At 38.6% G+C, this 141,353-nt stretch overlaps 15 protein-coding genes and 3 long non-coding RNA genes across 20 annotated transcripts in view; 7 read left to right on the top strand and 11 right to left on the bottom strand.

Moving 5' to 3' along the window:
- LOC110048941 (angio-associated migratory cell protein-like) overlaps positions 1-556 on the top strand; it is a 14,091-nt gene extending 13,535 nt beyond the window's left edge. The window contains exon 11 of the mRNA XM_020754701.2: positions 1-556. This exon is cut by the window's left edge and continues 489 nt beyond it. The gene's annotated coding sequence lies outside the window, so the exon portion shown is untranslated.
- A 20,055-nt stretch (positions 557-20,611) lies between these two features.
- Positions 20,612-21,676, bottom strand: LOC149113162 (adenosine receptor A3-like). The gene has a single exon (XM_089288496.1). The coding sequence runs from the start codon at positions 21,674-21,676 to the stop codon at positions 20,711-20,713; it is 966 nt and encodes a 321-aa protein (XP_089144622.1). The 3' UTR covers positions 20,612-20,710.
- A 4,532-nt stretch (positions 21,677-26,208) lies between these two features.
- On the bottom strand, positions 26,209-26,970 carry LOC149113163 (beta-1 adrenergic receptor-like). The gene has a single exon (XM_089288497.1). The coding sequence runs from the start codon at positions 26,968-26,970 to the stop codon at positions 26,209-26,211; it is 762 nt and encodes a 253-aa protein (XP_089144623.1).
- Positions 26,971-28,308: 1,338 nt separating this feature from the next.
- On the bottom strand, positions 28,309-29,175 carry LOC149113164 (melanocortin receptor 5-like). Its single transcript, XM_089288498.1, has one exon. The coding sequence runs from the start codon at positions 29,173-29,175 to the stop codon at positions 28,312-28,314; it is 864 nt and encodes a 287-aa protein (XP_089144624.1). The 3' UTR covers positions 28,309-28,311.
- Positions 29,176-30,609: 1,434 nt separating this feature from the next.
- LOC149113165 (adenosine receptor A3-like) lies at positions 30,610-31,575 on the bottom strand. The gene has a single exon (XM_089288499.1). It carries the CDS (start codon positions 31,573-31,575, stop codon positions 30,610-30,612), a length of 966 nt encoding a protein of 321 aa, XP_089144625.1.
- Positions 31,576-34,916: 3,341 nt separating this feature from the next.
- LOC149113166 (uncharacterized) lies at positions 34,917-37,543 on the bottom strand. Its single transcript, XR_016206694.1, has 2 exons — positions 37,393-37,543; positions 34,917-35,847 (listed from the first exon to the last, which is right to left on the bottom strand). It is a non-coding gene; the product is annotated as an uncharacterized LOC149113166 (long non-coding RNA).
- Positions 37,544-39,666: 2,123 nt separating this feature from the next.
- Positions 39,667-46,288, bottom strand: LOC110048925 (uncharacterized). Its single transcript, XM_020754681.2, has 2 exons — positions 45,198-46,288; positions 39,667-43,492 (listed from the first exon to the last, which is right to left on the bottom strand). The coding sequence occupies exons 1-2, from the start codon at positions 46,050-46,052 to the stop codon at positions 43,028-43,030; spliced, it is 1,320 nt and encodes a 439-aa protein (XP_020610340.2). The 5' UTR covers positions 46,053-46,288; the 3' UTR covers positions 39,667-43,027.
- A 1,052-nt stretch (positions 46,289-47,340) lies between these two features.
- Positions 47,341-62,534, bottom strand: LOC110048924 (methylmalonate-semialdehyde/malonate-semialdehyde dehydrogenase [acylating], mitochondrial-like). The gene is made up of 18 exons (XM_020754680.2): positions 62,405-62,534; positions 61,326-61,370; positions 60,821-60,895; positions 60,346-60,507; positions 57,638-57,716; positions 56,583-56,706; positions 55,938-55,968; positions 54,911-55,058; positions 54,442-54,506; positions 54,299-54,355; positions 53,465-53,524; positions 53,033-53,162; positions 51,507-51,604; positions 51,023-51,106; positions 50,469-50,543; positions 50,033-50,137; positions 48,911-49,009; positions 47,341-47,837 (listed from the first exon to the last, which is right to left on the bottom strand). Exons 1-18 carry the CDS (start codon positions 62,453-62,455, stop codon positions 47,736-47,738), a joined length of 1,590 nt encoding a protein of 529 aa, XP_020610339.2. The 5' UTR covers positions 62,456-62,534; the 3' UTR covers positions 47,341-47,735.
- Positions 62,535-62,631: 97 nt separating this feature from the next.
- LOC110048926 (protein lin-52 homolog) lies at positions 62,632-68,604 on the top strand. The gene is made up of 6 exons (XM_020754682.2): positions 62,632-62,784; positions 62,882-62,959; positions 65,217-65,254; positions 65,546-65,618; positions 66,045-66,128; positions 66,905-68,604. Exons 1-6 carry the CDS (start codon positions 62,772-62,774, stop codon positions 66,967-66,969), a joined length of 351 nt encoding a protein of 116 aa, XP_020610341.1. The 5' UTR covers positions 62,632-62,771; the 3' UTR covers positions 66,970-68,604.
- Positions 68,605-69,854: 1,250 nt separating this feature from the next.
- LOC110048939 (ciliary microtubule associated protein 1A-like) lies at positions 69,855-75,963 on the top strand. Its single transcript, XM_020754699.2, has 4 exons — positions 69,855-70,620; positions 72,724-72,947; positions 73,885-74,025; positions 74,552-75,963. Exons 1-4 carry the CDS (start codon positions 70,332-70,334, stop codon positions 74,642-74,644), a joined length of 747 nt encoding a protein of 248 aa, XP_020610358.1. The 5' UTR covers positions 69,855-70,331; the 3' UTR covers positions 74,645-75,963.
- Positions 75,964-78,258: 2,295 nt separating this feature from the next.
- On the top strand, positions 78,259-101,535 carry LOC110048936 (equilibrative nucleoside transporter 1-like). 3 transcript variants are annotated; one of them, XM_089287995.1, is made up of 16 exons: positions 78,259-78,478; positions 78,588-78,677; positions 87,424-87,505; positions 89,208-89,329; positions 90,150-90,244; positions 90,688-90,738; positions 91,015-91,100; positions 91,435-91,483; positions 91,877-91,974; positions 92,926-92,974; positions 95,993-96,088; positions 96,500-96,597; positions 97,401-97,515; positions 97,607-97,692; positions 98,380-98,579; positions 99,535-101,535. In XM_089287995.1, exons 1-16 carry the CDS (start codon positions 78,465-78,467, stop codon positions 99,644-99,646), a joined length of 1,443 nt encoding a protein of 480 aa, XP_089144121.1. In that variant the 5' UTR covers positions 78,259-78,464; the 3' UTR covers positions 99,647-101,535. The 3 variants fall into 3 exon arrangements, with proteins under 3 accessions (XP_089144121.1, XP_020610353.2, XP_020610352.2); XM_020754694.2 differs by having other exon boundaries at positions 78,259-78,677; XM_020754693.2 differs by lacking the exons at positions 78,259-78,478; positions 78,588-78,677 and adding an exon at positions 84,797-85,125.
- Positions 101,536-102,912: 1,377 nt separating this feature from the next.
- Positions 102,913-105,871, bottom strand: LOC110048937 (uncharacterized). The gene has a single exon (XM_020754696.2). The coding sequence runs from the start codon at positions 105,853-105,855 to the stop codon at positions 104,578-104,580; it is 1,278 nt and encodes a 425-aa protein (XP_020610355.2). The 5' UTR covers positions 105,856-105,871; the 3' UTR covers positions 102,913-104,577.
- A 48-nt stretch (positions 105,872-105,919) lies between these two features.
- Positions 105,920-115,751, top strand: LOC110048938 (mirror-image polydactyly gene 1 protein-like). Its single transcript, XM_089287996.1, has 10 exons — positions 105,920-106,201; positions 108,231-108,429; positions 109,401-109,506; positions 110,101-110,230; positions 111,223-111,271; positions 112,021-112,191; positions 112,852-112,953; positions 113,426-113,520; positions 113,847-114,077; positions 114,297-115,751. The coding sequence occupies exons 1-10, from the start codon at positions 105,999-106,001 to the stop codon at positions 114,370-114,372; spliced, it is 1,362 nt and encodes a 453-aa protein (XP_089144122.1). The 5' UTR covers positions 105,920-105,998; the 3' UTR covers positions 114,373-115,751.
- On the bottom strand, positions 115,622-124,738 carry LOC110048909 (uncharacterized). Its single transcript, XM_020754666.2, has 5 exons — positions 124,624-124,738; positions 119,320-120,877; positions 118,125-118,813; positions 117,148-117,504; positions 115,622-116,405 (listed from the first exon to the last, which is right to left on the bottom strand). The coding sequence occupies exons 2-5, from the start codon at positions 120,846-120,848 to the stop codon at positions 116,119-116,121; spliced, it is 2,862 nt and encodes a 953-aa protein (XP_020610325.2). The 5' UTR covers positions 120,849-120,877; positions 124,624-124,738; the 3' UTR covers positions 115,622-116,118.
- A 769-nt stretch (positions 124,739-125,507) lies between these two features.
- Positions 125,508-128,874, top strand: LOC110048911 (uncharacterized). Its single transcript, XM_020754668.2, has 2 exons — positions 125,508-125,781; positions 127,954-128,874. The coding sequence occupies exons 1-2, from the start codon at positions 125,595-125,597 to the stop codon at positions 128,469-128,471; spliced, it is 705 nt and encodes a 234-aa protein (XP_020610327.2). The 5' UTR covers positions 125,508-125,594; the 3' UTR covers positions 128,472-128,874.
- Positions 128,875-130,376: 1,502 nt separating this feature from the next.
- On the bottom strand, positions 130,377-132,404 carry LOC110048945 (uncharacterized). The gene is made up of 2 exons (XM_020754703.2): positions 132,137-132,404; positions 130,377-131,142 (listed from the first exon to the last, which is right to left on the bottom strand). The coding sequence occupies exons 1-2, from the start codon at positions 132,321-132,323 to the stop codon at positions 130,625-130,627; spliced, it is 705 nt and encodes a 234-aa protein (XP_020610362.2). The 5' UTR covers positions 132,324-132,404; the 3' UTR covers positions 130,377-130,624.
- An 18-nt stretch (positions 132,405-132,422) lies between these two features.
- LOC149113167 (uncharacterized) lies at positions 132,423-136,969 on the top strand. Its single transcript, XR_016206697.1, has 3 exons — positions 132,423-133,700; positions 134,114-134,182; positions 135,552-136,969. It is a non-coding gene; the product is annotated as an uncharacterized LOC149113167 (long non-coding RNA).
- Positions 136,970-137,267: 298 nt separating this feature from the next.
- The window catches only part of LOC110064841 (uncharacterized), a 6,322-nt gene continuing 2,236 nt past the window's right edge, over positions 137,268-141,353 (bottom strand). The window contains exons 3-5 of the long non-coding RNA XR_002298365.2: positions 140,661-140,783; positions 139,137-139,222; positions 137,268-137,709 (exon numbers count right to left, since the gene is read on the bottom strand). This is a non-coding gene — a long non-coding RNA (uncharacterized LOC110064841). The remainder of the gene's footprint in view (positions 137,710-139,136; positions 139,223-140,660; positions 140,784-141,353) is intronic.

Consider the following 141,353-nt stretch of genomic DNA (forward strand, 5'->3'; position numbering starts at 1 on the left):
GAGAGAAAATAAATTTCAAAGTTCAGAGAACTTGTGCAAACACAGGCAAAATTTCGTCATCACTTTCATTTCACCATTTCTTTCAAGTGTTTCATACGAAGTTCAACATTCGTTTTCGACGTTTGGTGTTGCTAGAAATGATTTTTTTTGAGCAGATATTTAGAACAGTCGTACAAAAGTTTGCAACACGATGTAAATAATCTTGGTACTAGGTTTTTGTCCTCTTGTTACTCAAACTTCTGGTGGATTCCGTCTTAATGTCATTCGTTGTGATTGTATTAGCCTCCATCACCCTGTCACTATTTCAACCCCGTATCACAGGTCACAATTTTACACACGAGCTCTTTATTCAGCTTGCGATAAGATTAAGTTACATCCATGCCTCGACTTTCTAATGCTGGAATACTTCACAAATATGTTCATAGTCAACGTATGTAAATTAACTGATAGTTGGCAATCAAACTATGCAAGGGAATAAAATGGTTTAAATGGTGTTATCCTGCCATCTCGGGTCGCGCCAATCTCACATGGCAAAATAAATTTGACTTTAAATGAATCGCTTACTAGAATGAAAACAGTGATTCTAGAAACCGGGCAAGAGTCAGCTTATGACGAGCTGTCACCGAGCCTTGGCCGCAGTTTACCAGAGGGCATTTTCTCTCCCTCATTTTTCCTTGCTCACTTCGGAGGGTGAGGGTCTCCAGAAAGTGGAAGTCACTGTTTCTCTTAGGACCACTAGTTTAGTACTGCCACGAATAAAGGTGTTAAATAAGTAACAGTTATTGGACGAGGTTGAGCAAAATAGCGTGATTTGTCATTGGCGAGCAGATCAATTTTTTGCTGAAGCCGAAGGCTGAGGATAATAATTAATCTGCAAAACACTGACAAGTTACGATATTTTGCAATAACCAAGTCCAATAATGGTTTTATTATTCAGTCACCAAGTTTGTTTTCATATTTAAATCATTCTCTGACAGCTGAGGGAGGCGATCTGTCATTTTTTACCCGAGAGCGTGGTTACAATATTACGCATGAGCAGAATATTATTAGCAGCGAAACACATCAAGACGGTGCTACGCATGAGCAGATCATTACTCGTAAGCAGTTTTATGCAGGTCAGGTGGTGGGCTCTCAACCAATGAAAAGAGAGCAAAAATGCATCGAGTGATATAACTATTACTCGTCATCAAGACTTACATTAAAAAAAGTTCTTGTCTTCAGCTTCTTCACTTAATGGGAGTTGTCGTCGACTGATTATCACGCAATGATTTTTAAGAAGACTTGATGCAAAATTGTGGCATAAGCTGGTCGGTAGATAATGTCTATATTACGATTTGAGTGACGCTTGTCTACTTGTCTCTTGTGTCTGTGCTTACGTTTGGGCCTCGTCAACAATCGGTCTGGCCAAGACTAACGCATTTTTAATAAATAATAAATAATAAATAAATATTTATATAGCGTCTATCCATGCCTGCTCTAGGCGCTGTACAATTCGCCAAAATGATCTGTACTAATCTTAATAATTAAAAATGTGCATTTAAGAAAGTAATAGAAAGTAAAAATCGCTGAGAATAATAAGTTTTCTTAAAAAGATGAGTTTTGAGTTTAGATTTAAAAGAACTTAGATTGTCACATGAGCGGATAGAAACAGGTAGACTGTTCCAGAGTTCAGGAGCGGAAACAGCAAAAGCTCGAGAACCATATGTCTTCAGGTGAAAATTTGTGGGGTTAAGAAGTAATAAGTGTGATGATCGGAGGATTCTGGAAGGTTGGTAGTACGCTACTAGATCTTGAATGTAGACAGGAGATTGTTGATGAAGAGCCTTAAAGGTAAGTAACATAATCTTGAATTTAATGCGTTCAGAAATAGGAAGCCAGTGTAATTCTTTCAGTATTGGAGTGATGTGGTCGTACTTTCGGGAACAGGTGATAAGTCGGGCAGCGGCGTTCTGAACAGACTGGAGCTTTTTTAAAGCACACTTCGGTACATTGTACAAAAGAGAGTTGCAGTGGTCGAGTTTGGAAGACACAGAAGCATGGACCAGGATCTCAGTGGTTTTCGTAGATAAGAATTTCCTTATCCGGGAGATGTTGCGCAGATGATAAGAGGCTGATTTACAAATAGAACTGATATGCGGAAGCATAGTCATGGTACTGTCAAATATCACATCGATGTTTCTAGCAAATTGAGATGGCTGAATTATGTCTTGACCAAAACGGATTGGTGGTAGAGACTGCTGCGGGTTGTGTTTCGAGTATAGATAAAGAAGTTCCGTCTTGTCCTTATTCAGTTTTAGCTTGTTAAGAGACATCCACTTGTCAAGATCAGACAAACATTCCTCAATTTTTCCAACTGCATTAGTTAATTCGACGTCGTTGTTTGTTGAAAAAGAGATATATAACTGAGTATCGTCAGCGTAGAAGTGAAATTGCATTTCGTGGTACCGTAGAATGTCAGCCAGTAGTGCAGTATAAAGTAAGTACAGGATAGGCCCTAGGACCGAACCTTGGGGGACTCCACATTTAAGCTCACGAGACTGTGATTTTTTTCCATCGATTAAGGTAAATTGTGTGCGGTTTGTAAGATAGGAACGAAACCATTCAAGGGCAGTGCCACAGATTGAAAACTTGGATTTCAGTCTTGTTAGAAGAATGTCGTGATCAACAGTGTCAAAAGCAGCAGATAGATCAAGCAGCAGGAGGATAACAGTGACGATCGTCAATGGCACGCAAAATATCATTGTGTACACGTACAAGAGCGGTTTCACAGCTATGAAATCGCTTGTAGGCTGATTGTAGCGGTTCATTAAGTTGGTTGGATTCCAAGTAGTCCTGAAGATGTACTGCAACAACTTTTTCGATGATTTTTGAAATGACCTTGAGATTTGAGATAGGCCTATAATTACTAAGGATTTCGTGGTCCAAGGATGGTTTCTTGAGTAGTGGCAGTAAGACGGCGGTTTTTAGTGAAGGAGGCACATATCCAGATTCCAGGGACAAGTTTACAATCCTGCAAAGCGTGGGTAGAAGCATGTCAAAATTTTCTTTTAACAAGATGGCAGGCAAAGGGTCCAGGCTACAAGACTTAGACACAACAGTGCGTGCAACTTCCGAAAGTTCAACGATTGAAGTAGGTGAGAAGGCATTTAACTGACAGTCGAGCGTTAATTTGTCCAAAGTACAGAAGAGATCAGGCATTTCGGCAGCTTCGAGTTTACATCTTATATTGATAATTTTATTTTCAAAGAAGGTGATAAAATTATTGGCAAGTTCCGTAGCCGAGGAACAAGACGGAAGACACTTCTCGGGCTTCCTGTGGAGAAGGCGGTCGATGGTGCGAAAAAGAGACTTGTTATCGCTTCCAGCCTCGTCGATAAGATTGGAGTAATAATCCATTTTTGATTTAAAAATAATGTTTTTCACAACAAGGCACTGGTCGACGTAAGATTGGTAATCAGACGCAAGACCGGAACGACGCCAGCACCGTTCACGTTTACGACAAATGGTTTTCTGCTTCCTAATCTCATTATTATACCAAGGAGCATGAGGTCTTAGGGTGATAATCCTTGTGCGCAGAGGTGCATGTTCATCCAAAATAGAGGATAAAACAGCATCATACTGATCGCAAAGCTCCGTAATATCTGACGAAGGTGATTTGACTAAAGTAGATGAGTTTATATCTTGTCGTAGCTTATGTAAATTGACATTGCACAGCTTTCGTGACTTTAGGACTTGTTTCGGGTTAGGTGGCCTTGAAACAGCCAAGTTACAGTGGACAGCAAAGTGATCGGAGATAGCAGGGTCATCGATTGAGAAATTTGATGTCGTTGTTTCATCTAACCTGGTAATAATAAGATCCAAGACATTATCACTTTTATGGGTTGGAATATTGACATTCATGGTATTCAGATTGAAGCAGTTTAACAGATCCAAAAATTGACAAGCTGGGCCATTCGATCGATCGTTGACATGAAAATTAAAGTCACCAGCCAGGAGAAGTTTACCAGAAGAAGATACCAAGAGTTCCAGTAGATAGGAGAATTCATCGAAGAATTGAGCATGTGTAAGGCCATTCTTAGATCATAATGGTGGTCGATAAACAATAACAATACGAATAACAGATGAGGTAGAGTGAAATAATAGTTCCATAAATTCAAATGAATTACAAGTATCAGTTACATTTTTCATATAAGAATGTTTATTTTTCATAATTAGACCGCCGGCATATCTTTTTGTACCTTCTTGTCGTCGACTGATTTACTCCCAGTGACTCGGGAGAAATGAAATTCCCCAAGGAACGTATTTCCCAATACAAGAGTTAAATTTACCATTGTTCTTTAAAATACAGTATTTTCAGTTGAGAAATTTTAAATCAACTTTTTAAAAAAAAAAACAAACAAAAAAAAAAGCAAAAGAAACAAACATTCACAAAGCTCAAATATTGTGCGTCAAGACTCGTTCAACTTCAAACAACAGTTAATTTTTATTTTCTTGTTGATACGTAAAAATGCACGCCATGGTGTTAATTTTAGCTCCTGGAAATTTCACATTAAACCCGTCTTTTCATGGAGCAGGATTTGAAATTAAAGTTTACGTCGACGTATCTTGTCTTACGCTTCTTCTTTGAAATTGGTAGCTGTCGTCGACTGATTTTCTGGCTCAGCAGCTCAGGATAAGTAAAATTAGATTAGGAATTAATTCCCAATGCAAGGCCTATTTTTTCCAAATACACGCCTTTCTATAATTCCTGTCAAAATTTAACGAGACCCCAGTTTTTCATGTTGCAGGATTGAAACTAAAACAAACAAAACTGAATGGTGGCTAGATGGTAACTTGTCATGTTCTTCAGTTTTTCTCTCCTTCGAAGAAACCGGTAACACTCTAAATCAACTTCAAAGAAAGTTTATTCCAACACAATGTTAATGAATTCTGTAATATCAGTAACTCCGGAATAGTCGATATTATAAGCCATTGTTTTACGGACTTACGTAATAAGATTTTATTCGTCGTTAAGGTTTGTGCACTTCATTTTAAGCAGCTCCTTGCATGTCTTTCGAAACGACTTATTTCTATAGCAGTATATAATCGGATTGCACAGAGAATTGAGTAAGAAAAACGATACGAAAATGGGCTGGGACAAAACTATTACGTTTACAATGTAACTACTACTCTTAAAATAGGCGTGCAAAAGGAAATAATGCACAAACAAGGGGAGAAAGCACACAAGCAAAGCCATTATAATCATCCTGGTAGTTTTCAGAGCTTTCTTCTCCTTTGCAAAGTCAGCAGCGGCTTGTAGTGAAACTTGCTCAGATTTGATTTGTTTCTCGTGTCGGCGGGTAACAAAATAAACGGATAAATGACAGTAAAGTATCAATGAAACGTTTAACAAGCTGAACAAAGCAGCTGCGTCCCTGATAATGATTTTAAACTCTACAAAAAAGCTTTGCAGAATTACTGGCAAACATGCAATGATCCAGGAACCTACAACCGCTATTTTTAAACGAAGCCCCGTAACAATTGTCACATAACGAAAAGTGTATTTTATGGCTACAAACCGTTCGATACTGATAAGTGTCAAATGAAACAGAGATGCTAGAACAGGAATTCGAAATATCAGGTAGATTTCCTTATGGTATCGACAGTATTCAATTAAAGATAAACCTTTTATGACATGAAGCTGTACCACGACCAAACTCGGATGTGAAGCCGCTCCCACTAACAGGTCTGTTCCCGCCAAACAGGCCAGCAAAATGTTATATTTGCTTTGCAATCTGGGTCTTGTCTTTACCGCCATTATCACCAGCACATTCATCAGGATCGTCACAGGAAAGCTTAGGATGTTCAGGATTATCGCTGTCGTGGCCAAGGCAGTCTTTTCCACTTGGTACTCCTGCTTCCAAACCATCTCGTTCATGGGACATATTACAACCAAGAATCCCGCTTTAGGTTCAGTTACGTTCATGGAGAGTTTTTCAAAGTACAGCTTGCGCCTATCTTTACCAGACGAAAAGAAATGTCCTTTACGAAATGTGTCTAACAAGGTCACTCCCAGATAAGCTTTATAAAGCAAAAACAACCCTTCACAAAGTTGATTGAAGTTCCGCTCCGCTTCAAGCAGTACTTCACAGAGTATAAACTGACATTTCACAAAGTAACGTGAAGTACCATTTCGTAAAGCACCAACTAATAGTTCTTAACGTTTAAAGTTACTTTCTACAAAGTATCTTATACACTATTTCTTTAAGTTTGAAACATCATTTTGCAATCTACGTATTAAAATTTTGCAAAGTATCTTGAAGTATCAGTTCCTAAATGGTAAACGCGATTTCTCAAGTTCAATTATTCAAATTTCACAAATTGCAAAGAGTTCTTGCGATATCATTTCCTATGTTACCAAAATATAAAAAATCATTTCGCAACTGAGTATCTCGAGTAATACTTCTCTTAAAGTGAAAAATTCAATTTCGGAAATTACAACTTTTAAGGTTTTAAAAATTTCGTAAAGTTTCATTTCCTCAGCTGCAAACGCAATTTCGCAAATTCAGTATATTCAATTTCTCAAATTAATTGCGTAAAATCATTTGGTGATCCTGAGGTATTATTTCCTATGGTACCCAAATACAGCAACATTTCGCAAAGTATCCCTAAGTAATATTTCTCTTAAAGGGAAGAATTCCATTTCGTCAGATACAACTTTTAAGTTGTAAAATATTTCGAAAAGTATCTTGAAGTATTTGTTTCAAAGTGGTAATGGCAATTTCGCAAATTCAAATATTAAAATTTCACAAATTCCAAAGAATCATTTGATGATCTTGAGATACCATTTCCTATGGTACCTAAAACCAAAGTAACATTTCTCAAAGTATCTTAAGTAATATTTCTCTTAAAGTGAAAAATTCCATTTCCTAAGTTACAACTTTAAGTTTTAAAAAATCTCCCAAAGTATCATGAAGTATGTGTTTCTAAGTGGTAAACCCAATTTCCCAAATTCAAAATCTTTTAAGATTTTGAATTTGGGAAATTTCTGAAATTTTAAAAAAATTCAGAAATTGCAAAGAATCATTTGGTGATCTTGAGATACCATTTCCTATGGTACCAAAATACAAAGTAACATTTCGCAAAGTATATTTCACTTAAAGTTACAACTTATATGTTGTAAAAACCTTCGCAAAGTATTTTGAGGTATCACTTCCTAAATGGTAAACGCAATTTCGCAGATTCAAAATGTTTCAATTTCACAAATTTCAGAGAATAATTAAATGAACTATCTTCAGGTACCATTTCCTTTAGTACCAAAGTAGCATTTTGCAAAGTATCTTAAGTAAAAACTCCATTTCGGAAGTTCAACTTGCTCTTGCAAAGTATCTCAGTGTAAGTACCATTTCCTAACTGGCAAACAAGATTTAGCAAATTAAAAATACTAACATTTCACCAAAGCACCATTGTGCAGAGTATCTTGAAGTACCATTTCCTAATGTATCAAACACAATTTGGCAAAGTCATTTCGTAAATCATTGAGATAAATTTCACAATAAGTATGCCGGAAGTATCATGTTTTGTCAAGCATGGCATCCACTGCGTCACCAAAAATATCAAACATCCTTTCGCCGATGTAATAATCCGATTCACATAGGTATCTTTCACTCAATGATTTTGAAGAAAGCTTTATGCAAAACTGTGGCATCAGCCTGTCGGGCGATAGTTACTGTCTGTAAATATTGGCTCGAGCTCTTGACGGTAGATACAAGAAGGACCGGGCTAAGGCCTAGAGAAATTCTGCTAGTCTACAATGGCTAAAGTTGTTATTCGCCTACACATTTCACCGCCTCTTTACAACCAGTCCGTAATAAAATAGCAACTTAAAAAGCTTGAAATCTAGCCCTTAAATTTTCATTCCACTCCCGGCGGAAAATAGTGGACAATTAAAAAATGCGTATCTCATTTTAAGAACTGCGCTCGCCCTAAGGATTGCCACAATATAAATTATTTAAGCCGTCTTACGATCTGTTAAAATTGTCATGAGAAGTTAGCTATTGATCATGCATAGATACTGTGTTTACCTTTCTTACTCACCAGTCTGCATACGAGCCAAGTGGCATAGAAGAATTAAGTAGAAGCTTTCGTTATTTTAAGACGATCTTAGCCTACAACCATCAGAAATAACAGAAGCTAGTGACATTAAGATCAGCTAAACGTACTCATTTCAACTCAGCTAAGTCTATTCTTAAAAATTTTGCAGCTGATGTTGTTCCTTGAGGTAAACTAGGCCTTGAAAAAGAATATATATTAGTCTTGCCCTTCCACATTCGAAGAAAACTTCGGTCGAGAGAGGGCAGAAAGGCGAAATATTTGTTACTTCTCTACAGATATTTTCGGTTTTTTTGTTTGTTTAATGGAGAAAATCTGTAAAAAATAATGATGTATGAAAGGAGGAGGTCACGGAACCGTAAGTGAATGAAACCAGAACCAAGCCTATATTTCCACCAAGTTCGGAATAGTTTGAAGAGCATTAAAAAAGAAACTATCTGGATGCCGATAAAATACAAAATTCCAAGCGATCGAAGCTCGATATATTTTTCGGCGGAGACAAAAGACAGCCGAAAATACTTCTACGTTGGCAAACTAAGTGATACGCGGGTTTTAAGATGCCCTTGAGTAAAATTGCCACACTTGGAAACGTGGGTCGCACTTAGAAAAAAAGGGTCAAACTATGAACAATGGGTAACACTTGGAAAAATGGGTCACATTTGGAAAAACGTGGGTCACACTTGGAAGAAAAGGCATCAAACTAGGAAAAAAGGGTTAAAAATCCAAAATGGGTCACACATGGAAAAATAGGTCACATTTGCAAAAATGGGTCACACCAGGAGCCATAATCGGGGTCGGAGACCGTAAGCGCGCGCCATTTCAAGTATTGGGGTTGTCCCCATGATATGGGACAATCATTCTATTTTTAGAACAAATTGCGCCATCACCTGTGGCACACGCGCGTACATGCTGCGAGGATTTTTGCGGATATCGCGCGGGGGAAATGGCGTCCGAAATTCCCGAAATGTTTCATATTTTTGCCCCACAACTCAACGCGTTTACGTCTGTTGGAATTTTGCTTAAGTATTTTCGTCGTAAGCTGCTCCAGTTTGAGTGAAGTAAGACAGTGTCGAATTTAGGTATGTTCCGCTGTAAGCTTATATATATCGCTGAGCAAGTTGTGTTCCGACTGATGCTTCTTTTACATGAGCTGTACATTACTCCACTTTAAATTTCACATATGTTGAAGATTAACAGCTTTTCCATTACACAGCAAAAAACTAGCTGGATATATTTAGATATAGCAGAGCTTTAGGACTTCATAGTTTCCTAGCTCCTCTTGCCACACGCTTGCGAGGAATTTGTCAGTCTATCGCGACCGAAAAGTAAGACAAAATAATTGCTAGTTTCAGTTTCGCTTGAATTGTAAGCAACGCTTGATGTTTCATCAAGGCTTAATAATTTTACGTCCGTAGATACTGCTCAGTTTTATTCGTGTAAAAATCCAGTAAATTCTCTGTTGTCGATGAATGAGAGCGCCCGCCGATGCGTGTTTTGTACAGTCAGTAAACATGACAAATTGTACTTGCGCCGCACTTTCGTGTGAAAGTGTACATCGAACTCAAACCGGCAATAGCTCTATAGTTTTTAAATATGTTTAAGATTGGTAAATGTTTGAGAACATATTAAAAGCTAAGCTGAAAATATGTGAATAAAGCAGAAACAATCAGCAAAGTTACGATGACGCTTTCTTTAATCAACTTGGAATAACGATTTTGATTTTGATGATCGAGTTATCAAAACTCCTTGTCTATTTTCATTTTCGCAGTGTAAAACTTCACTATGCTTATGTTGAAGAAACACACATGATGTTAGTAGCCTTTTTTGCATTCGTGAAATTTGTTGCAGCATCTCAGCACAAAAGATAACGAAAGAAATCTTTGTCAAGATTTGTTGGCAATTGAAAACACCGACTCGGACTTGAAAGTGCACGAGCTGCATGCACTATGCAAATGAGCTAATTGTACGTGTCAGACTTTCCTTTCAAAAACTTTTGCAAACTCACCAAACAAGCAGAGACAATAAGAAACCATCAAAACAGGTTTTGGTTATGATTAAACATTGTCTGAGAAACTCACAAATTAACTCGATACCAGAGTAGAGAGTTTTCTTGCTATATTCTTAAGCATACGCGTAAGCTTACAACTAGCGTGAGCAGATCTTATTATTCATTCCCAGCGCGAGATTGAAGTCTTGTTTTCGACCCTGAAAAACCCACCTTTTCCGTTAGCTCAGAGCATAAAACTACTTATAAACGCCCTGGTTCGTATTCCCTGCCTTATTCCCTGCCATCGCTGTGAAAAATACGCAAGAGAATCTCTCAACTCTCACCATTTGATCACGCAACGTGATAACATCCACGCGAGAGCCCCTGACATGTGCGTGAATCCGCGCGGATATATGACGTCAGGATGGCGCAATTTGTTCTAAAAATAGAAAAATTGTCCCATATCATGGGTGCGCGCGAATCTCGAGACTTACGGTCTCCGTCCCCGATTATGGCTCCTGGTCACACTTGTAACAATAGTTGAAACTTGGAAAAATGGGTCACACTAGGAAAAATGGGTCACACTTCAAAAAATGAGTCAAACATGTAAAAATGAGACATACTAGGAAAAATAGGTCACAATTGGAAAAATGGGTCACACTTCAAAAAATGGGTCACATTTGGAAAACATGGGGTCGGTGAGGAGTTGATGCGCAGTGATGGATGAAGGCAAACTGACAGGCTGGTTCGGAAGATCATCTGGAGTGAAGCAGGGCTGTATGTCCCTATGTCGACGTTTCTGTTTCTTCTTGCGGTGGATTGGGTGATGAGGAAAACCATGGAGGGGAGAGGAAGTGGTGTTGGGTGCGACTTCACAAGTGTATTTGAACAATTGGACTGCGCCGCTGGCATCCAAATATAAACACATTCAAGAGGAAACAGAAAGGCTGATTACCAAGGAAGGCAGAATAGGTTTATGTTTAAACGCACCAAAGCTGCAAAGTGTTACGAATGAATACAGCAAGGGTGGGCAAGATTAGAGCCAGGGGCGATGAGGTGGAAGATCTTGCAAAGTTTGTCTACCTGGGTGCCAAAGTCTTGGAAGATGAGGCCGGAACAGAAGACATGAAGAATAGGCTACAGAAAGCTAGAGGCGCCTTTCAAAACCTGCCAAAGCTATAGAAAACAAGAGAAATGGGAAAGGTTAAAGTTTACTTAGACAGGTACTCCCGTATATGGGTGTGAAACATGGAAGAGAGCGAAGAAAAGAAACTAGATGTATCCCAGTTTAAATGTTTGAGAGGGATTCTAAGGATCAGATGGCCTGCACGAGTGAGCAATGAGAGAATCATCGATATGATGTATAACAGAATCGGAGATGAGATTAAAAAAAAAAATGGTGTTGGACTTGAATTGGAGATAAACTGCGTGGAAAGATCCAGTGACTGCATAATGACGTTAGGGTGGAGACCAGAAAATACAAGTGCAGTAGTAAGACTTAGAAAGGCCTGGAGGTAGAGGAAGAGAGACGACAGGCAGGGTGGAACGACTGGAACATTATGAGAGCGGTTGCCAGCGGTAGGGCACAGTGGAAACAGAATGTTACGGCCTTATGCGCCTACTGAGGCAAAGCAGGTGATGATGATGCAAGTATTATGGAATATTGTGAGCTGTGTAACCGCTCCTCCAGCAGTTTCTAGAGTTCAGTTCGGATGAAACACGTTTTAAGTCGCTGAAATTAATTAAAGAGGAGTTGGGTTCTCGAGTTTTGGCTGGTTTTTTGGCTGATTTTTTGGCCCCAGAATATTACAAGTATCTTGAAGTAGAATTTCCTAAACAAATAAATGTTACTAATTATTATTCGTCATTAGAACTAACATTAAAATATACCTGTTGTCTCGCGGTTCTTCATTGAAAATTGCAGCTGTCGTCGACTGCTTTTCTGGCTGAGTGGCTCAGGGTAAATAAAATCCGAAAAGTAATCCAATTTCAAATACGTGAAAAATAATTCTGCGTTCATTACAGTGCTGTTAGTCAAGTTAACTTAAAATAATTTTTCTTAAGAAGGAACCTTCACGAAGTTCACATATTTTTCGGCAAAACTTTGACAGCTTTAAATTACAGTTGCTTATATTTTCTAGTCGGTTCACAGACAAGGAGTCTTCTTCGTTTATTCTCCTCATTTCACCTAAAACCCGTCTTTCGTTTCAAGGTCCCCGATTTCCTATTAAAATTTGCGCCGCCAGGAAGAAAAACAGAACTGCCATGTTTTTCAATTTATTTTTCTCCTTCAATAAAACCGACAACACTCAAAATCAATTTCTAAGGAAGTTTATTTTAACACTGACATGCAATGTCACTAAATTTTTGTAACATAAGCAAAAAAAAATAACCTCCTGGATTAATATCGATATCTCAAGCCATATATAATGTTTTTTAGTAAGTTCTTATTCCTGGTTAAAGTTTGTGCACTTCATCTTTACAAGCTCCTTGCATGTCTTCCGAAACGACTTATTTCTATAGCAATATACGATGGGATTGCACAGAGAATTAAGCGAGAAAACAGAAATTACAACGGGATGAGACAAAACTATTACGTTTTCAATGTAACTACTACTTTTAAAAAAGACTTGCATAAGTAAGTTATACACAATCAAGGGGAAAAGAAACACAAGCAAAGCCAGTATAATTATCCTGGTAGTTTTCAGAGCTTTCTTCTCCTTTGCAAAGTCAGCAGCGGCTTGTGGTGAAACTTGTTCACATTTGATTTGTTTCTCGTGTCGGCGGGTTACAAAATAAACAGATAAATGAAAGTAAAGTATCAACAAAAGGTTGGAACATCCCAATAAAAAACCTGCGACCCTGATGATGGTTTGGAACTCATCAGAAAGGCTTTGCAGAATAGCTGGGCAACATGCAATGACCCAGGAACTGACAACGGCCATTTTTAAACGAAACTCCGTTACAAGTGTCACATAACGAAAAGTGTGCTTCATGGCTACGAACCGTTCCAAACTAATAAGTGCCAAATGAAACAGAGATACACGAATTGGAATCCAAAAGATGAGGTAGGTTTCCTTATGGTATCGACAGTATTCAATTAGAGATAAACCTTTTATGACATAAATCTGTCCCACGATGAAACTCGGTTGTGACGCCGCTCCGACTATCAGGTCTGTTCCCGCCAAACAGGCCAGCAAAATGTTATATTTGCTTTGCAATCTGGGTCTTGTCTTCACCGCCATTATCACCAGTATATTCATCAGGATCGTCACAGGAAAGCTTAGGATGTTCAGGATTATTGCTGTCATGGCCAAGGCAATCTTTTCCACTTGGTACTCCTGCTTCCAAACCATCTCGTTCATGGGACATATTACAACCAAAGATCCCTCTTTGGATTCAGTTGCATTCATGGCAAGTTTTCTGCGAAGTCCAGATTCCGGACGCTTGCGGTACCTTTTTTGACACAAAACGAAATGGTTTTTACGAAATATACCTATCAATCTCACAGTTTGGGAAACTTATATGAGCGGAGCAACCTTCTTTGAAGTAACACCTCATCAAGTAATATTTAACGGAGTATAAAGTGACTACTCGCAAAGTAACTTGAAGTGGCATTGGTAAAGAACCTCAAAGGACGATTTCCTCAAACACCAAGCAATAGAACAAAGCAGCATTTCGCAAAGTGTTTTAAGAACCAATTGTTTAAGGCTAAAACACAATTTCCCAAACAACAAATTAATTCTAAAGTGTGACAGCGGACGCATTGGTAGTCTGTCGGCCGACGTGTTTGTATTGTGTCGGTAGTGTTTCGGCTGACGAGTTGGTAGTGTGTCTGTAGTGTGTCGGCCGACGTGTTCGTATTGTGTCGGTAGTGTGTCGGCCGACGTATTCGTATTGTGTCGGTAGTTTGTCGACCGACGTGTTGTCGGTAGTGTGTCGGCCGACTGGTTAGTATTGTGTCGGTAGTGTGTCGGCCGACTTGTTCGTATTGTGTCGGTAGTTTGTCGGCCAAGGCTTTCGTAGTATGTCGGTAGTGTATCGGTATTGGTTATATCGGATTCTTTAACTCATGACTGCACCAATCAATTTTTCTCAACATGGAAAGTGACATTTGGCCGCAAAGTATCTTAAGTGCCATATATTTGTTAAAGTGACAAACACCATTTCGCAAACTGCGATGGAAGATTTAGTAAACTACTTTGAATAACATTTCCTACGTGGAAAACATCAAAGCACCATCAAGTAATCAATCAATCAATCAATCAATCACTGAAACGAACTGTTGATAACTATTATTCTTCCTCAAGAGTTAGGTTTAAATATATTTCCCGTCTTCCGCTTCATCTTTAGTGAAAATGATGACAGGTGTCTTTGACTGATTTATTGTCCGAGTGGCTCAGGATAAATAAAATTAAATAAGAGATCCAATTCCCAAGGCAAGAGAAAAATCTTGTGCTTTAAAATGTAATGCTGTTAGTTAACATACTACAAAGTAACTTCTTTGATATTTTTAACGAAGGGACCTTCAGGAAGTTCAGATATTATGCGTGAAAACCTTGTAACCTTCCAATTACAGTTGATGTTATTGTCCTGTTGTTAGAGATCGAATCATGGCACCCATCTTGTTTTATTCTTCTTGAAATTTCACGAAACCCTTTTTCCATAGTGCAGGATTTGCAATTTAATTCAATTTACACTGTCTGAAAAAAAAACCTTAGTGATGGGTAAACAGTAACTCGCCTTGTTTTTGTAGTTTATTTCTACTCTCAAACGAATCCCACAGCACATCTAAATCAATTTCCAAGGAAGTTTATTTCAACGCATGCGATGCTACTGAATTTTGTAGCATCAGCAACTCCTGGTTTATAAATACCAGAGGCCATAAAGGTCTATGATAATTTCTCTTATTCCTCCTTAAAGTTTGTGCACTTCATTTTAAGTAGCTCTTTGCATGTCTTTCGAAACTTCCTATTTCTATAGCAATATATGATCGGATTGCACAGAGAATTAAACCAGAGAACCGATACGAGAACGGGCTGGGACAAAACTATTACGTTTACAATGTAACTACTGCTCTTAAAATAGATGGGCAAAAAGAAATAATGCACATTCGCCGGCAAAAAACACACAAGCAAAGTCATTGTAATTATCCTGGTAGTTTTCAGAGCTTTCTTTTGCTTTGCAAAGTCAGCAGCGGCTTGTGGTGAAACTTGTTCACATTTGATTCGTTCCTCGTGACGGCGAGTTACAAAATAAACCGAAAAATGACAGTAAAGTAGCAGCGAAAGGCTGAAACATCCCAACAAAGTATTTGCTACCCTGATAATGATTTCAAACTCTTCAGAAAGGCTTTGCAGAATAGCTGGGCAACATGCCATGACCCAGGAACTAACAACGGCTATTTTAAAACGAAGCCCCGTGACAATTGTCACATATCGCAAGGTGTACTTCATGGCTACAAACCGTTCCACACTAATAAGTGTCAAATGATACAGAGATGCAAGAATTGGAATTATGTAAATGATATTGGCTTCCTTACGGTATCGGCAATATTCAGTCAAAGAAAAACCTTTCATGAAATAAATCTGTCCCGCAATGAAAGTCGGCTGTGAAGCGGCTCCTACTAACAGGTCTGTTCCCGCCAAACAGGCCAGCAAAATGTTATATTTGCTTTGCAATCTGGGTCTTGTCTTTACCGCCATTATCACCAGCGCATTCATCAGGATCGTCACAGGAAAGCTTAGGATGTTCAGGATTATTGCTGTTATGGCCAAGGCAATCTTTTCCACTTGGTATTCCTGCTTCCAAACCATCTCGTTCATGGGACACATTTTAATCAAGGATCCCTCCTTAGATTCAGTCACGTTCATAACGAGTTTATCCTTTTTTTTTTCTTCAAAGTACGGCTTGCAGTATCTTTTCCAGACGAAACGAATTGTTCTTCGCGAAATACGCCTAACAAGCTCACAGCCCTGAAATTAATTAGAGCGAAAACAATGAAAAGCAAAGAAAGTTTTCTGACGTAGCCGCCACTTCATCGAGCAATATTTCAAGGAGTATAAAGTGACATTTCGCAAAGTAATGTGAACTACCACTTCACAAATTAAGCACCTCGAACGATCATTTCGAAAATAATTAAGCTATATTTCTCAACTTACAAAGTAGCACTTTCCAAACTTTTTTCAGTATCATTTGTTAAAGGAGCAAATACCATTTCGCAAACTATGAATCAAAATTTTAAAGTAGCATTTCCTAGGTGGCAAACATTGAAACACAGACATAACACTGAAACAAATGTTACTAATTGTTATTCGTCATCAGAACTTGCGTTAAAATATAGCTGTTGTCTTGCGCTTCTTCATTAAAAATACCAGCTCTCGTCGACTGATTTACTGGCTGAGTGACTCAGGATAAATGAAGTCCTGAAAAGAATCCAATTTCCAATGCAAGAAAAAAAACTTCCCGTAAAATGTAGTGTTGTTAGTTGAGATAACTTAAAGGATTTTTTTTTAAGAAGTAACCTTCACGATGTTCAGATATTATGCACCAAAACTAGCTATGACGCATTCAGATTACAGTTAGTTTTCTTTTTCTGTCGATTCATGGACAACACAAAATTCGCCATGTTTTTCAATTTATTTCTTTCCTTCAATGAAATTGACAACACTCTAAATCAATTTCTAAGGAGGTTTATTTCAACACGTGCAAGGTTACTAAATGTTTTAGCATCCGCGAGTCCTGTATGATCAATATCACACGCCATACTGGTTTGTAATAAGTTTTTATTCCTCGGTAAAGTTTGTACACTTCATTTTAAGCAGCTCCTTGTATGTCTTTCGAAAAATCTTATTTCTATAGCAATATATGATTGGATTGCACACAGAATCGACCGACAGAACCGATATAACAAGGGGATGGGACAAAACTATTACTTTAACAATGTAACTACTACTCTTAAAAAAGACGTGCAAAAATAAACAATACACAATGACGGGCAAAAAACACACAAGCAAAGCCATTACAATAATCCTGGTAGTTTTCAGAGATTTCTTCTCCTTTGCAAAGTCTGCAGCGGCTTGTGGTGAAACTTGTTCACATTCGATTTGTTTCTCGTGACGGCGGGTGACAAAATAAACCGAAAAATGACAGTAAAGTAGCAACGAAAGGTTGAAATATGCCAAGAAGATCATTACGACCCTTGCAATGATTTCAAACTTTTCAGAAAGGTTTTGCAAAATAGTTGGGCAACATGTGATGACCCAGCAACTAACAACGGTTATTTTTTAAGGGAAATTCCGTAACAATTGTCACATCTGGAGCTTAATTGGAGCGGAATCAATGAAAAGCAATCAAAGTTTCCTGAAGTACCCGCCACTTCATCAAGGAATATTTCACGGAGTATAACACACTGTAAGTGATTTTTCTCAAAGTAACGTGAAGTACCATTTCGCAAGGCACCTCGAAACACCATTTCGTAAAGTAGCAAGCTATATTTTTCAAAGTACAAGGTAACATTCCCGAAACTTTTTTAATTACCACTTGTTAGCGTGACAAACACGCTTTTGAAATTACCAGTTAAAATTTGGTAAACCATCTTGAAGTAGCATTTCCTAACGGGTAAACAAATGTTGCTAATTATTATTCGTCATCAAAACTTACGTTAAGATATAATTTTTGTCTTGCGGTTTCTTTACTGAAAATTGCAGCCGTCGAGAACTGATTTTCTGGCTGAGTAGCTCAGGATAAATGAAATCCGAAAATAAATCCCCTTTCCAATGCAAGAAAAAAACTATTTTGCCTTGATTGGAGTGTTCATAGTTGAAATAATCTAATTTTAGAAAGTAATTTTTCAGGGAGCAACATTTCTCGAAGTTTAGTTATTATGGGTGAAAACTTTAGCAAAACGCTTTTAAATTACAGTTGCTTTTATTATATTGTTGAAGCATAAAAAAGCAAAGCCATTGTAATTATCCTGGTAGTTTTCAGAACTTTCTTCTCCTGTGCAAAGTCAGTAGCGGCTTGTGGTGAAACTTGCTCGCATTTGATTTGTTTCTCGTGGCGGCGGGTTACAAAATAACCGATAAATGACAGTAGAGCATCAAAGAAAGGCTGAAATATCCCAACAAGGACCATACGACCCTGATAATGATTTCAAACCCTTCAGAAAGGCTTTGCAGAATAGCTGGGCAACATGCGATGACCCAGGAACTAACAACGGCTATTTTTAAACGCGACTCTGTAAAAATTGTCTCATAACGAAAAGTGTACTTCATGGCTTCAAACCGTTCCACACTAATAAGTGTCAAATGATACAAAGATGCATAAATAGGAATTCCAAATATCAGGTGGCTTTCCTTATGGTATCGACAGTATTCAATTAGATATAAATCTTTCATGACATAAATCTGTCCCGTAATGAAAGCCGGTTGTGAAGCCGCTCCGACTATCAGGTCTGTTCCCGCCAAACAGGCCAGCAAAATGTTATATTTGCTTTGCAATCTAGGTCTTGTCTTTACCGCCATTATCACCAGCACATTCATCAGGATCGTCACAGGAAAGCTTAGGATGTTCAGGATTATTGCTGTCATGGCCAAGGCAATCTTTTCCACCTGGTACTCCTGCTTCCAAACCATCTTGTTCATGGGACACATTTTAATCAAGGATCCCGCTTTAGATTCCGTTACGTTAATAGCGAATTTTTCGAAGTTGGCTTTGCGATCGTTTGCGGTACGTCCCTTTTAGGAGGGTCCCCTATACCTCTTCTGAAAACAATTTCACGCATATGTAATTGGCCTTTTCACGCATCACGTAAAATTCGAAAAACAGCTTCACGTTCACAGAAAAAAGCAAGCAATCACGTTTCCCGTAAAAATGCAAAGGCTAAATCATGTGCCACATAAAAATACAAATTCTGTCCACGTTAGCAAAACATACAGAACCCTCCATTTTAATGCATCGAAATGCCGTGTCTGACACATCGTGACAGACTAGTTTCTAGGGCCTCCTGGTTAACTGTCGCTGTGGTTAGTTCTCAGTCCTCCAGCCGCAAGCGCGTCGAATGGGCAGGTTTTACATCTAGTTTTGTGCAGTTTACGAGCTTTAATGACGCTAAAATCTTCAAAAGAAGTGAAAAATTATCCCCGCAAAAGTCGTTGGTTCACAAATCACGCGTAAGTAAATGCATAATTCACGGATCATGAAAACATCGAAAACCAGTTTCCCGAGGACGGAAAATATAGATTCGCGAATCACGGAAAAAGTAAATCCTCATTCACGCTTCACGCAAAGCAAAAAATGCTTATTCACGCGTCACGGAAAAAGTATAGGGGACCCTCTTTTAGACACGAAACGAAAGGTTCTTTACGAAATATACCTTACATGGACACCGCCCGGGAAATTAATTACAGCGAAAACAGTGAACAGCACAGATATTTTCCCGAATTACCAGCCACTTCATCAAGTAGTATTTCATTGAGTGTAAAGTAACATTTCGCAAAGTAACGAGAAGTACCATCTCGAAAAGAACATCTATGGACGATTTCGTAAAGTACCAAGCTATATTTGTCAAATTACAAAGTGGTATTTCGCAAACTTTAATAAGTACCATCTGTTAAACGAACAATAACCACTTCGAAACTACAAATTAAAATTTGGTCAAGTATGTTGAAGTAGCATTTTCTAAGTGAAAAACATTGAAACACAAACAAAACACTGAAACAAATGTTACTAATTATTATTCGTCTTCCGAGCAAAACTTACGTTAAAATATAGTTTTTGTCTTGCGCTTCTTCATTGAAATTTGCAGCTGTCGTGGACTGATTTTCTGGCTGAGTGGCTCAGGATAAATGAAATCCAAAAGGAATCCAATTTCCAATGAAAGAAAATAAATTTTGCCGTAAAATGCAACACTGTTGGTTAAGATAATTTAAAGTAAATTTTTTATAAGAATTAATCTTCACGAACTTTCTTAAGTGCCATTTGTTAGAGTGACTGCATAATTTTGTAAACTGCGAATCAAAATTTTGTAAAGTATCTTGAAGTAGCATTTCCTCAGTAGCACATTTTAAAACACAATTAGAACAGTGAAAGAAATGTTACTAATTATTATTGGTTCGCGCTTCTTCACTGAAAATACCATCTGTCGATCGGGGCCTGACTTTCTTCTTTGAGTGTAAATCCGAAAAGGAATTCAATTTCCAATGAAAGAAAAAAAATATTTTGCCGTAAAATGCTGTACTTAAGTTCAGATAAATTAAAGTAACTTTTTTTTTTATAAGAACGACTATTATGATAACAGATATTATGAGACAAAACTTTCGGAAACCGTCAAATTACAGTTGCTTTAATTTATTTCCTTGTCGAAATCATAGACATGGACGCCATCTTCTTTTATTCTCCTGATTTCACCTGAAAGCCGTCTTTCATGGTGCAGGATTTGCAATTAAAATTTACGTCGAAACGAAACGGAACAAACTTCGCCATGTTTTTCAATTTATTTCTCTCCTTCAATGAAATTGACAACACTCTAAATCAATTTCTAAGGTATAGTTTATTTCAATGACACATGAAATGTTACAAAATTTTGTAACATCATCGATATCACAGGCCATGGTGGTTTTTAAAAAGTTGTTATTCCTCGTTAAAGTTTGTGCACTTCATTTTAAGCAGCTCTTTGCAAGTTTTACGAAACGTTTTATTTCTATAGCAGTATATGATTGGATTGCAAAGAGAATTGAGCATGAAAACCGATGCGAAAACGGGCTGGGACAAAACTATTACGTTTCCAATGTAACTACTACTCTTAAAATAGGCGTGCAAAACTAAATTATGCACAATCAAGGGGGAAAAACACACAGCCAAAGCCATTAAAATAATCCTGGTAGTTTTCAGAGCTTTCTTCTCCTTTGCAAAGTCAGCCGCGGCTTGTGGTGAAACTTGCTCGCATTTGATTTGTTTCTCGTGACGACGGGTTACAAAATAAACCGAAAAATGACAGTAAAGTATCAACGAAAGGTTGAAACATGCGAAGAGGAAACCTGGGACCCTGATAATGATTTCAAACTCTTCAGAAAGGCTTCGCAGAATACCTGGGCAACATGCGATGACCCAGGAACTAACAACGATTATTTTTAAACGCAGCTCTGTAACAGTTGTCTCATAACGAAAAGTATACTTCATGGCTACAAACCGTTCCATACTAATAAGTGTCAAATAAAACAGAGATGCATAAATAGGAATTCCAAATATCAGGTGGCTTTCCTTATGGTATCGACAGTATTCAATTAGAGATAAACCTTTTATGACATAAATCTGTCCCGCAATGAAAGTCGGCTGTGAAACCGCTCCGACTATCAGGTCTGTTCCCGCCAAACAGGCCAGCAAAATGTTATATTTGCTTTGCAATCTGGGTCCTGTCTTTACCGCCATTATCACCAGCACATTCATCAGGATCGTCACAGGAAAGCTTAGGATGTTCAGGATTATTGCTGTCATGGCTAAGGCAATCTTTTCCACCTGGTATTCCTGCTTCCAAACCATCTCGTTCATGGGACATATTCCAACTAAGGATCCCTTTTTGGATTCAGTTACGTTCATGGCGAGTTTTCTGCGGTCGGTTGCGGTACTTTTTTGACGTGAAACGATATGTTCTTCCCGAAATATACCTATCGATATATCAAGTTCAGAGTTTGGGAAACTTATATGAGCGGAGCAACCTTCTTTGAAGTACACCTCATCAACTAATATTTAACGGAGTATAAAGTGACTACTCGCAAAGTAACTTGAAGTGGCATTTAAAAAAGCACCTCAAAGGACGATTTCTTCAAGCACCAAGCAATAGAACAAAGTAGCATTTCGCAAAGTGTTTGAAGAGCCAATTGCTTAAGTCTAAAACACAATTTTCCAAATCACAAATTAATTCTATAGTGTGTCAGCGGACGCATTGGCATTGTGTCGGCCGACTTGTTTGTATTGTGTCGGTAGTGTGTCGGCCGACTTGTTAGTATTGTGTCAGTAGTGTGTCGGCCGACGTGTTCGTGTTGTGTCGGTAGTTTGTCGACCGACCTGTTGTCGGACGCATTGGCATTGTGTCGGCCGACTTGTTTGTATTGTGTCGGTAGTGTGTCGGCCGACTTGTTAATATTGTGTCGGTAGTGTCTCGGCCGACGTGTTCGTATTGTGTGGGTAGTTTGTCGGCCAAAGTGTTCGTAGTATGTCGGTGGTTTGTTGGTAGTGTTGGCCGACGCGTTGGTTATATCGGATTCTTTAACTCATGACTGCACCAATCAATTCTTCTCAACGTGGAAAGTGACATTTGACCGCAAAGTATCGTAAGTGCCATATATTTGTTAAAGTGACAAACACCATTTCGCAAACTGCGATGGAAGATTTAGTAAACTACTTTGAATAACCATTTCCTACGTGGAAAACATCAAAGCACCATCAAGTAATCAATCAATCAATCAATCAATCACTGAAACGAAATGTCAATAATTATTATTCTTCCTCACTAGTTACGTTTAAATATATTTCCTGTCTTCCGCTTCATCTTCAGTGAAAATGATGACAGGTGTCTTTGACTGATTTATTGTCCGAGCGGCTCAGGATAAATAAAATCAAATAAGGGATCCAATTCCCAATGCAAGAGAAAAATCTTGTGCTTTAAAATGTAATGCTCTCAGTTCACATACTTCAAAGTAACTTCTTTGATATTTTTAACGAAGGGACCTTCAGGAAGTTCAGATATTATGCGACGAAACCTTGAAACCTTCCAATTACAGTTGATTTTATTGTCCTGTTGATAGCGATCGACGTGCACCCATCTTGTTTTATTCTTCTTGAAATCATGCACGAAACCCTTTTTCCATAGTGCAGGATTTGCAATTCAATTTACACTGTCTGAAAAAAAAAAAAACGTTAGTAGTGGGTAAACAGTAACTCGCCTTGTGTTTGTAGTTTATTTCTACTCTCCAAAGAATCCCACAGCACTCTAAATCAATTTCCAAGGAAGTTTATTTCAACGCATGCGATGCTACTGAATTTTGTAACATCAGCAACTCCTGGTTTATCAATATCAGAGGCTATAATGCTCTATAATAATTTCTCTTATTCCTCCTTAAAGTTTGTGCACTTCATTTTAAGCAGCTCCTTGCATGTCTTTCGAAACGTCCTATTTCTATAGCAATATATGATCGGATTGCACAGAGAATTAAACCAGAGAACCGATACGAGAACGGGCTGGGACAAAACTATTACGTTTACAATGTAACTACTGCTCTTAAAATAGATGGGCAAAAAGAAATAATGCACATTCGCCGGCAAAAAACACACAAGCAAAGTCATTGTAATTATCCTGGTAGTTTTCAGAGCTTTCTTCTGCTTTGCAAAGTCAGCAGCGGCTTGTGGTGAAACTTGTTCACATTTGATTCGTTCCTCGTGACGGCGAGTTACAAAATAAACCGAAAAATGACAGTAAAGTAGCAGCGAAAGGCTGAAACATCCCAACAAAGTATTTGCTACTCTGATAATGATTTCAAACTCTTCAGAAAGGCTTTGCAGAATAGCTGGACAACATGCCATGACCCAGGAACTAACAACGGCTATTTTAAAACGAAGCCCCGTGACAATTGTCACATATCGCAAGGTGTACTTCATGGCTACAAACCGTTCCACACTAATAAGTGTCAAATGATACAGAGATGCAAGAATTGGAATTATGTAAATGATATTGGCTTCCTTACGGTATCGGCAATATTCAGTCAAAGAAAAACCTTTCATGAAATAAATCTGTCCCGCAACGAAAGTCGGCTGTGAAGCGGCTCCTACTAACAGGTCTGTTCCCGCCAAACAGGCCAGCAAAATGTTATACTTGCTTTGCAATCTGGGTCTTGTCTTTACCGCCATTATCACCAGCGCATTCATCAGGATCGTCACAGGAAAGCTTAGGATGTTCAGGATTATTGCTGTTATGGCCAAGGCAATCTTTTCCACTTGGTATTCCTGCTTCCAAACCATCTCGTTCATGGGACACATTTTAATCAAGGATCCCTCCTTAGATTCAGTCACGTTCATGGCGAGTTTATCCTTTTTTTTTTCTTCAAAGTACGGCTTGCAGTATCTTTTCCAGACGAAACGAATTGTTCTTCGCGAAATACGCCTAACAAGCTCACAGCCCTGAAATTAATTAGAGCGAAAACAATGAAAAGCAAAGAAAGTTTTCTGACGTAGCCGCCACTTCATCGAGCAATATTTCAAGGAGTATAAAGTGACATTTCGCAAAGTAATGTGAACTACCACTTCACAAATTAAGCACCTCGAACGATCATTTCGAAAATAATTAAGCTATATTCCTCAACTTACAAAGTAACACTTTCCAAACTTTTTTCAGTATCATTTGTTAAAGGAGCAAATACCATTTCGCAAACTATGAATCAAAATTTTAAAGTAGCATTTCCTAGGTGGCAAACATTGAAACACAGACATAACACTGAAACAAATGTTACTAATTGTTATTCGTCATCAGAACTTGCGTTAAAATATAGCTGTTGTCTTGCGCTTCTTCATTAAAAATACTAGCTGTCGTGGACTGATTTACTGGCTGAGTGACTCAGGATAAATGAAGTCCTAAAAAGAATCCAATTTCCAATGCAAGAAAAAAAACTTCCCGTAAAATGTAGTGTTGTTAGTTGAGATAACTTAAAGGATTTTTTTTAAGAAGTAATCTTCACGATGTTCAGATATTATGCACCAAAACTAGCTATGACGCATTCAAATTACAGTTAGTTTTCTTTTTCTGTCGATTCATGGACTACACAACATTCGCCATGTTTTTCAATTTATTTCTTTCCTTCAATGAAATTGACAACACGCTAAACCAATTTCTAAGGAGGTTTATTTCAACACATGCAAGGTTACTAAATGTTTTAGCATCCGCGAGTCCTGTATGATCAATATCACACGCCATACTGGTTTGTAATAAGTTTTTATTCCTCGGTAAAGTTTGTACACTTCATTTTAAGCAGCTCCTTGCATGTCTTTCGAAAAATCTTATTTCTATAGCAATATACGATTGGATTGCACAGAGAATCGACCGACAGAACCGATATAACAAGGAAATGGGACAAAACTATTACTTTAACAATGTAACTACTACTCTTAAAAAAGACGTGCAAAAATAAACAATACACAATGACGGGCAAAAAACACACAAGCAAAGCCATTACAATAATCCTGATAGTTTTCAGAGATTTCTTCTCCTTTGCAAAGTCTGCAGCGGCTTGTGGTGAAACTTGTTCACATTCGATTTGTTTCTCGTGACGGCGGGTGACAAAATAAACCGAAAAATGACAGTAAAGTAGTAACGAAGGGTTGAAATATGCCAAGGAGATCATTACGACCCTTATAATGATTTCAAACTTTTCAGAAAGGTTTTGCAAAATAGTTGGGCAACATGTGATGACCCAGCAACTAACAACGGTTATTTTTAAAGGAAATTCTGTAACAATTGTCACATCTGGAGCTTAATTGGAGCGGAATCAATGAAAAGCAATCAAAGTTTCCTGAAGTACCCGCCACTTCATCAAGGAATATTTCACGGAGTATAACACATTGTAAGTGATTTTTCTCAAAGTAACGTGAAGTACCATTTCGCAAAGCACCTCGAAACACCATTTCGTAAAGTAGCAAGCTATATTTCTCAAAGTACAAGGTAACATTTCCGAAACTTTTTTAATTACCAGTTGTTAGAGTGACAAACACGCTTTTGAAATTACCAGTTAAAATTTGGTAAACCATCTTGAAGTAGCATTTCCTAACGGGTAAACAAATGTTGCTAATTATTATTCGTCATCAAAACTTACGTTAAGATATAATTTTTGTCTTACGGTTTCTTTAATGAAAATTGCAGCCGTCGAGAACTGATTTTCTGGCCGAGTAGCTCAGGATAAATGAAATCCGAAAACAAATCCTCTTTCCAATGCAAGAAAAAAACTATTTTGCCTTAATTGGAGTATTCATAGTTGAAATAATCTAATTTTAGAAAGTAATTTTTCAGGGAGCAACATTTCTCGAAGTTTAGTTATTATGCGTCAAAACTTTAGCAAAACGCTTTTAAATTACAGTTGCTTTTATTATATTGTTGAAGCATAAAAAAGCAAAGCCATTGTAATTATCCTGGTAGTTTTCAGAACTTTCTTCTCCTTTGCAAAGTCAGCAGCGGCTTGTGATGAAACTTGCTCGCATTTGATTTGTTTCTCGTGGCGGCGGGTTACAAAATAAACCGATAAATGACAGTAGAGCATCAAAGAAAGGCTGAAATATCCCAACAAGGACGATACGACCCTGATAATGATTTCAAACCATTCAGAAAGGCTTTGCAGAATAGCTGGGCAACATGCGATGACCCAGGAACTAACAACGGCTATTTTTAAACGCGACTCTGTAAAAATTGTCTCATAACGAAAAGTGTACTTCATGGCTTCAAACCGTTCCACGCTAATAAGTGTCAAATGAAACAGAGATGCATAAATAGGAATTCCAAATATCAGGTGGCTTTCGTTATGGTATCGACAGTATTCAATTAGAGATAAACCTTTTATGACATAAATCTGTCCCGCAATGAAAGTCGGCTGTGAAGCCGCTCCGACTAACAGATCTGTTCCCGCCAAACAGGCCAGCAAAATGTTATATTTGCTTTGCAATCTGGGTCTTGTCTTTACCGCCATTATCACCAGCACGTTCATCAGGATCGTCACAGGAAAGCTTAGGATGTTCAGGATTATTGCTGTCATGGCGAAGGCAATCTTTTCCACCTGGTACTCCTGCTTCCAAACCATCTCGTTCATGGGACACAGTTTAATCAAGGATCCCGCTTTAGATTCCGTTACGTTCATAGCGAATTTTTCGAAGTTGGCTTTGCGATCGTTTGCGGTACGTCCCTTTTAGACACGAAACGAAATTTTCGTTACGAAATATACCTTACACGGTCACCGCCCGGGAAATTAATTACAGCGAAAACAATGAACAGCACAGATATTTCCCCGAATTACCAGCCACTTCATCAAGTAGTATTTCATTGAGTATAAAGTAACATTTCGCAAAGTAACGCGAAGTACCATCTCGCAAAGAATATCTATGGACGATTTCGTAAAGTACCAAGCTATATTTGTCAAATTACAAAGTGGCATTTCGCAAACTTTCATAAGTACCATCTGTTAAACGAACAATAATCACTTCGAAACTCCAAATTAAAATTTGGTCAAGTATGTTGAAGTAGCATTTTCTAAGTGATAGACATTGAAACACAAACAAAACACTGAAACAAATGTTACTAATTATTATTCGTCTTCCGAGCAAAACTTACGTTAAAATATAGTTTTTGTCTTGCGCTTCTTCATTGAAATTTGCAGCTGTCGTGGACTGATTTTCTGGCTGAGTGGCTCAGGATAAATGAAATCCAAGGAGGAATCCAATTTCCAATGAAAGAAAATAAATTTTGCCGTAAAATTCAATACTGTTGGTTGAGATAATTTAAAGTAAATTTTTTATAAGAATTAATCTTCACGAACTTTCTTAAGTGCCATTTGTTAGAGTGACTGCATAATTTTGTAAACTGCGAATCAAAATTTTGTAAAGTATCTTGAAGTAGCATTTCCTCAGTAGCGCATTTTAAAACACAATTAGAACAGTGAAAGAAATGTTACTAATTATTATTCGTTCGCGCCTCTTCACTGAAAATACCATCTGTCGGGGCCTGACTTTCTTCTTTGAGTGTAAATCCGAAAAGTAATTCAATTTCCAATGAAAGAAAAAAAATTTTTTGTCGTAAAATGCTGTACTTAAGTTCAGATAATTTAAAGTAACTTTTTTTTTATAAGAACGAATATTATGATAACAGATACTATGAGACAAAACTTTCGGAAACCGTCAAATTAAAGTTGTGTTAATTTATTTTCTTGTCGAAATCATAGACATGGACGCCATCTTCTTTTATCCTCCTGATTTCACCTGAAAGCCGTCTTTCATGGTGCAGGATTTGCAATTAAAATTTGCGTCGAAACGAAACGAAACGAAACAAATTTCGCCATGTTTTTCAACTTATTTCTCTGCTTCAATGAAATTGACAACACTCTAAATCAATTTCTAAGGTATAGTTTATTTCAATGACACATGAAACGTTACAAAATTTTGTAACATCATCGATATCACAGGCCATGGTGGTTTTTAAAAAGTAGTTATTCCTCGTTAAAGTTTGTGCACTTCATTTTAAGCAGCTCTTTGCACGTTTTACGAAACGTGTTATTTCTATAGCAGTATATGATTGGATTGCAAAGAGAATTGAGCGAGAAAACCGATACGAAAACGGGCTGGGACAAAACTATTACGTTTCCAATGTAACTACTACTCTTAAAATAGGCGTGCAAAACTAAATTATGCACAATCAAGGGGGAAAAACACACAGCCAAAGCCATTAAAATAATCCTGGTAGTTTTCAGAGCTTTCTTCTCCTTTGCAAAGTCAGCCGCGGCTTGTGGTGAAACTTGCTCGCATTTGATTTGTTTCTCGTGACGACGGGTTACAAAATAAACCGAAAAATGACAGTGAAGTATCAACGAAAGGTTGAAACATGCGAACAGGAAACCTGGGACCCTGATAATGATTTCAAACTCTTCAGAAAGGCTTCGCAGAATACCTGGGCAACATGCGATGACCCAGGAACTAACAACGATTATTTTTAAACGCAGCTCTGTAACAATTGTCTCATAACGAAAAGTATACTTCATGGCTACAAACCGTTCCATACTAATAAGTGTCAAATGAAACAGAGATGCATAAATAGGAATTCCAAATATCAGATGGCTTTCCTTATGGTATCGGCAATATTCAATTAGAGATAAACCTTTCATGACATAAATCTGTCCCGCAATGAAAGTCGGCTGTGACGCCGCTCCTACTAACAGGTCTGTTCCCGCCAAACAGGCCAGCAAAATGTTATATTTGCTTTGCAATCTGGGTCCTGTCTTTACCGCCATTATCACCAGCACATTCATCAGGATCGTCACAGGAAAGCTTAGGATGTTCAGGATTATTGTTGTCATGGCCAAGGCAATCTTTTCAAACTGGTACTCCTGCTTCTAAACCATCTCGTTCATGGGACACATTTTAATCAAGGATCCCGTTTTAGATTCCGTTACGTTCATGGCGAATTTTTCGAAGTTGGCTGTGTGGTCGTTTGCGGTACGTCCCTTTTTGACACGAAACGAAAGGTTCTTTACGAAATATACGTTACATGGTCACCGCCCGGGAAATTAATTACAGCGAAAACAATGAACAGCACAGATATTTTCCCGAATTACCAGCCACTTCATCAAGTAGTATTTCATTGAGTATAAAGTAACATTTCGCAAAGTAACGCGAAGTACCATCTCGAAAAGAACATCTATGCATCTATAGACGATTTCGTAAAGTACCAAGCTATATTTGTCAAATTACAAAGTGGCATTTCGCAAACTTTCTTAAGTACCATCTGTTAAACGAACAATAACCACTTCGAAAATACAAATTAAAATTTGGTCAAGTACCTTGAAGTAGCATTTTCTAAGTGATAAACATTGAAACACAAACAAAACACTGAAACAAATGTTACTAATTATTATTCGTATTCCGAGCAAAACTTACGTTAAAATATAGTTTTTGTCTTGCGCTTCTTCATTGAAATTTGCAGCTGTCGTGGACTGATTTTCTGGCTGAGTGGCTCAGGATATATGAAATCCAATGAAAGAAAATAAATTTTGCCGTAAAATTCAACACTGTTGGTTAAGATAATTTAAAGTAAATTTTTTATAAGAATTAATCCTCACGAACTTTCTTAAGTGCCATTTGTTAGAGTGACTGCATAATTTTGTAAACTGTGAATCAAAATTTTGTAAAGTATCTTGAAGTAGCATTTCCTCAGCAGCACATTTTAAAACACGATTAGAACAGTGAAAGAAATGTTACTAATTATTATTGGTTCGCGCTTCTTCACTGAAAATACCATCTGTCGATCGGGGCCTAACTTTCCCCTTTGAGTTTAAATCCGAAAAGGAATTCAATTTCCAATGAAAGAAAAAAATATTTTGCCGTAAAATGCTGTACTTAAGTTCAGATAATTTAAAGTAACTTTTTTTATAAGAACGAATATTATGATAACAGATATTATGAGACAAAACTTTCGGAAACCGTCAAATTACAGTTGCTTTAATTTATTTTCTTGTCGAAATCATAGACATGGACGCCATCTTCTTTTATTCTCCTGATTTCACCCGAGAGCCGTCATTCATGGTGCAGGATTTGCAATTAAAATTTGCGTCGAAACTAAACTGACGAAACGAAACAAACTTCGCCATGTTTTTCAATTTATTTCTCTCCTTCAATAAAATTGACAACACTCTAAATCAATTTCTAAGGTATAGTTTATTTCAACACATGAAACGTTACAAAATTTTGTAACATCATCAATATCACAGACCATGGTGGTGTTTAGTAAGTTGTTATTCCTCGTTAAAGTTAGTCAACTTCATTTTAAGCAGCTCTTTGCACGTTTTGCGAAACGTGTTATTTCTATAGCAGTATATGATTGGATTGCAAAGAGAATTGAGCAAGAAAACCGATACGAAAACGGGCTGGGACAAAACTATTACGTTTCCAATGTAAGCTCTACTCTTAAAATAGGCGTGCAAAACTAAATTATGCACAATCAAGGGGGAAAAACACACAGCCAAAGCCATTAAAATAATCCTGGTAGTTTTCAGAGCTTTCTTCTCCTTTGCAAAGTCAGCAGCGGCTTGTGGTGAAACTTGCTCGCATTTGATTTGTTTCTCGTGACGACGGGTTACAAAATAAACCGAAAAATGACAGTAAAGTATCAACGAAAGGTTGAAACATGCGAACAGGAAACCTGGCACCCTGATAATGATTTCAAACTCTTCAGAAAGGCTTTGCAGAATACCTGGGCAACATGCGATGACCCAGGAACTACCAACGATTATTTTTAAACGCAGCTCTGTAACAATTGTCTCATAACGAAAAGTATACTTCATGGCTACAAACCGTTCCATACTAATAAGTGTCAAATGAAACAGAGATGCATAAATAGGAATTCCAAATATCAGGTGGCTTTCCTTATGGTATCGACAGTATTCAATTGGAGATAAACCTTTTATGACATAAATCTGTCCCGCAATGAAAGTCGGCTGTGAAACCGCTCCGACTAACAGGTCTGTTCCCGCCAAACAGGCCAGCAAAATGTTATATTTGCTTTGCAATCTGGGTCTTGTCTTTACCGCCATTATTACCAGCACATTCATCAGGATCGTCACAGGAAAGCTTAGGACGTTCAGGATTATTGCTGTCATGGCCAAGACAATCTTTTCAACCTGGTACTCCTGCTTCCAAACCATCTCGTTCATGGGACATATTCCAACTAAAGATCCCTCTTTGGATTCAGTTACGTTCATGGCGAGTTTTCTGCGGTCGCCTGCGGTACCTTTTTGACGTGAAACGAAATGTTCTTCCCGAAATATACCTATCGATATATCAAGTTCAGAGTTTGGGAAACTTATATGAGCGAAGCAACCTTCTTTGAAGTAACACCTCATCAGGTAATATTTAACGGAGTATAAAGTGACTACTCGCAAAGTAACTTGAAGTGGCATTTAAAAAAGCACCTCAAAGGACGATGTCTTCAAGCACCAAGCAATAGAACAAAGTAGCATTTCGCAAAGTGTTTTAAGAACCAGCTGTTTAAGGCTAAAACACAATTTTCCAAATCACAGATTAATTCCATAGTGTGTCAGCGGACGCACTGGCAGTGTGTCGGCCGACGTGTTTGTATTGTGTCGGCCGACTTGTTAGTATTGTGTCAGTAGTGTGTCGGCCGACGTGTTCGTGTTGTGTCAGTAGTTTGTCGACCGACGTGTTGTCGGTAGTGTGTCGGCCGACTTGTTAATATTGTGTCGGTAGTGTGTCGGCCGACGTGTTCGTATTGTGTCAGTAGTTTGTCGACCGACGTGTTGTCGGTAGTGTGTCGGCCGACTTGTTAATATTGTGTCGGTAGTGTGTCGGCCGACGTGTTCGTATTGTGTCGGTAGTTTGTCGGCCAAAGCGTTCGTAGTATGTCGGTGGCTTGTTGGTAGTGTTGGCCGATGCGTTGGTTATATCGGGTTCTTTAACTCATGACTGCACCAATCTATGACACATTCAAATTACAGTTAGTTTTCTTTTTCTGTCAATTCATAGACATGGACACACCTTATGTTTTATTCTCCGCAAAGTATCACCTGAAACCTGTCTTTCATGGTGCAGGATTTGCAATTAAAATTTGCGTCGTCTGAAAGAAAAACGAGACGAAACAAAACTCGCCATGTTTTGGAATTTGTCTCTTTCCTTCAATGAAATTGACAACACTCTAAATCAATTTCTAAGGTATAGTTTATTTCAATGACACATGAAATGTAACAAAATTTTGTAACATCATCAATATCACAGGCCATGGTGGTTTTTAAAAAGTTGTTATGCCTCGTTAAAGTTTGCGCACTTCATTTTAAGCAGCTCTTTGCACGTTTTACGAAACGTGTTATTTCTATAGCAGTATATGATTGGATTGCAAAGAGAATTGAGCGAGAAAACCGATACGAAAACGGGCTGGGACAAAACTATTACGTTTCCAATGTAAGCTCTACTCTTAAAATAGGCGTGCAAAACTAAATTATGCACAATCAAGGGGGAAAAACACATAGCCAAAGCCATTAAAATAATCCTGGTAGTTTTCAGAGCTTTCTTCTCCTTTGCAAAGTCAGCAGCGGCTTGTGGTGAAACTTGCTCGCATTTGATTTGTTTCTCGTGACGACGGGTTACAAAATAAACCGAAAAATGACAGTAAAGTATCAACGAAAGGTTGAAACATGCGAACAGGAAACCTGGGACCCTGATAATGCTTTCAAACTCTTCAGAGAGGCTTTGCAGAATACCTGGGCAACATGCGATGACCCAGGAACTACCAACGATTATTTTTAAACGCAGCTCTGTAACAATTGTCTCATAACGAAAAGTATACTTCATGGCTACAAACCGTTCCATACTAATAAGTGTCAAGTGATACAGAGATGCAAGCATTGGAATGTAAAAGATAAGATAGCCTTTCTTATGGTATCGGCAATATTCAATTAGAGATAAACCTTTTATGAGATAAATCTGTCCCGCAATGAAAGTCGATTGTGAAGCCGCTCCTACAAACAGGTCTGTTCCCGCCAAACAGGCCAGCAAAATGTTATACTTGCTTTGCAATCACGGTCTTGTCTTCACCGCCATTATCACCAGCACATTCATCAGGATCGTCACAGGAAAGCTTAGGATGTTCAGGATTATTGTTGTCATGGCCAAGGCAATCTTTTCCACCTGGTACTCCTGCTTCCAAACCATCTCGTTCATGGGACACATTTTAATCAAGGATCCCTCCTTAGATTCAGTTACGTTCATGGCGAGTTTTCCGAAGTTTGCCTTGCGGTACCTTTTTGAGACGAAACCAAACCTTTTTTTCTGAGAAATATGCGTTACAAGCCCGGTCGTAACGTGGGAAATTAACGGGTGTCATGAAAAATGAACATATCCAAACTTTTAATGAAGTACTGGCTTCAATAAGCAATATTTCAAAGAGTGTAAAGTGACATTTCGCAAAGTAACGTGAAGTACCACTTCACAAACTACGTATTAACATTTCGCGAAGTAATTTAAAGTACCATTTCGCAAAGTGGGAAAGTACCAAAGTGACATCTTGCAAAGTATAAGACTATGTTTTAAGACTCGATTTGAAGAGTTGCTATTCAATTTTAAGGTAAATTGAAGTACTATTTTCTAAGTGGCAAACAGAATTTAGCAGATTTAAAATAAGATTTCACTAATTGAAAAGAGCATTCCCAAAAAGGTTTAAGAAAGTCATTCTTCCAATTATGCCGCAAATTTCACGAAGTATTAGTACATTGTAGTTCTATCATGTATGGTGTAGTATGGTTCTGCATTGTGTGACAGAAAATATCAAACGCCATTTTAATGTGATTACACTAAATTAAGTTTTACTCAAAACACCTGTGAGCAAAAATATGGCATCAGCCCTTTGAATTTAAGATAATATTGAATTAAAATTTAAAAACCTTCTCTGGTTAAAATATAATATAATTCCTAATTGGGTTGAACGGTCACTCTATTGACTCAAATAACGCCCATGTTATTGACAAGAGAAATAGAGGAGTTCACGCCTTCTGGGGCATTATATGGGTAATCAGGGCAAATTTACAAAGAAGCAAAGCCGTAAAACAAATGTTTTTCTTTATATTTCCATTCTGATTTCCCATTTGGAGACGAAACATATACTGTTGACAGAGAAACCCCTTTTCTATGTTTGCTAGCTGTTTTGAGCCGATGGAGTGATTGTTGTGGGTGTAGGAATTTTTTTCACGGTTAAAACCGAATGATTTGATCAAGTCTTAGCCGCTCAAGCCACAAAAATAACGTCTCCGTTACTCTGATAAGTAGGCTAATACCTAGCTCAATCGACTCAAAAACGCTAACAAATGTAGAAAAGGGGTTTCGCTATTTACAGTAAAATTTTGTTTTCAAAAACGAAACTCAAAACGGAAATATGAAGAAAAACGTATATTTTGCCGCTTTGTTTCTTTGCAATCTTGCCCTGATTACCCATAATGTTCCTTAGAGCGTGAACTCCTCTACTTTCGCGTGAGTAAGACTTTAGAATCCTGGCCATACCGCAATTACAATTCAACTGAACAATAACTCAAACCCATTACCTAGACAATATTTTATTCTTTTATGTACCCCATATTAGCATTTTATTTCCTTGCAAGTATTTTTTCGTTCTTACTGTAATTTTTTGTACTTCACACTTTTTACATATATATTTCAACAATCGCGCTTGTTATTCACTATTTTTCAAAGATTGCAGACTGGCAATCGAAGGCTCGCAAGGTTTAAACCAAAGTGCCTTCTGTGGGCAGCATATGGATATTTCCTAGTACAACACAACGTGCATTTTCCTTCCTGAGGGAATTCCCATTTGAAAAGGTCAGGGCTGCTTGCCGTCTCACTTTGGGGTATAAATCAAGGATTTTGATCTCATGTAAGGTGTTCATGACATAATGCCACTATTGCTAACCAGAAAATAATGAAAAAAAATGATCTTATTTCTATTATCAGACTTTATTTCCACCAGTATCTACTACTGCAGGCTCCTTTGTTGAACAGCGACTGTTAATCAAGCCTGATGCATCTTAAGTGATATCTTTTAGGGACCAAATAAAGCTCACGCAACACCCAGATTGGTTTCCTTGAAGGGTTTAGTTCAAATTTTCTAATGAGAATCCCCTGACCTTTCCATGTGGGAGTCCTCCCCCCCTCCCCCCCACCAAAGGAATCTTCCTTCTGCAACTAACACATCACTCTGTGGATTGTCTCTTGTTTCAAAAGCTGAAACATGCATGAACTTGACTTTTATACTTTAGGTAGATTGCGCGCTTCAAAATTGATTGATCTGCAGCCTTGCACAATAGTTCTGTTGCTCTTCTTTGACAGAAACCTTTCCAGAGCGTTACTTGGCATCCTTCTGTGCCTCTAGCATTCTTTCCTTCTGCTTTGCTTTGATCAGTTCAAGTCTCTTTCTATCAATGTATCTCTTAGCAACAATAAAAGACGATATTCCAGTTGTAGCAATCACAACCCTTGAATTAAAAGGAAGAAATGAAAAGTCAGATGAAAACAGCAAGTCTCTCAAACAGGCACGAGAGATAAGGGGTGAGAGGAGAGGTAGGGGGTGCAGGGTCCAAAACTGCGCTTTCCTGGTCGCCAATGCAACTAAAAATTTTGCACTGGCGACCAGAATTTCACAACTGGTCGCCAGCAGGCGATTAACTATTTCATGCCATGATAATTACACTAACAATAACTTTGATTTTCAGCCAAATCGATTAAAATAAAATTCAAAGCCGCCTGCTAATTGGTCACTTCCTTTTTACCTTTCTGCTGCTTTTGAAGTATAAAACCGATTTTCCTGTTATTATAAATCTACCACAACGTCTCACAGCGACAATCAGTGCCAAGCTTCGTTGCCATGTTTTTTCAGCGGTTTCCCATAACATGCGTATTGCGGACACAATGAATATTTATCGAGGCGATGTGGTGTCCAAAGATGTTCTGAAATCTTTCTGTAATTTATTACAAGGTGGAATCAGAACATCGCGAAGAAATTAGATGAATTTTTAGATATTCTCTGGGCGTCAAAAGGTGGAAATGTAGATCTGTCAAAGTGGTCAAAAGATGATTTCAGCACTGGTTTGATTCCTGATTACATCAATTGCAAATGTTTTGCCGGCAAGGCCGTCGCGACCAAAAATTTTGGTTTGTGTTTTGCTGCAAAGGAAAAATTTTATTGACACTTTTTGGTGACCACATTTTTCCATTTGGCGACTGAAAAAAAAAAAATTTCAGTTGCCAGTTGGCGCCTGCCGAAAAAAGTTAATTTCAGACCAAGGGGTGAGGAGTTGGGATGATGTGTTGAGGGGTTGAGGGGGTGAGGGGTGAGGGAGTGAGGGGATGAGGGGATGAGAAGTAGGGTTGAGGGGGTGTGGAGTAGAGGATGAGGGGTAAGGGGTGCGAGGCAGGGGGTGGGGAGTCTTGCTATTTGATTTCAATTATTGAGAGCTGACCATAAACAGGTCAACACCCTCAGGCTGACCAGCATTATTTGGCTTCACCCCTTCCCCTCTCCCCTCACTCCTGTTTTAGACCTAAATGTACCTGATAAAAAGATACAAACCTCGATGATTGTTACATAACCCCTTGAGGCCAAATATTAAAATAGAAACTCTCCCAACTGGTTATTTGAAGGTATACTATTTTCAGGCAATGCCTCAGATTTTCTGAGGGATTTAAGTTACGTTCCATCAAATTTTTCCTCTAATAATAGTTCGCTACATTCTTATATATCTAATTACAACAAATGATCACCATTTAGCAGTTTATTTCCTTTGATTTGTCGTAGTTTTAGTGATTTTTGATGATTCTCTCGGTTCCAACAGACATGATCACCCAATTCGTGTAGGAAAATCTCTAGATTTTCACGATTGCTAGACTCCGGTTCGTGCTCTGACCACCCTGCGAGTAGTAACAACCAACTACTCGCAAGGTATGCTCTGGCTAAAGCAAACAAAGTAGTATACGATCTCTACCTTAGACGAGCAGTTTAAAGAAATATATAACTTTCTTACCATCCAATCGCGACCATTCGCATCCCAGATAAATACATCGGAGCCATCCTGCCACAAATACCGATTAAAACGTACTACTCTGACTTGTGCGAAAACCTCTGCTAAATTGCCGCCATATTGAATACTGCGAGAATCTGGGAATTAGATTAGTGCAGTCGCGTCTTGCTAACTTCCGGTTCCGGTTGGAAAACAAATAGGAACGTACGCGGTAGTCCTTTCATATCGGTTTGTACGAACAGTCGACGGAAAGTTCTTTTCCATCTGTTCGTGTCCATCATTGTTGATTTTAATGGTAAGCAGCACCTCTTAAGGTCAACTCGGCTGTGAAAAGGCTCTCTTGTCGAGGATGGGGTCAGCGCCAGGAGAGAGCCCGCCACCCCGAACCCCATCGGCCCTCTCGGCCACTTCACTCTCAGCCGGTTCTTTGTCGGCCCTTCTAGCTGCGGTCAGATCCTTCCAGCAGGAGCCTGTTTACAAGCTATCAGCAGGAGCTATCGGTTAGTTTGATGATCATGATTTTGGAATAAACATTTACATTTTACCCAATTTGTCATGAAGACCAACTGCCACCCGAAGGCCGCCTACCCCAACCCCCTCAACCCCCAAAACGGTTGATCTTATAACACCCCCGGGGGGAACTACCATATAAAGAGTACGGGGATGCTCGTCAGAAATTTTGAAAAGAGCCCCTAAGAGGTACCAAGTTCCTGCTATGTGGGCGTGGCTTGAAACTTTTTTCACCCCTTGGAGGTACCAATTCAAGAACGACACACTATCTCCTGTCATATGTTTTTGGCTCAATATCCTAAAAGGTACCGAAGTAACTCCTGCTGTGGACCTTTTGAGGGTGAACCCCGGGGGAGGTACTTTGGGAATTTCTGGGTGGGAATGTACCGCTGGGTCCCTGGAACCCTTAGCCTATACCAGAGCTAGTTCAGCTGAATTTTGCTAACCTATACTAGAGTAAACTCCCCAAATCCCCCCATCTATCGACACTGTTGAGGCTGATCTGCGTAAATTCTAACTTGCCGATTTGATTTTTTTATATTTTTGAATGGCAATTTCTGGTTTCCTTACTCTAGATAAAATCTTCAACCAACCAGTCAGTTTTGTGAAAAATGATACCCTATTCTAGACCCAAACGCTCTGATTTATATACCCTGTCCTAGAGTAAACTGCTCGAAAACCATACCCTTCACAGCGGCACATACCTATATAGCCCATATATGGCAGTGCCCCCCCCCCCCGGGGGGTGAACATCCTAAGAGGTACCAAAACTGCTTTTTTAACCCCTAAAAGGTACGATGAGCACCCCCCCCCCCCTCCATCCTCCTCTTTCCTGGGGTTGCATGGCAATTGCAGACTACAAACCTAATAATAACTTTCTGGTTAGAATGAGAGGCTTATAAGGTTGGCCTGTTTACAGTTTAATTAGCCAGTTTCAATGTTACACCACCTCCTTAGCAAGTTGACGGCGAAAGATTCCACTTTCTTCGAGGAACATTTGCATCTGTTTGAACACGCTACACTTTGGCATTTGGTCTGTCAGGATCAAAAAAGGCCATTTTACTGTTGTGAGCACAATTATTTGGCCTGTGAATGCAGGCAAGGCTGGAGGTGACCTTGCTTTTGATACAAACCTTTCTGCTTTTCTCATGTAGAATTAATGCGAACTAAGGTCTGTATCAAAACAAGGTTGCTCTCCAGCATCACTGCCATCCAAAGGCCAGGTCACAGTGAGCAGACAACTGTATGTAAAAAGGTCTATAAAAAAGTCAAGCACAGAAACACTTGTGTGGGACAAGGAAAGTCTATTCCAATACCCTGATGTTAATTGGGTCAGTTCTTAACTCCAGTCCAGGAGAATGTACTCTCCCAGAATGGAAATATGCAAGGCCATTGCAGTTTTATCCTATAGCATTTTCATTAATTTTTCATTTTCAATGTCAGGTTTGCCCACCAATTAGCCAGTACCGATTATGTTCCTCGGTGATTAGAGTTTAACACTGTGAAAATAAAGTACCTTCACCAAAACATTACCGACAGTGCTAATCGCACTTGTAAATAGGCTCAAGCCCTCGCTTTACTGTACCACAGTCCAAAACCCTGTGACACATTCCTTTATTTTGAACTGTTGTTTTCCAACTCAATATTGTTTCAAATTTTCTGTTCTCTTACTACTAAACTTCTTCTGGATTGGTGGCTTTTCAGGTTTTTACACTGAGGCCTGAAGCTCGAAGTCAAACTGCTAAATATGAAATGCAGAGAGAGAAATTGGAGACGTAATATTTTATTACATAAACTGCAGTGTTTTACAAGGACTTCCAGCTCTGAGGAGAGCCGTAATTGAACATATGTAAAATTATAACTTCACTGTCATGATATCGATGATGTAATGTTTGATATCATTTTTTTACTGTATTTAAATTTGTCAGTAATCTTCGGAAATTTTTTTGGAAATGATTGTGTGGCATTTGCACAACTTTTGACATTGTTATAAGTATGTTCATAAAATAAACAAAATAACACATGGCTGCTTGCAGATATGAAATTTCCCTTTGATGTGTTCAACTTTGTATCTTACTTGTTCGCTGTGCTCACTTGTGAGATACTGAGTTGAACAATGGAAGAGAAATTCCATATCTAGGTGCACCCATGTATTATTTTCTATTTAATTCACCATGGGTTGCATGAATGTATTAAGTGAGAAAGTCTTGCAAACATTATCGTGAAGACAGCAAAATCTTGCATTGCAGTCCACAAAAAATGTCTTATGCACAAGTGAGATACAGACATTGTACCTGTTAATAAAGATTGATACAAAGATGGAAAAAGTCCTCTGAGAAGGTGTTCATCATTATTTTGCCTTAAATGTAACTGACATATAGATAACCCATATTTGCTCTATCAAAGAGCTTAAGAAATTTATAAGCATAATTTTTTTTTTTACTTAAAAATAAGTCTTGTTTCTCAAAACATTAACAGTAACTTTTAAAGACACTAGTTCATATACAAATGCTAAATTACCTTATGTAAATGATGAAAAGTAATAGGAACACAGTTGTTAAGGTGCAATAAAATAAATGCTCTTAGCTGAGCTAAACTGTAAGTATTCAATCTCATATTATGAAAGTTGAACATGACTGCCTTAGAAACAAAAACAAAACAAGATTGTAAATTACTGTTAATAATCTATCAAGGAGTTTGCTTTCTTTCAGACTTAATCATGTGCAGAGGAACAAAGAACCTTGACAAGAACAGTGGCAAGGTACAGAGCTCACAAAAAAAGAGCTTACATTTGAATTGTCACACACTAGGGTTTCATCCAGACTTAAAAGATTGAACCACCTTGCACAGCATAAAAAAACAGTACCACATGAAAGTACTGCTCAACAGCTTTAATTTGGATGGTCACACACTAAGGTTTCAATCACAAATATGGCAATGAAATAATCAGCTCAAATTAAAAAGGAAAATAGACCTGACAGTTCAGTAAGACGTTTTCCCTAAAAATACAGCAAGGCAACCAGTATGCCAAGTTGTACTGGTACATGTCCCTCCAAAATTAAGCAGAACTGTAATGTTACTCTCCAACACATGAACATGAACTTTTAAATGACCAAAACTAAATACTATCAATATACTTCAAATCAACAATATCTATTTTGTGTCCCCTGAAATAAATAATATTCTATTTGTTAAGTGCTCTTTTAAATATATACCTCTATATTAGTTCTAATCCTGTACTTTTGCAAGTTTAAAAAAGTTGCATATATCAATAATTATAAAAGTTCTAATAAGCTACTACTAAGGTTTCTCCCCTCTTTTAAGACCTTTTGAGAAGTCGTTTACATCAAATAATTTACAAATCAGCTAGCTACAAGGGAATCTGTTACTAATCTTTGTTTACAATATTTGCCTCATGAACATATTTTTATTTAAGTAATTCACTTTCTGATCAAGTTTTAAGAGGAATATCACTTCTGAACATTGAAAGGGCATACCATTATAAAACTGTCCCAAGGAATTTGAACCCGATGTATTACCAGTATATATTTCATGTGATACGGGTTTATAAATTCAAAATTTAACAAAGAGTGTAAGAGCTCATTAGTGCTTTTGCCACCCAGATATTTCACAGTTTCTGAAAGCGCCAATATCATCTTCATTAATATTACACCAAAAGGGCTAAAACATTCACAACGCACCAAAATTCACTGCTGTTTGGAGTCAACTTGCATCTAGCACGATGCCTTGTCTATGCAAAGTCATATACTAATGAGGTAAAATGTAAACAATGACATCAACAACAATGGACCTCTTCACCAATGTCGGGCTTTTCTGAATTTTTCATTCAAACAAAAAATAAATTGCACCACTCCATTTATCAAAGAAATGCATACCAGGGGGCAACGCTTGCCCTCTGGCCTACACTTCTTTGTAAGTTCGGGGTCCCATACATGTATTTTTTTACAAGCTTGCAACAGATTCTTCTGAAACTTCATAGATTTACTAAATTCAGCATGATAAATTGAACTATGGAGGAGATTTTTTTATTTACTTGAACAATATGAAAACATTGTTGCGTGACATCCATGAAAAGGTCCATTATCCCGTAAAAGACAAATCTAATGCTCATCAAGACAAGAGACATGGTCTTGCTGCATTGCCTTCTCATTCCTTTCCCTAATTTGCATAATTTTAAATTTTCCAATTGTGCGGAGGATTTCAGGAACAAAACCAGCTGCTTGCAGTCTAAATACAAGATTTTATATCAGGGGTTTCATTACTGTTTTTAGCAGGGTGGCAATTAGTTTTCAACGGCAGGCAAAACTATTCAAAAAGAACTTCTTTACAAGAAAAACTTTCTGCTGGATGGTCAAATCAGGTGGGCAAAATTGTCCTCAAAGTTGGTCAATTTGCCAGCTACCTGGCCCTTAAGGAAGCCCCTGATATATACAAAGCAGTTGAGATGCTACCTCTAATGCTTTAAACAGTTGACAGGTTACCTCAAAATATCTGTTTTCCTACTGAACTGAATATTACAATTGTTGCTAATTACTATCTTGGGAAGGACAGCAAGGGCTTTTATGTTAATACTATTTCAAAAACCAATAAATATATTATATACTGGTTTACAAAATTATTTTATGGCTGTTATACTCTAACTTATACTCTGAACAAGTTTTTTTTTCCTTTTTCACTTCTGGAAAAGAAGTTGTCCATATTTATAACCATATTTATGCACTTTTTACGAAGCTGAAGTAACCAAAGACCAAAAAGGGTTTCAATCACCTCAAGTCTTTGAAAATATCAAAACATCTAGTCATAAATGAAGACATACTCTACTACCAATTTGGTATATATCACAAATGTAAGTCCAAGTGTGACATTTTTTCACTGTCAACTATCATTTGAACATAGAGCTGCGGATTTGGGTTAACATCAAGCCAGATTCAAACCTTTCTTTGCAGCTCATTGCTTTAAGGACTCCTCAGACCCTCCCCCCAGCATCACTTTTTCCCTTCCCTTTGGGACCCACCTAGAATGCTTTTTGTTCTCCGATCAATAATGCACTTTGATCTTCAGTTCAGAATACAACTAAAAAAATTAATCTATCCACCAAGCTGGGATACTAGTCTCTGTGGAATGAAAAACTGAATCTCTTTCGTGGTGCTGGTGTTTGAGTACCTTTCTCTTCAGTCCTCTTCACTGGAACTTTGTAATGAAACTCTCTCAAGAAAATCTTCATAGAATTCGGTACAGGAAGGTCACTGACTCCTTGAAAAGTTGTCTGACTACAGATTGTTGCGCGACAGAGATCCTGTAGGGACACTGGATTGGTTCGGTGTAGCGGCTTCAACAGCAGAGGTTCATAATACATGCATTGCTCTGCACGAGAGTAATGCTGTAACAACAGACAAACACTTTTTGAACAGAATGAATAGTCACTTGGTTTGTCGAAGCTATATCTGTGCTTCCACTGTTCAATCCTTGCATGGTATGTTCGGGAGTATCTACGAAAACTCACTGAGAACAGATAGTGGTATTGCGCACTGTCACGTAACAGGAATGTTCCATCAGGAAAGCCTTCCAGTATCTGAGGTAAAAATAAATAATTGTTCAATTTATCAAACAGTCCATCTGGTTTTATTCTTGCGAAAGCTTGCATATTAACACTCATTGCAGTGAAAGTTTACAGATGAAAGCACTAAGCCCACTTGTAATGAGAAAAAGGTGGATTAGAAGAAAAATATTATGAAAAGCAATATATGTGCTAATAAAATATTGATGACATAAAGCAGCAATAAAAACTTGTTTTCTTTCCTTGTTTTTACTTTAAACGTGCTATTTCTGCTAAACCTGTGGCAAAACCCTGAAGCCCTGCAAAAATATACAAGACAAAAGATCTCTTGGAAGTCAAAACAAAGTGCATGCCTAAAATATATGACCTAGTCAATAGTTTTTTTATTGTTTGGTCTTGTCACATAAGCTTGATGCTTGAATCTGACAATATTTCTTGAAACAGCTGTGTTCAAATATCTATTAGAGGTGCAAAGTCCTAGTGAAATTTATCACTGCCTGGCTCAAAAATAGGATAATGCAAGACATTTGTTGAAACTTTTTTCAGAATTGCAACTTTTTTTGGTTTAGAAAAACAAAAAGAGAAGTACATGCATACTCACAATAACCAAACACCTATGCTGATATTTTTCAACTAGGTGACAACCCAGATGTAAGATGAACCAATCGGAATTATGAATTTTACTGATAAGACTATAAGGCAATTTAAACTGTCTTTTTAAACTTTCTTGTGGTCAAAACATGAAATTAAGTCCAAACATTAGGCGTGGAAAAACTAAGTAATTTGTAAACTGACAGAGTTCTTAACGTAGGCGTATATAGTTTCCTTAACACCTAGGCCTGAGAAAGCCACTTGCATTATTTTATCATTCTCTGAGATGTATGCAGAAAAGCTTTGAAGCAAAATTAGATATTGAAAAACAGTTCACAAAATGTACAAGAACTCATTTTAGATCAGAATTAGTGATTAAATACTTATGCAAAATTTTCATGGTATAATGTTTGCATTTGCAGTTAGACCAAAATTCCCCGACTGTTGCAGGCAGTGTCCACAAATTAAACTGTCCATATATGTCATTCTTGAAGTGCTTCCAAATTTTATTTGCTGCCTACCAGCTTGACATACATATAATGATATATAACAAAAGTCTGTAAGTAGTTTTCTTTTTCTACAAATTCTTGCTGCTTCATGAAACCGAACCTCCTATAATTAATTGTCGTGACATCTGAGAAATTTGATCAATGCATTAGTAACAATCTATTGACAAAATTACTCATAAAAATATGCGTTTTAGAAAGTGTCAGGTTTTGGAGACAAAGCAGGTGCCAATTGACATCTCACGACTTGGTCTTTTTTCCGGGGCATTTTAACAATAGGATAACTGCTTCTAAAACAGCTAAACATCTCATCAATTTTTCACCTAATTTAAATGTTTTGCCCTTTTACAATCAATTTATTTTCGAGCATAACCTTTCTTATTCGTAGCTACTGTGTTTTTACTGCATGGCCCACGTATATTAAAAAATACGTTCTCTAAACTATCCAGTTTGTATGATATGAATCGCAAAAACTAATGAAAATGAAATACCACTGTTAACCTTTCTTTCTAACCAAACAAAAGCGTAACACCTTCCCGCACTTTTGACAATGACAATAATGAAATTTTACCAACATCTTGTATCATTCGGGTTAATGAAGTTAAAAGTTACAAAGCTCTCACCTTTTCCGCTTCAAACCTATTAATTTTCCCCCAATACCACGGGCAATTTGTGATGGAAACGATATCGCTGATGAGGAAATACTCCAGTTTATGTTGCGCTGCTTTCAAACGAGCCTTTTCTCTTCTTTTTCTCTCAAATTCATCGAAGCTCATCGCGTTCGTTCTTCCATCGTCAGTTGGAGAGTCATCTGACGGTGGTGTTGGTGACAGCGGTCTTGGGGGCACTGTGTTGGCTCGATCGCGACGTTCACCAGCTTGGGTGGTTGAATCGTCCTGTCGAAACCCCCAAGAGAACGAAAATCTCTTTCTTCCCGCATCCTGCACTCCTCGTTCATCGTTTCCGGACCTGAAGTTAAGCAAACTCAGGGGCCTTCTTCGCCGAGCTTGCTGTGGTCTCGTCCTGCGGTTGATAGCTTCCAACTCGGCCGCTCGCCTGACTCGTTTCGCTTCTTGTAGGCATCGAGCATGGTAGCTAAGGCCATTCTTGTCCCGGTCACTTCTACGATTCTTATCAGAGGGACGTTTTCCAGACTCCTTGGCACTTTTCCGACGACTAACTTGCCTGGCTAACCAACGAAAGCTGCGAGAACGAATCTCGGGATCCAAATCGCTCAAGTTCGGACAGCTTTTCACGTTAGACGAATTACAGCCAGTTTGCTCCTCTTGAAAATCTGAAGCACAGCTACAGGCAACAGACGATGTGCTTTTTACGTCCTCAGGAACGAAGTCTTCAGAATCGCTAAGAACAACTCTGAGCAGATCTCGGTCAATCTCTTCATTTTCCCTTCCTTCTCTGTCGTTTTGTCGGCGGCGGTTTCGATGGCGCGACCAAGGCCGACTACCACCTTCAGCCATTATTCCCCTATGACACTAAACGTTCCGCATGCATCAAAACATGTTAGTTCACGAGTTTGAAACTGAACTTGTGAGAGAATTTCCGAACGTAGACAAACATCTGTTGCAGCCGAACTTGTCTCGATGGTTATTTTGTTGCCATCGGTCTCGTTCCCAGGCTTCGCACTTTTTTCCGAATGACGAAACATTTACCGAGTCGTCCGGAGTCTTTGCGAGTCCATGCCGAAGACTGCGCCGAAGATAAAATAGAGAAGATTACGTTTCGCTTTCCAGGACGTGACTCGGCTTTTTCCCTCAGATGCAAGCAGATGAAACACTTAGACAACAATTATAACCCACGCATAATAGCGCTTCAGGTTATTTCGCGAATTTACGCACGTATAAAATAAACCACGCATTTATTTTCACGCAAAATAGACAGCTTGACGTGCTATCACTTCCAGACATACGCGCTGTAAGATACAGAAAATGCATTAGCTTGCTCGCGTCTGCGGGTAAAGTAGACACTTAAAAGACGAAAATAATGGAAATTTGAAAAAGGCTTTTAACAACGCGAGTGTTGTACTCAAGAAGCTGGAGTTTCACCATCCTAGGGAAGGCGGTTGGGGGAAAGGGGTGGAAGAGGCGTTAGGGGTACTCGGATACCATAGTAACGGGGAGATCACATTGTGGGACCCCAAAAAGGTTCCATCAGACCCAAAAAATCCAAAAACCCAGAACGTAACCCCAAGAGTCCAAAAGTCCGAAGCATCAAGAGGAGAGTTCCTTCCGCTAAAACAGGAATTCTCATTGTCATTTGCATGTAATTTGCATCTGTCCGAGACGTCTATAAATGCCGAACTGATGAAATTACAATTGCTTGCTATATAAAGTGAGAGAAAACCTAAAAAAACCCTGAACAAAATCTTTCACCCAAAAAATCGCTACAAAATCTCTAACCGCAAGATCAGTCCTCAGATCCCAAATTTCCAACCTTAGAAAGGTGGTCGCCTTCGTGTCATTATCATATATACCCGAGCATCCCCCATGGTTTGCCATCAGCTGGTCATTGCGTTCTAAAATATCTCTTGCACCTGGCATGGTAGGTAGGCCGATTGCATAATCAAATCCCTTCATTTCTATTCCTATACTTTCTCTTGAATGCAAGAAGTGAAAAAAAAAAAACAGGCGGTTTTGTTGGACCCCGCAGTCAACCTCGTTCCCATGAAAAGGTCATGGTATCGAGGTTAGCCTATAGGAGGAATTACATGGAAACAGCTTGGAAACAGATCAAACTCAACACAAGTCATTCGTCTGTGGGAAAAAAATATTTATTACTAGATGATTATTATGGTCGGCATTCATTTCATTCATGAAGAGTTCTTTAAATAGCAGTATCAGGATGAATCAACATTAAAAATCAAGCTTGACAATCTGTGAAGACCGCGCGGCATGCTTTCAGCCCTGTTTTAGCCTAGGAGCACGCGCGCCATTATCGCTAACGGTCGCTCCCCATGGCGGCGTCGAGCCAGTAAAAAACTGCTATTTGTTCGAATCTACATTGTTTTCACTCAGGAATGTTTTTCCTCTTAATTTTTTTTTCAAATCCCAGTTTATGGTCGTCGAGTTTGTTAAGGCAGTTATATTCCGTGCTCTCATGCCATCAGAAGAATTTCTTGCAAATGTTGATGATGCTCGCTCGGTTTATTTCATGGTGGGGAAAGCTGTCGGGGCCTTAAGAGCTTCGGCGTCCTCGTCTCTCCAAAGGCTTGTGATGGTTTTGACTTCTAAGTAAAAGTTGATACCCTGAAGAAAGGAAAGACAGAAAAAGTCAATACTCTAGCCAACTTGAGGTCGATAAAGGTAACACGAGTTAGTGACGTTACGTTCGAACAAATCTTAGCCTCCGGGGGTGGGGGAAAGGGTAACCTGATTTATCCCCCCACCCCACCCCCCCCCCCCCCCCAATATTGGCATCAAACTGCTGTTGACTGTATCCACACGGTCGGTTTTCCGTAATTCCGTAAATTACGTCACTCTGGTTGGCTGAGAGCTGGCCGAATAATTTATCGTTATTCTTTTTAATTTGCATTCCAAAGCTAATTACTACAGGCGCATTCGTAATTTCCTCACTCATGAAATAAATGTGTAATCGTATGAAAACTCGAGCGATCGAAGCTTTGCACCACTCGTCTTCTTAGTCTGAGAATACTTTCAAATGGCACCCGCCTTAAGGCTGGAGCACTGAATTTTGTGAGAATTTCCAAACGTCACTCGTAATGCAAATCATCTAAACCCCTTACTGATAGTCTAGCTCCGCATAAAAAGAGTATTTACAAACAAACATGCATGGACATATAAAACTCTGCCTTATTACACTCGCTAGCCAGGAACCTGGACTTCTTCTTTCTCTTTCTCGAGTTGTTCAAAGGCTGGAAAACGCTATCCACCGGATAAATCACTATCCAGTGGATATGTGCTGAAAAAACAAACCACGCTATCCACAGGATATTGGTTATATGGTTGATAGCGTTATCCACCTTTCGAACAACCCACGCCTGAGATCTAATGCTGAGCTCACACTTGGTGCCCAAGCACTGGTGCCTGGGCAGTGGCACAAAATGGTGTTGCGTTCAGACGCGGTTTAATCTAAAGACCCAAGGACCATTTCGTGCCCGAGAACACGGTCGAGACCCTGCACCCAGGCTCGAACATTGTGCCTGAATTCTGGTGTGAGTACTTGGAAAAAAGTTGTGTTCACACATGCCCAACAAGAATCATACTCTAGCACCGTTCTGGGCACCAAGTGTGAACACAGCCTAAGAAATGAAAATAGGATAAAAAGTACATCGAGTGAAATTTAATCTATTGGGCATTACCTGTTTCCCGTAAAAGTGCGAATCTCCTAAGAAAGATCCACGCGATCCGGTGAACGAAAACATGGGCAGTGGAACAGGGATGGGAACGTTGACGCCAATCTGAGCAAAAAATTTTAACGTAAATAAACCGCACAAATTCTCTTCTCACTTGCCATACAACTAAATTTAATCCTCTCTCTGTACCATTTCAGGGACGATATATTTGTTACAACTTTGTTGCATACTAGAAGCTCACGATAACCCTACGGCACAAATTGAATGCTGCAAATCAAAGTTTGTCTTTGCGCGATTAAATTGACTTCTTTAATCTTTAACAACCAGCCTCTTCCAGGCGTTTAGTTAGTTGGGGCGCAGCGCGAAAAAAAAATAAGAAAGCGCGGAGAGGAAGAGGTTAGGAAGAGGTTAGGAAGAGGTTATTTAACATCTTACTCCTAACATAGTGAGAAAAACTATAATAGGAGAATTACAAATACATAAAATTAACCCAAGATATCCTTCATCATCGCTCATCTGCTGTTCACATGTATGTTCGCATTTCCTTCCTGCACAAATACATTCACGTAATATGTCTGGTTATTTCTCCTCCCCCCTGGATGGGATGCTAACCCATCGCAGGGCTACCCGCAGCATTAAATTCGCCGGTACCCATCTATACACCTGGGTGGAGAGAGGCACTGTGAGAGTTAAGTGTCTTGCCCAAGAACACGACACAATGTCCCTGGCCAGGGCTCAAACCCTGAAAGAAGTCTGCACACGAGCCAAGTGGCCCACCAAGCCGGAGCTTATCCCAGTTTCCGTAACATGAACCGCCTAGGAATATTTCTACTCCCCCCTGGATAGGATGCTAGTCCATCGCAGGGTTACCCCCAGCATTAAATTCGCTGGTAGCCATTTATACACCTGAGTGGAGAGAGGCACTGTGAGAGACTAAAGTGTCTTGCCCAAGAACACAACACAATGTCCCCGGCCAGGGCTCGAACCCGGACCGCTCGATCCGGAAACGAGCGCACTAACCATGATCCCACCGCGCCTCCACATAAGGCCTATGTGGGGATTAACTCTCTCGCCCTTTGTCTTCTCTTGTATGAAACAAAACAACACGCAATGAAGATTTAAACACACCTGTCCAACATCGACTTTGTGTTGGTATTTTCGTGCGATCGCTCCAGAGTTCGTGAAGATGGCGGTACCATTACCATACGGGTTTTTGTTCACTATGTCAATGGCCTTGAATTCAAGAAAAACAAAACTCAGTTAGGTAAAGGTTAATTTAGTTAATTTAGCGAGTTACTGTTACGCCTCAAGGAGAGCTGGAATTAAGCTCCGTCCAACCGGTGTTACGAACAAAAAAACTGACAGACGAACGCAAGAACTAACGAACGAACGAACCCACGCACGAACGAATAACTTTATGGTAAACTTCTTTTAATGTTAGTAAGACTGTGAGATATTTCGGTATTGCATCCAAAAAATCTCACCCACTTTATTCTCGTCGCCTGTATGCCTTAAAATGTTTTGATATTACGAGGGAAAAATACTTGTTGATCATTCAGGGTACCTCATCCAGTGTGTCCACATTCATAGTGATCAAAACAGGTCCAAAGATCTCCTCTTTATAACACGTCATTTCCGGCTAAAATAGGAAGGCAAAAAACAATTAATAACTCAATGATATTTTGAACTGTACATCCTTATAGAAGAAATTCTAGGATTGTTAGCGGTGTAGGTGTTTATTTTCAGCAGCGAGAAGTCCACTTGATCAAAGCACACAGGCGCCTATTCTTGATAAACAAGAGAAAAGGTGTTGCTTATAAAAACAAGGATGCATATTGCTTCATGGAAACCGTGCTAAAAACCTTTTGCAATGACTGAAGTGAAACTAAAATCAGAGTAATCGCATCTGACCAATCACAAGGAATGTAAATAACTAAAAAAAAAAACGGGCGCCAGCCACATCATGGTTGGTGTGCCTGTGATTGACTGAAAAAACAACAACAAAAAACCAGCACCTTTGCTCCTATTGGCTAAAACACGTTGGTTGCACGATATTTTGTAACCAATCAAAGAGCTCGGCTGAGTACACTCAGAAACTGGCTAGTCACGTTTACTTACTGTGACATTAGACACGATGGTTGGTGCAATAAAGTTTCCTTTCTCAAAACCCTTTACTTTCACGTCACGGCCATCCAACTCAATCTAGAGAAGGGAAACAGAATTTTTTAGATTAGAAATTTGTATTCAAAGTGTTGCCAGGCCTTTTATCTGCTGTCTTCCAAATGTTCAAAAGTTATGGCGTGACTCGGATATTTAAAACTAGCATCAGGTTTACAAAATTTTACTCGTGGAAATTTTTTACGCTTGCTTTAATCGTTTAAATAGGTGGTCCAAGCAAGGCTGAAATTGGAAAAGCGGACAGTTCTATCAGAGCCATACAATTAAGCACAAGTTACTTATATATCATTGTGGTATCCCAAGAAGAAACATTAAACCGTGTCTCTGTCGAGTTCTCTCGGCTTCGTTTATTTCCGATAGGCTGGCGAGAACATACCGACTGCTGTCGGAATTTCACTCGGAGAATTCCGCCCATTGAGGTTACCTTAGCTCCCTGTTCAGCACCAGACTGCACCAAATTACAGATACGTTCTTTTGATGCCGGAGAAATGACAGGCCCAAGGTCTGCACCAGGCTGGTGACCTACAGAAATGAAATGAAAACAATTTTTTTACTTGCACTGAGGTTTAGAGCTACATTCTCATTAATCAAAGAAATGTTCAGTTTGTAATAACTATATATATGACTGGATTTATGAAAACCATGTCAATACTTTGAACCAAATCACCCATATGCACTTTGATTTCACGACTCCTCGAGGCCTTAAAATCACTCCAAGCGATGAAAACAAAAAAAATAGAGAGAAAAGAGCAAGAAAAGGAAGATAAGAAAGTGGAGGAAAAAAAGACTGACATTCCGTCTTGAACCTGGTTTTCACTAGGGACGCAAGTACAAGGGCAAGCACAATATTTCTTATTTCAACGTGAAAACGGCCTTGACGCAGGCATAAGCACAAGCGCAAGCGTAAATTTCCACAAATTTCTCTTCATTTAGTTAAGATTGTGGGAACTGGACATTCAATCCAAAATAACAGAACTTTCGAATTGAAGGGAAATGGTATAAAAATCTCCAGGCAAGAAATTGTCAAAACTTTGAGTATAAGTTGTGAAGCTCTGGTCAAACGATCAGCACAACATATCCCAACATTGTTGGCCCAGTACTTGCAAGCTCCGGCTAAACGATCGCAACATTTGAACGCAACATATCGCAACATTGTTGGGGGCAACATGTTGCTTGCGTTTGGCCACCCTGTTGCGACGTGTTGCGACATGTTGGGTATTGAAAATCGAACTAGTGTGCATACCCGCGCGCAACATTGTTGCACGAACCTGGCCAAACGACTACAACATCATGCAACATCCACAAATGTTGCATGAAAAATTTGACCATTTTCAACTTTGAGCCAACGATACCTAACATGTTGCAACATGTCGCAGCACGTCGCAAAAGGTTGGCGAAACGCGCGCAACATAACCTACGAGCAGGCTCACCTTTGAGTCGCGCGTGAGCTGCGAAGGGCAAAGCGATCCTGCGGGAAGGAGTCTGGTGGCTTCGCCGCTCGATTTCGCGCTCACGGCTACGCCGCGCGCGCTTGTACTCCAACGTGAGCCTGCTCGCAGGCTACACGCAACATGCTGCGACCAACAATGTTGCGATATGTTGCGCTCAAATGTTGCGATCGTTTGGCCGGGACTTAACCTCTCTACTGCCAAAATGATAGTTAACAATTGTTAACAACTGATAGACGAGCAGTGTATACAGCCACCCATTTTTTATTGTAGGAGGTCACCACCACGCTTCGTTGGCCTCTGTTTCTGTTAAGTTCTGTTTTACTGATATATTTTGATTGTGTTGCGTACGGTTTATGTTAAAATAAGTATTTTTAAGAAAACAAATGTTGCACCCCGAAAAAAAAGTGTCATATTACACCCCTACCTCCCCATAACGGCCACTTTTCTCTGTCCCCAAGGTGGCCGTTTGTTGAGAGGTTCGACTGTACTTAAAACACACCTTCATTAACTTGGAGTTCTTTAGCCTTGGCTACAAGATCTGGAATCCATTCTTGGCTTTCTCCAACAAATATCGCTGTGGTAAGAGCCATACACCTTTGACCAGCGGCACCAAATGCTGCTCCAACGAGCTAAAACATAAGGAGCAAATAATTGTATTTTCACATTCACCCATGACAATATAGACCCCTCAATAAATTAATAAACATACAAAGAATTTGAAACAGCTTAAAAAAACTCAAAAAAGCTCTGGAAATACTCGTCTATGGCTGCCCTGTGAGCAGTTAGTTGCATAGGAGAAACCAACTGTTTGCAGAGTAACCTTTAGTCAATGTTCCCACAGCATTTCTTGTTTTCCAAAACATGTACTTGACTGCAGTTCTAACTTACTAGAAATAAGGAATGTTTTTTTTTTTTTAATATGACCACAAACCTGGTTTATTGTGTTTTCCTTGTTAGCATCAGGCATGATAACGCCATGGTTCTTTGCTCCCTTTAGGAAGAAGAAGATAAAAGAGATATTCTTAACATCAACTAAAAAATTCTCCAAACTACTGTCTATACATTCCTTGCAGTACTAGTTGGGAGAATTTGGCTTCCTATCATACAAATATTTCCAACATTTGGTTGCCGGCTTTACTCTTAAAAACTGCAAGTGTGATATATTTATCACTACTGATACATAAATTACCAGTATGTAGAAGAGGCTATTTAACAAAAGGTGACAAGAAAAGAGGTTACACATCATCTGCTGTCTTACGTCACTGTTTAATCGGGATTCAGCAAGAATTTTGCAAATAACACATCACTTTGTTGTTGATTTGATCAATAATGATCACACAAAGTTTCTTTTAAGCTAGTTCTTCCCAACAATGCTGAAGCTGAAAGAGTACTTTGGTCAACAACAATGGAACACAATTTCTACTATCTGAAAGCATGGTTCAAAGAGTCTCATATTCTGATATAGACATGAAAGTGAAATAATATAGTGACAAAGGAAGTTGCAGGTACATGATGAATGCAAATACAACATTCAATGACCGTTAGTTTTGCCTTTCAGTTCATACGAAATTAGAGAAAAATTAAGTATTCCCCCAACAGAAGGGTCCCTGGGGGGATGGAGGGTTCTTTAAGAGTGGAGAAAGAAATGTATGAAACTTAATTGGAATTTCCAGAAGTGGGGGCAGGGTGTCTTAGAGAAAAATCCCTTCTGTATGGGAGGTGGGATATTTTCTGAAACAACACAATGAATTTTTGGAAAACTTACCATGTTAGACTGCACTCTTTTTCCATGCTTGGAACCTGTTTCATAGATATATTTTCCCTAAAAAGTAAAAGAAATTCCTTTATAAATGTCTGCTGTTTTTAATTCAGACAAGAATAAGTGGAAATTTCAAATTACACACTTACAGCTGTGTCTGAACCAACAAATGAAATGGCACGGATGTCAGGATGCTCACAGATGAATCTGACAGCTACAAATTAAAAAAATAAAAGCTGTTCAGTATTATGATTGCATTCCCACCAAACTACCGAAAGTAGTTCTGTCTGCTCCTCAGATGTCACACACAAAAAATTATTTTATTAGTGTGTATGGGCATGTGTTGGGTGGCAGGTTTGCATCAAACATGTATGTTGTGTCACATGTCCCTCATACACTGTTACGTGTATCTTTTTCAACTTTCCAAGCATCAAAACAACCAGTGTGTCACCATTACATTACCAGCCAGGAATTTACAGACATTCTGTTTTGGTTCAAATTTGAGGCCATAAAGATATTCAAAAGAACTTTAATTTGGAATGTTAGGTCTCAAGACCATGAAACTTTAAAAGGGAACAAAATGTTCTTTATTGACAGAAACATAAAAAATATTATTACGTTCAACAGATCCATGTATAACATTTACGCAGCCATCAGGAATGCCAGCTTCTTGTGCCAGTTTCATGATAAACATGGTGGCACCAGGGTTCCTTTCAGATGGTTTCATGACCATTGTGTTGCCGCAAACCAGTGCCATAGGAAACATCTGCAGTGACATTTACCACGTGTTATTACCGTAAACAGGTTTTCTTTTAGAGTTTGTACATAGTCAGATGGTTGCCAAAAAGCATTAGCTTAGGTACTATAATAGTATAGAGGGTACTTGCAGGAAGCAGAACAAGTGTCCACAACTGGTGATGTTTGCTTACCAACAGAATTAATCCTCATAAACAGCTACTAGCATTTAAAGGATAGATGTGACTCATTGAAGCTTAGACTACTCACACTAAACATTGTTTTGTAAAAAGGACAACTGCAGATATCAGGTCATGAAAAAACAAACAACTATAGACACTACAATTGCATGTCACTTAAAAACTGTTGTGATGAAAAAGGACGTGGATTTTATGATTGAGCCTAGTAACTTATTTATTATTACAGGCCAGGCAACCTGTATAATGTAGACCCCTTATTAAACAGACAAAATCTACTGAGTGGTCACCAGCTTGAGTCCCTACATTTCCTTCCCACATTTACTGTAAAATAAACCTGCATTCAGCAGACACCTCTGTTAAGCCGATGCAGAAACCAATATTAAGCCATTTTGTTGCTCAAAATCTGCAATAAGCGGACACTTAAGGGCATTTTACTTCTTGAAGCTCAGCTCAGACTCCTTTAACATTGTTCACCGAATGTCATAAGTTTTAAAGCTAAGTAGATTATTCCAGATTGGTGCATTGTCTGTCTGGACATTGTGTTATGAGCAGTCTTTGATCTTACACTGTGTTACAAAAGGGTTAACAATTAACTATTATTGCTGAACCTGTTTAGAGCGGACACCCTGTTTTAAGTGGACACTAGTGAGGGTCCCAAAGGTGTCCGTTTAATATAGGTTTCACTGTATATCATTATTATTTGAACTAACCCATAATGGCACCATTGCTGGAAAATTGAACCTGGGAACAAACAATAGTCCACAATGTCAACCTTTAAAATCTCCATACAACTATTTATGAATTTTTTACAGATGAAGCAACTGGGAGAATCGCAGAGATAAACCAACAGGGGCTTGAGATAAGAAATTACTGGGGGCATTTTTTAACCAATGATAAAATGATTATATTGCCTATAAACTATCACCATTTCTATTTGTAACAACTTTTGGACCATGTGTACTGAAGGCACGTGCGGTTGAGTGTCGATCCACAATCTCGATCAATACCCTGGATTGACATCTTGATCAATACTCGATCAACATCCCGATCTACACTCGGTCAACACTCTATTGACCTTGATCAACAGTTGGTCAATAGTCAGCCAAGCGTCGACCAACTCATGTGAATCTAACAAAATTTAGTCAACTGTCGACCGAGATATTGATGGAGTGTCAATCGAGGTGTCGATGGAGTGTTGATTGAGTATCGATCAGGGGTTGATCAAGGGTATCGAACGACACTTGACCATGGATGCCTTTAGTACACGTGATCCAAGCTTTTCAAGGTCTTTGTCAACCATGAGAATGTTGTGCTCAGATTAGAAAAGTTGAGCCGCATCATAATAATCAACATACGGGGTGATTCCTGCACAGACACCCAATGGAACCCTGTACGAATAAGTATCCATGTCCTTGGTGATCTGTGACACTGTTTCACCCATCTGTAGAGAAGTGATTGAGCAGGCATGTTCAACAACCTCTGAAAACAAAAAATATCAAACACTATTGGTCAAAAATATGTTTTATTATAATGTGGCAAGGTAGTCTTGAGGTAAATCTGAGCATAATAATTATTTTCCGATTAGTTCTTTCCTGGTTGGGATTTTGCCATATCGACATTTTCTGGTCACAAGCCATTTTTTTTGTTGTTTTTGAGAGCCAGCAAGCATGGCCTGAGTGCCATTGACATAATAAACTACTTACTAACTTAGCTGGCTCAGGCAGGACTGAGGAATATTGGCCCCTCAGTGGTTTTTGTATGTACCTCACAGGGCTCAGTCCATACAGGCCAGCACCATGACCTCAGGCCAATTAATTCCCCAGTATGGCCCTCATGTTCAGTTAGTAAGAGAATAATATTTAAACTATGAATATTTAAGCCAGCTGATAGCATTGAAGTTTTCCTACTGTACCTACCAACTCTCACGCCTGCGGATTAAAAACTTAAAATATCTTACACTGGTTCATGCTTGCAGGCTTAATTCTCACGCCTGATTGAAAAATGTGAGTGGTTGCAGCTTTGCTTGACACAATTTCCAAAAATATGCAAACTCAAGCCAATGCAAGAAACAAAAACTATGTGTAAATGACGATACCTTCCTTCTTCAAATAGAAAGTACTGGGAGCAAGGTCATGTTTAGAAATACATGTCCTGAGCCTGGGATTGGGAAATGTCAGGGCTGTTTCTGCTTCTCCTATTGCATGCAAATTTTGGAAGACTTCAGACGTCTTCGGAAGTTTTCGGATGTCTTTTGGAATATTCAGATATGTCTGTGATGTCTTCAAAAAACCCAGCACTCCCAGGATAAAAATCTCACGCCTATAACCCAAAAAAAGTTGGCAGGTATATCTTCAGGTTGACAGGTGATAAACCAACTGATTGTCTCCATTTAGAAACAAAAAAAACATACGTAGTCCTCTTTGAACACTGCCCATAGCATCAGCTGTTGTCTTGCCAGTATCCATGGTGATTATATCAGCAATTTCTTTCTGTTAAAAAAATGACAAGATTCAAGATTGAAATCCTGATTTGTTTGGTTTTAAATTTATTTAAAGTGCCACTGAAACGAAATTTTCGTACTCTCTTTTATTATCCCAATCTATAGTTTCAAACGTGCTTAAAGTAATGGTGGACTTTATTTCTGTCAAATCCTAACGGAAAGTGCTTTTTTTAGCTGTTGAAATCGACTTTTTGGAGCAAAACTGTGTCCGGGCTCTGGAACCGAGTTTAAGGACCTTGTGACGTCACTGGTTGTATTCACGCAAGAAGCGCTATAGATCCTCTCTTGTTTTCACTTGATTTATTCAAGTTTATTCTTCATATTGTCGATACCTACTAGTTTTCTACCTTGTAATTTCTGTCCAGCCTTGACAGGAAATACACATCATAAACGTTGGAGGGCGCCAGAGAGCGTAGATTCACCAAAATAAATACTACAGATTAGAACAGCTCAGTATACTTTTCGAACATCTGGAGTACTCGATTGGAGATTTCGAAGACAATTGTGGTAACTTTTATATCACGTCCTGAAGCCTAAACACGGTATTTCGTCGTCTGTTTTCAGCCTGGTTCTGAAATTTGGATTCTCACGTTAATCTAAGGTCTATTACAAGGTTCGAATATTATCCTCGGCAACTTTACAGCATTAAAAGCCAGAAGCGCATCAGCCATCCGCACAATCACGAAGTTATCAACAGTCCACAAGCTTTGAGTCGAGTACTTCTTTGCACACAGAGGGCATCGTTTTATGATACTAATAAGTGAAAGTTCTTGTGGTAGACAAAATGAATCTTTGAAAATTGTGATCCGCAGCAGGGTTTGCTTTATCGCCGCAAACAAAGCGGGAATTTCGCTTCTCTTTTACACGTATCTCCCAATTGCAATATTTCACGGCCGATGGATTACTTTGAGTTCTTTAGCAATACTTATGTCTATGATCTTCATTTAATAGTATCCAAGTTCAAAACAATTCGTTAAAACGTCGCTAGTTTACACTCCTTTCGAAGATTCATTAAACGGAATTTGAACCAATTTGCATATATGACCTTTCGCCGCCGACATTGTCACGCTTTCTCTCGTTTCCTGAAAACATACCTGTAGGGTCATGGCAGCTTAGTTTACCTTTATAGTTTAAATTCGCTCCCTCATATAAAAGAAGGTTTCTTAAATTTTTGCTGTTGTGATAACTTGTAGGATGTAGCAGATACAACTGGACTAAAGGTCACTGTGGCACAATCTTGTCCGCTGTGAAACTCACAACGTGTCTGGTTTCCTCGAAGCGAAGCGACTCGAAAACTCGAAGCGTTGTTGCTGCGATTCGTGCAGCAGCACTCTGGATAATATTTTCAAAAGCCGCTTTCTCTTGTTTTCATGTCTTTTTTACTTTATGAGTGTAGATATTGTTTAATTGAGTGCTGGCCATTTCACCAAGAGTCCCGATCATTTTGCGATCTAAGAACTCCCACTCGTTTGCTTGCTTACATAAAATATCCTGCAAATATCCAATTAAATAGACTGGAAAGCCCCAGGATCGACTCTCGACCTCTTCATGTCTAAGGCTACTGTTATTATCTGCTTTACAGCTCTGGGATGTCCTTAAGATGTTTTTTAGGGGGCTTCGAACAGTAATCTCTTCTCCCATAATCACTCTAAATTTTCAGCGCGGCATGAGAGTAATACAACCAGTGACGTCACTAGGCTGTTTTGGCCGCGCCAAAATGGCCGCCAATTTTGGGCTTAACTAGCCAACTTCGAACGGCTGAAAAAGCAGTTTTCGCTTACCGTATGCGAAAAAAAGTGTACAGTGTTTCCAAGTAAGGTTGAAACTTTATTACTAAGCAAAAATCTCACATACAAAAATTTCGTTTCAGTGGCACTTTAACAAACATGTGATTAAATGCAGATAAACCTCTCCTAATGATTACCTCTCTGTGGTAACCACTTCACTTTCACAATGGCCAGAATTTTTTGTCCTGGCTATACACCAAATCCATACTCTCTACTGCCATTGATTACAGAAACTTCCCTAATACCCGAAATCCTCGAAATAGCACCCGGGGTGCTTATTTGAGAGAGGCACTTAATTGACCAGATGCTCTTTTAACTTTTCCCAAATCATGGTCAGAAATAATTTTTTTTTTGTAATTTTATATGTATGTCAGTCCCTCAGAAGTGTCAGAAAGATCCTGTCTCTCTTGAAGAATTACATAATATAACCCCTTTAGCCAGTCTTGGCTGGCCTGCTGCACAAGATTCAGTTGGGCATTAGGCAATGAATCAGCAGATTTTCACTACCATCCATTGCAATGGTCAATGTGCAGTGCTTGAATGAGTCGATAATCACTTGCTTGTGATCGAGCACGATGAAAACTGTTATTGTTTCTTTTCTCAGTAATATTCCATAAAACATGGGGAGGCCGGTGAGGGGGGCTTATTCCAGGGGAGGAACTTATCTCAGATTTTGGCCAATAGGAGGGGTGCTTATTTGAAGGGGCCGCTTATTAAAGGGGAGGAGCTAATTCGAGGATTTACGGTGCTTGTCTAAGGAAGGAAGCCGTTCTCCTGGGCAGTGTGTGAACTCTAAGACATCAACAATAAAGAAACTAACTGACTTCATACCATATATTTTTTGACAAGGTGCTGAAGGTTAAACATGATTTGTTGCCGAGACAGAATGGACTGATCGGCCCAACCAGGAAAGGCTGTTTTTGCTGCGGCAACAGCTGATTCCATCTCAGCATTGGTGGTCTCAGGGGCCCTAGAGATGACTTCATTAGTGGCCTAAGAAAAATGTATTAAATTGTATCATTTTGAACATCATGTAATACATCTCTGTAACAACATGCCTTGAGAACAAAATTAAAGTTAGCTTCTTGTACTGGAAGAGAAGTGTTCCAGCAATACACAGTGGAGTTATATCAATTTTTCAAATATACAATTTTTGGAAACTCCCGATTCTTCAAACCAAAAAGCATTTTCCTTCACTCAGTCCAACAATAATTTTACCAGAATTTTGAGAATTAAAAACCAAGCCTTGTGTGACTAACAGAAAGAACCAGTCAAAAGAATAACTAAGAAAATTATGTGCACTTACTGGATTGTGAATGTCAATCCACTTGTCAGTCGAGGACTCAACAAACTGGCCATTGATAAACAGCTTTGTGTTTGACTTTCAGAAAAAAAGGCAAAGGCAACATTGACTTAATGAGAATAGAACTAAGTAGGGAACTCGACAACTGAGACCTTTTGCATGATCTGGTCACATGGTACAAAATCACACATGCAAGTTGCGCGGTGGGACTTCCAAAACAAAGCAACTCGTACCAGTCCATCTTGACCTGCTTTTGTTTTGGAAGTCCCACTGTGCAACTTGCATCCTAGCATGTGTGACTTTGTACCATTTGACTGGATCATGCAAAGGGCCTATTTCACTATGATTCCATCTTGTATATTGGTGAGGTATTCTTTCTTAAAATGTTTTTAATTTCTCAATAAAACTGTTATGTAAATGGCAAATGAAAACAAAATGTTTGTTTGTTAGGAAGCACTGTTGATCCTAAAAAATTCATATATAAAGGCTTAGTGTTTTCAACACTTACACCATCACCATAAAATCTCTTCCATGCTGCTGCCAATGGAGCCGTCTATGTGATAATGAAAACAAGAATTAAACTGAACAATCGCGCTAGATTCTATCAGATAACATGACTTGACAATATTGACTCATTCAAAACAAGACCATCCTGACATGTAACTACCCCATATGGAACACTACACGGGTATTACAGAGGGGGAAGGGTTGGTAGCCCTGTAGTCCTACCACTTTTTTGCGTGGGTTAATTTTTTAGGGCTCCAGATGATATGGATAATGTAATGTGGCTAAATATAATTTAGGCTAAGTTAAACTTGAGACAACTGTAGTGGCCAGCAGTTACCCTCCTCTATGCTGGACTGCCTGTGGGGTTGTGCAGGGCGGCCTGTGAATTTACAGCTCTTGTCAGGCCATTTCAGCCCTTCCCTCCTTCAGGTAAGTACAGGGTAAGTATTTTACTTCCACTGATATATTTCAGTGTGGTGGTGCCTAGTGGTTGCTTCCCACAGTGTTGTCATGGATACCCACCCAGGAAACCAGCGTAAATCTACATTCTTCCCAACTTTTTAAGAGAAGAGGACAGATGCACACAGGCTACCCCCAGGAGGCCCTCGCTACAAACCAAAGGTCGTATAAAATAATTGTTGACTATAAGGTTGGGTCAGATAGGAAAATATTTGGCTCAAGGTCAGGACTCACATGGACATATGGACCGAGAGCATTGAGGACCATAGCCAAATATTTTCCTGTCTGGCACGCACAGTCAATAAGCTCAATATTATTAACACGTCTAGTCTGGTGTCATGCGTCATATAAATAAGATATTTCTACTTCACTCCAACTGTTGAGATCACTTTGTTACTGTATTTAAGTGAGGTAAGGCCAATTTTAAAAACGTACTGTACACTAATATATACATGGGTATACAGAACGCATTAAAATAAGCTTGATAACATTAGTAACCTGACCAACGTAACGCCAGAGAAATTTCGAAATGTACAAATTGATGAAATAGCACTTAAAAATATCTATAGCGAAGACTTTCTCCTAGAAAAACACACGCACCCAGCTACAGTTTACCTTTACCTTTTTGCTGCTGTTAAGCAAACGCGAAAAAGAGCTGGCAGATCGAAGCATTTTTCGTTTACTAATCTTATGAGGTCTGTGACCAAAATTCGAACGTGGAAAAGAACGGGGACCAGATGCCAAGGGGCTTATGTAGAGTTTGGAGGGAGGGTCAGGGGGCAGCGGCTACGTTTATCTCAGAACACGAAAGAGGTCCCTAAGGAGCCTTTTCCATATTTGGAGATAACACTAAATCCGTGAGTACTGGGGACGACCGTACAATCTCAGGCGGAGAAGTTGAATTTTCTCTTCAATTCTTTGATAAATTGTCGGTCGTTTTCTTAGTTTAAATCGTTATTTTGTAGCTGAATTGTGAGGAATAAGAGAAATGGAATCACCAGGTTTGAAGCGCTATTACGTTTAATTTCTAAGATCAAGTGTCTTTTTTATATCTCTTTTATGTACTCATGTTCAATCTTGATCTGTTTGTCTTTGTAGAACTTGATCAAAGCTTGCAAGGTCTTTTAAGTTTTGAACGGCTGGATAGGGCTTCACCTGATTTGTGGCCAGAGCAAAGTGAGTTACGGTGATGCTTAGCTTTTTGCATTTTATACACTTGGTCTGCAAAAATAAATTAAAGCTATTTTGAGTATCTAGTGTACTTGAGCAGAAGCATATAATCAGCTTATTTTTGAGTTGCACTGTACAAACATGATCCTTGGTCAGTATAAAGGTGGTTTAATTTACCAAATTGTAAAAGTTTATCAGGGTCGGCTTGGAAGCAAGTAAACTCTGAACATGTGATAAGTAATTTTTCTAGTGTAAAGTTTGTAGTTTAGAGAATGTTAAAATTTAAGCCCTGGGCAAACAGACTCGCAAGTAGACGTAAGTTGAAAACTTGCGACTCTGTTTGGCCAGGCCTTGGGTGCACTTGCGTTGAATTGGGATGACTTGTGCTCACTTTGGTGGAGATCCAATATGCACGCAAGTAGACGCAAGTTTTCACAGTTTGGTCATGCAACCCAAGTCAATGCAAGTTGAGTGATGTCCATTTGTTGTTATAGCAGCCTGTCAGTCAATGAAATACATCATATGCGGGGATTGGGAAGGCAAAACAGGCAATTGAGCCTATGGCCTGCCATAATGGAAAGTTATGGGCCATTTGTAAAAAGTTTGGGCCATTAGGGTAAATAAATGGGCCATAAAAAAAATTTCGACAGGTGATACCAGGTGCGCATTTTGTTCCTTCAGCCTCCCATTTACGCCTTTTCCTTCTCCATTCATGACATTTGCTCCATCAGAACCAAATCCAATCATCTTTCTAACAGGTATATTCCTTTTCTGGGCTTCATTTGAGATTTCTTGTGCTAAAACTTCCCCTGTGCCATCTTCATACTCAACATCCCTCAAGTAGAATCGGCATTCATTTTGTAAAACAGCAACAATCTCCAAGTCTTGGACATCCAATTTCGGAACTTTCGCTTCCGGAGACATATTATTTGGCTAATTATAGCATGCAAAACTTATTCAAGTCAGCCAATTCTATCAATGAAAACAGAAAGCACATGGATTGAGCAAAAACGTCATTTCCGAGCATAGTCCAAGTGAGGGATCTGGGGACGAAAACAAAGCGAACACTTTTAAAGCGTTAATTTAGAGCAAAGGCATCGTGATTTTTCACATGTTTATTCATCATTACTAAAACTGAAAACTTCAGAAATGAAAGTCCTTTCCACAAAATAGTATATACTTCACTTGCTGTTTCGTGGCTAGGGTGCATCGCAGGCCCAGCAAGTACTCCCAAAATGCGCCATTTTGTAGCTTTATGCGCCATATGCACGTGGCGCATGGCCTTCCCAATCCCTGGGTATGTCTGTAATATCTACCATTTTGTTTTCGTGATGGTTACATTTCAGCTGCACAGGAGTAAGGCCATATCCTCAAAATGGGTTTTTCTACAACTTGTATGTACTTGTGTGTACTACCCAACACAAGTCTCTGCGGAAGTTTAACTTGCAGCTACTCGCGACTACTTACTAGTCCATTTGACTATGGCTTTAGGCAAGAGAGAAGGGCAAAGAAATTGAATCAAAAAAGTCTTTTCACCTTGCTGCTAACCAGTTAGCACAAGAATATAATAGTTATGATGGCTCAAGCAGATCCCCTCATTCACCATCTTGGAAAAGGACGCAGATTTCACCTGCCTGCATTCCTAAAGGCTTGATTACCAGCCACCATACAGGAAAATTAATGAGCCGTGCTCTTCCACCCAAAAGGGAGACCTGAGAAAGTGGCAGAAATTGAGCCTAAGGGCCTGTTCCCATGAGGCAAATTTTTGTTTATTTTGCAAAAATATTTGTCATCAGTTGTGTTCAGTGTGAACAGGATTTTTTGTCCTACCAGAATTTTGTCAAGCCTACTAAACTTCAAAGGCACCATCGTCCTGCCTCAGAACAGGACAAATTTTTGTCAAGGGTCAAAGCTGTCAGATTTTACAATTTGGAGGCGTTTATCTGACTGAAAACGTCAGTCAAGTAAATTTCATCTCGCATTTTAGAGTCTATACTTTCAATGTGATTGACACTAACTTGTGGTTATCAAATATTTTGGTGTTTTCAAGTGTGTACGCGATTATAAAATTCCAAATTTGGTGGAGACAAAATTTGTTGACATTTTTGACAGAGCCAAACAGATCTTGTCAACCTAGTATGTACGGTACCTAACATTCTTACATTCTTTTAATTGCCTACATTTATGTTAGTTACCAGATCATATGATTCCCTTCTATGATTTTACATTAAAAATATTGTACTTCATACCTTACTCTTGACAGTTCCTGGAGTGTCTGACTTTGCCTCACTTGCTGTTAGTGTAAGTACTTACCACTTTTCTTAGTTTCACTTTTTACATCCATTTAAATAAATGTTTAATATTTGGTCATTATGAAAAAGGCTCCCATTTTAGGCTGGGGGTTAACTGCCAACCAATTGTCGGCTGACATAATACTTACACATGTCACCAACAAACGGCTGGGAGTAAACTGATTGTATTAATTTTAAAAAGAGCAAAAATTGACCCAAAACACTGATATATATACAATATAATATTATGTAGGGACATAGAACATGATATTAACAATGTTGTTTTTGTTAAACATTACAGCCCTTTTCTCTATCAAGTACTCCACCAAAATGGTTGGCTGAACTAGAGAAAGATGACATGGACATGTTGCAAGGTACAACTCAGAAATCTTTGCCTGTAACAGTCTCTGATATGATTTCAGGAATAGAATGATATCTCTTGGCTTGATGTGGTCTAAATTCAAGCCTAGTAGCCCATTAGGCTGGTCCTTATCTCTAGTTTCCTTTGTGTGAAGAGAGTCTGCTCCCTTAATTGGGATACTTGTCCATCACAAGGTTACCCTCTACCTGCTGGTACCCATTTATACACCTGGGTGGAGAAAGGCATTGTAAGAGCAAAATGTGTATTGCCTAGGAACACAACAGAATGATTCATGGTTTACTTTTGAATGGGTAAGGAGAAGTTAGATACTTGTGGGTTGTTCGGAATCAGAACTAATATCAAAGCACTTAATGATGTGCTATAATAATACATATTATGTCACTTTTTTTTGTTTCAATTTGTTTTGTAATTTTTGTAGAATTTGGAAGTCTTACTACATCACAACTAATGGAAAAAGTTCGTGGACTCCAAAATCTAGCATTTCAGCTTGGCCTGGATGAAGGTAAGTTGCTAACTTAGAGTACTTTCCCAAGAGTGAGAAGTGATCAAGGGCTTATTTCTCTTTACAACATCACTGAATTGTCAAGTGGACTGGGACAGATGATAAGAATAAAAAAAAACAATAAACTAGGAGATGTTGTTCTAATTTATCGCAGTGATCAAATTCTTCTGAGAAATTTCTACAAGTGTTGACAAAAGTGGGTGGCAGTCAGTATGACCTGTGACCTGTTTTTCTAAGGGACAGACAATTATTATTATTATTATTATTATTATTATTATTATTATTATTATTATTATTTTCTTTTGGCAAAAATTGGAAATTGCCTAACAACCCACCCCCTGTCATAACAAAAATATGGTCCATCCCTATTAGTAACCTTGCAAAGTAAACAAATATAGAAGGTGCCATCTGTAAGTCACATTGTCTTAATTTAGCCTTTATGTTGTTTTTTACATACACTTATAAATACATATAGTACAATAATCTGTTTCCACATCGGGTTACAAAATAGACTCCTTTGTGAATTATCTGTGTGGCTTTCAATTTTATTCCTTGTTTACCATTTGCCATTTAACTGTATTAAATAAATCATAAATTGAAACTCTTAGGAGTCAATGAGTAAACTTTAATGTAACAGACAACAAAAGATTCATCAGGGAAATCAAATTTACAAAGTTGGTTGTTCAGTATTTGAAATAGGGACAACCAGGATTTTATAGTAATAACATTATGATATGCATTGGCATAGCTGATGTTTGTTTTTATCATTTTTTCAGCTCGGGAAATGACAAGGGGGAAGTTTTTAAACATCCTGGAAAAAGTGAACTCAGGAAGAAGATAAGAATAATGTTACAGTGTATCATGGAATTCTGCAACAGTAGAATCCCATTGATACTTATTTTCACGTGATAGTAATCATTAAGAAAGTGCTTGTCCACAGGTTTTTCAGGCTGAGAGTAAGTTTCTATGAAAACAAGGTGGTTGCATTACCGAGTTTGTTGATAGGGTTCTGTTGTATTGTAAGGGGTTTTTTTGGCTTTTTTTTTTCTTGGAAAATGTGTTTACCTGAGTGTAAACCACACAACTTTAGCCAAATGTTGTAAACAAAAGGCCAAAGCTGGAAATGTTAACTTCCCAATTTTGTCATTGCAAAGAATTTCACCTTTGTTAAGTTAAGCTGATATTAAGTTAGCAAGTGTTTTCCCATGCAAGGTGACATATTGTCTTATGATAAATTAAACTAGGGGTAGCTGGCTCATCCAAAATAACATACAATTACACGTACTCATAGGGTTTTCAATGTCACTGATTGCTCATACATGTAATAGAAAGTGAAGTTTTTAAATATTTTTTGTATCATCAACAAAAACTCACTGAAGCATAGCTACAAAGATGTTTAACATAATTTTATTGCTATGTAAAACAATGTGGAGCTTTTCTGGTTAACAATAACTTTTGACCAGTACAGTAAGCTCTCTCTTCTTAGATATGTCATTAGACCCCTCTGAGGCTGAAAATCGGAGAACTCTGTGTCAAGGTTCATTCCGTTTCAGTCTCAATTTCATCACATGTTTATTCAAACATACAACAGGTCCATTAGAATCTAAAATACATCTTACTAACCTGGTCTTCTCAGTCTTTACTGTAAGTTATGGACCAAGTATTTCCCCTTCAATTTATGGCCCAAGTGCTTCCTGCTTAGGCCATAAATCCATGGGGAAAAACAAAGATCTGTAACTTACAGTACGGACTGAGAAGATGAGGTTAGTAAGATGTTTATTATGTCTCTACTGTGTGTCTGATGGGTTCGGGAACGACTGCTTTTCACGCAGAACGGCTTCAAATTTCTGACGCACATCAAAAGCAAACCAAGTCAATTTGAAATCGTTGTTGAATGGTTTTCACATTTTAATACACAATTTAAAGTAAAAGAAAGTTTTAAACTTTTAATTGCTGTAAAAGTTAAGAACACTTGGAGACGTATCACGAAACATTTTGGCAACAAAAACAGTGTTAAATTTTAGCGGGCCGTACAGTGGAATACAGCCTGCTAAATTGACCAATCACAGTGTTTGTAGTAACTGAGATAAAATAATTTCTTTTATTCCCTTCATAAAATTTCACCATAAGTTGATTCTACAGTATGGAAACATTACATTTTTCCATTCAAAAGTAAATCAATAAATAATGGAGGGCTGAATAATCCAATATTAAATATAAATTGCCTTTTCTGCTTGTGAATGATGCCTTCACCAGGTTTAATGCTTTTTTTTTCTTAACAAAAAGTGGGCAATGGAAAACAATGGAAACAAGAGTACACTTAGATCCTAGTTTTATTTTTGTTATTTTGCAAAAAAAGGAAACTTATGCCCAAAAAAGACACCCCAAACATCTATGAACAGCTGATTTCTTGTCAGACTATTGGTATTGTAAGCATTTCTATTGACAAGTAAATAAAACTTAAGTTTGTTTTGAATGAGTTTTTTTTTTTCCAATGGCGGGGGGTGAGGGAAGGAAGTGGTTGGAGGATCTAGGAAGGTAGAGGGGAAGGGTGGAGGTTATAGTGTTACTGGTGAGACTCATTTTTTAAAATTAAGACTCGGATTTCGTCAATTCAATTTTGCAAAACTCTTGCAGAAAACACGTGATTAACACTTTGTGGTCAACAAATATTGTACTGGTTTCAAGTGCACCCACGATTATCAAATATTTGAAAATTTGATGGAAACAGCTTTTGTCAAGATTTTTGGTAGAAGAAAACAAATCCTGTCAGCCCAGTACATTGTACATACGGGCCCTAAGATGAACTACAAGTACAGTACTACAAGTGTTCTCAGCTTATGGTCTTGGCTTTTTTATTTGCATTATGATCACAAAAAATGTTTTATGTTTTTCACTCTCTCATTAAATTGTTTTTTTTTCTTTTTTCATTATTGTATAGTGTGCATGAAAGTGGCAATATTAAATTGCAATATACTGTGAGAAAAACAGGTGAAAGTTTTTTGATGGTGTTTCAATTTTTGCGTCAGTTCGAAGTAATGAGATCATGTTTTATCACATTTCCAAAATTATGTCGAGAAGGGAGTTGAAAAGATGATGGGCAGTGTAATATTTATGATGAAATTAAATTTGTTTGGAAATGTGCTAAAACACTGTCTCAAATGTGGATACATCTTCTCAAATTGAAACTAAAACCAAGGAGAAAATTCAAGAATGAAATCATAAAAATCTATGTAATTAAAATTACATATCCAATCTGTCACAGTTAGTATTTACTTTGTTTAAACTTGATGGATTGTTAATGCATTTGAGGAGAAAGATTACAATATGGACGCAAAAGTCATTTTTTTGCGGATTTATTAGTTTAGAGGTGAGGCCATTCAAAGTCGGGGGACAAATTTTACCAGCTTTCTTACACTAGTAATTATTTCCATTTTCTCCAGCTCCAACATTCCTCTTTTGAGAAATGAGTGGTTTATAACTATAAAAAGAAAACATTCTTCAAACAGTTAAGAAACGGACACATTTAATATTTTTATTTGAGTATATAGACCTATATATTGATTTCTATTTGACTAAGAAGTAAACACTGAAGATCAAGAGGACATTGAAATCTCCATAATTTGGAAATTTAACTCTGCAGCATTTTAATTGTGAGTCTTCCCGTTAAGAATTTTCTTTTGTGGAATGTTATAAAGTAGGGTGAAAGTATTATTTTCAATTATAGAAATTTAGATTTTCCTTGAAGGAAGTCAAAGAGTGGGACTGTCGATCGCAAAGTGTGCTCTATATATAGTTGTCAAACAATGTATTGTCGTTTTATGATTTTGTGTCATTAACAAAGTGGCCGTCCCGGCGGATTCTCAATTGGGGGCGCCAAAATTTATCCGCGCGCAGCCTATTGGTCCAAATTATGGTGTATGAATAATTAATCCCATTAGAGTTGATTGATTCGTCCGTGCGTGACAGCAATAGACAGACAAGTGTCATATTCCATCGTTCCATTCCTTGGAGATCAAGAAGGCCTTGTGTTTACGGTTAAGATTCGCCACACTTTCTGCGTTGGTCGACGCTTTATCCAGCAAATTTTAAGAAAATCAGGCTCATCTCTAAACAACGTTGAATTTAACAAAGTTTTGGAGAGGCAAAGACGAAGTTCGGAACGCGCTTTTCTGTAAAATAGTTCGACAAACTTCTGTCGTCATGGCGGAGGATGAGAGAAGACGTCCCATGATCGGAGCGATGTTCCGTGGACCAGGGCCGGCGGCTTACCAGCTACCAGGATCAACAGGCTACATTGGACACGACTACACAAAACACAAGAAGGCAGCTTACAGTTTTGGCTCTCGAACGTGGAAAAATCAGCAATCGCTGGGGCCAGGACCGAAGTACAGGATTACAGATGTGACACGCTTCGGCCCCGAAGGCACTCCGAAATATACTCTCAAATCTCGCACAAACTCACAAGGAAAATTTCAGACGCCAGCTCCATGTAAGTTTATATCTATTTAAAAGAGAATGTAGTTCATTGTAAGTGCCATGGCTCATGTGGTGTGATTAAAGTTTGGACAATAGCAAAGTTTATTTTCACTTGCTAAATTCGTGGATTGGCGCGTCCTTGGAAACGCCACGTGAGTGATTCTTCGCGAAGTTCTCAAGGAGATTCTGATATCCTGAAATGAACGCAGGCAGAACCTAATAAAATGTTTTTTCGTCAGGAAAAGAGCAACTCTCTTAATGTCTGCGATCTGGAGGATGAAGAAAAAAAGGCCGGTTTGCGGCACTAAATAGTTACATATAAATGCGGACTGACTTTTGACATAAGCCTTGCAATAGAGATGGTAATATAGTCCACCAGACTCCAGCTTTACTATTACTAATCTCAAGACTCAAATCAAATGCGAGAATAAATGCTATTGCTAGAGTCGATGAGAAATCGAGAAGTTGGATGCGAACTCGAACGGTGCGAAACATTTAGAACAACCAGGAGCTAATCAGATTGCAAAACGAAACCAAATACCAAATATTTTTGGGGAAATTCACGTGTTTGTTCTCTTATTTGGCGCGAAGTATTGGACCAAATCCTTCTTTATGGCAAGGTGTTTGCACATTTTGGTCAGATATTTCATTTACAAAATGTAAATAAGGTTTTTCCTTATGTTTAGTAATAACTTTCTTGCCTTTGAGAAACAAATGTTCCTGCCACTTTTGGGCATATTAATTATTGAATACTTAATTATGCATACAATTTTCAGACTCTTCATGGGTATGGAAATTGTATCCTTTTGCAGTGGAGCTGCACAGCCAAGGTTTCCCAGATAGAAATGTTCTGCACTTTAAATTCAATGAAACATTCCGGTATGAATTTCTGGAAAACTGGCAAATACACATTTTCTGGATTGTACGGAAAAGAAGACAACTCCAAACTGTGGGATATTTTTTTTTTTACTTTTCAACTCTTATTAAACGGCCACCCTCGGGGAAATAGATAGTGGCTGCTTTAAATGGGGTTGGCCATTTAACAGAGGTAAAAACAATAGAAAAGCCTTGATAGGGACTTTAATTACTGGTCATCTAATAGGGTGGCTGTTTAATAGGGGTTTGACTGTTCCATTTAATTTTCTGTCCAGAATTTTCAATTGAATGGTGTGAATTTTGGAAATTCTGCAATTTGTGGGTTTTCCAGTAACTTTCCCAGGAAATTTATGTACCATTCCGTTTTGAAAGTTCAGGAATTTTTGGTTGAATGGAAAGCTTTACTGTTGATTCATGGAGCCTGGAGTCTCAAGTTCTGGAACTGTGATCATCATCTTCATCTTTATATATTGAACCGAATCTTAGGCTCTAATTTGTTTTTCTAAATTTTTCTGGGTCATTTTAGCATGTGTGTACCCTGCAAACAGAGCCTCCCTCGATCTTCTCAAAAAATCTTTTTCAGAGACTTTGTATGAAAGCAAAGCAGTTGCCAATTTGTTGATTAACTTTTAGCAACATACTGTGGGAGTAGTCAGCAATAGCTGCAAGTGATCATGCACAGCATCAGAAAACCAGTTTGACCAGCTCAAAACTGGCTGACATGTCATTTGTCTTGGATGAGGGGCAAATCAAAGCATGGCAAGGATGCTCATAGAGTCTCCTTCCTCTTACCAATTTTTCTAGGAAGATCAAAGAAGACTCTACTGACAGGGTTGTACATGTATTGCTGTGAAACTCAAAAAATTATGAACACTTTGATTTGATTTTGGCAGGACACACGAAAAAACCCCAAAACCACAAACTAATGGGCCATTTCCAAGTTACTTTTACCTCTTTTTCAAAATGAGTCTTGGTACAAACCTTTTATTTTTGAAATGAGATTTTCTTTCACGTTCACTGTCTCATAAATCAAACTCATTTCCAGAACTCGTTTTGAAACAGAAAGAAAATACCAACTTGGAAATGGCTTATTACCACTACTGTTTGCGGTTTGGTTTCCCACATCTACCTAATTGGCTTTTTTCCTTGCTACACAATAACATTCCATAGGTATTCCTGGTGTTCATAGTTTTCTGAGTTTCACAGTAACTTTGTTGTGATTTGTCGTACTTTCTCAAAGGGGATTATCAAGCTGAGAAGAATCCTGTTCAGAAGCATCCCTTCCCTCCACATTATTCATTTGGACTGCGCACACCCTACGGCAAAAACGACAACAATCCAGCTCCAAATAACTACAACATGCCTGTGATTCTTGGCCCCAAGTCTGTGGGAAAGAAGTCCTCAGCTGCTTTCTCCATGACAAGTAGATCAAAGATTGGAAGTTTTCATGAGGATTTGCAAAAGGTTTGTGTACTGCCAGGTACAAAGGTCTAGATAATACTGCAAAATTTGAAGATAAAACATAAAAATCTCTTGTCTGGAGACAAATTACTAATAGGGAGCTTAAGGTGGCTGGCACCAATTTTCAGTAGTTTCCAAAACTTAGATTTCGATGAGTCATTATAACCACTCTTTATCAGTTGATGCTGCAATCATGGTATCAACAAACTGCCCAATCATTGACAAATGTGTTGTTATCAATTTTGTGGCACAATAGGCTACCATAGCAGTGCTATGACCTACTAACTAAAGACACCATTATTCTAACTTTAACGTAAATTAAATCTAAAACGAGATTGGTGACCCCCAGGTTTTTATTATGGAATTTTGATTAGCAGGATAAGATGTAACATAGGCAAAATTAAAAAAATACACGTACATGGGGTCAGTACCACTTTAAATTCTCGAAAACTTAAGGTGGCCCTGAACCCCATATACAGAAGTTGACTTGTGCGTTGACTGAGCTCATTGTGTTTTTGTTCCCTACTCTTATTACACCTGGAAATGTAAGGGGTAATGGTGAGCTGTTTAGAAGATCTGATAAAGTGTGGAGAAGCTCTGTTTCATTTGCCACGTAAAGGAGTACAGTGACGGTATTGCGAGTTATTTTGGCCATATGCAAAATTACCTTTAAATTGAAGGAAATCGGAAAATAATAATTTGCTAAGATAGAAAAACACTAAAAAAGTAACAATTATAAACCATAAAGAAACAAGGATGGTTAATGAAGGAGAAGATTGACACGGATTACAAGCAATGAACTTGAAAAATGTAGGCTAAATTTTTCAAGATGCACGAACTGTGGCACAGCTCCTTTAACTTCTAACACTGATCCTGCTGTCATGGCTTTTCAATCTTTTTACTCCTAGTGATGAACATGAATTTTCCCATTTCTCTACAGACCCCGGGACCAGGCACATATAAAGTGATTGACCCGAATATCTACAAAGATAGGAAGCCCATCTTTTCAATGAATGCTCGTAACTACGCACCTGGCGATAGAACCTTGAAACCAGGACCTGGAGCTCATAGACCAGAAATGGTAACTATTAGAATCCAATAATGATTATTTTAAAGTTTTGTAAGCACAGAATTGTACCACTTTACCATTTCAATGACTTCTAATCTTAAACTCTCTTTGGGAAATCTATGCTTGTCATACCCACCAGAATAATTGGCACCATTGTGAGTTCCTCTCTATGGTTTCCTCCCCTTTCTTGACAGGGATTTCCTATACTGTCCACCTTTATGACCACAAGAACTGGGACCTTGTTCCACTGACCTCCTTTGATAGGAGAACCATGATATCTTCTATTATCCCAGCCTATTAACTTCAGATTCATGGTATCTCCTCTGTCAGGAAACCCATGGCATCCTGCTTTGGAATCGAATTTTGTTTCTTACTTGCACCTAAAATCGCCTAAAAACTGTCAGTTTGACTGACTGACTGGCCAACCAACAGACTGGCCAATTGACTGACTGACTGATCGATCGATTGATTGATTGGTTGATTGATTAACTGATTTATGGTTTTATTGATTAAATGCAACTATTTCCTTCTCTTGCAGTTCTGGGTACACAGGAAGAAAGCTCCCAGTTTTCATTTTGGTATCAGGCATTCTGAGTACATTGCACCACTGATTGTGGATCCTATTGATTAACTCAGATTTCCTGCCGTTTCTTATGATTACAGTCTAGTTCCAGAATATAAACCATATCCCACTCCCTCAGTAAATCACTTGGGCACCATCCACACTACACCAGGAGAAAGTTGAAAACGTAGCTTTATTTAGCCTGCGAACAGGTTCCTGGCGACGATGGAAAAAAATTTGGCCAGCACAAAACAGAAGAATGAGCAAAGCAATCGGGTGGGACACGCTCACTGGGAGCCTGTTCGCAAGCTGAGCTTTATTCCACAGTAGGCCAGCTTTTCTAAAACGATCTTCAGACAGACAGAATTTGAAAATGCTGGCTTTGTGTTTAAGAGTGACTGGAAAACATTTGAAAACGGAGCTTTTCCAAAACAATGACTTCATGATAATTATGTGATGTCCCCGTTTGGTTTATGGTTTAACTTTCTGGAACAAGACATCTGTTAAAAAAAAAATCACCATTCATTCAGTTATAATTTAACTACCGTCAATCAAAGTTAATGTTGATATAATTTGCGAAAGAATATTTTAAGAATTTGTTGCTTTTTAACCTAGGTGTACGATTTGTACCTGAAAGAATAGACAACGAAGTAAACAGTTGAAGGCCGTTTGGAGCAAAATGTAATATATATACAACTGTTGTCATTTCTGTCTCTCTTTAGGGTATATTTCGGATACAGCTCATGCACTGAAACTGAAAATTCAAAGAATTAACTGAAATGTCTGCTTGCAAAATAGTTGCAAAATAAACAGCACTACTCAGTAGCTTTCATTTGAATGGTCGCACAGTAGGGTTTCATCCACCTTGTACAGCATAATAAACCGTACCACATGAAAGTACTGCTTAATAGCTTTGAATTGAATGGTCGCACATTAGACGTTTATCCGAAGACTGAAACATTAGGAGCAGCCCAGTTTTGTCTCTGAAACTGTCTGTTAAAGCCAATATTAATTTTGTAAATATTTTAGATGTCTGATTGTTAAGTAATACTTTACGTAAATCTCTATGGAACTAACAAAAAAGGAAATTAAACAAACGACAGGGATTTCTCCAACAATTATCTCAAATCCAAAAGTAAACCTTTTAAGATCGTTAATACATTATTTTTATTTTTTTTTAACCACAAGTGTTGGTGGTTGTTTAAACTCTTTGTTGCCTTTTGTAGTTAATCTAATTTATGTTGTATGGTTCAGTCTTTAACACAGTCCTTTAGCCATGTAGTAAAGATATTTTAGAGTCTTTATTTTTATCACGAGAGTGCTACAGCTTTGTGTATAAAAAAAGCTTTAATGGTTGTGTGCACGTAATAAATTTTTATTGAAAGTCACTGGGCTTGTTGACTTGTAAAGACGCCGTTATTTTGTTGCGCATTTGCGAGATCCTGGGGAGAGGGGATCTCATGTGAAAACGGAATAAAGCGGAACAAGGAGGCTCCCCCGGGTGCGAGAAACGTTGCTTGCGTAGCCCCTCCCCCCGCCTCCACTACCCCTCCCCGCTGAAATGAACAGTTCTGCATCTTGTTCGTTGCATTCATCATAGCAAAAAGTCCTTTACAATTCTGCTTGCTGGAACGAAAACCTTGAAAAGTAGAATTAGTTGTTTTTAGTTCCATGGGTGGAAAACGTGACACGTGTTACATATCTTTTGTCGCAACAAAATTACCAAGTAAGTTGCACGTCGTCACAAGGAGTGTCCTTTGTCTTTTTAACTTTACCCGCCGTATGTTTCTTCCACTCTACGAGTTTCTTTTCGCGTATTATTCCGAGGCCCGGAAATTGTTTGTGAATAAGCCCAACATATGGTTCTTCTCTAATTTCTGCAGTTTCCGTGGCTAAGCCTTTTATATAGTGTACGTATGGAGGACATAACATAACAGCAATTTTTCTTGGACAATTCTGTCCGAGGGGAAAAGGGGCAATGAGCGGTTAACCCTGTGTGAAGCACCAACCAGTGAGACAAGGCCAGACCACAACACCAAGGGTAATGATGGTAGAAATATCCTGTATTTGGCCTCTTCTTGCACAACTAGAATGTTGTGCCTTTTCAAAAATGGCCCTATGAACGCATTTCTCATTGCATTTTCGATCAAAGCTAAAACTGGTTTTTTACTAATAAGTAACCTCTTGTCGCTAAAATCTTAGGCAGGGGGTAGAAATTGTTTAAATCCAGAATCACTCTCTTTACAAAGAAAATAGCTTTTCAAGAAAAGTTTCTTTCGAATGTTAAAATAATTGAAATATAAAAACAGTTCTTTTTCGTCTAAGCGCGGTAAAACCATTGTACGCTCTTCAATTTAATTGGGCTGTTCCGAAAACGCAGAGTGTGGAGTGTAAAAAAATTGAAATAAACAAAATTTTTAAAAAAATAGAAATAAAAGAAAATTTAAAAGTGACTTGAAATCAACTAAAAATAGAAATTTTGGAAATAATAGATTAAAAAAAAATCAACGCCGCCTCAAGTGGACCGTTCATATGGCGGTCATTTCATTCAGTCAAAATGGTATATTCAACCCACGATTTTCATAGTTAGCAGTTCACGTTTAGAAAAAGAACAGTCCATTTTGGACCATGTCTAGAAAATGTGACGAATCACGACTCAACTGAAAATAATCTCATCCACCTTCGGTTTCCTTGGGCGAAGGTCATGTTGCCTTCCAATAAATATGCTGCGTGCTTTCCAAAAATAAACTGTGAACCCTTGAACCATTCAACAAACGTTCAGCACTCCACACTCCGTACTCCGGCCCTTCGATTTATGGGCAAAATTTACACTTAAACCCTTCGCACGGTGTAGGAAATTTAAAACCCAACAGGGCACCTTCAAATAATAAATAAAACAAAATACAAGTTTTCCCCTAATGGAACCGTCTCGAAGGCAATTATCGCTGCCATCTTGCCTATAAAGGACAGCGCCTGGAAGGTGAAACAAGGAGACAAGAAATGAAAGTGAAGAATGATCATCGCAGTAAATTTTCCAATTTAAGCAATTGGAAAGAAGAAGCCTGAAAAAAAAAAATCAGGGCTTCAACGGGATCCCGTTGAAGCCCTGATTTTTTTTTTTTTTTTCAGGCTTCTTTTTTCCAATTGTTTAAATTGGAAAATTTACTGCGATGATCATTCTTCACTTTCATGTACAACCGCAGTTCATATATGAATTATTTCATATAAACTTCACATCGAGACAAGAAATATTGGAAAATTCTGAAACTCCACCTTTTGAAATATAGGGCTATATAAATACTACCTCTTTATTTGGCCTGAAGTTAAAAATTCTGATAATACCCTTTGAATTGAACTTGAAATGCCAGCTTTTGAAAAGTGACGAAAAAGATGTATTATACATTGTGCAGGAGGTTCAAACAGTGGGCATGTTCAGGGTGTGTCGGGTAAACCAGCCAATCACACATTTGAAAATTTATACGTAATGCCTATTTCATAGTAACCATATCCAGCCAGCATGGAATGTATTTCATGGACTAAGAGAAAGAGAAATTGCAAATAAAAGAAAATCATCAACAAACCGATAAACAACCAAAACAAAAACAACAAACAACATAACTTATCATTGGCTGAAGTTTTGCCGCGTAACTGCGCCAGTAATACGCATGCGTTACGTAATGAACTTTTGATTGTAGCGGATGTGAGGTTGATAGTTTGTAGTAACGGCTGACGTTTTCTGTAGTTTGACTAGGAAATAGGCATGTGTTTCTTTTTCTTTGGAAAAAACGGCGGTAGATCGTTTGTTTAACTGCATTTAAAGATTCTCCGACGCTTGCTCACGTCTCTAAGAGAGCTTTCGTGACGCTCACGTGAATGAAAATAGACACCGATGATGCCAGTCGGGTAAGACGTTGACCAAAACTTCTAGCCTCAGTTATTTCCTTCGCAACTCCAGTCGACTTCTAGCGGAAGATTTTCCAGCCAGTGGTATTAAGAAGTTCTTCTCCTTAAGGCAAATGGGACGAAAAGTCGTCAAGGATCCGGAGTCGAAGGAAAGGCTTTTGGGCGATCCTCGATCCATACAGAACGAACCGGTAGACAAGTAAGCGAGTAGTCCTGAGTAATCTCGTTCCCAGCTAAATATTTGAAATTATTTTAAACCTTTATGAGTTAATCTGTAAGCTGATATGTGTTACTTTCTTAAGACCGGTCTATGCCATTTCCTTGGTCACTCTAAGTGATAGAGAAGAATGCGTAAACCAGTTTCTCCCCTGGAGCTATTCTGTTTGCTAATTTGTTTAAATTCCTTATTACATCGAAATCGCCTCATCAGTTGAATTCTCATAGTTAAGAGTTAAATATTGCATAGATTCATCACCTCGATTGTTGTTTTCTTTTCTATGTATGTCCTAGCCTGTAAAGTTTAATGATTGAATTGAACAAATAATTATGTTGAGTGAAAAGTGATACCCTATTACAGGCAATCGTCTAGAGACAACAGTTACAAATATACAATGTCCAGGGAACACACCCTGTACCAATTAAATTGCAAGTACCCTGGGTCAGTGTTGGAAGCTTAATTTTGAGAGTGCTTGCCATCAAAGTGAATGGCTGAGAGAATGCACTTGCCTGGATTTTTTTCGCTTGCCGGGAAACAACTTTGAACTTTGAGTGCACCAAATTATGCAGACCTTTGTCTACTATGGGTGGTATGTCAAATCAGCAATATGGTCACATGTTTGGTACAGGAAGTACCCAAAACTGAGGATAGAAAAGAAGGAGGGGGGTGTTAAGGTCTTGTTCCATGTTGTCATTTAGAAACAAAATTTGGATTTAAAGATTATTTCCAGTCCGTACACTCTCAAGAGTTTGTATGCATTTTTTGTTTTGTTTCATGCGAGGTATCACAAAATGTAAGCATTTTGCAAATACTTACATGAAGTAAATTCAAAGTTTCAAAACAACCACCATTATGGAGGTGAAGTGGTGGAGGCTCTATGCTTCGTTCTTTCTCAGGTCACTTGATGAAATAACTTCACAGCTGTAAAAATCAATGAAGCTGTTGGAAAAAGAATTTGAAAGGTCTCGGAGATAAAGTATGTGGTTCAAAATGAATAACATCAGTTCGCATTCTATCGAGTGAGATTTACAACTTTTGTAAACTTAGGGTGCTGAGACTGCACAGTATGGACTGGAAATCATCTTAAAGGGATTAAGCAAACAGGTTCAAGTCCTGCCGAGGATCATTGTGTTGTCCTTGTACAAGACACTTTTTAATGATCACAGTGGTTCTATAGAGAAGCACCCTGACCAGGAGGGGGAGAGGGAGGTAGAAATACATCCACATACATCTATAAACCTTTCCCGTATTCCAACAAACAATGGGGTAAAGTCAAAGTCAATGAATCAATGTATGAAAATGTCCACCCCAACCTTACTCTAGTGCTATTTTTCATACACACTGAAGTTGAATGCGAGAAAGGTATATTCTCTTCATTGCTTGGGAAACCAGAGACTGAGCATTCAAGCCTTGCACATTGAGTGTGAGATCAGGGGCGTGGCTAGGATTTTTCAAAGGGGGGGTTCTCACTGTGTCAAAGTGAGGGTACTCACCAGATTGTCATGTCGTTTTCACCACCTGTTGAAAGTTGTTTGCTCAAAAAGGCTTACAAAAGGGGGTCACAGGCATCCCAGGACCCCCCCCCCCCCCCTAGCTACGCCCCTGTAGACTCAATGTGAATGGAAACAGTCTTGAACAATTTTGTATTTATTTGTTTTGGTTCATGCAATAATACCACCAAAGTATTTAATTCCACCCTCAAGCACTTCATAAGGATCATATTTCCACCAAGCACATCTAATGCATTTCAAATTTTTCTGGGGAAGTATTCCTCAGACCTCTTTAAGAAGGAAAGAGTTCTGCTCCACTGTTATCACTGCTGAAGAAATTATCACTTGAGAGCATATTTATAAAAGTACGCACTGGCATGACCGGCCACTAGGCCAGTGCAGACTTTTGTGGCACTGGTTCTCCAACTTTAATATTACAGTGGAACCCTGTTAATCTGGTGACCTCTGGTCATCAACTGGCCACAAAAATCTGGCCATATTAACAGAGTGACTGTACATGTATTAAACAGGTTCTTTAAAATGGGAAAATGACTGACTGAGCTTCTCTTCTGGCCACAATAAAGTGGCTGTACATAATAATGAGGCCATAAGGCAGGGTTCTTTTTTTGCTGAAACCAAACCAAGGCAGGGTTCCACTGTAATTCTGATAAATAAACATTGAGTCATTCATAGATGCTGAATTGAACATCTCAGAAAATAATGTGGCAAAATCCAGGGTAAAATTCACTGTGTATGCGTTTAGTGTTGATTTACATACTCTTACAGCCCTATTGATGGTATAGAGATGACCAGCCTGGTGTAGGGAGGAGGTAAGGGGGGGGAATTTATATGTAAAAGGGTATCTATGATGCTTGCGACACCCAGAATGGTCCCGGGGGAGGACTCGCATAAAAAAATGACGGAGGTGCTCGTCATACCTTTTAGGGGTTAAAAACACAGTTTTCGTACCTCTTAGGGTGTTTAGGCTCAAAAGGTCCACAGCGGAAGCTATTAAGGTACCTTCTAGGGTAATGAGCCGAAAAAATATGACAGGAGATAATGTGTTATGTGAGAATTGGTACCTGTTAAGGCCATTCCCCAGTATTGCATTGCGCATCCCTTCTGTGCATAATTTAATGCTTGATTAGTGCGTGCACATTAAAAAATGGTGGCTTTTTCTTTACAGCTGGATCTCACCATAGTGGTAAATCATCATTTTCTCGCAAACAAGTATGGTGACCTATAATTTTTTCTGTTGTTTTGAATATTTGAGAAATAAATGTCTCTGTGTAAAATAAATATGGACCAATTCTCAGTGTAGAACAAAAAACAATCGTCTGAAACGTGAATTTAGCAAGCAATTGTGAATACAGTATTATGGTACTATAGTAAGGATTTATTGGATATAAACAAGGTGCTGTTGTTCCTAAACGAACATGGGGACCCCTCATTTTTATTTCAAAATTTAAGTTCCTATAGTATAAACAATAAATATCCAAAGTTGCACAAAAATCTCATTGCAGGTTCTATTTCAGTGGAATGACCTTAAGGGAGGAAAAATTTCAAGCCACGCTCACAAAACTGGATCTTGGTACCTTGCAGGGGTTCTTTTCAAAATTTCTGACGAGCACCCCTGTCTTTTTACATGGGAGTCCCCCCCCCCCCCGGGGAATGGTCTCCTTAGTTGTCTAATTTAGCCATTTTAATCATAGTAAGTCATAAGCCCTTCCCCTGCACTGTGGTCTCTGCATCATGAGGGGCTAGAAGTGTTGCTGCTCCCGGCAACAACAAGTTACTCCTTAGCATTCTATCATGTTACCCGAACAATTTTGCATGGTTATATATCCAGGCATTAGAGAGATACTGAGGGTAAAGTGGGTGTCTTGCTTGAGTCACAACATAGTGATGGCAGCAGGACTGGAACCTGGAATGTTCAATCCAGAGCTGCGCCAACACACGTGATGCCCTCCAAAAGAAAAATCACTAAATCTAAGATGGAGAAAGCCCTTGTAAAAAGTTTGCCTGGATAAAGGCAAATTCAGATTTAGTTCTTCCCTTTGTGAGGACTTAATCTTTCCGTGGACCTAGCTAGATTATGTAACACATCCACTATAAGCTGAGATACCAAGCAGGTACAGATCCGTAGTGGTTTCCACTGTTTTACAGAAATCATTCAGATATTTTTAGGATGACTCGGAAACCCAGGAAAAGGGACTTAAACAGAGTTAAAAATCCATAACATTCCATGGGGGAGTGTGGTCGCAGACCCATCTCTAAGTTGCGCCTTTTGTACTCGTCATGACCGTCCATCATTTTGGTCAAAATCAGTCGCCATTTATTCTAGAACTGCATCTGCTATAGCAATTTGGCCTTAAAATTGCAGGCAGATGAACGGGAAAAGAAATCAGTGAAAGGAACACTTGGGAAGGGCTTGGTACTTGTTTGTCTGTGGAAAGGAGAGAGAAGGCTGGGATAGAGAGAGAGCCTTTTATCCAGGGTCATCCAGGTCCTTTAAATTTAAATGTTTGTAGCCTGATCACTAAACACAGGATATCAGACAGGCTACTTGCAATAAGCCTTTTCCAATGGTACCTGTGTTATAATTGTATGGATTCCCTTCTAATTTACAAAATAATGGACAAATTTTTGATTTGAATTATTTTAAAACCAGACACAGTGGCTGTACTGGCACGATATTCTCCAGGTAAATAATGAGCATAGTTAAATAATTACATGACTGAATACATTAAGAAGAAAATCCCATGATCATGGACTGGAAAGACAGCATAAACTTCAAGCTTGGAATTTTGGTTTGACTAAGCTTATGCTCATGTCTGACATAATCTTTCAAGTTCATTAACATTTATCTTTTAAATTGGTTACCTTTCACAGGTCCCACATTAACTTTTGCCCTTGCCACCCTCAAAGAATGTGTGTGGGTGTTGGGGGGAGGGGGGCTGGTTTTCCTTTATATTGGCTATATAGGTATGTGCAGCCCCAAAGGGTATGGTTTTTGAGCTGTTTTGGTCTGAAAAAGGGCAAAGAATATCACCATTTTGGCCTGAAAGAATGTATGTATTTCACTCTGGCTTGACATAGTTGGGTATTTTGAACACGGAACTATTTTTGTCCACATCAACATTGGCACATTTTGTAGCCTTTCTCAAAAGTTTACCGAATTGGAATCTCTGGTTAGCTGTGGTCATATGTTAGAGCCATTTACTTATTTTAGAGGTTTGAAATGGGGTGTAGATGTTTTTCCCTAAGTCTGAAATTATAGGGTATTAAAACTCAAAGTTTCAAGGTTCGGGCCATGCACCCCCACCAAAAATTTTAGGGAGTATCCCCCTCCCAGGGCGTCCATCATCCATCATCCAGAGTCGAGATTTTAGAACATGATAGCGACATAATGACATAAGGAAAAGATCAGTTTTATCTTTATGTTATTATGCAGGGTTTTCGTTAATATTTGAAATAGCAGGAGAGTAGTGTAAAGTAACAGGAGAATGATTTTTTAAAAATAAAAAAATGGCTACAGGCCTTTGAAATTTAGCCGGAGAATTCTCTGATCCCCGATGCCTAATGAACACCCTGATTATGTTCATGCTGTTACGTTGCTAATATGTCATTATGTCTACATGTTCACACTACAAACATAACGTCCATTTTACATCGTCGTTTGTGACGATGTCGTTTTGTTGTTATGTCACTAGTGTGAACCAGGCTTTGGCATCCTTCCTCCTACGGGAACCTTTAGGAAAACAGACTCTCATGAGTTGTGATTGATTTCATTTTCATTCCAACTATTCAAGTGATATTTCTCTACTTGTTTGTTTGTTTGTTTTTTGTTTGTTTGTTTTTTACATAACATTGCAGTGGGGAATAACAAAAGTCAATAAAATTGATTTTGATGTGACTCAGAACACGATTACATAATCACTTGCTTTGACCGGAAGTGAGATTGTGTTACACTTGATCGATTAAAAAAGATCAATTTACAACCAATACTTCTGATCACCGCCCTTTTACCTTGCAAGCTTGAGTTTTGAAGGTCAGAAATATCTAAATTAGCATTTTTAATAAAAACATTTGCGTCGCAATGTGGTCACATGAACGGCTGATCACACAATGATACGGGCTTTTTTTGAATGCGATTTCCGGTTTCAAGTTAACATATCAAATAACATTTTGGTGCCCTTGCGAAATTCGCTGATGAAGATGCCGAATGGAGGAAATAACTTTTGTCGGCAGAACGTAAGGCTGTTGAAATAATCAAAAGAATCCCGCAACAAGCGCAAAACTTTGAAAATACAAAGTCGCATTCTTCAGAAGCTTCGCTTCGCGCAACACGTGACCTCTACGTGATGGTAAGGTCATTTGCTTACTTTAGGTAGGGAGGGGTAAGTGTCAATTTTAGAAAAGCTATTTTTCTTAGGTTGAGACAACGAAAACCCCTAACTAAGAAAAGAATTGCTAAGAACGAATGCTAGGCATGTAAACTTAAGAAAAGATAGGGTAGATAGCTTTATGGAGGAAGTATAAAGTAACATTTTTTATGAGAGATATTGCACTCTCCTCCCCTCCCTCTGTGGGGCAGTCATCTGGAACGTGTAAGTGTCATTCATTTGGTTTCCGGCGTTCACCGCTCCCAGCGAAAAAAGCTTTTAACAAGCTGACAAAGCAGAAGTCTTTTGCTGCAAAATCTTAGCACGCTTCGAACAATCTCGCGCATAAGAGTTTTAGAAAAGTTTTCGTGTAAAGTGCGTTAGAGTTTTTCTTAGCTTCTGAATCTCGCAAGAAGTCAACGCCGAGATAAACTCGATTTTTTTTTCCAACATGGGCGCCGGACGCGAAGAAGTGAAAATTGAGACGTTTCTTGAGAAGAAGGATAAAAGTCCTGCGAAGAAAACTCTACTTGTGTCAATGGAACCACGAGATCGGTAGGTTAGACTTAGTTAGTATAGGTATTAAGGTAGAAAAAGGTAGATTTTAGCTCAACTTGTGGCGGTGTTATTTCGCGATCGATGCTTTGATACCGTCATCAACTGTAGTGTCACCGACTCCCTTCTCGTTTTCTTTTTTTAAAGTTCTGTGAAAGCATGTTCTGAGCACTGCATAGTTCAAAGAAAGCTTGTCTTAAGATGAGTTTTAGAACATTTTTTGCGTAGCCTTCAGTAAGCGAGCTTAAGCCTAACTTTTTGTGGAGCTTGTCTTGCTTTTGAAGGAACATGCTGTTAACGATGGTGGCCCATTGTGCTGATTAATGTTATACTTGTTGCTATCGAGCTAAAATTCAAACATCGTTTTCTTTAACGCTTTAGATATTTGGAAAATCGATGAACGGCGATTAGATAAATAAATGGATGTTTACCGTCCCTCTAAACGTTGCGTTTTCTTTTGGTTGTTACATTATTTCGGTTTTTTCCGCGCAAAATTCATGTTTAAATCAATATTGTTATCAAAATAACGATCTAATGCAATATTTCGTGCCACGATAGTGATGTTGAAAGCAATTTACCTTCACGTAGAGAAGTAAGCTTCTAGATTTTTGGAAGGTAGAGAATTTTAGAATTATAGACACGTATAACAGAGGGGTAGTTTGCATATTTTTTTTTACTTCAAAACCGCAGATTATTTCGCATTTTCAGTATGCAGTCACGAGGAGATTTAAGTAGTAGTGTTCACGCTAAGTCGAAGAGATTTTCGTGCACGCTGCTGCTAAAATTTCCTGTCCGGAAATTCAACTACCTTTGCCCTTGTACCCAAGATAAATATGTAACCCCGCCAAGCTTGTAAACGTCACAGAATTTTTCCAACCCCCAAAACCATTGCCAAAATGTGGTTTTCTTTATACATGTGGTTTGTTAACCACAAATCACTTTTACGTGGGTGGCATTAATTTTGTACCTTTTAACTTGATACAATATTGAAAAGTCAACCAAGTGTATTTTGTGAGTGGTACTGTTCAAGATCTTGAAAACAGTTTAATCATAACCTCAATATTGATTGCAGTTCTTATTTCATCTGTTTGACATGCCTTAAAACTGCTTCCGAGCTTTCTGTTTAGCAAATCTTTTTCTGTCAGCAGCAAAGTGTCAAGGCATGATTCCTCTTTTGAGGATCAGTGTGAATAAGTCTTTGAGTAATTGTTTTACCTGGGCAGTTATATTTTCAAATTTTTCTCAGTCGATATCGTGTTATTCAAGCTTCTTATGAGCTGATGGTCACTTGAAAGAATCTTATTGCCAGTCAATGGTCAGGTATTTGAAGATATTTGAATGCATGGCAGCAATATTTAAACAGTTGTCACTAAGGAGTCAGAAATATTATTTCAACAGCCAATTCTGCAGTGTTTAATAGATTTGAGAGCATTTCTTAGGTAACAGAAGTTACCTATGTGCAAAATAATGCAATAATTATTGCATTGTGTTATTTGAGCTTGTGTTTTATAATACTGTGGGAATCCCGATTTCTTGACCTAAGCTTTCAAATTTCCTAATAACTCAAACTTTTAGTCCTTTCTCCCCTCAATCAAACGCTTCAGTTTTACCCTGCATTCCTCTAACTTCTTGTATCCAATTTTTTAAACCAATTCTCTCAGATGTTGATTGAAAAACCAGTATTTCACTGTATTATTTTGCAAACTAAGGAGTATTAAAGCCCTTTCAATTTGAGGAGACATAAATTTAAAACAAATTTTTTTATAGCTCCTAAGGCAAAGCAGTAACCAATATGCCTTGACATGTATTTATCGATATTGCTTAAGTAATGTAATTGTACCACATCTAAAAATATACATGATTGTATGTACAGTTGAAACCCCGCTATTTTGAACTCTCTGGGGAATCGAAAAATAGTTTGAAATAGCGGATGTTTGAAATAGCCAATAGTACATGACTGAAGAACAATTCCAAGGGAAATGTTTTGAGTTTGAAGTAATGGGGAATTTGAAATAACCAAGTTCAAATTAGTGGGGTCCAACTGTATTATAATTATCTATAGTTAAAAATATTTGAAATGATTATTGTGTAATATAATATACTGCAACAAAGTAATGTTTTTGCTTTGCTTGTATGGGCCACAATGGGTAATGTTAACTAACAGATAGCATGCAAGCCAAAAGGGAAGCAAAGAAATAGTTTTCTTTTTTGTTTTTCCCACAGTCTGAGCCTTACATAACTTACCTTTTTATTTTAACGAGGAGAGGATTTATTTAAGGTCACTTTTTTTTCCTACAGGTTCCATGTGGTGTATCTCATCATGGTTATTCAAGGAGTTGGGACTCTGCTGCCATGGAACATGTTTATCACTGCTCATGCAGTAAGTAGATTATTTACCAAATAGAAGATGGTTTTCCTCAAAAGGGCATTGTTTTCTTGCAAAACGTGGAAGGCCATTGTTTATTTGGTTTAGAAAATGGTTTGGAAAAGCGAAAAAAAAAAACTTTTGCATCTGAGAAGGAGTGGTGATTGCACTGGCCTTCCAACATCTGGGTCCTGATTTCTTGAACACTCAATTTTCGAACCTCCCGATAACATGAACCAAAAATTGTTTTCCTCTCCTCATTTGAACAATGTGATTTTATCCCCAGTTTCTTGCATTACCCAATTTTCCAAACAGATTTTGGTTTCCCTTGGAAGTTAAAAAAAAAAACAGAATTCCACTGTATGCACTCTATAATTTCCAGCAGTGCATCTATAATAATAAGAAATAGAAAACATGTACTGTGTTTCTATTGAGTTTCAATATAAATCTACTAGCGTTCTATCACGCATGCCATTCTCTGATTGGCTACACTACTCACTATCCATTCTGTGATAGATAGTGAGAAGCGTAGCAGTGTGCCCTTGTTAACAAAATAATGGCCGCTTCTTGGTATTTTCGAAGTGTCTGTAAAGAGGATTAAGCTGAAGTATCGAACAACTATTAGGTTTTTAAGATTATTTGCTCTCAATTTCTATGCATGATAGTTGACGAGGGCGCAGCCCTCGTCAACTATCTTGTGATAGAAATCTCTAGCTCTTAATCTAATTGTTTATTAGTAGAATTCTACTAGTATACTAATGCAAATGCTGCAATCCGATTGGCTGAACCATTGCACGCTATCAGCCATTAGTGTGCAGTGACTTGGTTCGGTTGAAAAAATTGTAACGTTTCCTCGATTCTCCAAAGTTTTGAAAGAACATTTAGAAACGAATGGATAATCAAACAGCTGAGAAGACTAAAAGGAGGGCATTTTCGGTTTCTTGAATTAAAAAGCTTGAAATTTTTGACAGAAACTGATGAATGCGCATAGACAACTGCAAATGTCAAATTGACAATTCAGTCCATGTAAATTCTCTAAAGCGTGAAGTTCAATACTAAGATCAGAAATAATTGGAATCATTATTTGAAGGAAAATTCAGTTAGAATTCTACTAAAACAATTAGATTATTCGGTCTCGATTTCTATGAGGGAATAGTTGATTCGGCGTTTGGCTTCATCAACTATCACCTCATAGAAATCTCGAGCTCATAATCTTATTGTTAAATAGAAACACCAGTGGAAGTTAGGAAGAAAGAGAAATGCTATGGGAACACCAGCCAACAGGTGAGAGCTTTTTCAAGTTCTCCCAAACTATAGGCTGGAGTGTTTCTATAACTCAATAGAAACATGGAGAGCATGTTTTCTACATGTGTATTTCTTTTAGAAAATCCCGTGACTGGAAAAAGAAAGCAACTTGTTTACTTCGATCATTAGAATATAAATTCTCTTTGCTTGTGCCATCTTCACATCATGCTAGTTCTGTGTTGTATCAAGTTATAGAAAGATGATTTACCAATCAGCGAGTATACTTTTTGGGGGGGCTATTTTCTATTGCCTGCTAAGCTCCAACAGTGGGTATACAGTGGGTAAATCATTACAGTATCAATGGCTAAACTGCAGATTAGTGGAAAAAGAAACTTTGCTTCAATCTGTAATGTCAAATCAATGTTTGACATAGAAATAACTTGTAACCTATTCTTTACTTTAACTGTTGTAGTATTTTCAAGAAAAACTGAAGAAAGATGAGGACCTGAAGCACAGCTTTGAAAATTACTTCTCAGTGGCAGCCATGGTTCCTAATGTTCTTATGTTCTTGCTAAACACTCTTTTTAAACACAAGTAAGATTTTTTTCAGAACAGGTAATATCCATGGTATTGTAGTTCTAAGTAGAGATTGATGACTTCCAGTCTCTCTGTGACCAAACTCTGGTTGTAATGTAAAGGTGTCAAGAAGGAAAGGTTCTACTATGTTGGAAATGTTTTTAGTCTGAACCTGAGGGTAACATCCATGCAGAACCACTTGACAAAGGAAAAAATTTTGTGGTTGCGATGACTTGTCACAAGCAGGGGTCTCGTTAAGGCGGGGCACCGGGCAAATTGAACGGCTGTAAGGACAATTTTCCTCACCTGCTTTGACCATTGAGTGCAAAGTTGGAAAGTTTTCTTATAAAGAAGTTCAGTTGAAATACATGTAATTTTGCCTGCCTGTAAAAACCAGTTGCCCTCCTGTTGAAAACATAAATAAAACTCCTACACAAGCATAATGTTTTTCAAACTAATGTTTTTTCAAAACTACATATACATGGCCTTGCCCAATACGGAGATTTGGAAAGTTAAAAGACCAAAAGGTGACTTCCAGCAGCTGTCACTGATTATGAACATCAAAACATTTTCTGCCTGTTTTATTGTTAGTGCAGTTAACATTACCAAGATGTAACTAGATGTTGTCACAATAGTAGATGATAACTATTTAAAAGCTGCAATAGTATATTTAAACATTGTTTAGCAGTTGATAACTGAACGTATTCTTTAAAATTGCCATAAATTATCATTAATTTAACTGTGACATAACAGTGACTCATCAAAAGATTAACTTTAGACTGCTGTCAGTTATAGTCAGGAAAAGCTTCTTGACATGTGTGTGGTGTGTATTTTTCAGGGTTTCTCTTCAGGTCAGAATGCTCACATCAGTTTGTATTATGACGCTGTGCTTTGTAGTGACGACAGTCCTTGTCGTCATTGATACATCAAATTGTAAGTTGTCTGCAGTTGGCATTTTAGATTTTCTTACAAAGTTCCTCAAATCATTATTGATTATGTTGTGGTTCAACATTACCTCTGGTAACAATATAAGACAGTTAATATTACCATACACCAGGGTAAAATTGGCATTTATATAAAAATTATATAATTTATATTATAGTATCACCTCTTGATACACATGTATATATCTGCTAGACCTCGGAGTCAAATATATAGAAATTGTGTGCACTGTGATGAATCAATTCAAGTGAATTGTATCTCCAAAAATCCTAATCCTGTCAATTCAAGAAGTGTGAGAATCACTTTCTTTGTTTCATGTTTCTCTATGCTCTTCTCTTGTCTTCTTAAAAATAACAGTGCTCTCCTGCCTGTTAACTGGCTATTCCCGTTATAGAATCAAAAAAATTAATTGCTCCTCTTCTCGATTCTCACAGGGACAACAGATTTCTTTTATATCACCATTGGAACAATTGTCCTAATTAACAGTAAGTTGTCATTATATAAATTTTGTGTATTACTTTATGTATTAAGTTGTTGTTATTAATGTGCAAGGATCATGAACTGGAATTTAATTTCACTGTTGCCCACTTATGTACCTGAACGGAGAGAGGACCATAAGACTAGCATCTTGCCCAAAAACACAGCACAATGACTCTGGCCCGAACCCGGACCCGGATGTAGAGTCCAGAGCACTGTTGTTAGGCTGTTGCATCACCCAGGGTTGCATGCAATGAAATTGTGTTCTGCTTTAATTTCACCAGTGACCAGTGCAGTCTATCAGGGTGGACTGTTTGGCGTGTGTGGAATGATGCCGCAAAGATACACTGGAGCTGTTATGACTGGCCAGGTAAAATAGTGCTTATATCAGACTTCTGATCTGTGATAATTTCAATCTAGTCAGAACAACAGCTAGACATATATTTTGGAAACCTGCTTTTCAAGAGACCATGCAGTTGTTAAGCTTCTCAGCTCAAATGCAGACTCTGTTTTTTTGGTGCCTTTTGGAAATTTAAACATAAACAAATTTAAAAGTCAGTGATAAGCAAGAGGTGCTGTGGTTCACTCTTCATGTACTTGTTAGCACATTTGCCGACCAAAAAATATTGAAACTCTGTAGACGGTGTTTGATAAAACAGAATAATTTCACTTCATCTGTGATTTGTGTTTTCTTCTTCAAACAGGGTGTTGGGGGCGCATTTGCAGCTTTGGCAAGTATTTTCTCTCTTCTAGGTAAGCTTGCACCATTTTCGAAACTAACTTGGTAAAGTGAACATTATGATACCAGAGTCATTTATTGAGCTGTCAAACCCATAAATTACTTACCTGATGAAATGGTTTGGATTCTAGCTTGGTGAGATTCGTCATGTTGAAATCTAGTCAAAACACTTACTTTCAAATTGCTCCCTGCCCCGTCCCCCACCCCCATCCTCCAAGTGTGTAAATGAAATTGCAAGGCTCCCCAACAAACTTGCTGGTGTTGGAAGGGGGATGGAACCTGAGATGGAGTTCATGCATCTTACCTTTCAGGAGAGGTAGCAGCACTCATTGTTGCTGAAACAATTTTGGAGATTAAAGTTTTGGTAAACAGTACAATTTTTTTTTGGTTTTCTGTTGTTGTTTCAGGAGGAAAGGATGCCATAAGCAGTGGTTTTGGTTACTTCATGTCGGCAGTTATTGTGTTAACTTTCTGTCTTGTGACATACATCTTGCTGCATAGGATGGTAAGAGTTTAAGGAAGGAATTTATGTAACATCTGGAAAAGCTCAGTGAAGGCTATTTAACTATTTGACACCTGTTAAGTTTCCAGTCAAACCTTCATAAAGTCTTCCACTCTTCCATTGTTCTACACTCCTGGAACTAAAAATCATGATTGTATGTGGTAAACTTATTAGGGGAAGTTCTGTATTCAGAGGTAGACTGCCGGGTACAAAGAAAACAAATTTTCAGACTTGTTTTTCCTGCACATTCAAACTTACTATGATATACTGGCCTGTAAGTCATTCTCACTAATGCCCAAAAAGTTTATATCTTACAGTAGTTCTGTAATTTGAATTTTCTCAAAATCTCTCCAAGAAACTTCATTTGCCCTGTGGACAAGTTGAAGACAGAATCCACAGCCCAACTGGCAAATCCATGATCCCTGATCGGTCAGAAACGACAATCTTTAAAGGAGCTCAGTCACAGTATTTTGAGTTACTGTTTTGGCCACACACAAAATGGCCTTTAAATTGAAGGAAACCAGTAAATAGTAGTTAACTAAGATAGAAAAACACCAGAGAGATAATAATAAATCATAAAGGAACAAAGATGGTAAAGGACAGAGAAGATTATTAACACAGATTACAAACTTGATAAATTTGGGCTTCACTTTTGAAGATGCGCAAACTATGATGTAGCTCCCTTAAGCACTATAGAGATAATATGAATTCTAGTTTCTCTCGGGCTAAGAGAAATGTCCATGATAAAGAGGCATCTGTATTGTGGAGGTGCATACTAGAATCTTTGTCTGACTATGGAAGCTGTCCAGCAGCAGGAGTTGTTAGTTACAGTTGTCCATTACCAGAGGCTCCTCAGTAGTTTTCATTTGAATATCACGTGATTGGAGGTAGTAGTCTGTGGTAATTTGAGTTTCAAAAATAATGGTTGTTTTATTTGGTTTTTCCCTCTAATAGAAATTTGCCAGACATTACATTTCACCACATGACCAAAGAAGTGAGATAAGTAAGTGAATTCTTCCTTTATTGCTCTCTCTTGTATTGCAAATAAATTGGCTAGCTCAAAAACCCAATGGTTTGTTTTGCTTCCAGTCTCACTGGAAACAAACAGTCAATTTCTATAATATTTGTTAAACTACCTATGGAAAACCTAATTGAATGGCTTGGTGCAAGACTGACGTAAGTGACTTTTTCGGGTGAAAAATGATTTTTTTGTTCAAAAGCGCCCGAATTTTTGCGTGTCGTCTTCAATTGAGTAGAAGAGCATAGCCCCGTATATTTTTTTAGCTGGTTTGCGCTTTGTCTTTGGAAAAAAAGAAAGAAACATTAGGACAACGGTGACTTCAAAACAATAATACAGGGCCGCAAAACGAAATGGATGAACATGGGCCTTAGAGAAAGATGAGCCTATAGCTTGACAGTTACAGTAAAGGTAACATAACCCCACGGCTAGCGTTAGACCTAAAAGCAAACCCTAACCCTTGGCCTAGGTTTAGCATTTAGTGTTAGGGTTACCGTTTTAGTGCTAGGGTTTAGGGTTAAGGCTAGGGCTAGGGCTAGGGCTAGGGCTAGGGCTAGGGCTAGGGCTAGGGCTAGGGCTAGGGCTAGGGCTAGGGTTTAGGGTTAAGGCTAGGGTAGGGCTAGGACTAGGGTTTAGGGTTAAGGCTAGGGCTAGGGCTAGAGCTAGAGCTAGGGCTAGGGCTAGGGTTTAGGGTTAAGGCTAGGGTAGGGCTAGGGCTAGGGTTTAGGGTTAAGGCTAGGGCTAGGGCTAGGGCGTAGGGTTAGAGTCTCTAAACACTTTGTGGTAGGGTTAGTTCTATTTTGGTGCTAGCCTAGGGAAAATAATAAAACAAGAAAACGCTTCATTTCATAAACACAGCATGCATGATCGGGAATCGAAATAAAGTCAACGACCAGTGTCTATTAGCGGTGGTTACCTATCTTCTGAGAGTGAAACGTTTTGCCATCAGTGAAAACATGAAACTCGTTGAGAACAAAAAAGAGTTCGGTTTGCATTCTTTCGAAAAAAAAAAGTGAAAATCACTAGCGAAATGCGACATTTCATAGGTGCTACTGCGATGATGTAAAACGTTTTGAAATGCAATGTGCTATAACAGCGATGCTTGCCATTACTTTGACTGCGTGACGAACAACAAATACCTTATAAAACATATTTCGTGAAACGTTTTGCAATCAGTGAAAACATGAAACTCCTTAAGAACTAAAAAGAGTTTGCTTTGCATTCTTTCAAAAAAAAAAAAAGTGAAAATCACTGGCGAAATGCGGCATTTCATAGGTGCTACTGCGATGTAAAACGTTTTGAAATTCAATGAGCTATAACAGCGCAGCTTGCCATTACTTTGACTGCGTGACGAACAACAAATACCTTATAAAACATATTTCGTGAAATGTTGCCACAAGGAATTAACGCTTGAAATTCGAAGAGAGACGATTTTTCCGAATTACAGTACTTGAACGGCTGAGTCAATCTGAAATTGCTCCGTCTCTGCGATAATTAAATACCCTGTATATTTGTGAAAACACTGAACTGAATCTAAGCGGGAAAACTGAAAACAAACGGAAAATATATAGCAAAAGGAATGGCATATTTAAAGACAAAAGACTTACACTGTTGTCTCTTTCTCTCGCCATCTTCTAACCTCACAAACGAATCATTCCATTGGGATTCCATGATAATAAAGGCAAGCGATCGAAAGCCGCTAGTCCATAATATGATTGGCGTTTGTTTGCCCCAGTTCCCAAAAGGTCAACTGTCACACTGTAACACAACAATGGTCAACAATCGCGACTTTGGATCAATCATTTCTCTTACATGAAAACATTGGCCATTTATTCCTGGAAAGAATCGGGGCTTAGGGCTATTTTTGTCTAAATGAAGTAATACATTACTTTTCTCAGTGAAAAAAATCTTTTCCGTCGATTCTGTTTCAATTAATATTCGGTTGGCTGAGCGAAATGTAAGTTTGTCACGTTTTCCATTGCCGACTGAGATCGACTGACAAGACCTATCGAGATGCATTAAAGATTATTATGGGATATCCCTGAGCAACTTCAACACGGCAAGGCCTACAGGCCGACTAAACAGATTTTTTTAGAGTCTAAAAGCACTTCTTTATTTCCAAACGTTCTGCACAGCAACATTTGGCAAATGGGCCACTTCTCGCCATCGACTCATTTTTTGGCATGAGAAGTGCTTTCAAACTCCTCGCCTGGCTTCAGTGTGCCTTCGACCGCTTAGCGATCTTGGAACAGCAACACATCTCGCTTCTTTGAGATATGCTAGTGACTTACGGGTTTCCGGACTTAATGAAGTCCTTTCACCGCCAGGCGGGCGCAAATATGAGTCAAATAAGCGGACTTCATGCAACAGGTGAGGTTTCAACTTGTCTGATCGAAAGCTTGACGTTGTCTTGCACGCCAAAATAATGCAAACGCAAGCTTACGTCACAACGTAGTTGAAGAAATTCATTTCCAGATCCCGTCTTTGAGCGAGTAAACTTTCCACTTTGTTTTGTACACCAGGCGAAAAAAACAAGGAATACAAACACAGGGCAATGTTTTCCTATTACGTTGGAGACCACATGCAAAAATTTGGGCGCTTTTGAACGAAAAAATCATTTTTCACCCGAAAAAGTCACTTACGTCAGTCTTGCACTAAGCCATTCAATTGTAAATTAACTTTTATTGTTATTTGATATTGAATAGTGAGAAAATTATGATATAATGTTATGAGAAAATTTTTGTAGCAACCAGACTTCAGAATGAAATTCTGAAAACTGGAAAGTTTCTTTAATCATCAGCTTATATGTTATGCTCTGACCTTAGTAAGGTTTTATTGGGGTTTTTTTTCCAAGAGTTAAATAAATGTATTAAATTTTCAAGCCAACATCAAGATTTTTAAATCATAGATCTCTTGTGATCTCTTACCTACAGTGTACATAGATGCTGCAACTTATTCATGTTTGTTTGTTTGTTTGTTTGTTTGTTTTTTTCATGTCCACAGAGTTTCCAAGTATTCAAGCCGATCAGATTGAGAGACTAGCAAACTGGCAAATACCACCAACAAGGAAATCAGGAGGCTACAAACACTCCACATTAAGTAAGAACAAAATTAACTGTACTTCAACTGTAGTTTACCAGTCCTCACCTCGCATAACTCCTTACACCAGAGTGTCGAATAAGGCCATATATTTGCTACCATTTTAACTCCTTTCCTTGAGTCTCCCCAAGTCACCAGTTTAATATGTTTTTACTTTGTATATCAGTCCTCTGTCATACTAATGCCGCTCTGTAGTCCTCCACCTGTGCTTGGTTGTATATTGTACCTCAAAATTAAAATTGTTAGGCCTATTGTTGCCTTTTCTTCCAGTGATAAAATCAAAGGACAATAAAGTTTTTGTTCCATAAAATAATTTGTTAATTAAATTAAAATAATTTACGTTGATTTCCTGCAAAGGCCGAAAGAAAGAAATTAAAACAACATTGACATATGATTTTAATTAATCGTTAGGTTTGGATCAAGAAAAACTTCTTGCTGTCAGTGGACATCCAAAAGATGTGGAAATAGTCAGAAGTGACAAGCCACCATTTTTGTTGATCTTTAGACAGGTGAGAAGGCGCTGATTCTGATCAATATATGCCAATTTATAAGAAGCTTTGTGTAATTACTGTTTTGTTGGGAACTTCTGTCTGATATCAGTGTTTTTGGTCACAGTGGAAAGGTAATGTTTATAAAATCCATCATATCTTTTCACTTGCACAGGATTGGTCTAAATGCGTCACATGACTGAATATACCCCAGCTAAAAGTGGGGAATATCCGAGCGATAGTCCCCAATTTTAACATCACTTGTGTTGAAAAAAATATTTGAAGGAAAAGAAACACAATAGCCTCAATTTGGCACAAAAATATGCTCTGCTCTTTGTCCTTAGACATTATCACTTGCTTGAAGCTCACAGTTTTCTTCAAGCTTTGCTCTTGCTAAACTGTTCACTTCTCGGAATAGATGTTGTCCATGTACAAATATCCAAGCATATTTTTGCACCTAAGGAAGGATATTGTCTACATCTCCTTTGAACATACACCCTTAAGACCAGAAAAGTGTCTCCAGAGAAGAACTGTCCCATTATGGGTTTTTTAAAAGTAGTAACAGTATGTGGCTCCATCTATGACCAATTGACTACCTATCAGAGCTATCTGCCTACATAGGTGTCTGTTTTGTAGAGATTCAACTGTACTCTCCAGGAACTTAAAGCACTGTATTCTTTCTGCTTGCTTATTTATAGAAACAACTTTTATTTCCTTTGGAACTTGTAGGCCATTGAATAAAAATAATGTTCTAACCCGTTAGTTGTCAGGAAATTCAGGCTACAAAATTTGAATGCTTTAATTTGCTATTATTTTGTTCTTAGATTTTCAAGCTTGGTTCATCAGTGGCCTTTGTGTTCTTTGTAACATTAGCAGCATTTCCTTCCCTGACATCAAGAATAAGATCTGTCAATGATGACGACAAAACAGTTTGGACAAGTGAGTGTCTGATGCTTGATGATAAAAATGATATGTTTGCCCTAACTGTGGAAATAAGAAAGAATTGACCATGTTGTTTGTTTTTCTAAAGGTACCTATTTTGTGCCAGTTACCTGCTTCCTATTGTTCAATGTTGGTGACTTCTGTGGCAGACTGGCAGCATCTTTTGTACAGTGGGTATGTATTTAAAATCCATGTGCTGCAACTATCACTCAATCAACCCATCAATCAATTGATCAGTGACTACTCATTATAATTCATTTTGGCAATAGTAATAGTATATCCTTGTTTTGCCGTACTCTCCAAAGGGAGGTATTGGTCTAGCTACAATAAAGGTTTGAACATTAACTATGGGAATGCATCAAGCAAGTTTGTGCCTGCCTACTGTCCACACATAAAGTATTTGTTAAGTACCATGGAATCATAATTTTTTAAAACACCCCCCCCCCCCCAACAATTGTTTTCAAGACTCAATGAATTAAAACAAATTTTAACCTTCTTGGCAAAAAAGTTAGGAGAAATCTACACTTAATTTTGCAAACCTTCCAATTTTTGGAACCAATTCCCATTCTGCTAGATGGTTTGAAAAGCTAGAACCCCACGAAAAGTCAGTTGAAATTTACACTCAATTTACAAACTTCCCAATTTTTTAGACCAATTTACATTCCCCTAGACGGTTTGAAGTTTTCAGATTCCTCCGTATTTTGTCTGTGTTCCTTTGTATTGTAAAGACTGGAAGATTAGTGACTTGTTGCACAGCTGCTGTTAGTAATAGGCAACCAGCTAAATATACAACCAGTAACCAGAGAAAATCTTGTTGCTATTTTTTTTCCCTAATCACTATCTTCCTGAACTTTCTTTCAGCCTGGTAAAGATGGTGTGCTTCTTCCGCTCCTCTGCTTCTTGAGAGTTGTATTTCTTCCTTTGTTTGCATTTTGTAATGCACAGCCAAGAGAGCATTCTCCAGTATTTTTTCATGAAGATTACTTCCCCATTCTGTTCATGGTGCTGTTTGCCATCTCAAATGGTTATTTGGGAAGCTTGTGCATGATGTACGGACCATCGTAAGTAAAAAATATCATTTTCTGTTGTTTGCATTTTGTGTTTATTCTTTGGAGAGGACTGTATGCTGGTAACATTTAACTTTAAAACCCCAATTTCTGCCGATACTACAAAAATGCCATCCCACATACAAAATTACAAAATTTGTGTCCATTCAAATAAAACTCTATTAACCAGTGCAGTTTATTATGCTATACAAGGTTGTTCTACTGTAACTTTAACATCTGTGGATGAAACCCTAGTGTGTGACCATTCAAATGAAAGCTATTGAGCAGTTCTTTCATGTGGTACTGTTTATTATGCTGTACAAGGTGGTTCTAACTTTTCAGTCTGTGGATGAAACCCTAGTGTGTGACTATTCAAATTAAAGCTATTGAGCAGTACTTCCATGTGGTACTGTTTGTTATACTGTACAAGGTGGTTCTAACTTTAACATCTGTGGATGAAACCCTAGTGTGTGACCATTCAAATAAAAGCTATTGAGCAGTACTTTCATGTGGTACTGTTTGTTATACTGTACAAGGTGGTTCTAACTTTTAAGTCCGTGGATGAAACCCTAGTGTGTGACTATTCAAATTAAAGCTATTGAGCAGTACTTCCATGTGGTACTGTTTATTATGCTGTACAAGGTGGTTCTAACTTTTAAGTCTGCGGATGAAACCCTAGTGTGTGACCATTCAAGTAAAAGCTATTGAGCAGTACTTTCATGTGGTACTGTTTGTTATACTGTACAAGGTGGTTCTAACTTTTAAGTCTGTGGATAAAACCCTAGTGTGTGACCATTCAAATGAAAGCTATTGAGCAGTATGTTCATGTGGTACTGTTTGTTATACTGTACAAGGTGGATCTAACTTTTCAGTCTGTGGATGAAACCCTAACATGTGACCATTCAACACTTAAACACTGCAGTCCTTGGGAGTGAAACTTAGCAGCTTCGATATTTCTTTTCCATTACAGCACAGTGGAGCCAAAACATGCAGAGACAGCAGGCACTATGATGGCCTTCATGTTGATCATTGGCTTAGGAATGGGAGCAGGATTTTCATTTGTTATCACCATGTTTCTCTAACAGGACTTTCAAACTGCTCACTAATCACTTCTTCCTGGAGTCCTGTGTCTAGCACCTTAGGGAGGCTAAGCTGGGGTGTACACTTAGAAGCAGTTCTGCAGCAGTGATTGCAATGGAATTTACAGAAACTTCTGGGCTTGCTTCCCCGTGTGGATCACAAAGTTATTCATATGTGTTCTGAAATCAGCTGTAGTGTGAATTGGTTGACAGTATAAGCTGCAGTGTTATCCAGTTGATTCACAAGTTGGTGGTGTGAGGACCACTCAGTGCAATTGAAACCTGGAAATAAACGTTAAAGTTAATGAAAACGAACATTGTTAATAACAGCCAAAACAATTATATAAAATTTTCAGATCATCATGGTTTGATGCCAAAAACATACAGTCAAACCTCTTAAACATAGACACACGGGTTTCATCAACGTTTTCAGCAAGAGGGCAACTGGTTTTCACAGGTGGGAAAAACTTTTTGAACTGAACTTCTTAATAAGAAAAACTTTCCTTTGGAGGGTCAAACCAGGCAGACAAAATCATCCTCACAGCCGGTCAATTTGCACAGTGCCCGGCCCTCAATGAAACCCTTGGTCTAAGAGACACCAAATGACCCGAGGTGGAACATTTGTCTTATGGAGGTATGCATATTTTAGAGGACTTACCATAATATGAATTCTAGTTTCTCTGGGACAGCATGAACTGTCGGTGTATAGAGGTGTCTGTATAATAACTGTCTGCAAAGAGAGGTTTGACTGTAATGCTTAAAAATAAGCAATATATTTATGAAAGAAGGTTGAATCCCTAATTTACTTTAGTGTCAGAAGCGTCTTCCACATTGGAAGACTTATTTTGTGGGTTAGAGGATATAGCATTGGTATGGTGTCAGTGTGTTGTTTGGTAAAATGCTGAAATTTTAAGAAAGCTTAAAGACTTCAGTATTTAAGAAATAGAAAACATGTACTGGGTTTCTATCAAGTTATAGAAACATGAGTGGAAGTTTGGGAGTACGAGAAATGCTGTAGGAACACGAGCCGCAAGGGAGTGTTTCCACAGCTTTTTCAAGTTCTCCCAAACTTTCACAAGTGTTTCTCTAACTCGATAGAAACATGGAGAACATGTTTTCTATTTCTTTTAGAAAATACCGCGACTAAAAAAGGAAAACAACTAGTTAACTGTGATTATCAAAATGTAACTCCTCTTTGCTCGTGCCATCATCACATCAACAGCTTGTCCTAGTTCTGTGTTTCTATCGAGTTATAGAAACACGGTTTTTAACCAATCAGCGAGCATATTTTCTTAAGACTGTTTTCTGAAATTATTTTGAATATAAATTCAGCTATGAAAGTTATTATAAACAGAGAAAACACTTTCTGGACTTGTTTTTTATTATCATTGTTGAAATTTATTACAGTGCAGTATGTTTCTATCACTACAATGTCCATTTTAGATGTACACTCTGTCCCATTTTAAACTGTGTACATTTCGATTCACTGATCTGGGCAGTGAAGGTTATTGCTTTTGAAACCGTCGTCTTTGATAAGCTAAATGCCAGCTTGTAAAAATATTTTGAAAGTATCCTTACTATCCAATTTTACATTTTCATCAGCCATTTACATACATGTGTGGTAGTATCATTCATTGCAAGCTATTTTAACTGTTCATACAATTTTCATGCAGGGGCACTCTGTTCTTGAAATCTATTTTAACAACACTGGCTACATAGCTCAATGTAATACTGTTCTTTTCAAACTTGCGTGAATTACCATTCTCTTTTAGTCTAGAAACTGAACAGAACTACTTTTATAATTGAAGAAAAATACAAACAAAGCCTTACATACTTTTATATTACCACACTTAAAGATACAATAAAAATGGCAGTTAACATTTTGGATAAAAGTTTGCATTCAAGCCAAGTGGCCCGTCAGGCTGGGGCTTATCTTTGGTTTTAGTAGTATTTTTAAGCAATTAGGAGTATTTCTACACCCCCCTGGATGGGATGTGAGTCCATCACGGGATTACACCCAGCATTAAATTTGCCGGTTCCCATTTATACATCTGGGTGGAGAGAAGCACTGAAAGTAAAGCATCTTTTCGAAGAACACAGCACAATGGTCCCAGCCAGGGCTCGAACTCAGACCACTCAACCCGGAGGTGACATACTCACCGTGAGTCCACCACACCTCCACACATTTTTGATAAGATGTGCATTAATTACTGTACCCCCGATAACATGTGAACTCTGCGCAATCAATAGTTGTGTTTGTTTCTGTCAGTTATCTTCAGGGATCTCATTTTTGATCCATTTCGTTTGTTTCCTTTTTTTTTTTTCAAAGTTCATTGGCTTTTGCCACGAGTGTGATTTACAGCAGTCAAATATTCAGTCATTAATTCGTTTTTGAACGTCAGAGTTCATGTGTTATTGAAAGGCACAGTAACAAAGATATTGGAAGAAAATTTGGGTTCTGTTTTGTAAAATAGCTGAAGACGGCACCAGCCTGCAGAACATGTAGTAATTATGAAGCCGATCTTTTGGCTTATCACATATTCCTCCCAAATGTTGGGAAGGAGTGCACAAATATTGGAATGAATTCATGTATGTGGACCACCTGAACATTTTCAACCAATCACAGCAGAGTTTTAAAAGAATGGAGAAAAAGTGGGTTCATGCTCTCACAATTCATGTTGAAGCAGTGCAATTGTTAGACACTGTTACAAGATGCAATATTAAATGCAATGTGCAATCCAACAATGACAACAAAAAAGCATTACAATTTGCAGTGGTGCCAGCAATAGTGGTGTCTCCAGTTCACGGACAGTTGTTTAAAATGAACATTAAAGTTAAATGTTAGCTTGAGGTCCTCCTCTCCCCCTGTCCAATGCTATTGGATCAACCTTTTCGACCACAACTGGTTGATATGATTGGCGAATCTCATTAGAACACTTTCCAAACCATTTTCGGTTGAAATGCGATAACTCCTGGGAGTAGTCATTGCGCAACCTTTAACCATGCGGCATAATCACGCAAATGCTTTTTCAACTGTTTCAACCTGTTTTGAGGCCGGTTGAAAACTTAAATCAAACAAAACCAATCGCAAACAGTTTTTCCCCAATAAGACACCAAAACACCCAACCAACCAAAAAACGGTTGATCCCAATAAAACACAATCTAAAACCATTGTTCTGGTAGAGGGGGGCAACCACTTTAAAACTCTTATCACCCTGAAACAATTATACAATAATTTGTAACTAATCTTAATAAACACAAACACAGCATCAGGAGCAGGCATGTCGTTCATTGATACAGGATACAGTGTGTGTTACATCATCATAAAGAAAGAGCAGTGGTGAATAAACAAAAAAACTAAAGAAAAGTTGAAAGAGATGCCTTGAAAGGGCTCTTGCAGAACTTACAAAATCTTAACTGGCCTACTAGCCCGTTGAAATTCATCATATCTGCAAACATGCCTAAAACACTTCTATAGTTAACATGAATCATATATAATGAACATCTCCAGTGTAACTAGCAAAACATTACAAAATGTATTTATTTGCAGACCATAAATACATAGTGTTGCAAAAGCTTTGTAAACCAACTAAAACAATGACTTGTGAACATACAAGGTTAGTATATAGCAATCAAGTTATATCAGTTTGATCTGAAAGAGGAATATTGTGTCGATCAAAGCAAGATGAAATGAATTTTGCTGATTGAATATCAAGTCTTATAATCCATCAAATATTTTTGCTTGCGCGAGATTGGTCTAAACGCATCATGTGACTGAATATTCCCCAGCTAAAACTGGGGAATATCCAAGAACATTCCCCAATTTTCAAAACTGCGTGCATTGCGAAAAAGATTTAAAGAATAATAACCACAATATCCTCCATTTGGGGTGAAAATGTGCTCGGATATTTGTCCTTGGACATTATCTGTTCCTCAATGCTCACAGTTTTCCTCGAGCTACACTCTTGGAAAACTGTTCGCTTCTTGGAACAGATAATGTCTGCGGACAAATATCCAAGCATATTTTCGCGCCAAATAGAGGCTATTGTTTATATATGTTCACTGACAGCTTGTAACAAACAATTGTCTAAAAGTCAGAACAATATTTTCTATTTCTCTATAAAATTCATCTTAGAATAGAATATTTAATTCAATATAAAAGAAAGTGAGATTCGTCTTCAATTTGAAAGGAGAGTCTGTTAATCCTTAGAATTTGATCACATCTAAAAGGAGAGAGGGTTAAAGTTTTCTATCATATTGCAGGTTCAATAATACAGCAGTCCACTATTAAAGAAACCAGGCCAGTGCCCTCTTTCAAAGGCAAGGCTGAAAATGTGCACCCATGAAGGAACAAAGACAGAAAATTGAGACTAAAACAACTTTTGAAATGCATTCCTTTGGGATGATCCAGATTAGCATCAATGATGCAAGATCACTCCAATCATGGTGCACTAAAGTAGACTGTTCACAGCCCTCTATTTTCTATTTTTATTTGATCATTGAATGCGTAGATAGAATCGCGAGAGAACCAGACGCAAGCACAAAAGGGAGACTTGACATGGCTAGGGACCAAGAAAAATAGAGGGGCTGTAGACATCTTTGGAAAAAAGAGGAAAGAGGCAGTGCTGTTAACAACAACGCAATAACAGGGGAGGAGCCTAATAAGTCCACTTATTTCCAAAGATGTCTACAGTCTTTCTATTCTTCATTTGACTCGCTTTGCTTGCATTCCCATCCCCATCCCTGCATGCTTTGCACTCGCTTTTTCTCTCGCGTGCATTGAAATACAGAGAGGCTGTGAACAGTCTAGCATCAAAGGAACTGTTGAACCTTTACCCAGAGTGGATTCATCACTTCCTTTGAGGCACCATGATCTGACTGATCTTAGATCATTGATCCTGATCCGGACCATTCCAAAGGGATACACCCTTGATTCAGTGTCCATCTACACTCCAGCCAATCCTTCTGACAATGATCCGTTTGCCGTCAATAGCATGCTTGCTTCTGGCCATTATTCCATCAATATGAGCAGTGTCTCTGAAAGTTAGCATAGCACTTTGCAAGTTTTTGTTACCTCCCCATCTTCTCATACTCATGTTGATTAAATCCCCAAATGCTTTAAAGTACAATCTCAAATCACTCCTTGTTACAACTCCTGGAATCTTATCCACAAAGACCTTTACTTGGCGATCCTTGTTTCCCTTTTCAGATGTTGATCTCTTTACTAAAACCTCTTTCCCTTTAATAATATGACGGCCAGTCTCCTTCACTATTGTCTCAACAGCCTCGTCATCAAAGAAACCAAGAAATGCAATGTCCCTGTTCCTGTGTTCGTTATGACCACGGTGAAATATCAAATCTACAAATGCTAATTTTCCAAATTTTTTAAAGTAGTTTCTTAAGTGCTCCACTTTTAGACCTTCTGGGACCACTTCAATGATAGCTCTACCTCTGATGTAGGCCCTTTTGGGTCTTGCAGTAAATTTCTTCACCTCTACAACACTGTGACCAATGGTTTGCTTTGGTGACTCCAAAGCCCTTACTACTCCACTTAAAGTCGTGAACTCTACAAAGCAATATCTTTCTTTTTCAACTTGTGGTTTGTCGTGAACAAACTCTACACCAGCAACCTCTCCAAACTGTGAGAAATGCTCTTTTAAGAGTGCCTCGTTCGACTCTGACGGAATGTTGCGAACACAGATCTTCCTTGAACGTGGTCTGTCAAATAGATTTAAACGCTCTACGCTCACGCTTCTCGCGTGGATGTTGTGGTTTTGAGATAGAATCTTCTCGACGCTGGAGACATCTCTGAACTCTACAAAAGCATGAGGCCAAATTTTTTTCACCGATTTACTTGGCATCAAAGCAACCTGTTCTACTACACCAAACTGTGAGAAGTACTCCTCGAGTGATTTTTCCGTTGATTTTGGACTCAGCTTGCCCACAAAAACAGTTCTATCCTCTGGGTGCGCAAGATGGTTGCTTGTACTGACCTGTTCGTGGTCAGCGCTCAATGTTGAATGATCAGTATGGATGACTTGCAGCTGACATTGAGAGAAAGCTGTGCTGGAAAATTTAGCCTGGTTGAAAATCTTTCCATAAGAATGAAAGGATAAGCCGTTCGTGAGCAGTGGAGGAGAAAACCGAAAGCGAGAAACTGACCGCAAAGAAACCCTGGAGATATGGACGACGCCCGCCATGATAGCCGCCATGATGTGGTTTATCTCATCTTCATGTATGTGTAATTAGGTGTCCGTAAAAATTTCTTACATTCTGATTGGTCACAAGCTCAAGGTCGACATAGAAAACCACTCTATGCTAATCACGGCTAAACTGGAATTTCCTTGCGTCGAAAATGGATTCTATCCATGAAGGTTACGAATATCTTGACAACGGCGAGGAACTCTCCTTTTCTAGAAATCATAGTGGCCTGGTAAATGGTTACTCGGAGCATAAACCCGATTTTGAAGATCCGACGGAAATCAGACAGAACTTGAGGAATGCTATGAAGGGAGCTCGGCAGAGGATCGCAAACCTTCGCTTAGACCTCGAGGAGAAGTAAGTGAAAATTGACAGTCATTTACGCCTTCATTCCATGCAATCTTACATTTATTCAATTGGTCGTGAGTCAAGATATAATTAGTTTCATATCTTTGCTGCAAAAATGCTCAAACTTTTTGTGGTTTGTTTGTTTCGAACGTTCAATTGCTTCGCAATTTTCGGTAGCAACGGAGAGTAGCAAAGACGCCGTCGTTAAATTAATCAAAGACAAGTCTCGAATCTGTCTCTATTTATCTCTTGCAATGACTGACGAATGAAGATTAAGCAGTTTTGGGACTGCTTTTAAGTAGAAGGAAAGTTACAAACTCTGCAGTCGTAGTTATTTCGTTTTTCCGCCTGTCCTGCAGACTAAGGCATTGATAGAAAGTGGTGTATGTTTGTATTTCTGTAGGGCCACTTCAAAACAATACGATCGTTTCGGAAGGTTCAATACAATACACGCTACAATTATCATGTTGCGCGATATTGTATCATATTTTCGTAGGATATATAATATGTAAGATCGGGTATTTCAGCTGTAATTTGTTCCAACCACCTGTCGTTTGATAAAAGCAAACATGTTGAAGCAAAAAAATATTTTCGCTGGTGGTGAATATAAAATTCAAATAAATTACAGCTGAAGAATGTACCGGTAATGCTTAATTTCCGCTCCATTCTTTTATAACTCGTTTCTCTTTCTGTCTGTATTTTAAAAAAAAGGAAAAAAAACAGAAAAGCGGTATTTTAATGATCTTCTGGGGAAGTTATGGCACCCAGCCATTTTTAGAGTAGAATTTCTTCTATGCATTAATTTGGTATGATATCAAGGCAGTTATGCAAAACTACAGTAAGCTCAAATTAAACGTAAATTTTACCCATCTAGTTTCTTTTTTAGCATTAGACCACTCTAATATTGGTGAAAGAAACCATCTAGTTGTTAGATTATGTTATCATCGACCCAAAAATATTTACTATGCAACATGTAGAATAATGATGGGATGTGCAGAGCATGTGAAGTATAGAAGAGTTTAGTGGTATGCAGATTCAAGCAAAACAGAACTTTATTTGCCTTCCCTTGTCTAGATGCTTCAACTTCATTGGTCCATTTTGGAAAAAGATCAGCGTCCATTTTCTCAAATTAAAAACATTTTTATTGGTCAGTCTTTGTCCGAATGGCCTGGTTCATACTATGATTATCAGTTGAGTGAGGCACAAGGGAAGTTTGGTTACGAAGTTTTGGCCTTAAAATTATGGTGTTGTCATGGGCAACTTACCTCGTGTCAGTTGGTAACAATATCAACAGCTGTTGGTCGTCTGTCGCATTGACTACAATTTCGTGTGCTTTGCTGCCATTGACGTCAAAGGCTGGCAAGTCGTCAATGGATACGGAGCCAGTTGCTTGTGACAACAACATGATTTTTACGTTAAAACTTGGTGACCAAACTTTCGTCCTGCCTTACTCAACTGATAATCGTAGTAAGTAGTTGCACTTTGATAAAATAAATTAAATTATGAGACCTCAGTACAGTCGAACCTCCACTAACGACCACCTACAATGGCTGCCTCTCTACAACAGCTACAGTTTTTGGTCCCAGTAGACAGTTCATCCATTCACTCTTATTTTAACCTCTCTTCAACAGCCACCTTTCCACAACGGCAACACCTACAGTTGAACAGCCACTTAAACTGGTGCCAACTGGCCAAAATAACCTCTCAACAATGGCCATTAATCAAAGACTGACAAACAGTGTATACGAAACCCCAATGCATCATTAGTCTTTGTTTCTGTTAAGTTCTTATTCTACTGATAAATAGTTTTATTTTTTATATGCTTAAATAAGTATTTTTTGACAAAAATTGTTGTAATCCCGAAAAAAAAACAGGTATCATATTACACTCCTACCTTCCCCATAACAGCCACCTCTCTCCAATAGCAACTTTCCTCCGTTTCCAAGGTCACTGTTGTGGAGAGGTTCGACTGTGTCTAGAAGTTTAGTCAATCATCTTAGACATAAAAAGCTAAAAAAATCACTCTATTTGTCTTCAGGGATAAACTCCTCAGTTCTGAAAAGTCATTAAGACAGCAACTGGAAACAGAATTAGCCGAGAAAACTGAAGAGTTATACAAGCAAAAAGTAACAAGTAAACATGGCGAGACTGGCAGATACTCTCCAATGAACATGACCAGTTTTGACACCTCATCAATCAAAGAAGAATTATCACTTTCACAACGTTTAAATCTACAGGTAATTTGTTTGTGTTTTACCAAAAAGTAATTTGATATCATGTATATTATAGGTTTTTTTCTAAGCCATCAGGCACTTATGCCCAGAAATGCATGTGGTAATGAAATTGGCAAATTTGATGAAATTTTGTCAAACTGAGTGAATGGTGATGCATCAGGCAATTTTGGCAAATTTTAGTCAAATTTGTCAAAACCAAATCAGCTTGGCAGAGTTGACAATTTGGCGACATTTTGCCAGCCATAACTATGCAAATTATCTCATCAGATACAGTCCTAATATATTAGCAGATTTGATGAATTTGGCAAAGATTAATATGCAAATTACGTCATCAATTAGTTAATACCTTGTTTTGTAATGTCCAGGAAAGCCAAGACTTTGTTGAACATCAATGCTTCTATATGCATTGTGTACCTTTTAAGATCTTGGCAAATATTCTTGAAAAGAGTACACATAGCAGCTTTGTTGAGGACCTAAAGTGTTCTCAATGTTTTTGTTAGGATTTCACCTGGAGTCTAAAATAAACTCTTTTAGAGTCTTGTAAGAAGCTTGGCACGAAGAAGCATGCATGAACAGTGAAGATAGGAGTTTGGGAATAATGAATGAAAATTTATATATTTCTGTAAGGTTTCCAGAAGATCTTAAATCTTTGATGATCCTCAAGCAAAAATATTTTCATCCTGGGTATTTCAAAAAGCACTTGCTGTAGTACAAGCTGTACCATATCTTAAAGTCCCTATTATCATTACCATTGTCATCATCATCATTATCATTATCATCGCCAGCATCATTATCATTATCACCAGCTCAGCAGTAGCATCGTGATTATCACCACCAATGTCATCCTCATCATTTCTCTTTGTACCAGAAACGTTTTGTACCAGTAGGTGTGAAAGGCCTCACTTAGCACATCTACATCAGTAGTTTAATAGATTCCCGTAAAGTGTCAGTGTTGATATTCTGTATCCTGTTAGCTTTCAGAGAAGTTATCAAAAGCAGAAGCTGAAATCCAGGCATCAAGGATGAGTCGTGACGAGCTGTTAGCTCAAACAGAGTCAAAAATTGCTGCACGAGGAGCAGGTATGAAGAGCAATTCAGCAGTGTAACTTGCTGCTAAAAAGCAACAATCTTGGTCAAATTGAATGAAAAATTAAGACAATCCCTCCCCCCTTTTCAATGATGGAAAAAATGCTGCATTTTGGTTGTGTTGCGAGTTCATAGATTTACAGGGAGGTGTGGTTTTATTTCTTTTTTTATTCTGACCAAGATTGTAGATTAATTCGATAACATACATTCTTGTGTATACCAGTCAAGTGATCTGTGTTTGACATCGCCCTGGGCCTCCGTATTCAGTTGTTCCCTTTTGAGTTTTGTTTTCCCCAAGTTATAGATACACTAGATCTAGATCTTTTAATATCTAGGTACACTCTCAGATCTAATTTAGGGCCATGGTACATTGTAATTTTGAGTGGCTCTTAGTTTCGATACCTGAGAGCGCAGTTCAACAGTATGAAAGCTAGTAAATAATGCCTATCAAGGATTAAACATTCATTGAGAATTTAATTCTCTTGTCAAGTATTATCATCTGTCCTCATTGCGCTATGGGATGCATAAGATCCAGGTATAAATCATGATATTTTTAATGTTTTTGAAATGCTCTTTTGTCATTTACAGCTCTTGTTGAAAAAATATATCAAGCACAGAAAGAGCGTGATGCTGCTATGAATGCAAGACTTGAAATGGCTTACAGTGAACGAGAGGAATTATTGGACAAACTAAGGCGAAGTGAAAGAGAACACACAGGGTAGATACTGAATAATAGACTGTTTGAATATGTTCTTAATAGCTGGGTGTTTCTAAGTTTTTTTAGTTACTCAACCTGTTGAGTGCCTATATGATGTACACAGTACATCAAGATTTTTGCCTCTCAGGTGCCTATATGATGAACTGAGTACATCAAAATTTCAAGAGATTTTATTAGTCAAACTCCAGAAACACCAGAGGTTTTCCTAGAGGCCATAGGTGGGTTTTCAAGAGACTGCTAATTTCCCATTGCTGTGACATCATATGGATATCAAATTATGTCAGCCTCAGCAAAATCACCACATTGAAGAGATGCTTTTATGACCTTTCAGAAAATGTGTTCATGTCTATAGTTTAAAAGAAAAGCTTTTGGCATTTGAAACTTTTTTTACTAGACACCCATTTTCAATGAAAATGGTGTGGCACACAGTATACCCAATGGTGTGGCACTCAAGGGGTTAAAAACTTAGTAGACGGCTGATGAGAAATATAGTAGGTGATCATGGTAGCATGTCCCCAGCTCCCTAAGCATGTGCCCCCGAAATTTTGAAATCTATAGTCTAAGCAACCACTGCTTCTTGGATGCAGATTCTATAATAGTTTCCTGAGATGTATGAGACTACATGTAGAAACTATTGACAGAAGTGAAAATATCCTAGGAGGTATTCCAGGAGTAGACTACAATTTTGGAATTATAGATCAACACACTCGGCTAAACCTGTCAAATTATACATCAATTGCAACCTGAAAACAGTGATGCTTTGCAGTTTCCTTCAGCAGTATAATTATTGATAACTGGAAGACTTCTCATCAGCGGGTAAGGTACATGTACAATGAGTTGAAAGTAGGTGACTGAAGATGACCAACTTACCTGTGGTTTTGGCCAGCTACTGACCTTTAATAACACCCCTGAATAAATAAGTGCTAGTCTACCAAATTTTTAAAATTTGGTAACAATTTTAAGACTAATAGATTGTTGTCTTTGATTGACAGATTTGATTCTGGTGTTGATAGCGTCTATGATGAAGAAGAAACTGAACCGGTATGTCCATACACTTGAAAAGAAAGACTCATGAACATCTCTTGAGTAAGCTTCTTCTAATACTACTGAACAACTCATGGGCCCAGTTATTCAAAGGCTGGATAATGCTATCCACTGGATAAATCGCTATCCAGTGGATAAGTGTTAACAAAACAAACCACGCAATCTGCTGGATAGTAGTTTATCCCCCAGGGGGGGGAGGGGTACTTTGGGGATTTCTGGGTGGGGATGTGCCGCTGGAACCCTGGAACCCTTAGCCTTTACCAGAGCTAGTTCAGCTGAATTTTGCTACCCTATACTAGAGTAAACTCCTCAAATCCCTCCATCAATCGACACTGTTGAGGCTGATTTGCGTAAATTTAAACTTGTCAATTTGATTTTTTTATATTTTTGAGTGGCAATTCCTGGTTTCCTTAGTCTAGATAAAATCTTCAACAAACTAGTCAGTTTTGTGACAAATTATACCCTGTTCTAGACCCAAACGCTCTGATTTATATACCCTATCTTAGAGTAAACTGCTTGAAAACCATACCCTTCATGGTGGCACATACCTATATAACCCATATATGGCAGTGCCCCCCTCCCCCCAGGAGTTTATCCAGTGGATAGCGTTATCCACCTTTCAAACAACCTGGGCCTGGTTGCTCATATCTTGGCCGAAAAAATGTTTAGAAATACTTATATACTACTGTGATTTAAGATAAGATCAGACTGAATACTCTTTTACTGACCTTCAATTTACCCAACAGACCATGAGGTCACTACTAGGTAGAATAACAGCATCTGAAAGCCCCGAGGCAATTGATAAAAATGGTCACCTGATGGCTACCAAGATTAGAACAGTGCAGAAAAACAGAAAGAAAATGGTGACAGAAGAACTGAAGGCTGTTATTGCTGAAAGAGACGCTGCTGTGGAAAAGGTAATCTATAATGGATAATTTTCTTTCATTCGGCAGGCAACAAACTAATTAAATTTAAAATATGGCAAGGTAGTCTTGAGGTAAATCCAAGCGTTCTAATTGGTTCTTTCTTGGTCATGATTTTGCCATACATTGTTTGTAACATTTCCCAAGTATTTTTTGTTTCATCCCATAATAAGCTACAGTTTAGTGGAATCTCCATTTAACAAAGGGCTGAGGGACTGGCAAAATATGTTCACTATAACAAGGTTTTGTTGTATCAAGGTTCTTTTCCATATTCTTTACCATTACTGGGGCCAGGAAAATCATTCGTTATACCTAGGACTTTGTCATATAGAGGCTCATTAAATCGAGGTTCCAGTGTACTTACCGGTACTGGTACTAACCATACTTGCTCATGCCATCCTGAGGAATATTGGCCCTTGGTTGTTTGTGTACAGAACTCACTGCACGACCACGGACCAATATTCCCCAGTATGGCCCGGTTAGTAAGAGGTTAACAGTAATCATGGTTTTGATGTAGGTATTATTTTCACATTTTTGAACTGTAGTAGTTAAACACTTATTCAGGTTTGGTCTAATCAGTTCTGATTGAGAGCAAGAATTGTCAATTGTATGTGTATCAATGTGTATTTCTGTTCCTCATATACCTACATATAGGCCAAAGCATTAGAAGCAGAGGTCATCAACCTTCGGAAAGAAATAGAACTAATGAAAAACCAGCATAAGGCAGTGGATAAACAAAGGATGAAGGCTATTCAGGTAACGTTGGAGTGGGTTTTTGGTTGACAAAGTTGCATTTGATTCCTCTGGAAAGATCAGTGGAGTTGAACATATCAAATTCTGAATTTTAGCCTGGTGGCTCATCAGGCTTATGTTTAGTTTCTGTAGCATGATCAACTTGGAGTATTTCTACTCTCCCTAACTGGATGCTTGAGCATTGTAGGGTTATCCTTAGTATTATTTCATCTGCGACCATTTATACACCTGGGTGAAGAAAGGTATTGTGAGAGTTAAGTGTCTTCCATCAGCCAGAGCTCAAATTTAAACCGCTTGATCCTGAGTGCATGGCACTAGCCATCAGGCTACCAAGCCTTCTCCCCCTATCCCCCCTTCCCCCCTTCCCCTTCTTCTCACTCTCCCCTCTCCCTTCCTCATACCCCCCCCCCCCCACACACACACACACACACAAGATAAGAAGCGAGATTTAAGAACTTTGTTTTCATCTCAACAGACGCAGTCAGTCCAAGCTCAGCAAGAGAGAGATCTAGCATTGAAGAAATCAAAACGACTTGAGGAGGAAATGGAAACTATTCGAGTTTATTATAGGTAAAGAATAGAACATGCAACTTGAATTTCAGTATTTAGAGAGGAAGCCACATCAGCCTTAGCTGGTTTTTATGCAGGGCCTCTATCCTGGTCGAATTGGAATTTGGAGATGTTGGTTTTTGTGGAGGGAGGAAAACTTGAGTTGCTGAAGATAAACCCTCAGAGCAAGGCGAGAACCAACTCCAAACTCAACCCACATATGGCACTGGGCCACAATGGTGGGAGGCAAGCGTGAAGGAAGAATTGGTCGCAAGAGAACACATTTGTTTATACTCTTGGATTCTCTTTTCTTTATTGATGCGTACTATTGTTTCATTTCCACACAGTTTACACCGCTCGTTGTCGCAAGAACAGTCTCTAAGAAATCAGTTCAACCAAACTATGGACAGCTTTGAAACTCGGCTCAGAGCTAGAGACTCGGACATTCAACAAGCACAGAGAAGTTACGATGAAGTAGTTGAGAAACTAAAGGCTGTATCACAAGAAAGGACAAGCCTCGCAAAACAGCTGGAAGAAGCTTCAAAAAACAGACGGCGAGAAAAGGAACGAGCTGACAAGTAAGAGAATTATGATAACAAAAATCAGGCAAAACCGCAAGAAGTACAAACTAGAATAGGACTTAGGAGAGGGTCTTTTGTAGGTAACAGTTGCACGAGAAACAAATCTTGATCACAGATAATCTGTTGTCGTATCATGCTGTGTCTTATACATGATACATTTCGTCTCTAATCTTTGCTAACAGAGTGATTTATTTCCGCCCTTTTGTGTTTCTACAGGTTAGAAAGATTAGTCGGAGTTTTGCGCAAGCGCATTTCAGACTCTGGTGGAACAAGTGTGGCCACTATCAACTAGAAGGGAGGGGTGGTTGGATGGTTACTTTTGCTACTGTATATATTGTATATATATGAGGAAAAACTACACAGAAAGGCTTATATTTCACACAGCCATTTAAACGAACTGATACTATAGAGGAGAACAGTTTTGGATCGAAATGTACAAAATATCATTACCCAAGAATAATTTATTTACAGAATAGTCACAATTTATTTGCTGTTGTAAATTTGCTGCATGTTTAACAATTTCTGTCGCTTCGTGAGGAGTGGTTTTCACTAGAGTGTCGCAAAGCAATTGTTTTGTATTACAACGTTACGCAATTGGCTTACTGCACAGTAAAAAAGTCGCGCAACTTTTTCATCAAATCACAAGTAAAAACCAAAGCAGTTGTGACTCGCTCAAACACGTTTTCCCGTGCTTCGCGTCAGCTATATACATTTGGTTTGAGTTTTGATTGGTTCATTGGACTGCCTGTGTCCTTTGTGATTTGCAAGAGTGATAACTTTGGTTTTGGCTTTACGACACGTAACTGTAACCGCTCTATTAGCAATAGTAGAATAAGAAATCTGATGTCGAGATTGTTCTACCCTCCCTATAACTCCATACGTTAAAAACTGTGATTAGCCTTTAGTTAGTACATGTCATTTTTTCGACAATTTAATTCCACGATTTTCGAGGGGCCAATTTCACAGTATTTCAATTTTCGGAATCTGTTTGTAAAATGACTAGTGCTTTCCAGTTTTATACGTAATCGTATCTTTTACAAAATTCTCGATCGTGATTGGCTCTCCGCGCGCCTATTTGTCACGTAATCGGCGCGTGATCACGTGGCTGTCTAATTACAGGTGTCCAATTTGAACTTTTTGTAATTGGATACCCACGTGATTCGCACGTCAATTACACGCGCTTTAATGGCTTCCTTTTCAATGTTTCCTACAGTTTTAAAACTCATGAAAAGCGCTACAGTTTTCCGCTTAAAAGAAGTTCTCAAAAGATATTATTGATTCCGAAATTTGTTATAGATACGACTAATTAGTAATTGGACCTCGTATCGTACAATTCAGGGAGTAAACGTGCTCGTAATTTCAAATCGGCATCGCGCTTCGCGCTCGTCCGATTTTAAAATTACTCGCGCGATTGCTCCCTGAATTGTACTTCACTCGGTCCAATTACTATTACTTATCAAATTTTCGCCAGCGCTGGTTCAGCCCTCGCACGCGCTAGTTGTTGGCACGTGGCTTTGTAACATACAAGTCTTCAAACGTACTTGGTTTTGACTGGCTTTTTTTATTTTCTCAAAAGAAAGCACAAGTTGAATATCGACCATAAGTTGGAAGAGGCAAGTACGACAATTACAAAAAGTTGTACAGCATAATAAACAGTACCACATGAAAGTACTGCTCAGTAGTTTTCTCTTGAATGGTCACACACTAGGGTTTTACCCACAGACTTTAAAGTTAGAACTACCTTGTATAGTATAATAAACAGTACCACATAAAAGTACTGCTCAGTAGCTTTCATTTGAATGGTCACACACTAGGGTTTTTTGATCCGCAGACTTAAACCACCTTATACAGCATAATAAACAGTACCACATGAAAGGCACGTCCGCTTACAGTCACCCGGTTTAATCTGCTAATGACACACCTCCAGTTTTGTTTAATGAGAGTTTTTCTTCCAAAGAGTTATCGAAAAGTCTTAACTGACAAGGCTTCTGAACAAGCCAAGTGCTGGCTGTTTTCTACGATTAGGAGTGTTGCTGATTCAGAAAACTGCTTCTACAGTGAGGTCACTGTAGGTGTCGAAAATCTTGATATAGGTCGTCTTCAGATAATTGTTGTAGTAAAAAGCTCCAGGCTTGTCTTTGTGCTCAGCCAGAGCTTTTGCTGCCTGTTCGTCTGTGTCTCCAAATTTCTGTGGCAGGGCCTTCCCCGCTGCCGTCACCTTGCTTGGACTGATGGTTCCCGGCAGGCTTATATAGTAGAACGTCTCCGGTGGTGTGTATTTGTCGTGTAGCCGTTTGACGCGAATCCGCTGGCCTCCAGCAATGCCTGGTATTCAGGAAAGAACGAGTGCTCATTAGGCCATTTACGGGTTGCTTTTACCTCTGTTTCAAAACGAGTCTTGGTGTACAACCTTTTATTTTGAAATGAGATTTTGTTGCACGTTCATTGTCTTGCAAATCAAACTCATTTTCATATGAAAGGTTGTGTACCAGGACTCGTTTTGAAACAGAGGGAAAAAGCAACTCGAAAATGGTTTATTGAGTAGTTTGCTTTATGTTGTGTCCTTGATGGTTATCTTTGTTTAACATATGTGCGCTCTTAGCAGAAGACTTTGAAACTCTCTTCTGTACTAGTAGTGCCACCGGACAGTGTGCCGAATCATAGAAGCTTCTCCGCCTCCCCCTCTCTTCCACTTTACTCTTGTACATGTCATGATGGCACTTTCCTTCCGGCAGCCTTGATGTTTGTGAAAGTTTAAAGCGAAAGTTTGTAATGAAAATGTGCACGACGTTTGTAAGAAATTGTTATCAAAAGAGCAGTAACGTGAAAAATTATTATAAAATTCTCTTTACACGTGTAGCGTACAAAGTTAACCTTTCCAGCGACTATCTTAGGTTTTGGGTTGAAAGTAGAAGATTTCGAAAATTTAAGTTACTACAAACTAATCTCGCACTCAGATCTCACTCTGTTTGGCCGTGGGTGATCTGGGATCGATTTAATTATAAACGGCAGTCTTGGCGGGAAATGTGCGCGCGCAGTGCGTTGGACGCTGTGAACATAGCCTCACCTTCATGGCTGATTTCAATCAGACGGTACTGGCCAGCGGTCTCTGCCTTGTTCGTAACACCGTCATCGTCCAAGAACATCTTATAACTGTTGTTCCGGCCAGGGTAGATGCTGAAAGTGATGGGGTTCATCTTGTCATGAGAGTGCAGCTCACCAATATACTGCTCAATCTCACGCATGGGGATAATGGCGCCTTCCCGGATGTAAATGGCGCAGTTGTCTCTGGTTGGGTCATTCCAAGGAGCGTAAAAATCGAACTCCATCCCACCCTGGACAGGATCTTGGAGAGGACTTTTGTCGTCTGTGAAATAATACCACTGGCTCCCAGCGGGGAGGTAGACGGCACGGTTTGTCTGACCTACAAAAGTGTGAAGAGGCAGCCACATGTAAGGAGAGAGTTTTTCTGCATTTCTATATCTTACGCTGCTTGTAGTATTTATGTTCAATAGATGCTTTTCCTATATACTATTTTACCCGCATATTGATACTCAAGACAATCCTTTGCTATATCTTATCTTGCCTACATGAAGTACATTCAAGCCCTCAAATTTCCCGCAAAATTATCAACTCGCTTTTGATTGTTTCATGGTATAGTCTGCAAAAGAGGCAAGTGGTCCATCGGGCCGGAGTTTATCCTGGTTCCTGTAGCGTGAAGCGATTAGGAGTATTTCTACCCCCCCCCCCCGCCCCCCTGGATGGGATGCTAGTCTATCGCAGGGTTACCCCCAGCCTTAAATTCGTCGGTACCTATTTGTACACCTGGGTGGAGAGAGGCACTGTGAGAGTTGCATGTTCTGCCCAAGAACACAACACAATGTCCCCCGGCCAGGGCCCAAACCCGGACCGCTTGATCCGAAGTCGAGCGCACTAACCATAAGGCCACTGTGCCTCGATTGATTGTTTCATAAAGTGAACCAATATTCCAGCTTGCAAATGCGCTGAGCTGTGAAACCATTCGTTTAAAAACAGAAGGCGTACCTGGGTTGACAATAGGAGCCACTAGGATGTCTTTTCCCAGGAAGAACTGATCATCCAGTCGGTTAGCAGTGTAGCCATTGTACCCCCACAAGTGATCATCATCCGCATAAGGATCGTTGTTGAATTCCCCTGGTTTGGTTTCGTCCATGAAGAGAGGTCTGCAGATAGGTTTGCCGGTCTGTGTGTTCTCGTACATGGCATCGTAGATGTACTGGATCAGGCGATACCGCAACTCGATATACTTGCGGCAGATAGTAGGCACGGGTTCCGGGTACCTGTACGGCTCCTGGTACGGCTTGTAGTAGTTGTCATAGTGGTTGCGGAACCACGGCAGGAAGGCTCCCATGATGGTCCAACGGGTAAGCATCTCTGAATCCACGATCTGACCCTGCCACGCTGCGCAGAAGCCGCCAATATCGCAGCCGGATACAGGCTGCGCGGACAGACCAATCCCAAGGATCAGGGGGATATTCATCTGAATGAATTCCCAGTTAGACGTACTGTCGCCCGTCCACAGACCAGCGTAGCGATGGACCCCCACAAAGCCTCCACGAGCGATGATATAGTGGCGTTTGGTGGGTTGGAGGCGTTCCAGACCTTGGTAAGTAGCTTTGCACAAATTGTAGTTGTACAAACAGCGGATCTTTGCAAATGGCTTTTTGTCTGCATGGGTGCTCACTGTAGCATACCTAATAACAAGTAAGAAAGGGTATAGAGCAGTTTTCAATTGAGTGTCGTGAGACTAAAACCAATGTAATGAACCCAACCCAATGAACCAATCAAAACTTGAAGTTAAAACGTTGCTGACGCTAAGCGCGGGAAAAGTTTGCGAACGAGTCAAATGGCTTTAAATTTACTTGTGATTAGATGAAATTTAGCGCGAGTCTTTTTAAGCCGCCTTCGTAGTGACGCAAAACCATCTACATTCTGACACTGAAGTGAAAAGCGTTCTATTATTAAAATCGACTGATCATCAGATACGATCTGCACGCTATCAATATGAGGCCGTCACACAAGAATAGTCTTGTACGCTACAACAGGGTTAAGTCACGGGAGACAAGCTGCCCGGGTAAGTCCTTTCGTTTAGCCTTGCCTTTTCCGTCAAGAGATCTCGTTGCGGACACAGAACGTGTTCAAAATGCCACAAGAAGCCCTAGAGTTTTAGTGGAAATCAAGAATTAAAAAAAGCACAAACCTGGTCTCTTCGTTATCACTTAACATCAAATCCATCGGGAAAGACAACAGTGGGCAGTCCGGCTGATGGACACTGGCTTTCATCGCAGGAGTGGTCATGTCTTGCCAGACGAAGTCCAATCCCCAGTCCAACAGATCACGATACTGCTCGCCCCACCACTTCTGCGCGTCATGACGTCCCAGATCAGGATAATGTCCCCAGGTGAGATGACCACGCCCGTAGTTGACATTACCAATGTACGGGTCATGAGTACCGCTACCGTCTTCCTTGGTGTTCAGCACAAAGATACCCTTTCCTTTTCCGGTGTCCAGGGCTTTGTACGGACTGTACTCGCCGTTTTCATCGGTATTGCAGCTTACGATTGGCGTGATGTTGGTGCTGCATTTGTATCCCCAGTCGTGCAGGGCGTCAAACATCTCTTTAGGATCAGGGAACTTCTTCTTACTGTGTGTGAACGTGCGGTAGTTGTCCTGCAGATCCACGTCGACATGGAGTCCATCAATTGGAATCTTCCACTGCCGGTACTTGAGCGCTACTTCCAGCAGTTTCCACTTGGTGTTGTAGTTTGGGCCGTAACCTCCCTGGTGGTAGCCGAACACGTACTTGGGCTTCAGTCGAGTACGGCCCGTCAGCTGAACGAACTCGCTGAGCACTTCAGCCACGTGCCTGCCAGCGAAGAAGTAATAATCAAGCTCTCCGTGAAGCGCGCCGAAGTAGTACTGATCTCCCTGACGAAAGTTCACGAACGTCTGCGAAGTATTGTCGATCAGGATTCCGTAAGCGTACGAAGGTCCGGCGAACGCTCCATCTGGACTCGGATTGTGTTCGATAAGAAACGGCGAAGACTGGTAAAGAGGAGAGTTGGGATTCAATGGACCCTGTACCTCACCCTCGGGTGTCAGATCGGGTGCGGTGTACCCGAAGTTATCAAAGTTGAACCATGTCATGGCGGCTCCTATCTTCTCGCTCCCACCGGCGTACTGACCATAAAAATGCTGCTTAGGAACGCGGCGCTTGTTAAGCGTGGCCCCGGCCTTCTCTCCAAATCCAAAGTACTGGGCGTTAGTCGGCGCCATCTTGAACTGGGCAATAGCCTCGCCACCATCATCGCGGTTTACATAAACCAGGTTGTAGTCGGCTGGGTCGGCATGAATCAACTGTCCATCACGGTAAACGGATAGTGCGTACTTCTTCAAGTTGATGTTCAGTTCGATCCTGTCGGTACGTATCTTCAGTACTCCACCTTCTTCTTTAACCTTCAGTTCGTGCGCCTCAATTCGTTCCGTCTCCGTGGCTGGGGAGCGGCTTTTGACATAGGGAGCGGTCGGATCGGGGTTGAACCGCACACGGAACGTGGTGTGAGACAGGAAATAGATGTAAATCTTGAGACCACCTTCAAGAAAGAGAGTGAACTTATCCACGATCCCTTCTTCCTCTTGAGTCCATTTTGTAATCTTTCCCACGCTGATCCAGTTTACTCGCGACTCTGGGGTAAATTCGTCCGGAGGAACATAGCGGTAGGCAGCCATTTTAGCAAGAGCACTGAGATTTCACTGTTCTGTGAAGAAATATTAAAGAAGCTCAGTCACGGCATTTTGAGTTATTTTGACCACGTACAAATTAACCTTTTAAACTGAAAGAAACCTGAAAATAATAGTTTACTAGGAGAGAAAAACAGCAACGAAATAATAGTGAGCCATAAAGAAACAAGGATTGTTCAGGATGCAGAAGATAAACACGGATTGCAAACGACAAACTTGAAAACTTTAGGTAACAATAATTCTCGTGTCTCGGGTATATGTTTTTCTTAAAGGCTTTGATGGATCTCTTTTCGATGGTACTTTTAGGAGTACTATTGGAGAGTATATTCGGCTGGGATTTTGCGCCCAGTGTAAGGTCTGGAGCCGAGAACTTAGGGGAGTCTGGAACAGCTGGTAAAATTTGAAAACTCTCGGAAGATTCGATCGATCGCGGACTGCTCCGAGCGGTTTCTGTAGAATTCTCTGTTCGCTGCCGATCTGCGACCAGCGTACGGACAAGCGCAGAAATTAAAAACGATGTTGTCGTGTGGGAAACGCTCAGTAGCCTTCATAAATTACCATTCCCCAACGTATCTCACAAGGGGAAAAATAAATCAGGACAAAAAAGTACTGACAGGTCCACAGGCAGGTTTACTGGTTCTGAAGCTCCATTCGCAATCAATCTCAGCTGGTTAAAACTCAGCTGGTTACGGCACTTCTCTCGACTGGTTTACAAGGTCAACTGAACTCTTATCACATAACACTTCTCTGTTATACTCTACATTGCATGCAAACGGAATAAAGGTAAATTTCCAGTCCTTGACACATATCTTTCTCTGCTATTTGGCAAAATCACCCGTTGAACTTATCTGATATACCACGTGGGTTTCCTGGCATCAACGCAAGTCTTTTGAAATCAAGCAACCAATAACACTAGCCCCAGTCTCCGACAGTAGTGCACTATCACCGCTTCCAATTGTTTGTCGCATGTGAATTTTGTAAAAAAAAAAAAAATGAAAACGAAAACCTCGTCTCACTGCCCGAGGTTACCGTTTTGAGGCGTCAACAATGCGACTACTTCAACTGGATCACTTGCAAGACTTGCAACAGCCTTGCATACGGCTGGCGTGTCTGAAAGTTGAATCGACCAATCAGGATTCTCGACGGATCCAGAAGGCGGGAGAAACCGTACTGTCCTGATATGATGTATGTTTTAAAACCAGGAAAGGCATTGCAGTCGCAGGGGCGGATCTAGGGGAAGGGTGCAAGGGGTGCGCATCCCCCACCCCCCTAGAGATGAAGCCTTCTTCTTTCGTATTCGCTTTTAAAATTTATTTACCTTACCAGTTCCTTAGTGGTGCACCCCCTCCTAAGAAAAATCCTGGATCCGCCCCTCGGTCGGGCAACGTTTCTCACTGCAGACGGCGCTGAATATTCACGGAAAGGGATTTATAATTCTAAAGGCCCTATCTGAGATTGTAAAAAGTGAAAAGCATGAAACATTTTGTTTTAATTTGGTGCCAAAAACAAGTCGTTCGCGTCCTGGAAATCACTCTTAGTTCGTCGAGTATCGCCAGGTAGGATAATAGTTGTGTGTATTTTGAGAAAAATATGTTGTTCGTCGTCAAATTAAACCCACGATTCTTAAGTTAAGTGTTAGAAGAGGCCAAAGCAACTTTAGCATTGTGCGAGTAATGTTTGTTAGCTGCGAAGGAAAAGACTGATATCGTGTCGTTTCGGTAGGACAGCTTGGTCTTGACCGTCGCTCGTACTGCAGGCCTAGTCGCCGTATGCAAAGAAAATCAGTTGATCGAAAAGTTAATTGAGCACAAAGGATAACGAGGTTTTTCGTAAATGAGCCAATAACTTTGCAGAATACAAACAACATCTCCACAACAAGATCTGAAAACCGACAAAATTGTCGTATGTTGTAGTCTCCTCAACTCCTTCAAAGCAACCTCGTTCCCAGGTCTTCTCTCTACTTTCTCAAAGGAGAGAGAGAGGACACTAGCTCCCCGTTCCTTGTTGCGAGTCTCTCAGGCAATTTTGTCCTGTTTTGAATCAGATTAGTTTTTATGAAGAATATAAAAGTGGAAATCGACACAACGTAGGGTGATCTTTTAAGGTGCACTGTATTTCGGCTGGCCAAACCAGCCTTGTTCAGGTACAATTTATCCTGGAATTTCAGTGGATTTTATCCTGGACTTTGAGTGGCCTTCAACGGTTTCGGTTTGGCCTTGGATCTGTGACGTGTATACAACATAGAGAAGTCTATATTATGCAAATTCAGGTAAAGTAAATACGTGTACGCGTAGTGGGCAGAACTCATTCGCAGCACAATTGGATAGTCTGCACGCTTCAACGACATTGGTCAGTCTACGAAAAACATCCTTAACCTTTGTTCTCAGTAAACGTTTTGACACGACGGGTCCGTTTTCTTCCAAAAGGCACGTTTCATTCTAATCAGTCTCATTCGTATGGTAATATAGGATGATGTTTACTCAATTTTCGAATCATTTTTTTTTAAGTAACAATACATTGTTGCTGGTCAACTGTTCACGTGAAGAGTGGCGTGATGTTGTAGCTGATCGAACAAGGATTCAGTGATCAGACAGAAAAAAAGATCTGTCAATTATCCGTAGCAGTATTTGCTGAAGAACTTCTGTTATTTTTAGCGTCTTTTTCCTGTTACAAAGGCAGAAAGATGCCTAGCCACAGCCTAAATGTTAATCGTATCAATATGTTAAGTAAATGCACTTCTTTCATCTTGTATGATTAGGGCTTTTGTATCTCAGGTCTGGACTATTCTATTTTAAGTCATTATCAATATGATGGCTGGAATATTAAACAGGTCAAAGGTCGCGTTTGTTGAAATAAACGAAGAATGGAAAAATTGTTCCCCCCTTAGACACGATGTCCGAGGGATGTGGCGGTCTACATGTTTTCGTGACACCTCAACATGTCGATTTCTTTTGGATTAAACGTTACATAAGAAAGTCTCGACTCGGGTTCGCAGTAAAAATGTTAACCTCGCCTTTCTTTAAAAGTATCGAATTCACCATTGCGGTATTGAAAATGAGCTGAGCACAATTTAGTGTGAAAGTATAAAAGCCAGCGCGCTTGTAACGCTAATATACAACAGTAACGCACTTCTGAACAACACATCTGAAGTCTCTGAACGAAAACGCGAGCGCAGTGCGCCTTTATCTACGCATCTGCTATTACTCACGTATGCTTGCTGCAGACAGTCCCAGATATCGCATTCAGTGAGGTCTCGCAGATTTAATATCGAGGCTGTTAAACACAGTTTGTAAAATGCAAATGGTTACTTGACTTGCTGCCCAACTGAAACCGTTGCATAGTTCAATAAACTACCTAAGATTTTGATATTACTTTAAAACACTCTGTCTCCGATATCATATCAGATAGGTAATGAGCTTTAAAATTTTCGTGCAAATCGAGTGGGACCTAAAATTGACCTTGCGTGCTACTGAATAGCGTCTGGTGCAAATGGCATGAATATTTGTTTGGACGCGAAAACAGTCTTCTATTTAAAAGTTAGGATGATGCATAGGAGAATTTAAGTACCAAATAATTCTCTTTTTAAAAGAAGCTGGGCAGTCAAACAAGAACCTCTGCTTTATAGGCAAGATTTCAATTTCAACGACGGTGGAACTTTGATATTAAATATTTTAAAATTCGCATGCATCAAAAAGCACAAATTATTAGTTAACTATATAAATTCATACACAATAAAAATAATACTATAGATCCCTTGCAATACCTCGTAAATGATCAAGAAATTGGCTTTCCGCACAGCACAGGCTTCATTCACTAAACGATGAACGTGTAGGTTTGCACGCTGGAGATAATAAAGGCGTTTACCAGGCTTACCTGCGCTTATTGGACAGTCATAATCTCTGTTATGCAATCAAAGAAGATAATGATTACCGAAGGGGGGAGATGTGATTTGACCATGCTAACAGAAAGCCAATATCTCGCGCAAGAAGTGTATAATCAATTTTTCACTTGTGACCTTTGTTACAAGTGAAAAACATGTAATATTTCATTGGTATTACCTGTATGTTTGGTATATATCTCTAATGTTGTTGGTGGTTATGATTAGCTGATCAGTTTCAAATATCCCTTATTTGATGTTGTCTGGTTTAGTCAGTTTACAGTTGAGATTAGCAGCAATTTCAGACCACTGTGGCCTCCTCCGGTCGTCACGTTGACAAGCGATGTGTGATGACTTAAATATAACTACCTCCGTCAATTAAAATTCAAAACTCTTCAAATGACACTTTAACCTGGTCACATATTACCTAACTAATTATTCATTCCCTCATGAATTAGTATTGGTTTTTCGACTCGTGTACCACAAGCTTTGCACGATCGTGTTATGTGCACTGTTGGGCATCACCCACTCCGTCAGCGTTATATTGTTCATGGCACTGCCCCCCTTTCTTTCCGCCCCTCTTAGTTACTGGAGGGATGTGGTAAAAAAACCCGACACAGGTTCTTTGTTGTTTATTTTGTCCACGTTTCTAGCCTTGATTGTGTACAATTCAATTCAATTCTGACTGAGCCTGAACTAACCAATAGAAACGTTTCGCGGTTACGTCATTCATGTATACTGCATGAGCGTAAAACAAAAGATTGTGACGGATCGTGTCAAAGTGTCAGTTCCAGAAAAATCGAGACGCATAATATTTCAAGGTTCCTCGCTTCATTCGAATAATTAAGTCGTGCAAAATGGTCTTTGAATCAAAACTGCCTCTGAAATTTTCTAAGTTTCTCAATTCCAGATGGTTGACGGATGTGAAAGATCACGAGATAAAGAAACCTAACATAGTCGTGAATATCTCCAACAAAGACGCCATCATTTCTGGCCCGGAGCCTCGTAAAGTCTTACCCCCGCGCAAGTCGACCATTTTACAAGGTAACAGCAGTGATGTTTTACACAAGTTGAGTATGATTGTTGCTCGAAATACTCAACAATCAATATCAGTCGCATGGGTAAATGTGTGTTGAAAGTGAATGCAAATGAGATTTTTCCCTATATTAAAATAGTATTTAAATTCTTGAGTTTACTGTAATGCCAGCGGTATAAGCACAGGGGACCAGAGCCCCTTGGGAGCCTTCGACATTGTATGACATCGCTTAATGGAAGTTGAAGGAAAAAAAATCGATAACAATGAATTACTTCGAAACTTTGTTTGTGAGTTTTAGTCTCTTTGTTTTCCTCCGAGGAAACTAAAAAACAAAATAATTTGCTGGAATCGCTTTGAAGCGGACCCAAAACGGCATAGAAACACAATTACAAACAGAAGAGTTGAAGAAAGTCATTTTATTGTATTTCTTTTCCATATCTCGAACTGTTATATGCTATCGTTACATTCCCACACAAACTCTTAGTGTGTATTGGACTGTTGAGTTTAATTTACTGCATAGTATTAATGAAAAGATTTGATCGATTCTCGTATTCTACGCTCTAGGGTTTGCATGGCATACATCACGTCATTGCTATTATAGGTTGTATTGGACTTGCAGCCAATAGGACTAAGGTCTCTCAAATGAAGCTCTACGGCGCACTTCTAGCAACGAGAGTCCGCTATAGCGATATTTACACTCCGGAAGAAAAGATAAGGAAAAATACTGCAAATTATTATATCTCTCAGTTAGTACGCGCGCTGTGATTGGTCAATTTAGCGGGCCGTAATCTACTGTACGGCCCGCTAAAATTTAAAGCTGTTTTTGTTGCCAAAATGTTTCGTGATTTATCGCCAAGAGTTCTTAACTTTTTTAGCAATTCAAAGTTTAAAACTTTCTTTTACCTCTGAAATTGTGTATTAGAACCTGCTAACGACTTAAGAGTCACTTAACAACGATTTCAGATTGAGTCGTTTTGCTTTCGAGGTGCGTCAAAAATTTGAAACCGTTCCGCGTGAATAGTAATCGTTTCCGAACCCGTTAGACACACAGTACAGATATAACAAATATCTTACTAACCCGGTTTTCTCGATCCGTACTGTAAGTTACGGATCCTCGTTTTTCCCCTTTGATTTATGGCCCGCGCTTCGCGCTTCGTTCCTTTGTTCTTTTTAATTCCATTATTTTCGGTCTAATGTGTCTTTTACTCCCTTTAGGGCCTCGCAATACAGTCAAACTCCTATAGGCCCTTTGCAGGGTCTGGTCACATGGTAAGGAATTAATTACGCTGGGACGCAAGTTACGCAGTGGGACTTCCAAAACAAAGGAAAGTCGGGCTGGACTGGTACGAGTTCCTTTGTTTTGGAAGTCCCACTGCGTAACTTGCGTCTTGGTATAATTAATTCCGTACCATGTGACCGGATCGTGCAAAGGGTCTATTAAGCGGCCTGGCCACTTAATTGGGGTTGGCCGCTTAATTCGTGTACTTGGAATGTCTTTTTACCATCGGGTTAATTGCTTAGTGAGCATGGAATCACGTCAAGACATCATTACGTCAACAGCTATTACTAGTTCTGTGTTTCCATCGCGTTATAGAAACACGATTTTTAACCAATCAGCGAACGTATGCAACTTCGCCACCGTTTTAGGGCTCGACCCAGTCTTTTTAAAGGTGGTTCAAAACACTTTTCAGCGCTTTACGCATATTTTGATGTTCCTTTGTAACCACTCTCTATCGGTTGATGCTAAAATCATGGTATCAAAAAACTGCCCAATCATTGGTGAACACGTTGTTATCTTTTTCGAGCCTCAATAGGTTATTGTAATAACAGTATGGCCTGCTGAAAACACCCTTATTTTGAGTTTATAATCAAAAACTGGCACTGTGAAAGCCATGTTTTATTATCGAATTTTGATAAGTGGGATAAGAAGTAACTCTTGGCAAAGTTTTAAAAACATCTGTTGATGGGGTTAAGAGCCACCTTAAATTTTCGAAAATTTAAGTTGATTGTAGCTTCAACTGACAAAGAGTGGTTATAACAGCCCATCAAAATCTGAGTCCTGGAAAGTGCTGGGAACTTTTTTGAGCCACCTTAAGGTAAGAAAAAGAAGCACAAGGCGGGCAAGGATTGGAGCAGGAGCAGCGACAACTGATTTCTACCATTTTAATGTTTAATTACAGGCGTGAGCATTATTAGTGCCGAGTCCCTTATCCTCATCAAAGTCCCGGAGGAAACCAACATCGGTGGCATGGTGCTAGAAGATGGCTGGTGCCAGCTGACAGCACAAGACCCGACTTACCCGAAGGATGTCCCGTTGTACAAATCCCCTCAGTTTGATGTTGGCTCGGTTGAATTCGATCCTTATCTAGTGACCGGATCAAAAGGAGGCGCTGTTAAGAAGTACAACATCAAAGTCAATGTGTGGTTTTGTCCAGCGAAAACCAACTGTGGCATCCATAACCACCACACGGTCCCAGAAATGCTTGAGGTACACACACAGATTTATGGAACGGGAAGAATGCAGAAGTTTCACGAGAAGGAGTTCAAGAGCATCTATGAAGATGTAATAATGTGTCCTGGCTTCACTCATGAGCCCTTCGCTGGCGTCAAGGAAAACGGCGACATCTACTATGGCTGGCATCAGTATTATTCTAATACCGATTGCATCTGGATGGCAATCGAACATCACCCAGCTTAATTCGGCGAAAACTCGGTGATTTTGGAGAATCTCTCGGCCGATCTTAAACAAGAAATAGTAATCAAGTAACATACAATTTAGATTTAGTAAGAAGAACTTCATATTTTCTATTTCACACAAACAAAAATCGGAAACGCTCCACAACTGTCGAATGTTGACATTTCTTTGGAAAAGAAAAAAGGCAGAATTCTTCACATCCTTTTATTTCACTTGAAAAGCAACTAAACCAGAACTTTACTGTAGTACGTTGACAGTCGTTTGGAAATTTAGCTCATCGAAGAAGAGAAAATATAATAGGATATGTTTTCAGATCATTACTCGTTGATCAATACAATACAAAACAGTAGCAGCTTAGTTTTATCTTACATGCCTCGATTGGAATAAATGAAGGGTAAAAGGTGGAGAGACCATTCTTTGTAATGATCATGACTAAAGAGGCGTTAAAATTTTTTTAAAAAATTTCGGTTGTTCAAAACGAAATTAGACACGAAGTGGAACCTCCCTTGCCATGAAGCAGAGGGGATGTTCCCTGGCAGCAAAACGGATATAATAGCGAATGGTTATGAGGCCCCGTAAACTCAGTTCAAAGAAGTAAACAAAGATGAAAAGATTTATGTGTAAAGGCAACGCCCATGCGCGATCTTTTGTTTTGCCGTCACAACCTCGTCCCCAGAGCCCTCTCCTGAACGATTTTCAAAATGGCGGCTGTCCGCCATTTTGAGAAGTGGAGAAGGCCCTGGGGAGGAGGTTGCATACACAATACACAAATTACGCAATCGAAATGTTTCTATTGGTTCTTCAGACAGATGTAAACACCTTATTATGTGTTTTGTGGACGATCAAGGCCAAAAAAACGAAAAAAAACATACAACAAAGAACTTTGTTTGGCTCCATAACCCTCTAAGATTAACTATGAGGTGTTTTAATCAAATACGATCATCATTAGACTTATCCCGGAACTTTTTCGCTCAAGACAATTTAGGAATGTCTCTTTCCTTATTGCACCCAAAAATTAGGGGCATGGTCTATCTTCTAAGGCTTTGTACACATTAACCTAAAACTTTTTCAGACTAATAGTCGTGCAAATCTTGTCATATTTAGCTGGATGATATATGCAAATTAGGTCACGTGACTTCTGACGGCCAAAAACTTCCAAAAATTCTTAATTGTCTTGAGAGAGCAGTAAGCAAAAAAAAAAATATATGACGGAGCTTTTCATGTTTCAGGAGTAAATTAAATTGAATCTGGGCTGCGTCTTGAAAACGAGATTCTAGTAACGTTTCGGGATTCTTTTAGACATTTCCAACAATAACCCCGTCACTTTTACATTGGGGTCACCCTGGGGGTTTAAGCAGTACTACTTATCTATATTTTTACATGGGCACCCTAGGGTGCCTTAAACATGAGCAATCCTGTTCATATCCCCTCTAGCCCGACCCACTTTATATTTTCAGCCTGTGAGCTGGCAATCTCAGATAAGATCTTTGTATAACAACCGAGTATTTCAAAACTCCGTTCAACTGTTTTATGTTCGAGTGGAAAACAATTTTTAAAGAGCTGATTCACAGCACTTTTCTTCAACTCAACGGCTGTTATTTGGAATTTTGTTTTGTTCCCAATACTCATAGAACCTCTAATAGTCGCATTACATTTCTAATTTGGGTGTCTTGCACTACGCGCATTTTTCATTTGCTAAACTGGCGGTCATTTAAAGGGGATTTTACAGAAAATTCAAGACGCGCGATACCTCCAGCGCGTGTATCGCGCTTCGCGAAAGACATGCATGGCATTTAATTACCCGTAACGCGCATTTTAATTCCACTCGCCTCGCGCGCAGACCATGGGCACATTACTGGTTTTTTTCTCTTCATCGCCGAGGAAGAAAGAACGACAGACAAGAGGAAGGAAAAGTAGCTGGACAAATGTTTATTCTTCCCTCTACGCAGGTTATACAAGATATATAAATTTCTTTGTTGCCGAACACGGATATATAACGGTCTACCACTTGATATAATTATTTTATGTATAAATATGTCTATTGTTATTCTTCTGCTTAGAAGTTTCAATTTGACTGTTAACTGTTAACGAGTTTAACACGAGTGATTCCCGAACATAGCCGAGTTATCCCCGAACATTACCAAGTGTTCCCCGAATTAAGCCGGGTGATGCTCGATTGCCATCCAGATGCAATCGGTATCAGAATAATACTGATGCCAGCCATAGTAGATGTCGCCGTTTTCCTTGACGCCAGCGAAGGGCTCATGAGTGAAGCCAGGACACATTATTACATCTTCATAGATGCTCTTGAACTCCTTCTCGTGAAACTTCTGCATTCTTCCCGTTCCATAAATCTGTGTGTGTACCTCAAGCATTTCTGGGACCGTGTGGTGGTTATGGATGCCACAGTTGGTTTTCGCTGGACAAAACCACACATTGACTTTGATGTTGTACTTCTTAACAGCGCCTCCTTTTGATCCGGTCACTAGATAAGGATCGAATTCAACCGAGCCAACATCAAACTGAGGGGATTTGTACAACGGGACATCCTTCGGGTAAGTCGGGTCTTGTGCTGTCAGCTGGCACCAGCCATCTTCTAGCACCATGCCACCGATGTTGGTTTCCTCCGGGACTTTGATGAGGATAAGGGACTCGGCACTAATAATGCTCACGCCTGTAATGTGTGACACGAAAGCGACAAGAAATGTTACAATTCAGTTGTCGCAGATCAACCACTTTTTATGATCTTTGCCTCCCCCTTTCACGCATTTTAAGTATGAAATATGCCTCTGTAAAAAAAAAAGGAATCATATTAGGTATATTTTCTTGTTCCATATTCACACAAAGAAAGTCCTTTTCTTTGGTCGCAAAGCGACAAAACTCGCAAAATCAGATGTCGTGACTAGCATGGATTGCTGGAGACACAACAAATAGCCCACATTTAATTTAGAGGTATATCGAAGCAGTTTAATACTTTAAGTTAATCAAATCAAAAAGCACTTCTGTTCTTGCCGTCTTCCACCTAAATCTTTTCCACCTAAATCTTTTCCTCCAAAAACTTAGTTTGTAGTTATGCGACACAGTGCGTTGCCCAGTTTCCGGCAACAACAACAACAACAACCATTTATTTGTACTCCAAAAAAAAAAGTGAATCGGTTATTTTCGTTGAGAATTGTAATTCCTCCTCCACCGAAACAACCCGACGGAAATACGAACATTTCAGCTATAATTTGATGGTTTCGGCGGGCTTTTTGGACCAGAAACGACTAAGCAAGGACGAATTTTGTTCAGGTGAGTAAACGTTCAGCGACTAATTTTTGCGAGTGTCACTGCACACTAAAGCTACCGTTTATATCAAGGAGCTTGTTAGCTTTACCAGAAATGTCATAATTTCTTTAATACTTGAGGAAGGAAGCCAAGCTTTGAACATTTTGAAGGAAGCCAAACGAACTTTATTTGATAGAAAACTGAGAAATGTTTCTTGCATATTCATAAAGTTATAACGATTACAAACTATAACCATATACTGTGACCGATATAAAACGAAATCTTCACCATGTCTTAAACCTCGAACATTCATATCGTCTATATCACCTGAATTAACGGTAAACCAATAAATTAAACTCCCAACGACCATACAACCTAGTGTAAAATATCAGTGTTATTACCTTGTAAAATGGTCGACTTGCGCGGAGGTAAGACTTTGCGAGGCTCCGGACCCGAAATAATGGCGTCTTTGTTGGAGATATTCACGACTATGTTAGGTTTCTTTATCATGTGATCTGTCACATCTGTCAACCATCTCGACTTCAGAAACTTGGAAAATTTCAGAGGCTTTTTTGAGTTAAATACCATTTTCCTCAGCTCCTTAGACTCTAATCTGTCGAAGCGTGCAGGATAAATTAATCTCAGTTTCTGTCTGTTGACCTGGGTGATATTGCCTGTCTCAAGATGCAAATTTCTTTAGTACGTGTTCTTGTCACACAATACTACCAGGCCTACAAAAACATGTGACAATTTCAAACTCTTTAGCCGTTTTACAGCACTTCCCGATTAGTCGAAGTACTTTTTGTTCTGTTCCATTGGCCTAAGACTTTAGAATCAAAAATCAAATATCATGCTTTTAGGCTCTGCCTCCAATGGAGGGCTATTATGCTCTTACTGACGAATTTTTCCCGGCCCTTGTTTTAGCCCTCTCCCGAGAAACAAACGATATCTTTTTAAGTCAGTCAAAAGTGGAAAAAAACTTATAAATAATCAAACTGAGACAAGAACACTGGCAACAAGTCAAATGTGTTAATGTTAATAGAAACGATAACTGCATCGTAGAATTTTAAAATGGCTTGTATTTTACCCCATTTTACGATTTTTACTGTACGAATAAAAAATAATTGTTTTGTGGCAAAATGGCACTATTATTATGCTGGCATAAGGGTCGACGTTCGACCTTTACTTCTACGCTCAAAATTATTCCGGCATAATGTGTCAACCCCTGGTTATTATTTAGTACACTAGAAATAATTGGCATGCCTTGACATTCAATTTTTGTTCAGAACTTTTTTATCATATTTCCCACCAGTGGCAATGTCATAGCTGCATCTTACGAACTAACTTGCTTAACCTGAATCCATTTTGATCAAACATGTCCAAAATCTCGCGTTTTGCGGAAAATATTTGAAGGAAAATAAACACAATAGCCTCCGTTTGACTTTGAAAAATATGCTCGGATATTTGTCCTTGGACATTATCTGTTCCTCGAGGCTCCGAGTTTTCCTCGAGTTTCACTCTCGGAAAACTGTTCAGTCGCTTCTCGGAACAGATAATGTCCACGGACAAATATCCGAGCATATTTTCGCTCTAGATGGAGGCTGTTGTTTTTTATTCCTGTTGTTTTTTAAATATCGCGCACTTATTAATGAGAAGAAGAACCAATCAAATGATTGCATTTAATCAGTCGTGCGGTGCATGGTCGAAAAATTGTGTGCAGATTTAAATTGCTAATTATACATCGCTGAAACATTTACAGCGTGGCGTTTCTTGGTCGCACATCTACTGTCTTGTCCAAGAATTCAACTAGCCGAAATTGAACTTGCAACAAGTACCAAGCTTTCACTTTGGACTGTTCTTTTGTTTCGGGCCATTCCAAAACGTCAACACCTGCAACAAGAATTTACTACAAGCAAACCTTGCAAGGACGTGCTTCGAACATGATGGTTCTTACGTCTTGCCAAGGTAAGAACTGTACACAAAACCAATATATTTTTGTAGAAGTAACCGGGACTTTTCTTCTTTCTTCGAACAAGCTCTCTCCGAGTAGTTGGTAAACATTTCGAAAAAATGGCACTCTTCAAATATAAGTTAAACCTTGTCCACTCAGTAACGAACGTCGACACTTAGAACTTCTTGCTATCTGTGAATTCATTCGACCGGTAGTGATATTTCATGATATAAAACTTTCAAGGGACTGAGACAATTGCAATTGAGTTCTTGTTCTCCAAAGTGGATTTTGAACTCGCTCATTTCTCAATGTTTTGACTTGTTTCACGCCATCAGTGAGGCGAGATTTATTAGAGAAGGCCTGCTTCGGTATCCTGAAACCAGCCGCAAATTTCACGTGTAACTAATTTAATTTTGTCCTTTTCTAGGACTGAGACGTGACTGCGATGAAACGGACGGAGATCCCAGGGGTATGATCCATGACACGATTACTTCAGGTAACTTGAACTTTCAGTCGCCTCTTTCAGTCAAAAGCTCAAAATGTATATTCTCCTTACGAACTGCGCTACCTTTCTTTTAGTGTGAGTTCTGAGAATTTTGTAGTACATCAAGTCAATATGCCCAAGTTGAAGATTTTTGCTTGAAATCTGTCACCACCCATCCGCTTCAATGACACATAAAGTTAGGAATTTTATTTTCAAGTGTTAAAAAAAAAATTTTACGAACAAGCGCAGCGAAAAAAAACCTTGATGCCATTACTTACTTTGTTTTCTTGATCACTTGTAGGTTGGTACTGCTGTGGTCAGCTATTAAAATTTCCGAAAAAATGCTCTAAATCGTCCTTAGATGAAATTGCCGCAACCTCCTTTGAGTCGCCGTGAACTTTTATGCAGTAAATTTCGTTTGGCCATACTGAAATAATCTTTGTTGACCGCGCCCACTTTTTAAAATGGAAGAAAGACGCGAGCTTCAAGCAACCGGATATTTGCTAAGACCAACAGAGATTCAAAAATTGTTTTTGCTCTGATCATGAAAGGATATTTTTTGTCGAGATTGAATTACGGGCTTTTGGAAACCTTTTTTGGCAGAATTAAAGACATAACTGAGATTTTCATCGTCAATTCTAAGCAAAGGATCCTTGTGGGAACGTTTCTCCGTAAGAAGACTTGTTTGAGATAACAAATTTGTCAAGGACAGATAAATACGGTATATAACAAAATTATCGACCTGAATTTTATTTCTCGTTATATCATAGTATTGACGAATTTAGCAAATAGTTTCGCTGACGCAAAATGTCTTTTCATTCATCCCTCTGGAGTTTGGTGACCTTGAACGACCTCCAAAAGGCCGCACTCGACACGGCCGTCGTGTTAGTTTTTATTATAATGCAAATTATTTAATAGCAACGTGATTTCTGCGAGGTAAACAGATTACAATATTGAAATAAATGAGACGCTCAAATTTAACTATTTTACAGCAAAAAAAGCGAAAAATATACGACTTGGTTGTTGGCAGTCCAGTGGAGTATATAAAGGACCATATGTCTAACAGTTGTCCGTTGCTCTTTTAAATGTGGTGAAGGGTCGATGATTTTTTAAATTCTTCTGGTGTGTTTGTTGTAGGATTGCATAGCTAATTTGCTTTATAACATGAAATTATTATTGTGAATACATTCTATCGCAATGCAAACAAATGCAAACTGTTTTGCCACAAAAAGTACATTTACAATAAATCACTGTCGATTTCTTTCTGTAGTTGAATTAAATTTTGAGTTCAAACCTTTATGTGCATATTTACAATTTTTCCAGTGGAACAAGCGTTAAGTTACAGAAGTGTTGACCTTTCCTTTTGCTTATATTTCCTTAGTAACGCCTTGCTGCGGTTTCTGGTGGACTCCCATGGGGGGATTTTCATGGCTTGAATGTCCTGGATTCTCATGGACACCTGATGCCCGCTGACATGAAGAAGATTCTGGATCATGCTTGTGTGGTTTCTGATGGTAATACTTTGTTCGGTAAAGGACAATACTTTAGATACTTACATCGTTCGAAACCGTGAGGTCTAGAGTCTATTTTTCCTCACCAAAATCAGAACAGTGTCAAGCAGAAAAGTCACGAGAAAATCTGTCTTATTTTAGTCTTGATTGGTAGCCAAATTCTCACAACTAATGCTAAGAGAAACGTATAGGTATAGAGAATTTAAACCTTGACCTCGAGACTGAAAGGATTCAATAAATGCGGATCCATGTTATTGAAACCACAGACTAAAACAATTGCTTGTTTATCGCAGTTAGCTGAAATTGTCTTCAATCTTGGAATTTGCATGCAGTTAAATTCAAGATGCTCTAAGCTACACTCAAATCTTTTAGCACATAAAATTAAAAATTCAAAATTGTGTCGTGTCGCACATTCAGTAAAAATTGTCTTGAATCTCGCCAGATTATGCCGTTGATTACAGTCAAATTTGACACGCACTAAATAAACTATACAGAAAACCTTTTTAACAGCAAAGTTTGAAAACAAAATTGTTAGCGTATATATGAAATATTCCGTGAAGTTTCGATTTATAACCTGAAATTTTTTTTTGGCTGCTCATGCAATTCAACGCTTGTTTACCGCGAAGTCAATTGGAATTGTCTCGTCCCCAGATTTTACTGTTTGCATTGATTTACGGTAAATTGGGCATGTACTAAACAAATACACAAAAAATTTAACAGGCAATTTTGAAAACAAAACCTACATATGTAGCGTATGAATTGTGTATTTCGCGTGGTTTCAATTTACAATATGGATCCGCATTTAATTTTTGAATCCAATGCTTTTAGAATTTTTAGCAAATATTTTTTTGCAAAGGAGCTATCAAGTAAGTTGACGGAAAATTCATTTTCAAAAATCCAGAACAAATTGCTTGAAACTGATGTACAAAGCAATGAACCAGTTTGAATTTATTTTAATGTTTACCAATAACTTTGACACGCTCAGTATAACACTCCTTCGTAAAAATAGGATAATTTTTTTCATTAGTCTTTAGTGTTTGTTTCGCTCACTGTATTTCTTATAACTAGACATCTCGCGATTAGTTTTTGCCAGAATTATTTTTTATTAGTGGTGATCTTTGTAATAATCTTAGACGTTTCAGACTTAGTGTTTCTTTGATTAAGCAATTTCTACAAATAATTTTTTTCAACTCTTTTAATAGTATGTTGTAAACAAGTTTACCTTAATAAAACTTGTAAATTACATTAATGGTTGAAAACAATAAAATATTTATTCATTACAATACAACTATTGTTTGTTTTTATCTCTCTTTTGTCTTTCATTTTACAAAAGAAATAAAAAATATTGCGCTTTTAAAAGGGGCCTGGAAACTAGTCGAAATGTAGGCTATCTCTTTTACTATTTTTTGACTATGTAGGGTTGCCAAAAAGAAAAAAATTCTACACTTTTGAACAGAGTCTAGCTAGAAATCAAACCTATACTTTGACTTTTGATGAGAGAAATCTGTTGCACAGTGCAAGATTTTTCCGCCAAAAGACTTAGTATATTTTTGACTCAAAACCAGACACCATTCAAAAGGGCAGACTTTTATTCTAAGGACAATTTTCCCGCCAAAAGACTTAGTTTTTTTTCGACTTTTTTTTGGTCTCTTTTAAAAGCGCAATATCGTGAATCAAGAAATATTTTTCCCACCAAAAGACTTAGTTTTTCTTCGACTTTTTTTTGGTCTCTTTTAAAAGCACAATATCTTTTACCAAGAAATATTTTTCCCGCCAAAAGACTTAGTTTTTTTCCGAATTTTTTCCCAAATGTTTTAATCCAATACAGAATTAGTGTCAAAAGACTTTCTCGTTGATTTTAAAGCGCGAATTTCTAATCCAAGACAATTTTGTCGACTTTCTCCTCGGCCACTCAAAAGCACAGCATTTATCCCGGACATTTTCCTGTCAAAATTCATTTTATTACAATCTGCTTTGCTTTGCTTCGCTCTTGGTGACTCCATGTAGCTTTCTGATCTGTCTTTGAACCTAGAAGAAAAAATCACAAATAAAGTAAGTCATAAAGCATTTTCTGAAGATAATGTTTGAGATCCCAAAATATATAATGCAACACCCGTACATAGCATTTCGTGAACGGTTTCGTAGAGAAATTACAACAATGTTTTGATGTTAAAACTTTCTCAATCTACTTCACATTTTTCGAGAGAAGCCTACTATAGGCACATTAGTGAAAACCATCAGAATTAACCATCATAATTAATTCATAGAAGAAGAAATTTGCTTAATAATTTCACAATAAAACATTGCAATAAGCTGGAAAGTTTTAAAACCATTTTGGTTTAAAAATATTTATGAATTTTTGACATTCACTTAACATTATTATCAAGGCAACTGAGTGAATAAAATGGGTTCAAATTTAAATATGAACTAAGAATTCCTAAGAGAGACGAATGTAAAGAAAACAATGGTTAAAAAATGCTAAAAAATGTACAAGTATATGATACAACAAAACTTACTATTCAATAAAAAGTTTAGCATGAATTGAGTCTGTGTATTTAACACAGGGTTCAGTTCCTTAATGTCAAATAGCAACTCAAAAACAAAACAATCAAACTTCGATCTGCATTTCTTCAAAATATAAAATTGATTGTCATCTAAGGCAGACTTTGTTAGTCCATGCTCCTCTATGTGCCGATTGAGGAGTATTTGTGTTCGTTGAAGCATGTGTTGGTGTAAATGCCGGATTTAAAGATCAGCAATCACCTAATTCAGTCAAAAGCCAAATGCAGGTTTTGAACGCCAACATTGATGTTCACATTTAAACCAAATTGTTTTCTTTGAATTTGTCTCTCTTAGGAATTCCTAGTTTATATTTAAATTCAAACCCATTTTATTCACTCAGCTGACTTGATAATGATGTTAAGCAAACAGTGGAATGTCGTCATTATTTATAAACCAAAATGGTTTTAAACTTTTCCATTAAGGAACAAAGATTGGTCCTCCAATCACAGGTTCTTGGTCCCTCAATAAGAAAAAATAGTCTCCCAGGAGAATTTGAAAGAAGATAGGACTTTTAGAGCACCCAGGAAGCGTTTAATCATATACCATAAACTGCCTCTTATAAGCCCTCCCTTCAAATATAAGCCCTCCTCAAGTTTCAAATGAAATGAAATTAATCTATTACGATGTTTAAAAGCTAAATTAAAAACTAGTGCATATGAAAAACATATTCCAGTCAACACTAGTGTAGCCCAATTGGAAACAGATTTTTATTCCACTTAATAAGCCTCTCCCACGATATAAGTCCCTCCATTTACAAGCCCATCCAAGGCCCCTTACCAAGTTGTATGAGACCAGGGATTATAAGTGACAGTTTATGGTACATAGACAGGGCCTTACTAGAAGATATACCTTTCACTAAAAAAGACTGAAACTCGCACACGTTTAACACTCACCATTTGCTATATGATAAAGATAAGGCCCTTTCCAATCTTTTTGTTGGTTTGCTGTTCTACTGTTAATGAAATCAGTCATCTAGAAACTGTTGGAAGAAGCAAGATACATGTAAATTACTTGCCAAAGATTTCTGGCAGATTTCAATTTCAGACAAAAAATGTTTCTAGAGCAAAATCATCAAAAATTTTAAGAGTCTGAAATTTTTGCAGTACAAGATAAAAAACTTTTAAGTAGCTCCAAAGCTCTTAGTTCTGTTTATGGATTGAGTTCTAGTTCAGACACTGCTTGAGATATGCAACAGATTGATAGAATTTGAATTGTTTTCTTGTTGGTGTATTTGACAGTGTGGTCAACCTTGTGTGTGAGGTAAAACTTTCATTTTCACAAATCATGTTTTGTAGGCACAAATTTACTTTGCTATGCTTCAGCAATTTGTCTGAAATGAGAAAAAAAGTGTCAAAGTAAATGTCCAAAATAAAACCTCTTTCATTTTGATGCAAGCAATCAATATATATCAATCCTCTCTGTCTTGTTTTTAGGGATGATAGTATTACACTGTGGAAATGAATAGAGTCAAGGTCTGAAATTTCTGGCTGCCAGCTAACTTTATAGTTGGCATTGTTGCAGATAAAAACATATTATAAATTGTACTTAAAAGAAAAGTCTTTGCTTAGCACTGACGAATGATGGTGAGACAGGGCAGGAAATGAACTTTTTTCCCAGGAGCCATTTGACTCCTTTATATTTAAAAATGGTTGCCAGCTCTGAATAGTTAGTTGAGAACATGTCCAAAGAGAAATTTTTATTAATCAAGGCAAAAACTAGTCAGCTGTTGGCAGCCGTTGTTTGGGGCCGTCACACGACATTCATTTGAGGACCCTCTTAATAATGAGATGACCCCAAATGATTGCTGCTAAGTACACTAGGTAAAAACCGAACTAAAAACATAAAATAAAAAGTTAAAATAGTAACCATTGTTCAAACTGTCATTCATGGCTTGGTGTCAATCCAGAACAGTTACAGGTAAGATACTCAATAAATTTTCCATGAATGATCTCTTGTCGCATGTGTGCTCAATGGTATTGGTCACCAGTGATGGATCTAGGGGAGGGGCCTGGGGACCCAGGGCAAGCAAAACAACCCCCCCCCTCCCTAACTAGAGGTCTGGATCTGCCACTGGTCATCGATTTAATAGCACTAGCATTGTGTAGTTCCAGAAAATACCCATCCCTCCATCACAGAAGGAAATTTTTCTAAGAACCCCACCTCCTTGGAAAGTTCCAATTATAAAGCTTCATACATTTCTTTAATTTATTCAGTTTTGCAGAACCCCCGTCCCGTTTCCCAGGAAATTCCAATTCCTTCTGTCGGGGAGGTATGGATATTTTCTGAAACAGCACACCGCTCAGACAACATGCCAATATCAACAAGTTACAATTGACTGTGGTAGAATAATATAGACAAATTCTATAGATTCCCATTAACATAACTTAAATAATAAATTATGTTTACAATTTTGTTACCTCCTCTTTCGACAATCCTTTGCATGTTTCAGTTTCTCTACCACCCACTTCCCATAGGGTATCCACTGCATTACTACATTCCTGGGGGGAAGAATCGAACCAGTTCGCTTCTCCAGAGATGAACTGCAAAACATAAGAAAATATTATTACGGAACCTTTGAACAAGGAAAACTCTGAGACTAACCTTTAAGAAACCATGAAACCTATGAATAAACAAGAAAACTTATGAAGCCATGACATCTACTTAAAACTTATGACACGCAAAACATGATAAGGACCAGCTGACTGACTGATTATAGCAATGTTACATTAGTAAAACAAACATCAATAACATATTTTAAAGAAAAATCTTTGCTTAGTGCTGAAAAATGATGGTGAGAGCTTCATATGTAGCATCTGTATCATGTGGAGTAAAAGGTCATCTAGGTACCAAAAGCCTATTATCCCCCCTGGCTTATCCCAACCCAAAGCCCAAGTTGGAATATGACCAACTTAAGTTAGAGTGAAGAAGTCAATGATCATCGCAGTTATACCCACAACTTAAGCAGCTGTGAAATTTAAGCCTGAAAAAAAAAAAATTCAAACTTGAATAGGATTTGAACCCATGACCTCTGTGATACTACTGTGGTGCTCTACCAACTGAGCTATCAAGCCAACTGGGAGCTGGTCACACTGTGAGTTCATAATAGATGG

The sequence above is a fragment of the Orbicella faveolata genome, unplaced genomic scaffold (assembly GCF_042242905.1).
Source record: "Orbicella faveolata isolate gen_17 unplaced genomic scaffold, um_ofav_v1 contig_15, whole genome shotgun sequence".
Taxonomy (NCBI): domain Eukaryota; kingdom Metazoa; phylum Cnidaria; class Anthozoa; order Scleractinia; family Merulinidae; genus Orbicella; species Orbicella faveolata.

Coding starts and splice junctions, on each gene's coding strand:
- LOC149113162 (XM_089288496.1), bottom strand. CDS start 21,676: ATGAACGTAACTGAATCCAAAAAGGGATCCTTAGTTGGAATATGTCCC.
- LOC149113163 (XM_089288497.1), bottom strand. CDS start 26,970: ATGAACGTAACGGAATCTAAAGCGGGATCCTTGATTAAACTGTGTCCC.
- LOC149113164 (XM_089288498.1), bottom strand. CDS start 29,175: ATGACAACAATAATCCTGAACATCCTAAGCTTTCCTGTGACGATCCTG.
- LOC149113165 (XM_089288499.1), bottom strand. CDS start 31,575: ATGAACGTAACTGAATCCAAAGAGGGATCTTTAGTTGGAATATGTCCC.
- LOC110048925 (XM_020754681.2), bottom strand. CDS start 46,052: ATGGCTGAAGGTGGTAGTCGGCCTTGGTCGCGCCATCGAAACCGCCGC. Junction 43,493..45,197: donor ATAGGTTTGAAGCGGAAAAG/GTGAGAGCTTTG, acceptor TTTTTACCTCAG/ATACTGGAAGGCTTTCCTGA.
- LOC110048924 (XM_020754680.2), bottom strand. CDS start 62,455: ATGCTTCGATCTGCCAGCTCTTTTTCGCGTTTGCTTAACAGCAGCAAA. Junction 55,969..56,582: donor GTCTGTGCAGGAATCACCCC/GTATGTTGATTA, acceptor GTTTGTTCCCAG/GTTCAATTTTCCAGCAATGG. Junction 51,605..53,032: donor AGAACTCCAAGTTAATGAAG/GTGTGTTTTAAG, acceptor TCATTTCTGTAG/GTCACCAGCCTGGTGCAGAC.
- LOC110048926 (XM_020754682.2), top strand. Junction 65,255..65,545: donor TTGCCTCACTTGCTGTTAGT/GTAAGTACTTAC, acceptor TAAACATTACAG/CCCTTTTCTCTATCAAGTAC. Junction 66,129..66,904: donor TCAGCTTGGCCTGGATGAAG/GTAAGTTGCTAA, acceptor TCATTTTTTCAG/CTCGGGAAATGACAAGGGGG.
- LOC110048939 (XM_020754699.2), top strand. CDS start 70,332: ATGGCGGAGGATGAGAGAAGACGTCCCATGATCGGAGCGATGTTCCGT. Junction 72,948..73,884: donor TTCATGAGGATTTGCAAAAG/GTTTGTGTACTG, acceptor ATTTCTCTACAG/ACCCCGGGACCAGGCACATA. Junction 74,026..74,551: donor GAGCTCATAGACCAGAAATG/GTAACTATTAGA, acceptor CTTCTCTTGCAG/TTCTGGGTACACAGGAAGAA.
- LOC110048936 (XM_089287995.1), top strand. Junction 87,506..89,207: donor TGTTTATCACTGCTCATGCA/GTAAGTAGATTA, acceptor TAACTGTTGTAG/TATTTTCAAGAAAAACTGAA. Junction 89,330..90,149: donor AACACTCTTTTTAAACACAA/GTAAGATTTTTT, acceptor TGTATTTTTCAG/GGTTTCTCTTCAGGTCAGAA.
- LOC110048937 (XM_020754696.2), bottom strand. CDS start 105,855: ATGGCGGCTATCATGGCGGGCGTCGTCCATATCTCCAGGGTTTCTTTG.
- LOC110048938 (XM_089287996.1), top strand. CDS start 105,999: ATGGATTCTATCCATGAAGGTTACGAATATCTTGACAACGGCGAGGAA. Junction 108,430..109,400: donor CACAACGTTTAAATCTACAG/GTAATTTGTTTG, acceptor GTATCCTGTTAG/CTTTCAGAGAAGTTATCAAA. Junction 113,521..113,846: donor ACTATTCGAGTTTATTATAG/GTAAAGAATAGA, acceptor ATTTCCACACAG/TTTACACCGCTCGTTGTCGC.
- LOC110048909 (XM_020754666.2), bottom strand. CDS start 120,848: ATGGCTGCCTACCGCTATGTTCCTCCGGACGAATTTACCCCAGAGTCG. Junction 118,814..119,319: donor AGTGATAACGAAGAGACCAG/GTTTGTGCTTTT, acceptor ACTTGTTATTAG/GTATGCTACAGTGAGCACCC. Junction 117,505..118,124: donor GGCTCCTATTGTCAACCCAG/GTACGCCTTCTG, acceptor ACACTTTTGTAG/GTCAGACAAACCGTGCCGTC.
- LOC110048911 (XM_020754668.2), top strand. CDS start 125,595: ATGGTCTTTGAATCAAAACTGCCTCTGAAATTTTCTAAGTTTCTCAAT. Junction 125,782..127,953: donor CAAGTCGACCATTTTACAAG/GTAACAGCAGTG, acceptor GTTTAATTACAG/GCGTGAGCATTATTAGTGCC.
- LOC110048945 (XM_020754703.2), bottom strand. CDS start 132,323: ATGGTATTTAACTCAAAAAAGCCTCTGAAATTTTCCAAGTTTCTGAAG. Junction 131,143..132,136: donor CAAGTCGACCATTTTACAAG/GTAATAACACTG, acceptor CACACATTACAG/GCGTGAGCATTATTAGTGCC.